We start from the raw sequence: 111,311 nt of genomic DNA on the forward strand, positions 1-111,311 counted from the left end.
GCAGGTGGAGAGAGTACTTAAACCAAGCATCGCGATCACGTACGCTCACATTTCTCATCCAGCCAGGCTGTTATATGAGAATCAGGTACCAAAACGCCATTACTGCGGCAAGGGAAAGGAAGCGTGTGGACCTGCTGTGGTCCTTGTACCGGCATCCTTGCAGTGGCCATCACCCCCACAGGGGGAGAGCTGCTGTCCTTCAGCTACCAGATCAGTGTTGAAAGGGACTTTAACGGTTAAAGCGTCCTACTTCCCCATTCAGCATGGCCTCTTCCTTTGGAGCTCATCTCTGCAAATAATGGACTTTGCCTTCTGACTTAATCTTCTGTAAATCTCTCTCCCTTAATTGCTTATCATCCGGAAACCTTGGCGTGAGCCAGGACAAACACTTCCCCCCAAGTGATACAGCCATCCTCTCCCTCCCTGCCGCTGTCCTGCTACCAGTATGCACTCAGGGCACCCAGGGTACCCAGCTCACCCAGCACACCCAGCTCACCCCTGCCCGCTCGCCTCCACATGTAGCACGTCGCAGCAAAATCTGCCATGGCACAAGCAGCACCAGCAGAGAGCAGGGGCTGCTTTTCAATCTGCTTCTCCAAAGATGCTTTTCACGAACAAAATACCAGGAGGATTTTATAGCTGCACTTCCCGTAAGCGATGCTGCTGCGTTTGCCATCAGCCATTGCAGCGCTGTCAGAAAACACCCTGATGGCTCAGCAGCTCCCAGCGGGATCTGAAATCACAGCTCTCCCATTCAGTCCCCAAAATGAAAGGGCTCTGTTTTCTTCCCCCCCTCCCCACCATGCCCCAGCTTCTTTCCACCCATAGACGGGCAGGGGAAGCCATCAGGAAAGCAGCACACGAATGTGCTGGTGTAAGTCAGAAGCTCGCAGGACCCAAACTGCCCCTCTCACACAGGCTGCCTGGGGTCTAACTCAGGGCACAAGCTCGAATCAAGAATTTTATGTTAATGGGAGCTGGTGTGTCTTTCAATTAAAAATGCCTCTTATGGCAGCTGTGAGCAGCATTTTGTTCTCCTGGCTGTCGAAGGAGCAATCCCATCCTGCAGAGGGAAGACGTCATGCGATGGCAAGGTTGCTAAGTGAGCGGTTCCCTCCTTATGATGCATGACTTCATTACTTGGCTCCCTAAATGGATGTTACATATAAATGGCATTTGCCTTACAGCATATGAGCATCCTAAAATAGTGTGCACGTTTCTGTGTTATTTGCATGGTTTTCTGAAGAATGTTCCTAATGGCTGCTGGGTTCGCAGTGTCTGATGGCTGGAAATCACAGCTCGTCGCTGTGCAAAACCTTTTTGTGGTGGGTTGGCTGCAGTGTGGGAGGGATGGGGAGTCCCAAACCAGCTGAGCCACACTTGGGGTCCCACCGGTGGGGGAGCCCCAGGGTGGCCCCGTGTGCAGAATGGGGTGGGTGGGCTGAGTGCTGTGAGCTGGAGACATGGCATACAAGGCAGTTTTCTCTCTTGCTCTGATCATCGTTCTCTCCCTGCCTTGAATTTCTTCTTTCCTAATGCTTAGCTCAGTGTTTTTCTACAGGCCAAATCTTACGAGCAGAGGACACAGCCCGAGCGGAAGAGCCTCTCACCACTGCACCCTGGAGATGCCCGCAGACACGGCCCCGCTCCTGCACGAGCCTCCCACCACTGCTTGACTCCTGACTCTCCCACAAGGCACTGCTCTACCCCAGGGACCGAATCCTGCTCACGCTGCACCTTCCATACCCACCAGCAGGAGCACAGGCTGCACAGAGGTGGCAGAGGGGACAGCCACCACTTCATACCACCAGGCACCCAGGTAAAGCCATTTCACATGGGCTGCAGCCTCCCACTGTGCAGCCGCGGCCACGCAGGCAGCGCCCGGGCACCGGGAGGGACCAGCTGCTCACGTGGCCGTTTCATCTAAAATTGCTTAAACTCAGCTCAGCACAGGCTGTCTTTTTAGATGAACTGAACTGTACAGGGAAAAGGTATGGCACCAGCTCCGGCACGTTACGCAAGCCACAAATTAAGAGATATTAAAAAAAAAAAAAAAAGAGGTTATGTCCATCCTGAAGACAGAAATTTGTTTTTCTTTTTTTCCCTGATTTCATAAGAACATCCACAGCAGCTGATCTTTGCAGCAGTAACGTAATCCGGTGATATATTTTAATCCCATTATGTTGCCATGTGGTTGCTCGTAGTCTGCCTGGACTATGAGGAACAGATGTTTCCTAATTGGCACTTCTGCTGCCCGGGAGTTTACCTCACTGAAAATAGTTTCTTTGCCTTTCATATTGACACTGAAAGTGAGACCCCACCGCTGGTTTTTACAGCCTCAAATTACATAATGGTGTTGGCTGCTCATATTCCAATTACCCACCTCGAGCTGCTATTTTCTGTACAAAGGCAGCAGCGCTGATACCAGGTCGGAGTGCGTGGGTGCAATGGATGGGTCACGCCGTGTTTGCCGGCGATCGCAGGGGTTTAATTGCCGGCTGCGGTGGGACGAGGAAGCAATCAGGGCTGCCCTGGCTGCTCGCCCAGAGGGAAAGTCAACATTTTCTTTTTTCAGATGTATTTGGGTAAAGCCCTTGGATGCAAAGCCCCATCCCACAGCAGAGTATGGCGCAAGGGTGTCTGCAGCCCCTGCGCTGGCGGGGGACGGCGGCTGAGCGCTCCAGCCGTGCGCAGGAGGCTCCTCATCCTCGGCTCCAGCCAACTCACTATTTCCCAGCACATACCTTTGTCTTTTCATATTATTAAAGCATTTTGCTTCTGTCCTGAGTGTTTTATAATCAAGCTTTGGGGAAAACACACTGAGCGACTGACCGTAGTGCATGGGGCAGGGGCAGCGCTGCTGAGCCCTTACTGCTGCTATAATCCCCTGATACATTTTAATCCCATTATGTCTCCATGTGGCTGTTTCCAATTCTGGCTTTTGAAGAAGCGATGTTTCTTAATTAGCATTTCAACTGGACAGGAGTTTTACTTGCTGAAAGAAGCCTAGGAAGCTATAAAGCTTGCTTTCCTTCCTTTTTCTCCCTCTTCCCGCTAATGTTAAGAACAAAAGCAAGCAGCAGGAAAGCAAATGGGAGCCTGGTATTCTGGACAAGAGCATCCATCAGCTCCGCTCATCTGCTCCTTGTGCAGCACAGAGCTCTGGGTACCATGAGGTGGTCAAGGTGCAGTTGCTGGACAGGACTTGGTATTACCTCTGCCTATAAATACAAGAGATCTCCTCCACTGACCCGCACGGCCCCCCTAAGACAGGAGAAGCCGAACTCTGGCCTGGCACCAGTCCAGTGATCCTGACGGGTCCTGAGCCAGCGTCCAGCAGGCATCAGTCCTGGCTTATTTCCTCTCCACTTCTAATCCTGTGTTTTGGCTGCAATATTCAGAGTCTGAAATGGAAAAATCACTTGACCCCCCCACACATTTCACATACGAGCATTAAAATCCGCCACTATAAACCAGGTGATTTTATATAGACAAGCCAAGCAGGGATCTTCTGCTCACTGGGGCTGTGCACCACGGTGCCAGAGCCCTGTGTACCCCCTCCTGCTCCCCCAGGGTGCCAGGCTGCCGGCAGGGACCCACCACGCAGCAGGCCCCCTCACTCACAGGAGCTGCTTTTTCTCCCCAGATGTTTTCTCTAATCAGAAGAGGGGGAAAACCAAGGCAGCAGCAGCCATTGGGAGCTCAGCACCCAGCCCCGGCTCAGCCCCGCTGCTCCCCATTGCCCTGGGGACAGCAGGGATCCAGCATCCCTCGCTGAAGCAGGGAGAGGCTCCTCTCAGCTGGAGAAATAATGCCAGGTTATTTCACTCTTGTCCCAGCTTTTGCGTTAATGAGAGGTGAGATTATTTTTTCCACATGCCAAAGAGCACTGATAAATCACAAATCTGTCCTGAAAACCACAGGACTTCAATAATATATGCTGGGTTCCTGCTTATTTTTCCTTTCTTAAGCCTTTAGTATTTGTGGCTGTATGCACAGACATAAGGCTAGAGGCTCAATTTAATTTAAAGAAGAAAAAAAATCAAAACTAAGAATCTCATGTAATCACGTGGCTCCAGAAGCTGCAGAATTAAACATAACAATAATTTTCAAAGGGCAAATATCTGTGAAACCTGCAGTAAGCCCCTAACAGTGGCAAGGTGCATTCAATACCCAAAGTATCCAGGCTGCAGATACCGTCCATCCCCCACCCCCCCATAACTAAGAATAAACATTTCATATTTTTCAAGACTACTGTTTTTAAGTCAAGGATTCCCCCGATCTCGGTGTATCTCCCAGGGCCTCGGAGCCCTACCCACGAAGGGGGATTCACCCAGCTGCCGCTGCTGAGCTCAGCAGGCACAGCGGGAACGCAAAGGAAAGCCAGTGTGAGCACACGGGCACTTTCACATTGCTCGTCATCACATTTGCTTCCTCCCCGCCAGCCAGTCCATCCCACATCAGACACGGTCCCCCATGGAAGCACGCTCCAAGGACAGACAATGGCCAATGCTCAAGTTGAAAAATAAAATAGGAAGGAAAATGCTTCTAAACCTCGGATCCAATTTAGCCAGGGTTTTGCATTATTTTTATTCTGGTATGAATTACTCCATGGCAAATCGCTGCTGTGTTTTCCCCTGCTGCCAGCACCCACTCCTGCCTCCGGCCCATGGGCACAACCTGGGCTCCCAGTGCTTGGAGGGAGGATTAACCTGCAGAGGCTCCCAGGGTTTCCCCACCCCAATGGCACCTGCAGCTCCTGCAAGCACCGAATGTGCTGCAGCCGCTGCAGGTGTCCGAGGAACCGGCCATCTGAGGAGGCTGAAACCCAGTGTGGCAGGTGGCAATGGGGTTTGGGCCCCCCCATAGTGCTTGCTGGGTGAAAAAAAAAACAAGTTTACCAGTCTGGAGAACAGCTTTAGCTCTCCTGCCTATTGGCATGACAGCAAAACCACCCACTCGCCGGCAGAGCCGTGGGACCGCTGAAATATCACCAGCTACCACCAGTGACAGCGCCCGCTGCTCCCCCCGCAGCCCCACCGGCAGCGAGGCTGGGTGGGCAGCGGTGAGGGAGACGGTCCGAGAGGCACAGCTTGGGGCGGCCGGGGGCATCGAGCCGCCGCGGCCGTGGCGGGGGCGGCGAGCGGCAGGATAGCAGCATGCCAGATGGCACCTCCGCAGCTCGCGTGGGATGGAGGCGATCTTGTACTTTTGAATAAAATTTTTTTTAAGAATTAAAAAAAAAAATCCCAGCGCAGTTCTCTCCGAGACAGCGACAGCGTCTGCTCAGCCGTGCAAAGATGCTGCGCCTTTCGAGTGACCGTGTGTTCTGAAACACTTGGTTCGGGGGTGACGTTTCCAATGGTGGCGAATCCCCCCCGAAGCCAAGGGTACTTCTTGCACAGATTAATTGCCTTCACCCTCAAACCCAGCCCTCGCTCTTCAGCTCAGTTTGTTCAGCTTCAAGTGCCAGTCAGTGGTTCTTGCTATTTAGCTGTCCACAGAGCTGACCAGCCTCCTAGTCTCAGATTTCTTCCCCCGCCGCCCTGGGTCCTACCACTTGTATGGTTTCTCCAAAAGGAAAAGGGAAATGGGAGCAAAGGGAGGAAACATCCCGGAGGAGGAGGACACCGAGCTGGAGCGAGCTGCCCATGCTGCCTTCTCCACGCTCCCGGGTGGCAGATCCAAACCTCTGAGAATGTCATAAGTGGCTGAAAGACGAACCCTGTAAGAGGAGAACCAGGAGAGCTCTGCAGCTAACAGTGGCGCCTGCAGCATTGCTCCCCCAAGAGCTGAACCCCAGCTTTCCCTGCTCCTGCGGTGTAGCCACCCCATAGCTGGGGCAGGGGCTGGTGGGGTGCCCTGACCTCTGCCCCCCACCGGCCCCAGGGGCAGGGATAGGTGCCACAGCCAGGGATGACTGCAGAGGTTGCAGCAGTTGTTCACGCCATCGCCTCCCGAGCACTGCCGGCAGCCACTGGGAGAGCTGGGTGGCAGCCAGAGCCCCACCAGGTCCTGACCGTGTGCTGGCATCTGACACCTCCCGCTTTGGCCTTTGGCACAGGGTGACACAAGACCAGAGACCCAGCTGTGCCCCGGGGCCTGGGGACAGCAGGGACAGGCTGTCACCACACGGCAAGACTCTGCTCGCCGTCCCCACACCAGGCCCGGCTTTTTGCCTGTTGCAGCTGAGCCCGTGCCTCTGGGAAGGCTGGGAGATCTGCCCACGCTGCCTGGGTCGCCCACATTGCTGGGCAGATGGCTTCACATTTGTTATCTGTGTCTGCTTAAAAATGCAACCAGATGGGGAAGTGGCTCTCTCCAGAGCTATCCTTACCCATAGCAGCTGGGAACAGCAGTGATACTGGGAGGCTGACCAGGGAATAGCACTGCTCCCACCCAAGAAGAGAGCTAGGGTCCTGCCAGCAGCGTGTCCATGCTCAGCCCCCGCCAGCAGCCGTGTTGCCCGGTGGCACGGGGAGTGATGGAGCCATGCAGCCGTCCAGCTGCCACCCCTGTGGCTCGGGGCCCCTCCGCAGGCAGTGGGAGCAAGGTGGGCAGCGGGGAACGTGCTGCTCTGTCCTGCGCCTCTCCAGCCCAGCCAAGGACGGCTGCATGCCAGGGCTGTGCCATGGATGACACCTGGCAGTGCCGTTTGCAGGACAGGATGTGACTTCCTTTGGTGAGGGCAGGTTTTGGGGTTGGGGTTACCGATGAGCAACTGTGAGTCAGAACAGGAGCAGCTGCTGTGTAACAGAAGACCTTGCTTGGTCAGGAAAACACGTCTCCTCCTACGTGAGCCCCTGCAGAAACCGCCCGCTCCAGTGCACCACCGTCGCCCCCCAGCAAGTGCAGTAGAGCCCACCCGCCGGTGCAAAACGCCCAGGCAGGGGTCAGGTTCTGCTCATGCCCGCAGCTGCTGCAGGTACTCCCATCTCTGGCTCAGGCCATGAAAACTTGGGGCTGTCCTGAGGAGGTGATGCCGCTGGGCAAGACCCCGGGGGTTCGAGGCATCAGAGTCCCCTTGCCGTGGGCACCTAGGGCAGCGTGGTGGCTTCTGATGCCCCAGGGGGCAGCTCAGGGTTAGAGAGTGGAAAAACCCACCTCAGCAGAGCTGAAGCTGCATTGACGTGACCTGAGGGCACCCACCTGAGTGCAACCAGCCACCAGATGAGGAAATTCCCTTGACAGGTCACAGATGAGCCGCCTCTGAACTCATTAAAATTTTCCTCTTCTGCTTTCAGTGCTTTTCCCCCGAGGGCCCCCCAGCTGCTCGCAGCCGGGTTCCGTGGTCCCCGAGGGGACTGCCTTGGTCCCCGGCTCCAGGGACTGCGGGTCTCTGCTCTCCACCTTGTTGCTGATTTTAGCAGTTTGCACCCCCAGAAGACACGGTTTCCCACTGACAATTAACAGCCAAACTCCCACACAAGGCAGAGATTGCCCAGCAGCAGCACACAGGGGTGTGTATCACTACTTTCATTAAAGCCCCATATTTTATGAGAAATTTCCAGGTCTAGGATCATTCTGAATTTTCTCCATTGAGGGAAACATGGAGATTTTTGCAGAGAAGCGGCTTGGTCAAGCCGGCGCAGCAGCATGCTGCCGAAGCACGACTCGCTGAGGAGCTGACATTTCACAGCAACATTTGGCAAATGATTAATTCAGATTATCGCCCGGTGGAGCTGGGCCTTGCCAAACCCCTGATTTATGTCAGGCTCAGTCATCCTGAGCACAGTGGGAAAGGGTCTGAAACATAGAGGATTCAGGGGGCAAAACGCTGTCCGCCGGGCTGGACGTGCGTGCGAGCTGACGGAGGGGAGGGCTGTGCATTCCCGTCTCCCCGTGATTCCCAGGTTTGCTGGTCCTCACGCCAAAATATTGCAGCCAGGTCCCTGCTCCCCGGGCGCTGCAGCGCACGGCAGAGGAGCGTGGCAGGAGCCAGGGTGTCCCGTCAGATGCACATCCCTGGGGCTGGGAAGCAGCCCCCCACCCGTGCAGCCCCCAGGGCCCCACATGCCCACAGCCGCCCCGCGCCGCAAAGCTGCAGTGACACACAGCGGCTGCCGCCACCGCGGCCGCATCCTGCTGGCAGAAGGACCGAACCGGGCCGGCCCAGCAGCCTCCAACGCCGCCTCCGCCGCGGCACCGAGCCCTGGCAGAGCCGTGGAGCTGCGAGGACGGTGCCGCCGCCCCGCGGAGCGCAGCCGGACAGGATGAGGCTGTGGTTCCTCTTGGGAATCGGCACTCAACAGCTTCCTTTGCTCAACTTACAATGCAAATAATTAAAGCATTCTGTAGCATTAGTAATGCTAAATTAAAGCATTATTACTAACTAAAGCTTACAATGCCCAATAATTAAAGCAATTATTTGGCTTGGAGGTGTCCTGAGCAGGAGGGCAAAACCCCCAGCCGTTGTTGCATCTGCCCTGGCACCACGGTGCTTCGGGGACACCTTTGCTGGCCACAGTGGGATGCTTGGCTGCGGAGGAGCCGCTCACCCTTGGCTGTGCCCCCCAGGACAGAGCTGAGCCCTGCAGCCATTGCAGTCAGGCTGGACTGTCCCAGGGGTGCTGGCTGCGGGGGAGGTGAGCAGCTCCTGTCCCTCCTGCTAAGCCCCCCAGCGCACCTCCTGCCAGGCAGGTCTATCAGCGCCGGCTGGTGAACACGGTGATGCCGCTGGTGAGGAGCGGGCAGCCAGGAGGCGGGTGGGATGCCGGCACCACTGAGCGCGTTGAGGGTGCAGCAGTGGGCCCCGCTTCCCACCCAGGAGCTGGCAGCCAGGGCAGGCATCCCACTGGTGGGATCCCTCTGCACCCCCTGGCAACGAAGGGCCCACAGCCAGGACTTTGAAACTCCAAGCTTTATTCAGTTGCTTTGGCAGTGGCGTGCATCACATGGAGGGATGCAGGAGACGAGGCCATGGGGGGGGACAGCGGCAGCCAAGGCAAAGCTTGCTCCACTCCCCGCACCCCGGCGTGGGCCAGGGACTCTAGTTGGTGGGGTGGTAGGCGCCGCGTTGGTGCCACTGCATGTCCCGGATGCGCCTGACCGACTGGATCTGGGGGTGTTGAGCACCGAAATCTGAGCTGTCCTTGTAGTCCCCCTTTTCAAACAGGTACTGGTAGCCCCTGTAGCCAGGATACTGGTAGCCCACCCACCTGCCAAGGCAAGCACGGGGGTCACACACCATCACCCAGACCACTGCACAGCCGAGGCTGCTCAGCCACGTGATGCTCAGCGTTGCCCAGGCCCCGCCGCTCCTGGTACTCACGTGCCGCTCTGCACCCGCACGGACGAGACTTTCTCCTGATAGCCATGCGCGTGGAAGCTGGGCACGTCGTCATCTATGATTTCAATCTTCTTGCCAGTGAAGCTGGGGTTTTCGTACAGCACGATCTTGTGCTCCTGGCTGTCCTGCAGCGTGGAGAGCAGAAACTGGGCGTCAGCAGCTGCTGGTACCTGGGCTGGGTGGGGCGGGGGGAAGCCCAGGGCTATGGGGAAACCGAGGCAAGGGGCTGGCACAACACACTGCTGCTCCCACCGATGCCAGGGGTGCTCCGCATCCCTCCACACAGCTCAGAGAGCTAGCGCCCGCATGGGCACTGCCAGACTTACCAGCAGATGTCCTCCGCTCTGAGTATCACCTGCCATTGCCCCCATCCCTGTGCTCCCTCCGACCTCCCACCGGCTCCCCGGGCCCCGAGGGCTGGGGGTAGGGTGCGCAGGAGAGGGTGCCCCTCCGCCCCTGGGGCTGGGGAGGGCGGGGGAAGGCTGGGGAACACTTCTGGCTGCAGACCTTGGTCTGGCGGGTGGGTAGTGGCTGTCTGGGTGCTCTCACCACTTTGATGGGTCTCAGGGAAGTGATGCTGTCGCTTCTCCGGCTGTTGGTCCAGGAGTCCCAGCGGGGGTACTCACCCTTCTCAAACACAAACTGCTCCCCTTTGCAGCTTGCCTGCTCGTAGCCCACCCAGCTGGAAGAGAGCAGGGGGCGAGCTTCAGACCGCGCAGCGGCGCGGGGACCGACACCCTGGCACCGACCCCAGCAAACACCCTTGGGCTGAGCCCCCAGCCATGTCCCCTGGCAGGATTCAGGCCCCTCTGCTCCCTGCTGGAAAATGGAAACGAGTACCGCGGTGCCTGGTGAGGTGCCGGCAGCAGTGCCAGGGTGGGAGCGGGCAGCCCTGCCTGCGGAGCAATGTCTCTGCCCCACGTACAGGCAGGGCCCGGCACAGCCAGTCCTGGGTCTCTGCTGGCAACAGCCCCACAGGAGCACCGGTGCTGCCAGTGTGGATGCTCTGACGTGGTGACTGCCCATCCATGGTCCCCAGGGACCCGCAGAGGATGGGATCACCCACATGTCCTACACAGGACTGTGCTCCTCCTAGGGTGCTCTGCAGCTGCCCTGTTGCTCCTGAGTGCCCCCCCGCACTTCCCCAGGTGCTTTTCAAGGGCTCCCCATTGCCCAGAGCCCCCAGCCTGGGGAACACAGCCCCCCTCCGAGAGTGCACGCAGGGATCAGCAGGTGGTTGGGGAGAGGAGGTGCTGCCGGCAGCGCCACGCTCTGCTGAGGGGCTGCCATCCCCACCTGCCCCTGCTCCCAAAAGCAAGGGCACCAACTGGGGGTAATGCTGGGATCCGTGCCCATGCCCACACCCCTCCAGCTCCCTCCCGCCAGGCAGGGCTGAGGGAGACCAGCCCGCCCGGGGGATCCTGTCACCCCCTGCTCACCCACTGGCACCAGGCACCCACCAGGGCAAGGTGGGGAAGCAGCAGAGCAGCATCGACTATATGAAATCTGGGGTGTGATGCAGGCGCCGGCAGCAGGGAAACCCCCTCCACATCCCAGCCCCTGCCTCCCTTCCATGCACCACCACGGCCCCCCAGCCCCCTCGGCACATACGGTCCGGAGTGTACAAGGATGGAGCCCACTTTGTCCACGCCGGCTTCCTTCAGGTTGGAGCAGGCACTGCTGAGCTCATGGCAGCGGCCCTGGAAGTTCTCCTGCTCAAAGATGGCAATCTGGAAGAGAGCAGGGGCCTCAGCGTGGGACATGCCACCCCTGGCACCGCGAGGAGGAGCACATGGTGTCCCCAGCCACCGGCTCAGCATGGTCCCACGTCTGCTGCAGCCCAGACCTCGTGCGGTCCCTGCAAAACCTGCACCTCAGTAGTATTTAACAAGCCTGCAAGCTTGAACCAACGTTTCCATCCCTCTGAGCATGCAGGTCTTGCTCCTGGATGTCTGCGAGTCCCTGCCAGCACTGGCCCAACACCCTGGTGCCGCTCGCAGAGGGATGCCTGCACTCACACCAGGCTTCAAACAGCTGAGCAGCCCAGGCTCCAGCTCCAGCATCGCAGTCACCAGCAGGACACAGCAAGCAGGGCACCCAGCGGGGAGGCCCCAGGGCAGCTCCGGGGGCAGAGCACGGCCAGCTCAGCACAGATTTCACGGGTCAGTGGGGTGGCGGGAGGCAGATCTGCTGTGTCTGCAGAGGCGGCGGGAGATTAGGAGTTGAGCTGTTCCCACCCGCTCCGCCTGCACCGGGGCTGTGGGATGCCAGCAAAACCCCGTGCATCCCCTCCCTGCTCCCTGACCACTCATCTCTTTACAAACAGCTCAACACCACAGCTGGGCCATGTTCGGCACCAGCCAGGAGTGCTGCGGGGTGCTAGCAAAGGGCTGCATCGTGGCAGCTCAGCTGCTCCCCGTGGGTGTCCCAGGAGGCTGATTTGGGCACTCGGAGAGGTTGAGGGTGCCCTGGCCCTGCTGCAGAGCTAAGTCCCACACTGACCTTGGAGCTGGCTTGCTGCTGCTTGGAGGCTGGCATTTGGTGCTCAGAAGCCATCATAAGCTGTGTTGTCCACTGCCTTGGGAGGAAAACTTAGGAGGTTAAAAGCCGCCACCAAGGACACACCCAGGACTGTGCTCGCAGCCCCATGTCCATGCCCCCCATCCATACCCCATGGCCTGCCACTGGTTGCTCCTTGCTGCTGAGTTTCACAGAAAGGAGAAAGGGGTGCCAGGGCTGGGGCTCATGGCAGGGCGGGAGCAGGCTGGGTTTGCCAGGTCCAGTCCCTGCTCAGGGCTGCTCAGCACCACAAACCTCCACAGGCTCATGGAGGAGCCCAGGCAGTGGCCCCACGGCAGCATCACCCGTGATGGGACCTGCAAAGGGTCTCAGGCCCAGAGCAAGGGGACCCGTGAGCCCAGGGCACTCCCAAGTCATTCCCAGAGGAGCCCAGCCGCTGCAGCAGAGGCTTTTCTCGCTGTCCCTGCCCTGCAAATGACAGTCAAGGAGTCCCCGTCCCCCACAGGTGCCTGCACGGGGTGAGCAGGGAGAAGCACCAGCGCTCCTACCCCTTGCCCCAGCCGCGCGTGTGCGTGCGTGCGTGCATGCATGCGGGGGGGGGGGTTACTAGTGCCGAGCCCTCCCGGCTCCACTTGGCACAGCTGCCCCTACAAAGGACCCTCGTCCTCAAGCCCAAGGGGCCCCCCAGTGTCTGAGCGGGTGTCAAAACAGGTGAAAATGGCTCATTCCCAATAAAACAAAAACTGAGCCACGGCTGCAGGGACAGGACTGTCCCCACGGCTCACCCTGCGCGTGCCCACAGCCCACAGCCACCTCCGTGACTCTGCCCGGCGCTGCGGAAGGGAGCTCCGGTGCTGGGGGTCGGCAGGAGGCAACCACAACAAAAAGGACAATAAATAGAAAAGTCTTACCAGTTATACCAGTACCCGCTTGAGCCAGTGAAGGGCTGGGGCCGAGAGGTGGAATTTATACCAAGCTGTAAAAGAATGGTGCCAAAACTATTTACAAAATAGTTAAAGCATGATTCAAAGCGAGAATGCTGGATTAAAATCCAATGAAAACCAAGGTCAGCTGATCAGCCGCAGTCTTTGTCTCCCCATACACCAAGTTGGGGAGTTATTTCATTAGCTTTCACATTCGAGTCGCCTGCTTTGTTGGGTTTGTTGGCAAGGAGATTTGGAGTTTGCATGCATCAGCCGAATGCATGCCAAGACCCAGACCGGCCCTTGCAAACAAAGCACCCGCCAGCCCTGCTTCAGGAGTTTTGGAGCCAGAGACTTTATCCCTCCAACAAACCGGCAAGCCGCCCTGCCGCTGGAACTGCTGAAAACTGCTGAAGCTGGCTCTTTCTGTGTGCGATAATATGAGCCTTCAAATAACTGGTAAATGTCTGGTTTTGCCCGTCTGCATCCCCAGCAAGGGACCGCCCGCGCCCCGCAGCCGGTGCTGCCGCAGAGGGACCCTGCGAGGCTCCTGGGCCTGGGGGCACCAGGGCAGCCCCTTCCCGCTGCCAATCCGGGGCTTCGGGGATGGGCAGGGCCGGGATCTGGTCCTGGTGGCATAACGCAGTGGGGCAGCACCCGGGCAGCATCCTCAGTCTGAGCGCAGGGATGCCCGGGTGTTGGGCTCCTCCTCCGTCATCCCCCACCCTTTTGGGGTCCCTGAGAAGTGTCGCAGCCCCACGGGGCAGCAAGGAACAGCAGCACGGAGGCCCTTCCACCACACCAGGACAAAGCCGAGGTCAGCGGTGGGGGCTCACAGCCTGGGACGTGTCCCTGTAGCCGAGCTGTGCCTGGCACAGGCAACACCCTCCCAGGGATGAGCTGAGGGTTAAGGGCAGCAGCAAAACCCCTTCACTGGCATCTTCTGCCGGCTGACCTGGGGAGACGTGCCAGGATTGTGGGCTGATTTTGGCTGCAGCAAAGTGAGTTTCCTGGCCGGGGGGATGACACCGCAGCTATCAGACCCCCTGGGTGCTGTGCAGCACCCACAGCCCCTTCTCACTCCCCAAAGGAGTGGGATCCCCCCTTGTCACCCCAGCAAGTGTCACACAGCATTAATGTGGCCCAGACCAGCTCTCTTCTACACACAACTTTTCCTGGGGCTCCCACAGCAGATATGCTGCAGCCCCCCCGATGGCACCTCCGCATGCTCCCCCAGCCCCAGCGTCCAGGGCAGCCGCACGCAAGGTCACCTCTGCCGGGTTATTGCCACCAGAGCCTGCCCTGGCAGTGACACGTGGAGGGGTCTGTCCCCACGGTCTGCAGCTGCCCTGGCTGTGGGCAACGGGGCCTCGTGGGGCTGCAGGGACCACAGGTGGCTGTGCGGCTCTGCAAGAAACCACGCCATGCCACAGACAGGTTTTGGCACGTTGTGTTTGTGAGCAAGTGCCTACAGCGCTCCCAGCCCTGCCACCAGCCTCCTCCATTCCCTGTGCCTCCAGCTGCAGCACCACAGAGGGATCCAGCCACTGCCCTTCTCATCTTCCCAGGCTAATTCCTAGGGGTCCCCGGCCCAGGACACCCACGGACCTGCCCCAGGTTCCAGCGCAGGGCACATGCATCCCCGCGGCTGCCATCCAGCACATCCTGGTCCCTTGCGCACCCCAGCGAGTGGCAGACAGTGCTCGGCACAGCTCCTGTCAGGCTGCAGTCCCCTCCCTTTGGCTCTGCTGGGCTGGTTTTAGCTCATCTCAGCCACGGACAGAGGCAATGCCGCAGGCAGCTGCAGCTGCCACTGCCCAGGGCCCCAGCAGCCCCATGGGCTGTCCTGGGAACAGCTTTTGCCGCTGAGGGCCACGCAATCTCCTTTAATAGCTGCAAACCTGGGCCCAAAAAGAAAAGCTCTGGAGCAGCTGTTCAGTGATATGCACAATGTGCTCAGGCAGCATTGAGCCCATCTTCCCTCTCTGCCACCAGCCCCGGGTGGTCCCCAAACGTGGCTGCTGTGTCCCCGTGGCAGGGCTCTGCCGGCTGAGGTTGCTCAGTGCTGGGATGCCCAGCTCCCTGCTGGCATCCTCGGGGCACGTGGCCCAGGGGCGGCCGTAATCCCTGCCTTTGCAACCAAAAGAGCTGCCCAACGTGTCAGAGAGACCATCCCTGGGGAGCAACAACCCCGGCTGCTGGGGGGAAGCTTCCTCAGGGCCAGGCTGGGGGCCCTGCAGGGTGCTGGGGCTGGCATAGCCCTGACCCTCCAGGGTGAGTCCCCTTTTGGGATGCACAAGACCTGGCACTGCCTGCGGACGGCCATTCTCCACACCCCCACTACTCCTGGGGCCACCTCAGCCCCACCACCCCTGAGGCTGCCTGTGTCCCCCAGGACCCCCCAGCTGCCACCGTGCCCTTTAGGCTGGACACCCCCCCACAGTGGAGCAGGCAGGGCTGAAGAAAGTGTGGAAGGAGCCACAAGCAGAGCTCCCCCAGCCCAGGGAGATGCTTTGAGAAGGTGCAGTGTCACGGGAAAAACACTTGGCAAGTGCCGCAAGACCATCCCCCCAGGGCTGGGCCACCCCCGGCGTGGGCTTGTGTCTGCGCTGCTCCACACACCAGCCACACCAGCACCACGCCGTGGCAACACACAGGGGTTATTTTTGGAAAGCTGCAGCCTTTATATAACACTGCAAATACTCGCACTTTCCCTGCTTCTGCTCCGCACGAGAGATGCTGGGGCACTGCCATGGCACCCATCCACGTCCCACCATCCCCGGACTGCGGCTCCACTCACTGCACCCCCGCACAATCATGACCCTGGCTCCCGACCAGGCAGGCCCTCAGCAGCCTAAAGCTCAGAGCTTTATTGAGGTTTTTGCACAAAAAGCCACCAAGGTCGCAGCATCACGTCAGCCAGCCCCCAGCACGGGTGGCAGTGGGGGCAGCGTGGGGCCGGGGCATCCCTCAGCTGTTCTCGAAGCAGCCCTGCTGGTGCCACTGCTGGTCCCGCACGCGGCGCACAGACTGGATGAGGGGCTGGTTGGCATCCCACTCGTTCCAGTGGCGGTACTCGCCCTTCTCGAAGACGTGCTGGCGGCCCCGGTACCCAGCGTACTCGTAGCCCACCCACCTGCAGGGGACGGAGGCAGCGCTCAGCAGTGCCCAGGGTCAGCTGCAGCCCCCGACCCGGTGGGCACATGCCCACCCAGAGCGGGAGGGCAGCAGCGCCGTACCACCCCAGAGGCCGTGGCGCTGCTGGCGCCTCTGCCCACCGCAGCCACACGATGCAATACAGCACTGCCCAGGGTGACTGCTCCTTCGCCACCAAGTGCCACTGCAACAAGGCTGCAGCTGCAGAGCCCGGGTGGGAAATGCCATCGTGCTGGGAGGAGTTGGAGAGCCCGGGGCAGAGAAGGGGCCACAGCCCCACCACTCCTGCAGCAGTGCCCAGCGGAGCCCTGGGTCAGGATGAGGAGCTGTCACACAGCCCTAGTGACATTTCCTTGGCCCCCCTCACTCCCTGTGGGCCAGGGAAAGGGTGGCAGTGGGGAGGGAGCAAGGGACATGATGGGCATGAGCAGCATCATGGGGACAGCTGCCCCATCCCTTCCACCACCCTGGGGGCACCAACCACAGTGCCATGGGACAGGATCCCATTGGGGTGTCCCCATGTGCCCCCAGTGCCACCATCCTTACGTTCCGTTCAGGGCCCTGACGCTGGCTACGCGGTCCTGGAAGCCGTGGGCCCAGAGACTGGGGACGTCGTCGTCCACGATCTCCATCTTCCGTCCGGTGTAGCCCGCATTCTCAAAGAGGTGGATTTTGTGGTCAGGGCTGTCCTGGGGGAAGGTGTGGGTCAGGGGCTGCCCTGCCCTGTGCGCCTCCAGCCCCCCAAGACCCCTCCCCGCCAGCCTGGCAGTCCCCATTGCTGAGGCTGTGCTACTTGTCCCTGGGGACACAGACACCCGTAAGCAGCTGCTACTCACAATCTGGAGGGGGCGGATGGACATCAGGCTGTCACTGTTGTGGCTGTTGGACCAGGAGTCCCAGCGTGGGTAGTCCCCCTTCTCCAGCACAAACTGCTCCCCAGCGAAGGCTTGCCGCTCAAAGCCCAGCCACCTACGACACCGGGCGGTCGGGGATGGCACAGCCACCCCAACATAGGGGGAGCACCCCAGCACAAGGCGGGGCTGCTCCCCACAAGCAAGATGCAGGGAATGCTTTCCCTACCCCAGGGCTTGTCCCTCCTCCACACCCCAGACTTACGGGCCAGACTCCACCTGGATGGAGCCCACCTTCTCCAGCTCTTTCTCAGTGATGTTGGGGAGCTCCTCTGTCAGCTCACACTTCTTCCCCTGGAAATTCTCCAGCTCGTAGATTGTGATCTAAAGTGGGAGAGACGCCATCAGCTGCTGCTGCAGCCATGCTGCTGGGGGGGAACACCCGGCGCCGGTGCAGGACCCCCCTTGGCGAATGCAAGCAGCCGCAGAGCGAAGCGCTCCGGCCACATCCCCTCCATCCCTGCCACCCCACGCTGACGTCGCTCCTCTCCCGCGGCAGAGCTGGATCCCGCCACGTGCCTCTGCCCTGACAGATGGCTCCCAGGCTTCGCTCCACAGCCGGGTATTGGCCAAAGATGCTTGCTCGGTAAAACACAGGCTGATATTTCATCCATGACAGGCTGAAAACAAGTTGACCAGCTCTAACACAGCATCGAAAACGCGAGGGTTTGTGCTGAGAGACCTCCGGGGCCGTGAACTGCAGTCTCCTGCCCCCAGCCCGGTCACAGTCTGTCCTTTCCTTCTCACAGCTCCCTTCAGATCCATTCCTTCCCCTAGCCTAGCCTGGAACAAGCTCATTTTTTGGTGTTTTTGTCTAAACCCTGCTAGTTGCAGAGACCACAATGCCCCCAAGACCTCCCGCTCTTGGCAGAGCTTCGGGGCTGAGCTGCAGGACGATTTCAAGCCAGTGCCAGCGACCACAGCACAGCGGGGAGCAGGGCCCGGCGTGCCCAGCACAATCTGGGGACCAGGAAGGTCAGCACAGCAGCCAGGCTGCACGCGTTTGCAGCCACGCATCCCCCGGGCCCTGCCCTAAAGGGCTCCCAGCTGAAACCCCTGAGCCCAGGACAAGGGCAGAGCCTCATGCAGACACTGCATGATGGGGGGTATCAAGGGACAGAGGCGATACCTGTGGTCCTCAGGAACTTCTTTCCACCCCAAAGCAATAAGCAGCCCAAGCTCTCGGCACCTCTTTACCCTGTTTGCAGGATTTGCTCCCACCTCCAGCCTTCCTCGGCCAGGAGCGGCTTTGCCCGCTTCCCGAGCTGCAGGAAGGGCTGCGACCATTGCAGCACCCACAGCCGATTTACCTCTAACCAACCTACGAGCATGAGAATTATAACCTAAAAAAATGCATAAGGAATTTCACTGCTCAAACCTACAGTCAATCCCTGCCGTGACGGGATACTTTATCTCCGGGATTAGAACGCTGAGCAGCTGCACACCAGACTGCCAGGCAAATGTACTTGGCAGCCACAAACGCAGCGAGCAGCGTCTCCTTCTGCCAGGCAGCAGCAAATCCCCAGGACGAAGCCTCCCTCCCTGGGCCGCAGACCCGCGCAGCTCAGCTTGGTGGGCAAGGAGCGGATTTATCAGAGCGGTGATGCCAACGCGCTGCTGTGTTAGGAGAGCCGGAGGCCGCTTGCTTCCCCAGGACAACCTGCAGCACTTTGACACTGGTACCAGCCTGGTGCATGCCTGCTGCACTGCACGGTGACCTACAGCATCGCCCAAAGTCCATCTGTATCCAGTTGCCCCCAGTATACCTTGTAATTGCCACCTCGCTCGCCAGCACCCTCCCCAGTCGCCATCTGCTCAGGGGGACTTTGCTGGTCAGTCATTGTGCCTGGAAAACCCAAATTGTAGGAGGTTAAAACAGCATCACTTTTACGGGAGGTATCAGCCTTTAAATTATAAAGTGCTTAATAAAATAGAAAAGATGAAGCTGGCATGGGAACAGGTAGGAAGAGTTAACACAGTTCCCCCCGAAAGCAGCAGCTGTAAATCCCCAGGGACGTCCAGGCTAGAAGGAAGCACTCTGTTATCCATCCTCTTCTTCCTCCTGCACATGGGCCCTGCATCCTCACCCAGGCATCACACTGGGGCCAGAAAGCCCATGACCAAAACAAGCCATCTTCCAAGTGGCATAGGATCCCTCTCTGACCCGGGCAGCTCGCCCAGTTGCTCATTAAACTCATGTCTAAAAGTCTGTCCTTTGTTTCCAGCAGGAATTTGCTGGGTTTCAGCTTCCAGCTGCTGACATCTTTCCCTACTAACATAAATCTGACAGCTCTCCCCTGCTCCCGCAGCTCAGTGTCACAGGAGGCATCAGACCCTCCAGGAACATCTCACAAAGTTCCTACCCAAATAGGAAACCCTGCCCAAACACGCCTCGCCAGCTGCTCTCGCCACGCTAATGCACGGGGTTGTCAAGAGGTTAACGGGAGAGGAGTAAAAGAAACCCAGTTTGACCAGCGTCCTTAACCAAAACCCTGCAGCATCGCTTCTCGCCAAGCATTAGCAAAACATTCGCTATAGTGAGACCTCGACTCAGACATGCTAATTCTTTTTTTAAAGCCCCTTCCAGTCCAAGCAGTGCCGCCGCTACCTCTCCCGGCGTGGTTCCGCTCTGCCAGCCAGCACGAGCAGCCCTGCTATTTATGGGTTGCTTCTGAACAGAACAGCACATTATTTGGACGCTGATACAGCAGCTGCGTCTACTGAATTCCATCCATGAGATTTCATCTCAATAGCGCGGGCTCGCAGCGTGCTATGGAACCGTTATTCAGATTTCTCCCGGCTGTCCCTTAAAAATGTGCCACTCGATTTACAGAAGATTAACATCGAAATTCCCATCAGCATGTTCACGCTGCTTCTTGCCAGGTTCTCTGGAAAACTCTCCCGTCAGCAGTTAACGGGAGGGTTTAGCTTAGAAACCAAGCACAGCGCAAAGCAAAAAAAAACATGCAAAATATTTACAGCTTGTTTGGGCTGAAATGCAAGACGAGAGGCGGGGCCGGTGGCAGCTCTGAGGAGCTCCGCTGGAAGCGCGGCGGGGAAGCCGGGGACAGCCGGTTCCACGCCAGGAGAGCAGGAGCAGCACCTAAAACTTGGGCTCTCACCTCAGCTTTGACCCTTATCAGAAGAGTTTTCTCCATCAAACCGCTTTTCTTTCTTTGCACCTTGTTCATCTCCCTGCCCTGCGTGTTTGCCGGGAGCACTGCACACACGCTGCCCCAGGCTCAAGGAGACTAACGGGGTCTTTTGGGAGCCAAGTGCCTCATACATGGGTTCATCCATCTTTACAGGCAAAGCATGATCTAACAGGTTGGGGAAAGCAGAGTCCTTCCACACCAGCTGCCACGCTGAGAGCGCTCCACTTTGCTGGTAGCGGGTCCAATTCCCGCTTCTTCAGAGAACACTCAGCTACCTTCGGCCTACGCACATCTCCGTCTAGTACTGCTCCTGCAGGGTTTTCTACCTGCTCCGTGGGCCTCGTCTTCAAACTAAGAACTACACGATACATTTACTGAAATTGCCAAAAAGCTACTCCGCTTGGCCAGGTGGGACAGAGTTGAGGCTTGTCTGACTGGCAGACGGCCAGAAACCTGTCCGGTCTGCGACAGCACCCAGCTGGAGCTCCCTGCTGCAACGGGCTGTGCCGTACCACACATCCGAGCTGTTTATGGCAAGGCTCTTCATCCCCATCCCGTCACTGACGTAGAGCCACACTGGCGGCTCTCCGGGGGAGGCTCTGCCCCGGCGCAGGGCAGGGGCGGTGCAGCACGCCCGGTACGACAGAGACACCCCATGCAGTATCTGGTGCAGCGCTGTGCTCCGTCTCCAGCGGGCTCTTTCTCACCACTGCCTATTGCTGCAGTTTCTGATGAAGGACGAGACAAATCACATCCAAAGGAGCCTTGCCTTCCCGATGGGAGCCCGCCCGCGGGATGCTACACAGCTCCAACAAGCGGGAGCAGAGGTGGGGTGGGATAGGGGTCTCAGCAATGTGAAGCTGAGATGAAGGGCAACGGGCAGCTCAGCACAGCTCAGTAGCATCTGTTGTCACTAGTCAAATTACATTTTGTACCTACAAAGACCCCAGCACAGACAGCGGTTTGATATAGGCCATTTTTTATTGCAGTTCCTTTCCCAGTTTTCATCTTTTCTTTGAATATGGAACTTGGCTTGGCTGTAAGATCTAAAATCACTTCTGTACAGAAGAACTCCAAGGAGAGCATGGAAGGGATTAGTTTCTTTTACCAAACACAACAGCATCTGTTTTCAACAGATTAGAAATACAGAATTTTTCTTACCCGTCCGTTCCCTGCCAGCGTCCCCATTACACTTAACGCTGTAGTGGCTGCAGTGCCCGTGAATCTTCCGTTCCCAAACTCACGGAGCTTGCACGTTGATAAGGCAATTGCAAAAACATGACAGAGGGGGCACTAGATCTCATTGATTTGTCTTCCTAACAGAAATCAATTTCCTTTTGCTGTCAGCATCTTAAATCCCTTTGGGAAACGCTTAGAGCATAGCGTTAGAAAACAGGGGTTTTTTTTCTTAATATCCGGTAAAGCTAAACTTGAATCTTAATGGTACAGTACAATACACAACAGCCAGATTATCTTTATTACTTAGGAAACTATGTAGTACAAAATATTTTCTATAGCACAATATATTTATTGTGACCCATATTTACATATTCTATAAGGCTATGTGGAACAATATAAAATTTTAATCTATACAATAGCTCCTTTAAAAACAGGCTTGATACCACCATGTTTAATACAGAAAGATCGATAAGCCATTAGATTTTGTCTCTCCTCCTCCTCCAAATCCCACCAGAAGAATCATAACTTATTTCAGATTATATTTTTGCAAAAATACTTTGAGCAAAGAGGATGGCTGCGGGAGGGGGGCACACGGGCGGCCGGGCGTGCTCAGGAACGGTGCGCACCGGGACCAGCTCTTTAACCCCACCGCGGAAAGGGCGCCCACCAGAACGGGAGCTCCGCTCGCGTTGTTGTTGGGCGAGCACAACTAGGTCGGACCAGAGGCTCCTGGTGAGAGGCCTCAGAACAGTGCATCCCCAAATCCACAAAGCTCCATGGAGGCTGGTTTCTGCCCAAAAGCCCCATCCTCCCAAAAAGCCCACCTTTGTTCCTTTAATTCACATGAAGATCTAGGAAAAACAGCTGACGGCTCTCATGAGCACAGAGCTCAAGCTGATGAGAAAGCGTTTGCTTTTCCTTCACAGCACTCCTATTTGAGGACAGTGAGACCTTGCCCCTGGCACTCACCCCGAAGGCAGTGGCTGGGTGACTTGTCCAACACATCCTTCACACGTGGGGACGCGGGGCGGGCTGCTTTGCTGCATCTACACCGCGGGCTTGCCCAAGTGTCCCTCAGGAAGGCGAAGACAGCGATCTCTGACAGCCAGCGCCTTCCTTCATGCGAGCACAGTTTTGGCGACAGCACTATGCTTTTACTGGAATAGTTTGTTTCATTCAAGGGGATGGCTCAGCAGCTGCAGTAACAGCACTGAAAACACAGTGCCAGGAGCTCCGGTACCTGTATGTGCCTTCTGCAGAAGAGCCACACTGCACGGCGGCATGCTGCGCCTCCCCCGCCCAGGAGAAGGGGTGGTTTTACTGTTCCAAGTCAGGCATCGGCAGCAAGTGGCCGGCAAGCCCCCTTCCACCACACCACGTGTGGAACACGCTGCCATAACCCAGAATACCAGAGTCAACTGGCTTTACAATTTTTCACAAACCAGATACAGCCTAGTCCATGCTGGCGATGGGGCTCTCCCCCACGGCTTCGCTCTGACCGCACTCGGGGTACCACACACAGAGAGCACGTTTGGGCTGGGACCGCAGGAGTTCTGGATATGAAGTTCCTCCCGCTCCAGAGGGTGAAGCTAAGTGTCTGCCAAAGGTGCTCTTGCTTCCTATATGCAATAACACTAAGGGCAACCATATTGCTGTATCAGCAATAGGTTTTTTTTCATATTAAGGGGAAAAAGGTATAGAGACAGAAGTGCCTTTTGCTGGGGCATGGACTTTTAAAGCACTGCATTTTAAACTTTTTATGTGATATTTGTCTTAGAACTACCCTGATCCCCACTAAGCTGCTTTGGTATATCAGCTCTCCAGTTAACACCTTGACATCAAACCACATCCTCAGTTGAATACCTAAGACAGGAGGCATATTTCAGTGTGTTTGCGCAAGAACTAAAGGTTATAAACTAACTGATGCTGCTGCTCCAGATGAAATGGGACGATTAACAGTTTGCATCGATAAGTTTGACACACAGTGCATTTAACAGTTGGCCGATAACTGTCTGCAAACAAACAAAAGGGTAAAGCAAACTTCTGTACAAGCAAAAAGGTGGGGGTTAATTCCTATAGGGCCACTTTATAAAAACGTTTCAGACTTCAAAGGCTGAAGAACAGAAACGCTGCACCTTTCTCTGCAGGAAGTAAAACCAAAGCAGCAAGACTCCGAACAGCTACTCAAACTCAAGAACTCAAATTAAAGCCTCACAGACCTTAAAGAGGTGAATTTGCAACCAAAAAAATAAAAAGGAAGAAATCCGCAACTGGGGATTCCAAATAAAAAGAAACAGAGCAGCAGTGGAATCCCCAAATGACAAACTAAAACAGAGGGAGGATTTCTGGTAATAACGAGAGAAAAGTGCAATCAGAAAAGAAGTATTTCTAAATCCCACAAACCATGTACTTTCACTTTTATAAAACACTTCTCTACTGATGCAGCCTTTTAAATCAGCACACAAAGATGAGCAGCTGGAGAGGAACGGACGAGGGCACCACACTCCGCGGTCTCCATCGCGTTTGTTATTACTCAGACACCGTTAGGGCAAGAGCTGAAACCTGCTCTACGGCAGGTAATCAATGAAAAACATACCTGAAGGAAGTGCTGAAGCTAAGAGCTCACTCCCGTCTCGTATTAACAGCAAAAAAAAGTACATGGCAACAAAAGTAAAAGCATAAAAAAATTCAACAAGCATTATTTGGAATTAAAATAGAATTGTATAAAGTGTATTACAGTATGTTCTATCATTTAAGAAGTAAATACATATTTATAGATCTTTTATTACATAGTGATAACCTGAAGAGAAAGAAATAGATATTTAATCCATGTACAATATAAAGAAGTGACAGAGCAGAAAAAACACTTTCCCATTCAACAACATTCTAAAGATGCTTTTTAGTTAGACATTTAAGCATTAAATATTTCTCAGTAGTAGGTTAAACTACTAAATACAGTAAGTTTCAGTGCATTGTCCAAGCAGACGTGGAAATGCATACACATTCAAAGGGCTTTGTGGAAACCTAGTACTAATCCCCTCAGTTTCCTCAAACACAGAGCAAACACCGCAGTTACAGAATTTCTGGCCTTCATTTATTAGACCAAGAACCAGTAAATCCTCCAACTATTGGTAACGCAACACTGTCAACCCGCTGAATTTGAAAATCAAGCCTGTGTAAATATTCTCGTAAGTGAGGGGAATTCACCTGATTTTCAGATACTGTTTAAAGTAAGCCCCACTTCATCTGAGTAAGAAAAGCAATCGCAATTCTCCTCTCGCGCCTACAAACACTGCTGCCCAGGGCTGACCAAAGCGCGCGTCTCGCACGTGGTAACTGATGGTACCCTGGAGTGCTGCCATTAAAGAAGTATCCCAAGAGATACGTATGCAAAGCTTATCTTAAGAGAGCTGCCTTTTCTGCCATCATCTAAAGAAGAGGGAAGAAAATACGTGCAACATTTTAAAATAGGCTAGGAGTAGCTCTTTAATAGCGGTGAACCGCCTTCAAATGGAAGCTACCTCCCATCGCCCAGGGTCAAAATCTTGGGTGATCATTTCTTAACTGGTATCAGAAGGTGCTGTAAAACTGTAACGGTGGCAACAGCTCTGATGTGAAATAGGGCAAAGCGGCAAGTAAAGTTTTTTTACATAAGAGAAACGTATTCATTTCATCTCCATTAAGTACAGGGAGCTATCGGAACTAAATCTGGGAGAGAGAGAGATGTGCATATGGGACTTGTCTCCTGACATACTGCTGTTATTTCCTACGAGCAGACTGGGACTAAAAATCACCTCGTCTGTGACTCCTCCATGAGAGGAATTGGCACATGGTTTTGGCAGCTACAAGCTTGATAGACAGCAGACCAGGCATGCCACTCCGGCTAGCAGATGCACCGTTGTGGTAACCCCACGTAAATCAAGCTTTGCAAAACGCTGATTGTAATTAAAAAAAAAAAACAAACACCAAACCCAACAAAAAAGGAAAATTAGTTCAAGTGCTGGTGCTTTAATATCTAAAGAAGCCCGTCAGCAGGACACGGGAAGCGCAATGCAAGGAGCAGCATCTGCTCCTGTCCTGCCCCAGGCGGCTTTAGGGCCGCCGGCGCTGCAGGAGGGCACCCGCGGGGAGAGCGCTCCCGCCTCCCTTGGTTTTCCATGTTGCTGCTTTCTTAGTTGAGTCGAGAGGAACACTGTCACGACAGAATAACCTTCCTCATTGGGCTACATTTTTAAAGTTTACTGAAAAGAGCACTTATTTGGGGAAAGAATAAAGTATGTCTTAAGCGGACATATTCGTTGATTTCAGGATCTGTATTCAAAGATATTAACATATTTGAGATATTAGTGATATTCTTAACACCCGTGTTATGCATGAGATATCTATACTATATTATAACATTGGTCTTACCAAAAGAAGAAAAGTAAATCATCTGAGAAACTGAAGATCACATTTAGGTTATCCCACAAAATCAGCATAAAAATAAAAACTTAAACCTGGTATTTACAGATTAATGAATAAAAATATGAAGTGGGACTATCCAAACTGCTATTAAAGTGACATTCAACAATTAACTGGAACCCTGATATGAGTAACGTCCTCCCTCTTCCCTTCCTTTTTTTTGTTATAAAAACAGTATTTACTTTTTTTTTTCCTTTTTTTTTTTTTCAAAGAGAACTGGTTGACATTATTGCTTGATCCTTGTTAGGAAAGACATTCCAATGAAGCAATTGTTCCACATGCTGACAAAACACAGAATATACCATTTAAAGAGTGACAAAAGTTAACATTTTGTTCATCTAAAAATTATATTAATCTGCTAGGTCAGCAGATCACACGTAAATATAAGCCAATCAAAAATACATTATACAAAAAATAATCAAGTTTCCTTTTCAATATGGCAGTAAACATAATTTGTTCTTTCACTCTCACTTCCCACAAACTTCATTCTAAGTAGGAGCTTACTATTTTTTCACAAAAAAAAAAAAAAGAGATAAATTTGATTAGAATTGTTATTTTCATAAACAAACACAAAGCTCAGCCTTACACCCGACACGTCTACCAGAAGTCATACTTCGGAGCTGCCGAACACCTACGTAGAAATGTAGTCTTTGTTCAACAGTGAGGGGACTTTTCTGGGGCACAGCTCTCCTAGATCAAACATTACAATCTTTCAAGACTTTCTGAAGTACTAACTACGAACCACCGGTTCCTCTTCCAGGCAGGTCTAAGGTGACTATCCTCCCGTATCTGAAAAGATACAGCTTTGTATTTGACTATGAATATTAAGCAGCTTTCTCCACAAAACAGGAAGGCACCATGCACATAGCAGTTGAGGCAGGAAGCAAACAGCAGCAACATGACATGTGAATTTTAGGTTCAGATGAATTAAGGCTTCTGTTAAACTTCTTTAGCTTCTTCTAGTTAGAATCGCTATCTGGAAAGAAAAAAAAAAACAAAAACAGAAGCAGTTGAAGTAATGGTATGACATGGTCAAGAAGGCAGTCAGACCCCTCTCAGTGTCTGTAACAGGACAGCCCCCACAAATGCGTATTACTGTTGTAGTGCTATCTTGGCCTCGTCCTATCTAATGGGCTGAACGCTCAAGAGCTGCCCAGAATACTGCTGAAACAACATATACCAAGGCTTACAAAATGCGTGCAAGCCCGTTACTCAATATTCTCACTTCATAGAAGCGCTATGAAATGGCAGCACAAACAGACCGAGTGTTGTTGAAATAAAATTATCTGCAGAAAATTGGTGAAACTGTATCACCTGTGAAGGAAAATTTGACTTCCATGAAACCTGCTCTGCCTCAACACAGAACTACTTTACATTCCTGGGTGGGCCTTTCATAGTAAGTCTGCTTTAATGTTTCTGCTTACAGAGTTGTTATACTGACACATTAAGGCAACGTTTTCCATGCGTGTTTTTAAAATCACTGCATACTTCCACTTAGCGAAGCTCCGCTTTCTGTCAGAAGGTACCTTTTCAAACCTGATTCTCATAATGGCTCTGTCTCTTCCTTGATTTCAGCTCCTTCAGCCACTGAGGAGACTTTTCTTCTAACCTAAGACATAAAAAATTAATTGAATTATGAAAACTCCTTATAGAAACAAAAAAAGAAATGAAACATACAGTTTCCCCATCAGCCTTGGGAAGCCTACTTGCAGGTCCCCGCCCGCAAATGACTATCAGCATTTTATTGAGACTGGTGGAAGTCTCTCACCTGTCCTCCTTCTCTACACTGGAGGGCAGCACTCTGCTACCGGGAGTTCCAAGCTGCAGTTGTGGTTTAGGGGATTTGAACAGCTGAGCAGAACTGATTTCACCAAGACTTTCAGACTCTTGTCTTTTCCGCAGCTGGGCCTAAAAAATGAAATAAAGAAAAAGCTCCTTTTTAAGGCAGCAAACCAAATAATTCAGATTTATGAAAGCAAAAATATCCATGCCTGAAATCAGTGAAGGGATTCCTTATAAACCTACGCAGTTTTGAAAGCACTTTTGGTATTGCAAAGCTAATTTTTTCCCAAATCACTTAGGATTTCTAACCAACAAGTTGAAAGTGAGAAAGAAAAACCTTGCAGTTATCTACACATTACACCCACTGCCCACAGACGTTGTCAGTTGCCTATGTTCACCTTGAGAACAGAGTGGTCCATCCCTGGAAATACAGGAAGTCTCTGAGCTTGTACAGAAGACGATCTCACAGTATGCTGTGTCTTGTCTTCCTCATCAGAATCTTCCTGTTGCATAGTTTTCTTCTCTTCTAATTATTAAAAAAAAAAAAAGCAGAGGGGAAAAAAACATTAGTCAGCAGGCTTTTCATCTATACTTCGTTCTAGATCTCTCCCTTCCATTCAAAAATGTATTAACAGTAATATCAGCACAGCACAGGACTGGGTTCAATGCTTCAGAGATCGAAGCAACAAACATACCAAGTACTCAGCAATAGAAAGATTTCTTGCTGACAGAGGTGAGGGAGAGCAGAAGGTACTCCTAATTTAATGGATGTTGCTGCTTCTAAACATCTCATGTTCTGTGATCAATTGATATTAATTTAGATTGGAAGTGACATCTGAAAGTTACCTGGTCCACTCCCTGCTCAAAGCAGGGCTTTGATACAAAGAGGCTGAGTAGCAGAAGTCTGCCTGCTACAGGGGAAGATGCAATGGTATGGTTGGCTTTACGTGCACTGGGTCTTTAGTTATTAATTACACTCCAGCTTCCAGTACAGCGCTTCTTATCAAGGTAGGTCTTCACAATATTTTAGGTCTGTTAGACCTGCACCAAAGCAACCACCACTCAGTCTTTCCACTGATTAGGAGGCTACGAAAGAGATCAGTTTGATCACACATTCTTCCCCGTATTCATAGGCTTTAAGGGAAATCAGAAATGGCAGGTCACAAAACTGACTTTTTTAGTAGGTCACTCCAGCTACAAAAACATCACCAACATCTCTCTAAAGAACAGGTTTCAATGCCAGCAATTCCTCCCCTCAGGGAATATCAAAAGGGTATCTGCAACATGTATCACCATAGCACCAAAGTGCCATGGGTACCAAATCGTGGAGCTATGATGAGTGCGTGCATTAAGCCATTCATCCAACTCCATGAGCAAGGATCTTCAATGCCCAGTGCGCTTCCCTATTGCATCCTAAGGGATAGAACAGGCCAGGAGGGGGACATTTTTAATAGAATAGATTTGAATGAGTTGATTTATCCATAACTAGGCCTCTTCAGTCCTCTAGTAGTTACAGATGCTAGAAAGAAACAAATTTATGAGCACCTACAGAATATGAACAATTACAGTTGCTCTTATCAGTAACAGAGAGGCTGGAACGTGCTAGAGAATGCATCCAGCTGTAGCAGTTTCTAAACTCGGCATTTTCTCAGAGAACAAAATTCTCTTAAGTCAGCAGCCAGAAGCTGAAGGAAGTTGCATCAAAGCTCTGCTTCACCCTGGTATTCTGTAGATCTGGTTACTGCAGCTTCCCTCACTCCAAAGGCTCCAAAATATGGAGGGGAAGACTTGATTTAGAGGATGACCCAGAGGTGGGAAAAGGAAGCTGTTGTTAAACCTTGATGCAGCTTCAGGTATGTTATACCGTTCAGAAATTCCTGCCCCTACCACCAAGGCAATTACAGATAATTATTTCAGATAGTTGAGGAATACCTGTGGAATCTTTAAACATCCAGGTATTATCTGGTTCTTCCATCGAAGAAAATCTGTTTTCAAACTCCAGCCCTCTGCTTCTTCTAAGAGAGTGGGAAATAGGAGCCCGATGGCGTCTCTTTTTGCTGAGTTGTGCACGAGTTTTCAGCGCACTGGAGTCCAGAATAGTGGTTTGCTATAAAAAGAAACAAAGCCTTTACTTTCAGTCAGCCTGAAAATAAGTCATCTCCTCCATAATGATTTGCCAACCTACTTTAACGCATTAACCCATTCAGTTTAATTAAACTGTACATATTGGCCTGATGATTATTCTTGTAGTTACTTAAAACTATACTAAAGAGAATTTATGATAAGGATACACTACACTGTGGCTAACTGGGTACAATGCTGGTTCTTTGATCTCTCTTGGCTGTGGATGTCTGATCTGCATGAATTATTTTCACTGAATTAATAAAAAAATAACTGCAGTAAATAGGATTTTGGTTCCTAGAGTGTTTCAAGAATATAGGCCTTGCTAGCCAGTAACAGCTGAAGGCCAATAAGAAAACTGGGATCTAAAAAGAGCAACTATACAAAATTCTCTTGTAGCAGAATGCTGTAATTTCATTGTTCTGACAGGCTGCCTTCCACCAAAATTTCAAGCTGCTCACCAGCAATAAGGAGACTGCAAGTTAAGTGTCGCGGCATCCAGAAAATTTCTGTGATCAGTCATTTCAAACACATCCATTCCTGCTCATGACACTAAGAGAATAATATTTACAGAGCAAAAGAAGGAGCTGTAATTTATTGATTTATTTAAAGCAATTTGTTCCTAGAGGCTTGCCTGCTATCTGCAAACACCACCAAGCCTCCTCCTCTTCTTCTGAAGATGTGTCTTTTATTTCTTTTCAAGAGATTTCAGGTCAGGAATAAACTACTCATTCAAACTCCTTAGAGCTACCAAGATGATCAGGGGCTGGAGCATCTCCCTTATGAGCAAAGGCTGAGAGACCTGGGTTTGTTCAGCCTGGAGAAGAGAAGGCTGAGGGGGGACCTTAGCAATGCTTATAAATATCTGAAGGGCAGGTGTCAGGGGGATGGGGCCGGACTCTTTTCAGTGGTGCCCAACGACAGGACAAGGGGCAACGGGCACAAGCTGGAACACGGGAAGTTCCACCTGAACATGAGGACAAACCCCTTCCCTGTGCGGGTGCCAGAGCAGGGGCACAGGCTGCCCAGAGAGGCTGTGGGGTCCCTTCCCTGGAGACATTCACCCCCCGCCTGGACGTGGTCCTGTGCCCCCTGCTCTGGGTGTGCCTGCTCCAGCAGGGGGTTGGATGGGATGAGCTCCAGAGGGCCCTTCCAACCCCTGCCACCCTGTGATTCTGTGAAAACAGCATATTGCCAGCCATACTTGAAGCTATTAGTGTTTTAAAGAGGCACCTTTACCTGCCCAGGGAACAGCACAATACAGGACCGTCTCCACTGCCATCTCCACTACTGACAGACAGAGATAAAATGCCATCTCTGCTGTTCTGGGCTACGACGATTCCTTTATAGAGCAAAAAGTACACTTGGGATATCCTGCCAAAGGATTATTAACCGATGCCAAGGCCAAGGCACATGCAGTTAGGGATCTCAAAGCAATGGACAACCAAACCTGGCTTCTGCTTCAGAGCCAGAGCAGGCTGGAAGATGAAAGCAGCACCTACTTCAGCAAAACACAGGTTTCTGCAGTTCCCCATAGATGGCAACACCAGTGGAGAACAGAGCCGGCTGGAGGCACTTTGAACAGCCTATGCAGGAAGCAGCTGTGATTTTAACAGCCAATTCTGCTGCACCAGACCAAACTGCCTCCAGCACAAACCTGCTTGCATCCTTCATACGTTTTACAGAGCAGCCTACTCCTCAATTCAGAAGGCGTTCTGGCACTTTGACAGGCAAGGCAGTAAATCTGAGGCCTTCCTAGCAGGTGCATGATTCATGTAAGTTGGGAATCTTGCACTTACCAATATATCTGTCGCTAGACATTATATAATTACACATAAAAAAAAGTTGGACCAACTCCTTCTAAAGAAAAAGCAGTACTTCCTCGATGTTATACTGAAAATCTACAGTTGCGTTAGTGCTTTCAAAAAATGCTAAACCTCATCTAACTGTGTTGGCCAGAAATCGCTGTTCTTATGCTAGCTGCAAGATTCTTAAGTATGAAGAAAAATGCTTTAAAATGCAATTGTAAGCTACTACAGAAAAAGACCAATTCTAAATAAGAAAAATATTAGTAAATGTCTTTATAGCCTTAAACATGCATGGCTCATCTCACAGCAGTTACGTTTCCAGTGTTAATAGAGCCATTTAAGTCTTCTGTTACAGCTCACTGAGGAGCAGAAAGAGAAACAGCAATGTTATAAGCCATTGGCAGACATCATCCAAGGACAACAGCTATTTTGGAATCTCTCAGTACTTAAGCATTACAGAAACTAGAAGAACTTTGTAGCTTTGATCTCAAACTTTTCAGGCAGGAAAGCATCTGGGAAAATCCAATGTGATAAAGACAAGGCAGAGGTAGATTGAGTGCAAAGTTCCCAGAAGATCCTGCTCTGCAGTGATTAACGCAGGTAACAATATAGTTAACATAGAAGGACAACTTCTGTTTCCCATCATGGTTGCTTACATCAATGAAAGAGAAGTCAGTGGTCTTTTCATCAGGGTAGGTGTCTCCTGGAGGAGGTAAATCAGTCCCATCAGTAGAATCCATGTCAGTGCTGGAATGGTCCAAACTTGTGCTCCTTTGGTCTTTTGAGAAGTCATGGTGATCAACCAGGGAGGCAGGTTCCGTTTGAGAGGACAGTGAAGATGGGTGGCTATTTGGAGGTTGCTTTCTCGTTGAAATGACATCATTTTCCAAGGAAGGAGATTCAGGAACAAAGCTGCAAATTAAGAAAATTAAAATCTATGAGGCTTCAGGGTAAAAAATACATGCAAGGATAGTTTGGATCGCACCTACTCAGCAGGTGATAAAGGTAGAACTGAAACTACGGCTGCAAGTAACAAAGATCTTTGGGGGCCCCAGGTACCAGCAGCAAGCGTGTGGATCACTGTCACTATCACACCTTTTTACCCACTTGGATTTACAGTGTATTGAATAATGCAAGTACGCAGTTAAAGTGTAATAATTTGATTGTAACATGGTTTTATTGCTTGGGGTTTCTTTTCCCCAGCACAAAGGCCCCTTCAAACACATACATGCAAATGCGATGAGGGAAATAGGAAGCTGCTTAAAAGCCCTAAGCAATTTGCCCATTTGATATATAACAGCAACAGACCTTGCACTTTGGCACTGTATACATTTGAAAACATTGTAAAGGGCAATACCCTGTCTGCAGGCCTCAGGCAAAGATAACTGTTAAAAGATTCTTCTTCTTGCTCATCCAAAACTACCTTAAATGCACATAAATGCTTATAAATACAGAACAATAAGTATTCTTTTACTGTAAGTGAATTCCTGCAGGACACTACAAGCTACTTGCAGTCCTTTCAAGAACACACCTTACAAACATCTCTGTTGTTCATGTTCCCATCTTTTCCCTAGGGGGGCAATTCATATTATTCTATTATTAATACATGACTATTTTTAATATATATGGTAGATACAAAAGTTTTATGCACACTTTCTGAAATCACAAGGCTACATGTACATTATACATCTCTGGACCCGAAGAAAACGTGAGTGTATTGGGACTGGCCCTAGCCACCGTGGCAGCTCCTGCAACACAGTTTGTGCTCCATGCATACCAAGCAGCAGGTGTGAGTGATTTCCATTTCACACAACTCTATGGAAACTGAAGCATCTTCAGCACTGCAGAAGATTTAAACATTCTGGGATGCACTTAGATGCTAATAGACGCTGGATTTTAAAAAATTGCATCCCTTGTGTCCTGACAGAAAGAAGCGTCTCTGTTGGTGCTATCCCAAGATCAACAGCTCCTCCACTTAAAATGTATTAGATGGTTTCTCTTATTGCCTCTAATTTTGGTCCATAAGAGACAAGGAACACAAGCAACAATAACCCAGTGAACCGTAATTGCCAAAATGTGAAAGAGGAGAGAGAACATTGCTGGTTTAGGTGGATCAGATCCTACTGGGAAGTTCAGCAGTTTTTAAGCAACAACATGATCACATAGAAGTGCTAAGGGCTCATCGATTCACTTGTCAGGCAGGAGGTCTGCTGGCTTCACAGTGGGTGACTTTAAAGCATGCAAAGAGTGAACTCGCAGGGAAGGGGACTGGAAAGGGGCAAGAAGAGGGCTGGAAATCACTGCAGAAAGCTCTGCAGTGGAGAGGCTGAGCCAATGCCTCCAGAGTGGAGCCAGCAGTAGGGACAGCGCCCTGTGCTCCACCATGCTCACCTGTAGCATGGAAACTTATCTGAGTTAGTTGCCCATGCAACGGTGGAACTGGTTCTCTGAACCAACCACTTTCCTAAAGAGTTTCCCTCTGATTTCAGGATATATTTCAGAGAGAGGTGCCCATCCAGGCAGCCAGAGGTTTTTCTCTTCCATGGATGTTAGAGTGCGCTGAAGGGAGAGGCGGGCAGCAGGTGGCACCCTAAGGCAGGGCTCTACGAGTGGAGGCTTTCTGGGGTGCCTTGGGGAGAGCACCGAGGGCAGCAGGACCTGCACCCCAGTGGTGTGATGCTTCCAGTCTATTCCTAGAAATAAACCCTTTGTCTAGAATAACAAAAATGACTTGTACTGTCAGACTGAAAGCTGCACACAGTTATGTGCCTTCCTTTGTCACTGAGGTTGGAGTATTCCTTTAAGCAGCAGGAGATGGTAAGAAACACAGTAAAGACTCTACTGTCAATAAATATAGGGCTGTCTTGCTTCTAATTTTAGTCTTTAGTTTAAAAAACAAAACCTAAAGCATTTAAGGAGTTCAGGTTTTTTTTCCTCTGCTTAACAAGAGCCTTGTTACTAAGCTCCTTTTCTTGAGCAAATATCTAGGAAAACTGTTCTAAACCCATAAAAATCTGAGCATGTATGGATGAATATACACACATTTTTTTAAACAACAGACGTTAGTATTTGGTACAGTCCACAGCGACAGCAATTTTGGGAGGAAAATACTCAGGAGTCTACTGTTGAATAACAGCTTTCTGTCAAGCTGCAGTACATGATATGGTTTCCAGTCTGGCAGAGCAAACACTGCACAGAGGGTTTCCAGTGACTGAATGCCACTTCCCTCCTTCAGCAGTGGGCCCCAGGATAATTAAGAAATGGTACTAATGAGCTCCGGGGGAAGTTTTCGTCTAGTATTTTTGCTTTGAATGATATTTGGTATCTGCAACATTGGGCTTTAGATCCACTAGAATATGGAAGAACGCAGAGACAAGGCAATCTGCAGACTTATCACCTTTTATGGAAAATATATACTGAAAGGATCCTCTCTGATTTGCATATCTCCAGGAAGCCTCTTTCCCTCTACATCCTAGGGCTCCAGCTAATACAACTCGGTGCAGTTTTGCAGCTGAAACATTTGGGAGTAAGCAATGACGGAAATACAGATGAATTTACTCTGATTGGTGGCTTCTAATTCACAAACCTTTCTAAAGGATTCTCCTTCAGAGTTCTTGCACAGGTGGAGCATCCTTACACACTAAACACCGCAGCACAGCTAATCACCAAACGCAGCAAGGGTGACTCGAGTACAAGCACACTGATACACACAGCCCATTCTTCCCATCTGAACAGCAATTTAGGGGGAAAATTCCCTTCAGAATACTGGTCAAATATTGACATTTAAAACATGTTTTCAGTTCTCATTACCAAGATGTATTATGCATCTTTTTTTATTACTTCATTAAGATTGAAAGTTTTATGAGCATATCCTTAAGCTACCAAAAATGTTCAACAGGTGTCATTTACAGATACTTGCTTCTCTGAAAAATTATGCTTCACATAGCACGCACAAACATCAGCGGAATGGTTATCACAAATATGCAATAAAATAAGATCCATCTTAAATTTAATTGCAATTAAAAGTGAATTAGTTTTAGCAAGCCAGTGCTAAGAGACTGTAAAGAATGTGTTGCTTCATCATGTGAAATTAGGAGTCAACAAGTAAAGGAATCCCACTTTTTACAACAACACTGCTGAGGAGCCAGAATCAAAAGGCAGTTCTCACTGCTTGCCTAGGGCATCACACAAATAATAATGTCCGTTAAAAAATGCCCCTTTACATTCTGTAACTGCAGACTCTCATCTGTTACAGATTAAACCCTATAGTGGGTTTTCTTTTCCAAAACTTTGTTGTAGCCTAGCTTCAAGAATTTGAAGAAACAAATAGCTAAAACCGTATGAAGTCAGAGGTGTATTGATCCATCATCTAAAAATTCAGCCCCTTTTCTGTAAAAGAGAATTGTTTTTCATTATGAAGAGTGTTCTGATCTAAAAGTAAGATTTTTCTATGATGTCAACTTTGAAAAGTTTACTAAAGCACTTGAGAAGAAATAAAATCTTTCAGATGAGCTGAGAGAAATCCAGTTAATGCCTCCAAATTAAACCATCTCTTTCCATTCTAAGAAGTTATTTGCCAAAGCCCATTGTAACCAACCAAGAACAGCCCCTTACTCTTATTCTAGTGGTGACTAAGTTCTCATTGAAAACAGTCCTTCCTTCACCTCCCTAGAAGCTTACCTAGCCAGAGGACATTTATCCTGTTGCCATGTAGTCATGGGGTTTTATTTTAAAATTATATTCCTCTCTTAGAGAAAGTGAGTTCATTCACAGCTGCATTAATGAAACACTCCCTAAAGGGGCTAAAATAATCACTTCACGACTCAAATACTGGAAAATGCCAGAAACTAGAAGGTCCTCCCACACAGCAGCAGGAGGCTGGTGACACTGTTTTGCCCCCCGCCGCTGTGTTCCCCGTTTGCTCCCCGGATGCCCTCCCACGAAGCAGGTAAGCAAGTCACGGTGCCTGTTCCCCCGTTGCTCTCTCAGCCATGGTTCAGCTTATGGCAAACGCTGGCTGCGAGGGTGTATCGGGTACGTGCGGAATGCAACACCACGGGCTGTACGGCTGGCAAGATATAAAATCTAAGGGAAGTGAGCCAGGCAAAACAGGAAAGCGGAATTATCAAAGTCTCCTGTAAGTTCCTGCCTCTGGGCCGAGCAGAGGATGAAGTGACTGCCTCGGCAGCGGCCAAACACAGAGGTGTGCTCAAATCACCCATGGCAAGAAGAGGAGAGTGCCTGCACTTGGCCTGATTTCTACTTCATTCTAGGACACGAGGATTGAGAGTTCAGTAATTCAATAAGCCAGAATTTTTAGGTGGAGTTTTTCTAACCTGGAAGAATCCTCCGTGTTCAAGATAACATTCAAATGTTGTCTATGTTGGAGCTGAGACAAGCACCTTTGTTAAGAAACTGATTTCAGGAAATATCTATAACATACTGAAATCAAAGTTAATTTCACGGAAGGTTTGGATGCCACTGTTGGCATGTCACTTAGCTCGCTGAGCTTCAAGCTGAAAGCTACCCTGATTTCATAAGCATTAAAATATTTATAATGTACAGTTCTCAAGTGTAGAACACACCAAACATGATTGACGTTAATGTCTGCTATAAGATCTCAATAAGCGTAGCATTAAAAAAAAAAAAACAGGAAAAATGCTCTTTTCATACTACACTGAGCAGATAAGATATTGGCTCAAACAGTCTAGATCAAGCTATAATTTACACAACAGGTGTAAATTATAAAAACCCTTATACTTCAGTGCTTTAGGTTTATGTCATTAAATCGTTTTAATAACAAAAAAACATCAGTAATACTATCTTTCATTCAACTGATATTCCATTTCATCCTCCACTTCACCACACTAATATGCTTCCGAGTTAGTGAGGTGTGGACACTGTACCCCAAGGTTTATTTATCAGGACACATTAAGTGGTGCACTGCACATCATCCTGCTGTTGGAGCAGGTGCCTGGCCTTCAGAGCACCCATTTCAAACAGCTGCTGCCATTCAGCCTATCTAGTAGCACAGCTTTTAAGGCAGTGTTAGTAATCAGACACTTCCTCCCTCTCAGGCAGATAAAGTAGTCAGACAGTTTTAGCAAAATCTTCCTAGAACTCTCATTCTACCTGTCAGAGGCAGAGCACACAAGCAGGTAACCACTTTCTCAGTGTGAAAATGTACATTTCTAATTATAATTACAAACACATAAATACAAAGCATAAAAAAATGTTTTACTGCCTACGTTAATCTAGTCAAAGCCATTTAGCGTATTTATTGAGAAAAATTGTTTTCCCATATCTTCCTTCTACCGTTTTAGCCCTAAAAAATAACATCTAACTTGTGTTTCACATACTAGTGGATCTGTTAAATCTATTCCAGTCCAAGCTGGTTTTGTCATTGCTTGTAAAAGTGGTGATACTGCATTCTCACCCAAGGATGGAGCTCAAATTTCAAACTTTACTGCAATTTGCAGATATTGAAGAAATATTTCTTCACTTACTAAAGAAACCGTATAGTCACTGAAACTGAGCATGCAACTTTAAAAAAGCCATACATGTACACACATGCGCACGCACACACCCAAAACAGCAGTTTCTTCTCATTACTCAGCTAGGGAAAGCCTGCATGTGTGGCAGAGGGGGCCTTGCTCACCCTTACCTGTCCCCACTGTGCCGCTGCTCATTCCAGGTGCCGTACTGGCTGTCGGGCTCCTGCACGAGCGTGTCTGTGTCCTTCACTCCTGGGGGCTGCCTGGAGAAGCACTGCTTCAGCTGATCCTGCAACAGAACAAGTGCAACATTTCAGCATTCCTTTAGCCCTTGGCTGAATAATGAATATTTTATTTGCAATAGCGTTTTTGAATCTACCAATTAAATTTGGTCAACATAAAACTGGGACTAAACTTAAACATGGAAAATGGCTATGAAGTCAGAACAATTCTCTATAAAATAAGCACTGTTTTCTGGGGCAAATAACTGGTTCTAGAGGTCGGAACTGACTCCCTGGTTTTAGTAACTCCATATTGCTTCGACATTATTCTTATTTCAGGTTGCACAAAATTTTTAGGAACACTTATGCAAACACAAGGAATTCTGCTGGGGACTACGTTTTATCTCCCAAGCATACAAGGGAAACATCAACTCTGCTGCTCTTTTCCTGAGTTTAATAGAAGTCCCTTTCTTTTTTTCAGCTCTTTCTTTGGAAGACATTCAAAATAAAAAGTATAAATAAGCAAGCATAGGGCCAGACATGAGAAAGCCTTTGGCAAATTGATGTGTGTTAATGTAAAGTTCAAACACAATGTACAACCGACTAGGGCAGACCATGGTGTTTTTCCTGTGTTCTGCTCTGACCTCTCATTTCCTAAGTATTTTTATTTCATAGATCTGCTGCAAATGTAGGGTGGTAGCGGCAGCAGCTGACCCACTTCTTTCCCCTGAAAGGGAAGATCCTTCGATGTACTGTTTCCCTCTTACGAAAGTAGCAGACCAACGTTAATATGCTCCAGCATATAGTGCTGTTGCACCTTTTGTTTTGCAGTTGTACTGAGTTATACACTGAAGTTAGCTAGCTACTGAAATAATACATTGTGTCTAGATAATTAAGTGCTGGCCACTTCTGCATTCACTATCCTGAACTAATACAGCTTTCAGTGATGTATCAACTTTGCTTACCAAGATCTCACCTGACAGCAGGTTACATTTTTTTCCTTTTTTTAAAGAGAGAAAAAGCTTAGGACAGGTAGAAAACACAAACACCCACGCACCCCCTCAAACCCACCTAGCAGAACACGCTGGTGGAAACTACCAGCACATCTATTTTGCTTCAGGCAGCACACACCAAGTACCAATGAAATGGGGGGGGTGTGTGTGTGTGTGTGTGTGTGTGAAGAGATTGCATGCTTTCTTGTATCCCTTCTAAGCCTGCTGAATGCTGCCTTAAGACTATAAAAGTAATGACATTAAGGATAATCCACCAGTCCTGATACTTGGCTACTGAAGAAGTCCTACAATGCTTGCATCTCTTCTCACAGGTTGGGTGTTTCCCCAGCCATACCAGCAGCCCTTGCCATTCTCTAGTTCTATCACACCTTTGCTGCTGACTAAGTGGCCTGTTTTAATGCTGAGTGAAATCAGCAGCAGAAGCCTCCAACTTCCAACTCCAATTTATTCCAACTATTACAATGCACCACTACAAGACAAAGTAAAGTTCTCAGTTTGTAACACTCAAGTAAAACAAGGGCTGAGTTTGTGAGTTACAAGAAACAGAATTTTCCTGCTTTTAATCTTACAGATGTTTCCACAACCTCATAATTCACTGGTAGTAGTTCTTACACTTTATAGGTAGATATATACATCCATGCCCAGAGGCAAGCTGAGTTCTTATATTTTTCAGTCCAGTCCAGGAGCAAGGCACATGCTCCTAACAGCAAGGTGAGTGCTAGAGGAAATAGTATTTCTTAGAAACCACAGGGCATTTCCTCCTCCTTGGCTGGGGCATATGTTTTGCTTTCCACAAATTCCCTCTGTAGCTTCACAATTTCACGCCTTGCACCAGGGGCTATGCTATCAGTCCTGGGCTCTGCCTTCTGCTGTCACTCAGTGGCCACGTAACATTTGGCACGCTGATTCACTTCTAGGAAAGGCACAAACAAATCCAAATCGTTGCTCTCACTTTGTTACCTACTGTCCGTGCTAGGTCAGAGGTTTTTTCAACTTGATGCTTGTTATGAATTTTTTTCAACCCCAATCTCACATTACAAGCTACCGCATTCTTGTGAACAGTCTGAGCAGAGTATTTATCGACTTCTGCCATTTTCTGCACAGAAAAAGTTGCATCTCTATTAAGAGCTGTAACTGCAGCCCCTGGCAGTCTTAGTGCAGCACACCTACCTCCACAGCCCTGATACCCCTGGGTAACACTTGCTGCCGCACACGTGACCCAACAGACACCAGCACGTTACCCTGTTTGTTGGAAGCCAGTGTTTTCCACTTGCTACAACTATAGCACATTACCTCTACGCACAGTATATACTGTATTACCTGCAATTACCCGCCTTGTTTCTAGCTAGAAACATAGTCTAATAAGCTTGGAAACAGGAACTGGTGCAGCAGAAAAGCAAATTTGTCTATTGCGTTTAGGAGACACTGCTTATAAAAAGTTCAGTGTTATCATGAATGTGATGGCTCTAAGGAGAAAACATGCACAACCCAGATAATACCATTTCAGCAGCAACAAGAAAGAAATTTAGATGCAAATGTATCACTCATCTGAAGGTGCGGTTACTCTTAATAAAATTTTACATTGCAGACAAACTGATCAGGACATACTCCTGAGTTTCAGGCAACATTTTACTTGATGTTATATATATTTGAGCTTTGAGATGCTGTTTTATAACCAAAATGACACAATTAACACCCAGATTCTCTATGCTAAAATTAAAAGAAGCCTAAAAAAACCCCACCCAACAGTCTACTTCCGCAGACACTGTGAACTTAAATCCAATAAAACAAACTGGGAAGTCTAAGTTTAAGGAATAAGACACTCCAAATTCTAAGATATTACTTTGTATATCAAGTAATGTTATTGAATTTTGCTTCTGGAGGAAACTACTTATTTCAGAAGATGACTGCGTGTCTTTCCCCGGTGATCCCTTCCAACCCATACTTTTTAACAGGCCAAATGACGAGTTGAAAAAAATAAACATTCTTTCAAGTCTACAGAATTGCTCCTTAGCCCTTAACTGTTTAAAGAGTCCAGCTTCTATCAGCTGAAAAGAAATGCAGAGAATTTAATGAGAACCTGATCAGCTATCTGAGAGAAAAAAGGTACCAACTGCAACCAAAATAGGGAGACGTAAGAGGAGCCGATGCTCTCCCCAGCTTGTGGAGGAGGTGTCAGCTAGGGGGACCGAGGGTGACGCAGAAAAGCAATTTATAGCCCGTGCAGCTTGGAGGAGATGGCGTGTGTTGAAGAAGGAAGCAACAACAAACCATAAAGATTATTCTTTCCAGTATGTGATTATTAGCAAGCACAAGAACGGTAAGTTCTCACTTTTCTTTTGAAGATCTCTTCTGTATCATCTTTACCACGGTCCAGAAAGACTCAAGGCAATCTGCCCAGAAGCACTGGGCATCGGGACCTTGGAGGTGCCTGGGAAAAGAATCCTTTCCCTTCGTTTTCAGAATGTTTACTCTCAGTAACTATAAGCTTATTTTCAAAAAACAGTAGAGGCTAGTCAACAAAAAAACGGGGAATGGGGTAACTTTCTCTACTTGCATCCTCTTTCAGCCTTCACGTTCTCTGGATAGCACTTGTTATGAAACATTTGGTTTTTTAAAATGCCAGTCAAAATTAGACAAATTCTCTGAGGACTCATAGATATGTACCATTGTGTTTCATGGCTGAGATGCTTTTAGACACAAGCAGCTCAAATTAGATCATACAGATCCATTTGCATTTTCTGGCACTAACATTTTCCTTGGAACAACTTGGTGTTACAGACAAACAGCATGAATGAAGAACAAACTGGGATCACAAATTGAAAGCTTTAAAACATATGACACATCGCAAAAATAATGTAAGACTTACTGAATGTACTGGAGTGACAATTTTTAGGTCTGCCACAAGCCCATTATGACACACAGTGCAGTGCCCTGTATCATGTTAATTCACATAAAACCATAGAAGACAGATCAAAGCACCCTACCTGTTGCCTAGTGGTGCTCGCAATGCATCCAGTGGCACCATAAGGTTCACTAAAGCCAGTTTGTAACCAAGCACTGGGAGGAGAAAGAATGAAATACTTTCCAACATGTACTGCTCCCAAACGTGATCGGTTTCTGCTTCATACTTTGTTCCCTAGCCTAAATCCTAGTTTAAAGCTCACTTCTTCAGATGGATGAAAATTATATATTTTATTTTTAATGTATAAGCTCCACAGAATAAGATATCCTGCAGGATGAAGAACTGAGACACCTGGCTTTGACTTTTGTTGCTCTTAAAAACGGACCTGCTCTGAACAGAAACCTTTTCTGTAAGAGACAATTACCCATTATGAACTCAACAAACTTGTGCTGATGTCTGTGATTCATTCTCCTTCTTTATACATCCCTTGGAAGAAGAAACCAAAGTTGAAAGAAGAGGTGGTCAACCTGTGAAACTAGGCCAGAAACAGCCATTTCCTCAATAAACAGAATATTTATGATACAGTAAAACCAGACATTTTAAAAGAAGTGGCAGTAAAAGGAGGGGTCTGCTGTCGTCTTAGTACACAAGATAAACCCAAATTAGGAATTTTCTTTTTTATAATCACAGAAAAATCTCCCAAATCAAATAAATACTACTCTTGATCCAATATTCAAATGCTGTAATTCTCTATGCTTTGATCTTTAACTTCATAATTCTTACACCAGTATCCAGGAAAAAAATCAACTTAATTTTCAGATGAAATAAAACAGCTGAGCTGTAAAATGATTTGCCTCTAGTTCTTCTAAAATGAGACATTATGATTATGCCTCTTTCGGTACTCCCTTGGAATTAAGCTGGGTTTGGCAATATTCCAGGGCTGATTACTCCTGCAATTTCCAGTTCTTGAAAATGATGCATACACAATATTGGTCCTACCAGCACAAAAATTAACCGTAACTAAGAATGAATGCATACATTTATGTGAAAAAATTCTTACACTGATGTGAAATAAAGACCTGGCATATGAGGAATACCAGTTGAAAGAGATCTTATGAGTCAGAATCTGCAGAGACAGTTTCAAAAATATCTTTGTTTGCAAAAAAGACTGAGACATCAGACAGCCAAAATGACACCCCACAGCTTGAAGTGCAAAAATTAGAAGTTAAAATCTACTGGCATAAGTGGAATATGAATAGGTAATTGCACAATGGAATGAAGTTTTGACCATCTGCCTTTTTAATACAAAACTCAAAGAAAAATGTTTGCTAATTTCTTGAAAAGCTTTCCCCCCCCTCCTTTTTTTAATTAAAAGAAGTCAGAAGTTTGGTCAAATTGCCCATATACAGAACTCTCCTGCCCCTTAAGTGTGACACTGCACTTAAGGAGAGTTTACAAGTCCTTACAAATCCAGAAAACAGTCCCAATTGTTCCTCTGCAATAAGCCATGAAGATGGCAATACACCTTATTATTTTAAAATTTTATTCTACTATTTCATAGTCGCTCTGCTTTGAGCAGGATGCTGGGCTAGATGACCTCCAGAGGTCCTTTCTTACCTGAATTATTCTACAATTATTCTAAGGATTATTACTAAAAGGTAAACTGTATATTTTGGACCATTAACAGAATTATCAGGAACATAACACCATATCCAAACCAACCAACCAAAAGCCACCACAAAAAGAGGGCCTTAGAAACTATACAACATTTCACAGCCCATATATTTTTTTCTCTGTAAGTATCTCAATGCCAACACAGCAAGTGGGAAGTCTAACTTAGTGGAATCAGCACCCTAGAATTTCCATATATACTTACTATCCGGCGAATTAGCGCTGCCCACAAGGAGTAAGTCATGGTTCAAGACCAATGCTCCAGTTAGTTCCTAGCAATCAGAGAGAAGATTTACCAACTCCAACTCAGTGTTTAAATAAATTGTTGAAAGGAGTAACTGCCTTAGTGTAACGTCTCAGGGAGAAGGCAGCACCTTCTGCCTCCCACCCCACCCTCCATGCTGCAGTGACAGATAAACAGTTCCAGGAACTGTACATTTTCTTTCTGACCTCACTGATGAGGAAAGTTAAGAGATCTCCAGTACAGGCTCCACCCACAGTCATCGAAACACAAGGATTACTTCCCCAGCCCTACCCCATATCCTATTCTGCACATCAAATATCTTCAAACCAAGGAAGCACTTTACAAACGCTGGAGACCAAGTCTAAAAGCAGAGACAAAAGTAATTGAATTAATCGATCTCATAACCTCAAGGTCTTTACATTACTACACAGGACATCTCCACTACCGCCAGCGGGAAAGGAGACAGCAGTGAGCAGCCTTGGTGTCTGCTCAAGAGGAACGTCCCACGGGCCCCACTGCCTTCCTGGGATGAGGCTGGAGAGGTCAAGCTGGTTTAACGTGGCAAACTACAGCAGTTGGCACTGCAGGAATGCACAAGCACACACCTGGGGAAACACAAGTGTGCCCCGACTGCCCCAGTCTGTGTCCAAAAGCACTCAAAAGTCCTCTCACACAACTTATTTAGCACTGTTACATCCTAAGGATCCATGCTGCTCTACTCAAACCCCTTTGAATCATGAAGTGTTTATTTTTTCCATGTGCAGTGGAGTACGTACCAAGTCCCATGGTATAAAACATTCTCATAAATGATATCAGCCACTACATCCTCACTGTTGCTATGCAACCCACGGCTGTCTCAGCCATATGTGTTTTCTCTACCTCTTCCACCGGGATACGATAAGCAACAACCAATCATATCCTTAATGTTAAAAGACGACAGCATTTACCTTATGAAACATGGGTCGTTTTTAGGAGGTGAGTGGTTTAATTCTCCACCTTTTCATAGCTTCCCAGCTTGTGGGACTGAGGCCTGTGCATCATGTTTCCCCTGGAAAGGCTTGGCAGAAAATGCAGAAAAGCATACCTTCGTCTGCAGAGATAAGGGGAAGGGCAAGCTTCCCTTCCAGCCCCTAACCTGAGGGAGCAGATGCAAGGAGTAAGTTGTGAACAGCCGGTACCCGAAAGTAACACAGTGGAGAGGGCAGAGAACATCCCAAGCTGCGATATCCCACGTACACCGTTAGCTCAGCTGCCCTCCTTTAAAAGGCTTTATACTTCACCCACAACAGGCCTTGTCACTAGTCCTGCGGCCTTGCTGATAGGAAAGGTAGCCTTAATGGTAGAATCTGGACTCTTTAGTGCTGTGTTTGAACTGAATTCAAACAAAACTAAATCCATTGTATTTAACATATATCCCTTTAAAATGTATACATGCCTTACGCTACAGTAAAAATATTTTCCCTTCAATCAAAATACCCAAACTGTGACCTAAACACTACAAATGATTTGACAAGCGGGTTAGTGCAGAGCTGACAGAGATACTCCTTGCCACATCAGCACAAAACATTCACTGCAAACCGTGACAAAGGAGCCAGAGGAAATCACTGCCAGCAAGTTCAATGACTTGAGTTCAAACAGCATGTTCCCAGCAACACCTTTCCAGCCTAAGCTCGAACCTGAATATATTGCAGCTCCCCAAACCCTGGCATTTTCCACACCTTTTGACATACAAAATACTTCTCTGCTTGCCAGTCTTCAGCTAATAATGTCTTCTACCTTAATGGATCTATCGGTCATAACAGCCAGCTATGCCATGCCTTCCGGGAGCCAGGTCCAGCTGAGAGACTCACGATTTGAAAGGCAGCAGCACCAAAGAGAGACCCAAAGTCTTCTCGGAGCTGGCTTTGGCCACAACAGAGAACGTGGCAAAATTAATTCAGATTAAGTTAGTTTTGCCAGGAATCTGGCTACCATCACGCAATGAAATCTACTCACTGCTATTGCAGCGACTCTCAGTAGAGGTTAACCTCCTCATTCCATTCAGGATTTGAAAGACATTTTAGAGTTTGTAAATTTTTTTATACCCTGACAATAGAGCTGCTGTGACTTGCTTTGAGCACTCACCACTCACATATCGTGTGGTTTCAGTGCAAGGCTGAAGATACAGCAGAGGTTGACTTGATGTGCAAAAAGCAGGCAGCAACCTAATTCTAAATATATACCTTGCTAGGGCTGAGTGAGCCATGACAGTACTTCCTCTGAGAAGTGGGAAAGCAGAAAACCGAAGCAGAGCAGAGAAAATAGTTAGAAACTACTTTAAAATCCCTCCTATATTAACATATTAAATTTTCTTTTCAGCCTTAGGCAGTCAAGCTAAAGAAATTAAACCCCAAGAAACCCAAACCCAGCAGGATCAGAGGCAGAGGCCTGCCAGCCTGTCTGTCAGGAAGATTTTGAGCAGCGTAGTGCTGTCCTACCTCAGAGACTGAGGAATTCACTCTCTCCCTGAGGGCATATGTAACTCTCATCAGCATTAATAAAAGTTGGCACTAGGAGTTGAACAGAATCCCTCATCTTCAACATTGCAAGAGACACAAGCCAGAACAAGACTATTTTATACTGTTATGCTAGGAAGTGAATATATTTGCTTTTTTTGAAAAGCTACATGCTTGAAATCAACACCTCCTACTTAAAATACTTTATTTCACAGCTCTTCTACACAGTTAACGTTTTTCCACATAAGACAAGTTAAACTTCAAACAAACATTCCTGGGGAAAGGGGCTCTTTAGTTTAAAGTCTAGACTTAAAGATGCACAGAAAGTGATAGGATTTCTTGACAGCAAGCGAATAACAAACATGCAGTCTTTGGAAGTAGCACTGCCAGTTTCAATAAAAGTCTTAGACAACTTAGAAGATGTTTTAGAAGAGAGCAGTCAAAATACACACACACAGACCAATGAAATACCACTAGTATTTCCTGAAGCTATCACAAAGTCACACAATTTCAATAAAAATTGATTGCCAGTGTTGAGAGTTGCGTTCAGTGATGTTTTTGCTTAATGAGATTTATTTCCCTCTGAAAGCTAACTGCTATCACTTGGTGCTTTTAAAAATAAACAAACAAAAAAAGGCAGTAAGGTAAATGACTGCAAAATGACCAGCTCTAAATATATTTATGTTCTTTTCTCATACTCTAAGAACACGGTAAAAATCAAGCCCTTGCAGCCAGCCTAAGTAAAAATCAGAGAGTGAAGTCGTCTTAGCAATTATTCCTGTCAAAATAACAAGCGAAAAACAAAGGCAGTCTACTAAATACCCATCACTACGGTTTTGTGGCCCAGATTTATGCTGCCAGCTATGTTCATGGCCTGTTAAACCAAAGAAAAGTTATTAAGAAAGAAAAAGCATGAACTGTTTCAGTATTGGCCCTTGTATCTTCATTAATTAAACTGAACAGCTTTACTCCTCCCCCCACTCTGCAACAAGACAAACAACTTGTTTTTAAAAGTGTCCTTTCTGCAGACATGCTTTATGCTACCGTAACAGCTCTCTGGAAGTTCAAAGATAAAATCCCATTCACTGACAGTAACAAAAAAAATATTGAGCAAAATAGTTCAGCAACTATTTCTTGTAGGGTCTGTCTCGAAACAGTGAAGCTCAGAATAAAAATGCCAACTTGTATTAACTTCTTTTTACAAATAGTTTGTTGAATGATGTTCACCATAATGGACAAACATTTACAGACAGACCTTGGGTAAAATCAAAACAGATAGCGCAGATCAATGGTCTTTTAAAAAGAGAGATACAATCCCAGGCGAAGTGCAGGTTAATGGCACGTGTATAGGTCAACCCAGGTTTTAAGGGTGCTCCTTCTTGGTCACTCACCTCCTCTTCAGCGCCAGATAGGGATCCTACTCAGATGGAAAAAAGTGATAGCCCACCAACTTTTCCAAGAAACAAGCTGACTGCACAAGTTTATATTGGCTACACCAGATCAGAAAGAAACATGTATGAAGATTAAAAAAAACAAGATGGGAATTTCAACCTCTAGTAGAGAGGATGATAGCGAAAGGGCTGCAGGATGCAACAAAAACCCTCTGAAGGACTAAGCACCCTCCCAGCACACCTGGGACTCGTGTGGTCAAACAAAACACTCAATTCCTATCTTTATTTTGGAGCTATATTAAAACTGAATCCAAACAAAATAACTGATGCTGTCAGATCAAGCTTGAATAAAAAGACCATTTTCATCAACTGCCACTGAACGTACAGTGGAAAGCAAAACACAATTAAAAGCACTTCGGTGTGATTTTTAGCACACGTCAGAACAACTCATGTGAAACACATTGACTGCTTACAGCCCGAGCAGCCACAGAATTAATTGGTTCTGTTCCGTTTCAAAATCTTCTCCCACACAACCTGAAACACCTCTGAGGTTTTGCATCGCTTTGTTCTTCAAGCCAGCGGTCTGAAGGTACTTAAACTTCTTACAAAGAAGCAAACTGCCACACTTTTTTAGCAGTGTAAGGGGATAGCGAAGGAGCTGATGGTATTCAATAACTACCCTGTTTTTATTGTATGGCAACAAACTTAAGAGATCTAGAACTAATGGTGTTGGCTGGGAAACCGGATATCATACCTATAATAGAAACATGACTGATATTACCGTGACTAAAACAAAGGGCAATGTTTAATGAAGGTATCTCTGCTCCTATTACAACAAAGACACTGAGCTGTTGACATGAGATGAAAAATGGAAAAAAGCCTCAATAAAACTTGTCTGGAAGGAAAATCAACTTCCATTTAAAAGGTTTCACTTTAAAGTAAAAAATTCTGCAAGCTCAGCTGCAGATTCCCAGATCTGGTATTAATATGCCAGAATAATGATGCAATTAAAATTGGTCCTGTGTCATTATGTGGGGTTTTCAGTATGTGTGACCTGCAAGAGCAGGGCCCAGGCATCCTTGGGAGCAGCCACCAGTCAGATTCTTCAGTCTATGGTGACACCTTTTTTCCTTAAATTAAATATGAGACCACTGTATTACATCTATTGGTAAAAAATGTTCTCAGGCCAATTAAATTCAGTTTCAGTGGAACCAAAAAGGACAGATGACTAGCTCTGAAGAGCTCTGCACGAACAGGCTACCACAAGGCAAAAGGGCGGAAGGAAAAGCTCGCTGGGAAACAGCAATTGATAGAAAAACAGTGCGCTCAGGGGTTTGTGCTATGAATGAAGGCAGGACAAGCGACAGAATATTCGATTTCAATGAAGAAATTAGTAAGAGTACTACAGGGAAAAATAATAATAATGAAAAATAATCTTTTTCCAAGCAGTCTGCTGTTGAATATACCAGAGAAGCTATTTAAAATAAAAATGATTCCTGCACTCCTGTTTGTGATTTGCGTATATTAAATTTTGACCGATCAACTGTTGGTTTGAGAACCACAAATTCGTTTTAGCTCTCAGGCTCATTTTATCCCTTGACCGTCCTAGCTTTTAAGCAATTCTTGAAATCATGGCTGTACTTTCTCTAGATGTAGAATCAGACTGCCCTGTGTTAGGCATTTCTTTATCTAGGTGTAATTTAAGGTGTATGGATTTAAATTTAAAAAAAGAAAAAAAATTGGACAATAGAAGAGATTTTTATAGGGCAAAAATTAAATTCACAATGTCCTGTGTATAAAGACTGGTTCCCATGTCTTCTGCACATTTTAAATAAGGTATATCCACCCTGCCTCCTTCCTGAGGAAATCTGCTGCAGAACCTCCTCTCTGTGGCACCACAGAGAAACACCGAGCATCAGAGACGGAGTTGGGTCAGGAAGTCAGCCCTGCCAGACACCGAATAGGAAAATGTGACAAAGTATGAACAGAAAAACAATGTGAATACGTAATCCCTCAGCTGTTAAAGAGAAGCATTTGAAAAAAAAATTATTTCCTCTCTCTTGCAGCCTGATTCCCACTTTTATGACCTCCAGCAAGGAAACAACCAACTACGTCAAATCCCTTTCACTCCAGTCCTAAAAATCCTCTGTAGTGGATAAAAATTTCTTACAGCCCAGAAAAAAAATGCAGTGTCCATGAGCCTTTTCCCAGCTATGGAGCCCTCAGTAGTTACCAGCTAAAATATGTTGTAGTACATTATTACTAAGGTACCAACCTGCCAGTTTCCCCACATTTAAGAAAGTTGGGGACTACACCTGTGTCAGACCGATGGAACAGCCCCAAGCTTTCCCACTGCGGGATCCAGCAGACAGCACACACATCATCAGCCCCGAGCCATAAAAGCTGCTGCAAACATAGGATATCAACTTAAGTACAGAACTAAACAGAAAACAAGACAATTTTTGAAACTAAGCATCTTTTAAAAGTCACAGATATCCAAATAAATGGATGGATACTTTAGATACAATACTCAATTCTCTAGATGATACCTGAAGCAGTGACAGGAGATCCATACAAACTGTAACCTATTATTGGCTTTGGTCATTTAATCTGAATGTCCAAAGTCGTGAGAGGGGACAAACAGACAGCTACATCAATGCAGTGAAATGCACTCTCACACCTTCACTAGCTTCAACCTCAGCAGCAAATTCATTCACACTATCTGAAATTGTGCTGTTTGACTTGAATTTTGGAAGGTTCCTTGGTCTTGTACGATGCTAAGTTCTCAGCCAGCAGCCACCAGCGACAGCAGAGACGGGAGCCGAACGCCACCGGCCCTCGCTGTGTCAGGCACGCGGCAGCAGCTGCATCATGAGCCAGCAAGCCTGGCTGCTTCTTGTTTAGGAACTGCATCACTGAAGTAGCAGCACCGAGTGATTACTTACTATACAGGACATCCCTAAAACAAAAAAAGTCAGGTTATAATGAATTACGTGCTTCATAATAATTCCATAGGTTTTTGCGGAAAAATGTCAGTAGCTCCAAGGACTAAGTAAAACCAGGACCCCGTTCCAGCCAGGTAAAAAAAAAAAAAAGAAATAACAGCTCAAGGACCACGTTCACAAGCTGGTCCGTGGAAGACACAATGGCACAAACGACTAACCTTCTCAAGTGCCAAGACCTTAAGTTTGAGCACAGGAGTTGGGCACAAGTTAAACCAAATTCGTGCATAAATCCAAGCACATGCAAAATTACTGCTGAAACAGAGGAACAGTGGCTCCAGCGGCTGTCACCCGTGAACGAAGTGAAAAGGTCATCCTGCGTCTCACAATTTCAGCTCTGTAAGCAATGCGGTGTAAGGAAAGTAGTACAGTTGCCCTCTGCAGGTTCCACATTTCCATTTTTCAGTCTTAACTTCTTTTAAACAAGTTTTTTTATTCAAATTATTCCAGTAAATCTAAAATATCAGCTTTAAAAAGAAACCAAAAGAACTTCACCATACTAACACTGTAGCAGTGGTTACACCAAATATTTTCCTATTCATTCTTTTGTGCTCACTCGACAATATTTTTGTTTCCAGTACAGCCAAACAGAAGATGAATAGCAAGCTAGGACAAAAACGCTATAGACCATAACTGATAAAGCACTGGCAACAGCCCATACACAAACACCACGCCTGCCCAAGGAATGCAGCTTTACTTTCAAACACCCAGCGAACAAACCTCTGTGAGGCCACATCAGAACTTTATGTATTTACACTTACAATTAATAACTACTTGGTTTTAAAACAAAACAAAATGTTTTAGCCACTTCAGAGCGCAAGCTGTGCAGGATTTACCCGCATGCTGGTACCAAGGCTTTGGTCCTGATTCCACTCAAGCCAACCGCAGCACACCCACTTCCCACGGATCAAACACCAGTCTCAAATTATCAGTTTCAGGTACAACTCAAATCACCAGTTTAGGCTCCTCTCCATGAAATAAACCAGAAGAAACTGGATTCGTTTACCTTTCAACACACTGTAACCTAAAAACATTGCTGCTTTGCATTATTTGCTAGAACTAGAAACAGGAGGTGTTGAGCAATGCCTGCAAGGAGCATGGGAGACCCCAGCCCAGCTGCAAGAGCCTGCAGCCCTTCCACCCGGGAAGGGACTTCCCTCTACACAATCGGTGTTCCCTCCACCACTCTGCCATGCCACTTAATACAGACTGTTCTTCCTGAAAATAACCCAGGGACTAGGAAAGATATTTAATGGGAAAGGGTGTGTGTCTGTGTGGCGCCCAGTCGGGGTGAACTGAGGGCTCTTCACTTTTCCTTCGCTCCCATGAAATTACACACTGCCTCTGCCCCACTACAGCACTCACAGGTCCTGCTGGTCACATAACTTCTATTTCATGACAAAGTAGTAATTATACTGAGAAAACCACACCTCTTTTACTGAAAAAGAAGAGAATAATGATCATTTACCATTGTCTGCAGAGTGACCACTTAACTTTTTTTACAAATTTAGGTTCAGGCATTTCTCACTCAAAAATTAAAAGTATTGTGTACATTAAAAGTCACACTGACCTGTGGTGTTTGAAATGACCAACACCAGTGCAGCTTCAGACTAACTTTCTAATTTTAGACAAATATTTGTCCTACCTTACTATGTTGCTTTAAAAAAAGATCAACAACATTTTTCCCCATTCCCAAAACCTTGATTAACTCTGTTGCCTGGCAAATGAAAATATCCACCTGCGCTGCAGAAAGAAACCAGCTGGGAGCAGACAGACCGACACCGCTACCTGGATGTGTTTTGGGGGCTATTTTGAAGTTGAAATGCAGACATGATATAGGTTTTGGTATTAGATAAGCTGCTGCAACAAAACCAAGTTTTTTGCATTGTCTTATCTACCTCGAGAGTCTCAAAAAGGTGTATAGCTTACAAGCTCAGGTGGCTCTGAACTGGTCTGCCTCTTCCTCAGAGAGGAAAACCTCTGCTGACTCCGCACTGAAAACCTTCGGAAGGACTCTCTGCTCCGGGATGCAAAGTGCCTGAAGGAAGAGGTTCGCTTGAAGGGAGTCCTGCTTCCACCTTCCCCGCTAGTCCGTTCATGAGCAACCGCAGTAGTGACTAAATTTAGTGCTTCCTGTAAGGATCTCCGCACTGTACCCATCCACTGGGTCATGTGAGTTTGTGCCACTGTCAGTTTGTCTCCAAGGTAATCCATTTTTCCAGCAGAGATGAGAAATCAATATTCAGCAGCAATTACTGTAAAATATGTTCTCCTTAACAGCCCTGATTTTATTTTGCAAAAAAGATTCCACTTATAAAGTATTTTCAGCTAATGTAAATAGCACTACACATAACCATCAGCATATTTCTATATTTAAATAACAAAAGATATGTGAGGTTGGAGATTGGTATTTGTCAAGTAGGAAAAAATAAAAGACTCTTCCTACTTACAATCAGATATCCAGAGTTCCATCAAAATATGTTTAATTCAGCCATGTTAAAGAGAGAAATCAAGGTTTAAATCCTGACAGAGTCACTTGAGATTAGTCCATTTACAAGCACAGAATCAGTCTCTTACTGTCTCATTTCAGAGCTGGAAAAGCAACTCCCTTTTTAAGCCAAGTTTTTGTTTTGCTTTAAATATCAGAAGGATTAAAAAAATCATATTCTTCTGGCTCGGCAGCTTTTCAGGTAGCAGTACATTAAACAAAGTTCTGATGCTTCTATACAATCCATTTAGCAGCAAAATTATTAGATCTCCTGAACAATAAATCCAAATTATTTTCTTCCCAAAAAACTCTGCAGGAAGGTATCAGCATCGGCAGAATCCCCTCCTCACCAGTCTTCCTGTCTTCAGAACCATTCTCAAGATCTTTCACTTCCAGAAATGCCGATCACAAGCTCATGAGGCACAGTGAAGCTGAAGGGGAACCGTGTCAGGTCTGCTGCCTTCAAGACCGGACTTGCTGGCTGCCCAGAGCCTGCCAAAAGATCTTCTGAATGACATCAGCTCCTCTGCTTCAAGGGGGGCTTCATAACAGAGGAATGTAGCTGGGAATGGTAAAACGCTCTACCAGTAGCGAGCATAGACACTTTCCCCACGCCTATTAAAGCTGCCGCTCACACCAGCTCCTCTCCTTATACAATCTGGAGACACACTCTGAGGAAGCTGCTGGATCTCACAGCTGTTTGCAAGCCTGTCTCAGTCTGACACAGCAAGGGCTGTCGTGCTCCGAACACTCCCTGAACAAGGTGTAAGAGGTTACACGCAGGTGAAAGCTGCCACTGCCTCTGGTATCCTATCCCCTCCTCTCTGTCCCTGCCTTGCCTCTTCTCTGGAGAGGAAACAATGAGCTAGGTGGAACAGCCGCAGAGGTCTGCCTAAGGAAGGATCTGGGTTGGGTTTTATTATAGTACAGGCAGGGTTACCGTGGCAACCAAGGGAACAGCATCTGCTTGCTGCCTAAGCAGGCAGGAGTTGCACAGATCTATTGGAATGATTCATAGTTTGCATATGTCACGTGTACTTACTGATTTTAACCCTTCCTTGGGAAAACAGCAACCTCTCTGCCAGGGAATGTTTTACAATGCCACCAAAAGGCTTCCCATTGGGATAGGTTTTGCCCAAACCTGCCTACACCTGGGTCCCATTGTTCAACGGGGTACTCAGGCAGCACCATCACGTAGAACTGTTATTATGTGATTTAAAACTCAAACAAAATACTTTCAAGTTAGTGACTATGATATCAGTGCAAGATAATGATTAAACCAGCAGCTCAAAACAAAGCTGAACAGGTCTGACAGTTTAGAGCAGTTTTTTCTACTTTGATACACTGTTAACAACTTTCGCTGTCATTCCTCAACTCTGCTCCCTCCCTGGGAGTGGGGAGACCACAGGGTCAGTACCACCGCTGCAAAGCCTGAAACGGGTGGGGTAACGAGAGGACCCCACGGATAAAAGCAGGTAACACCGAGCAGTCAGATAGCACTGGCCATAGAACTTCTGGAAACAGCCCACTGGGTGGGGGGACAGCAGCAATAAAAGCTAAGGTTTTAAATCAATACACACAAGTAGGTGTCCAAAGTCAAGACGTGACTAGCTGAGAACTGAGAGGAAAGAGATAGAGGTATGAAGGTAAGAAAGGCGTGTTGAAAGCTGCTTGCTTTCTTGTTTATTCAACGGGGGGGGGGGGGGGTTTGTTGTATGGCAAATTAAGCAACAGCAAAGTACCATGATCTTGCATCATCCTCCCCCTTCCCCTAAACCTTTCAGGAAGAGATTTAATGGAATGAAAAATTTCTAGGTAATATTTCATGAAATGGCCTCGCGTAGTTTTATGGTGTCAGAAATTCTACTTACAAACATGCACACAAGCATAAGACGCTCTGAGGAAATGGGCTGTTGTGCCTTTTAAGCATCGTTTTTAAGAGTTAAACTCTACCAACCTATAACTTATCTCCAAGAAAAACTTCAGTAACAAAATGCAGCGTTCCATACTCTTAATTTCTGAATGCATTAGACTTCTTTTGAGCATTCTCTAATTAGCAGTCTAACAAAAACCTTCAGTGTTGAAAGAATCCAACTAACAGAGAAAAAACTTTTTTCCCCTCACATAGCTCTTCTTTTAAAGAGCTACAGAGTTGTTATTGTATGGAAATGGAAGGAGATACTTTTGATCAGATGCCCCAAGAACTGGGTGTTTCTTACATTTTTAAAGAAACAGAAAAAAGTTCAATTTATTCTGACACAGTTATGGATAATGCTTCACGAACAATGGAGACCCTGCATCCAGGGTTGAATTTTAAGACTATACATTTTTATGCCATTTAATCTAAGCTCTATATTTCAAACATCTGCGCATTTGCAAGTGCAGCTCTGCTTGATGCAGTACAGGGATTCTTCATGAGGCACATTGCTATTTTAGATGGTTCCAGGCTCTGTCTGATTCGGTAGCCCCCCCGAAATAGCAATCAGAGAGCTCTGGACTGTAGCTGCCATGCAAGTTAGTCAGCAGTCCCTCCACCTAAACAGGATAGGTAGAGCAGAACTGAAATTTCACCAACCTTCTGGTATATTGCCTGTCACAAACTGGGAGGAGATGCACGACCAGATTCAACCCAACATGCACAGAGGGCAGCTTTCTTACAGCTTGCTGCAAGAACTTCTTACGCATGTATGTGACTTGAAGGATCTCAAAATTCACTAGAGAATATAGGCCACATTTTTACTAGACCTCTCCTGAAAAGAGTGAGATGTTATGCCCAACTCACCATTTCCGTCCTTAGAAGACTGTGAAACTGCTGATTTGAGACTATCTGCAACACTAAATTTAGTATCTTCTGGCTACCACATGAACATACTGCTGGGCATTTAAATATACTCAGCATCTAAACTGTTGCTTAGAGTTATACTTCAATTAACATAATGGCAAAATGTTTTAGAAGATAATCAGATGTGGTTTCACCATCAAATTCAAATAGTTCAAGATTTTGCCACCCCTGCAGCTGAAATGCAGGAAATGACTGTATGTTTTCCTGCTTGAGCTCCATACCAAAAGTGGCTGAGTTCTGCAGCTGCCAGGAGACTGACAGACTACGCAGTCAAACTTAGTTTCCTTAGAAAATTCATCTAAAAATAACTGAGGTCTGAAAAAATTTGATTATGTTTTAAGAAAATTTGTAGGAATACTGCTTTATTAAAATGCACCTGCATAGTAATTACATAGAAGAAACATCCTCAGAAACACCCCTGACTGGACACTGCAAGGACTGGGTAGATTATTTCACAATACAGTTTTTTATTTTCACCCCTCCTCACCAAAAGCATAATATGCTGACCTCTGCCTTCATCTGTGCAGGGGGTGTGTGTGAGGAGGGTTATTCTACTTTATTAAAATGGACTGCTTCTAGCCCTTCTATTCTGGTAAGTAAAATAATCCACCGAAACCTCAGAGGACCCCATTACATCAGCCAACCAAAGCTGGAGAACACTCAACAAGTCTAAAGGACAGAGTTTTCAAAAGCTGCAAGAAATTGTGCAGCAAAGTCACGTTGAGGCTTTTCTGATTCAAGTGAGATTTCAGCTGTATGAAAAACACAAGCCACTATTAAAAACAATTTAGAAGACATAAATCAACTTCCCAATAGATGAAGGACTACATTAGCCATAGAAGAGTACCAATTTCAAAGAGCATGCTGCCACAGACAAGATCTCCTGCCTGTGGGTGCACACAGAACGGACCAAGAAAGCCTGGGCTCCCTGCGAAGCACACCAGCTTGTTCTCTTCACTTCTCTTCTAGGGCTCCCCAGAATATGATGCTCTGTAGGACTCCACACAAACTTCCCAGCTGGCAAATGCTCACCACTGTATTTTAATTAAATAATAGCATGTGGGTTACACACGGGCTCTATTTACTGCTTTCTCTGGTGTATCCAGGTATCTTTTTATAACTATCAGCCTACAGAACATAGCTCAAACCAGACAGATGTTCTATAATTGCCTCCCAGCCACTTCAGTCCAGCAGTCTTTCTGGCTGAGCAAGGGGTTGTTTCTGAACAAGAACAGCACAAGACGATCTTCTGCCCTTGAAAAATACTAGTGTTTATCTCATGCTGCTGCCACCCTGGATGTGCAGTTTCAGAACACAGCACACATTGCTAGCCAGTACTGCATGACTAATTACCACAGTAGCAAATGGGACCTCGTTATTCAAACATTGCTGGATACTTTTATTAACATCTATTCCACCTACAAGTCAAAAATACAATCCTGCACAAAGAAGTAACAATGCCTATTTTTCCCTCATTCAGTAGAAAACAGAATTCTGTTGTTGCACTGTATTTTCTAAAAGCTGCTTTCAGCTAATTTTGAGCTTTACCTGTTCTCAAATACAGATAATTATGCTAGTGACTGTATAAGATTGGAAGGTCAAATTAAAAACAGGCCTGCATGTAGCAGAGCACATAATACACACACTATGAGAGGCAGGTGGAACTTGCAGCACAGCCTCATGATGAGTGCGAGACGTTCAAGTCCACAGGGTCTTTAGCAATGGTTGAGTCCCCCATCACCACCTCCCTTCTGGCAGCACTAGCATGCACAGAACTGGGAAGGCAATCCAGACCTATCAAAAGGATACTGGGGATTAGTTTTCACCTAGACTGGATCACTGAATGATCCTTTGTCAGCAAGGAAGATGCGACAGAGATGGATGGGCGAGATTAGTTTAAACTAACTGCAAAAACAATGTCTCTGCTTTTCCCTTGTGGGACCCTCAGTCAGAAACCCATTCTTCTGATGCTTATCTGCCTCACATCCCACTGCTCCACTTAAGATCGCCATTATTAATAATTCATGCATTTCTTAAATATCTTCTGTGAGTACAAACAAATATCATGACCAAGTACTTGCAAAGATCACGACAGCTTCAATTCCATCTCGGGCCTCTTAGTTTGTCCATCTCAATTACACTGAGTCTTCAGCAACCACCGAGAAGCAAAGCCTGCCCTTGTAAGGCTGTTCTGGTCTTGCATTCCACATCAACTCTCTTTCTGTTTCATTAGTAAGAGAACTTAATTTAACCTGTTGTGTTTGACATTATGGACTATTTAAAGACACAGCGCTGTACTGAGCTTAGCTATATGGCTCCAAACTCAATTATTCCTTGGGTTCTTCAGACACTGCAAACCAACTTATGTTTTTTATATCCTCCTTATTTTTGCCTCTGCATTCTCTATTTTGCCATCTGAATTGTCATGTTCAAAGAAGGACTAGCAAGCATTCCTAACTACAGGCTGAATATCTTACATGTAACATCCCATAATAAAAGCTTTTACCATGTCACCTTCAAATTCTCATTTAAAGTGAAAAAGAAGCGTGTGAATACTGAAATACCAAGTAATATTCTCAAGGCTTCCCTGATGATCTGCCAGTTCGCAACAGTCCTGCTCCCCCAACGAACTGTTCCCAATCGCCCCACTGCCCCCGCAGGTCAGCAGGGCCTGGGCAACACAAAAGCCCAACAGCTGGAACAAAGGTTTTGGGGTTTTTCCCTTTCATTCCAAACCAAGACCAACTGAACTGCTTTAAAGTAGTCTTAACTTGGGGAAAAACATAATTTGGTAAGAGCCTGGGCAGATACAGTATGTTTTGCTTTCCACATACAAAGAACAAAACTATGTATTAAGTTGGTGTCTTTAAAATGCTCCCATCCACTTGCCAGTTCTCACACGCCCCTTTCTCTCCAAAAGCACTTGCTCTTACACAAACAAAAAAGCCAGATCCCCGGGGTACACTTTGTAGAATATCTGGATTTGGGGAAATGTGAAAAATGCACAAGTTTCAGTGCGGTTATCAGATTTATGGGTAAAAACTGTCTACATTTGTCTGCCAGGTTAAATCTCACTTCACTGGCAAGAAGTCAGACTTACAGAATTACAGGCACTTCCTCTGTAACTGTCAGTGAGTTGTCACAACTGTTCATAGAACAGTCTTACTGCACAAAGTCTTTCATTTTGATCTTTGTTCCTAGCACATAGCAATCTTTTCACTTAAGCAAAAAAAAAAATTAAGACAGAGCATAAGTTAAACGAAAGGCTTACATTTATGTCCATGAACAAAAGACTGGAATTACTCAGGCTCCTGCACCTGTTTATACCTGACGGAGTTCAAGACCTAGCATAATTTCAAATCCATACCAAGCTGCTTGGTGCATGGGTGTGGGAGACTGCTGTGACATGCATCATTTAGGGGAAATAGAAATCAATCCCTTGGTCCAATCAAGGTCTGTTCTGACTGAGGAGAAGGAGGTGATACAATTCACACCACAGCATCCATCTCTATCTCAAAGCCAGCAGTCCAGACGAGGATCTGCAGCAGGCTAGGCACCTTTTCTACAGCTCCACATCCTTCAGACTCGCCCCTTCCCTGTATGGTTCCATCACACAGGGCATCATCAGCTGTGACGCACGTACCCAGTATGCCCATGTGGGAACAAATTTATGAGGCAGGCCCTAACAAAACCAACGCTGCTGCGCAGGTACTCTGAAGACAACAAAAACCTCGGTTCGTCTCTAATCTTTACACAGTATCACATATACCATCACAAGATAATTGACCTTACATGGACTCTAAGCCAATCGTTGAGGTAAGTTTGCTCCTTACTCCATCCTTCTTCCCATTTGCTGTACATAGCTTTCCCACCCCTCAAATCTAAGACCCCCCACGAAACATAACACAGCCAAAGATGAAAGGGCTTAGTGGTTTTATCTGCTTTGGCTTGGTCTTTTTTTCTTTTTCATGGTGGTACAATAAATACCATTCATTCAGATGGCTAGACTGTTTCACCTGCCACAGTAACCATAAGCAGTATCTGGTGAAAAGAAAAAGGGGGGGGACACACACGGACGGACAGGGGGGGACACGGGCGGGGGAAGAGTTGAATGGACGGAGTGTTTTAGCACAAGGACTTTGTACAGTGTCTGTATACACTGAAATCTCTTTTGTAACCTGAAGCAAAAGGTATCTCAATATCTCAATATTTACACTAAATATTTATTTTCTATTTCTACTTTTGTTTCCTGCTGAAACTAAGCAAATTAACCTCACTATACAGTGTTCATTTATGCTTATTCAGAATTTAAGACAACTTGCATAGAACTTGACATTAAAGGCGCTCCCCTCGTACAGACAGCCACCTACAAAAGAGACTGAAATTCCATTTCCAGGCTTTATTCTTGTATTAGGTTATTTTAAAAGCTCACAGAGTCCTCACAAACCAGTCAGCAAGGAAAGACTGCAGTAGCAACAGATTCTGCATCAACCCTCGTAAAGTTTACACAAGCACACATTAATACAAGAGACTTTTAAAGAAAGGTGCTAACACACTTCATAAAGTGCCTCATCAATGTAGTCCATGGCTTTTTAAACAGAGTAATAACCTCAGAGTAATGCTTATTTCTTAAAGAAGTAATACATTTCCATTGTGGGAAACAATTACATTTTTAAATTCAGTGCCAGCGGCTTTGCAGGCATATACTTTTAATTTATTCCTCCAGACTGAAGAGGAAAATGAAATTTTATGATACTTATGCATCATAACTGCGGGAAGGCCTATGTCATAAAACTGTCTTTGTAATTTGCCTCTGAAATCTGAGTCTGATCTGATCTGGAGCAAGACACAAGGATTCTTTATTTATCATCCGGTCAAATTTGCTTCAGGATGACCCTCGCTAAGAAACTATTTTGTGTCCCTTAGAAGACACCACACTCCCCAGTACACAAGTGTCCGCACAGACCATGTCACATTAGGACAAACTCATCACAGTCTCGTCTCCTACCCCACAACGTTACGGAATGGTGTCCAGGCAAGCTCTAGAAGACTGAATCACTTTGACAGCTGGCAGTTGAAAGCAAATTATAGCACCTGCACGCTGCACATCCTTATTCCACAGCTACCTTATTCTTGAAGTTCCCCTGCAGTGTTGCTAACAAGAGCTGAACTCACTCAGCTGCCGTCATGCTACCCTGCCTACTCCAGCTGAAACATCCAGGGTAAGGAGAAAATGATCCAAAACAGCCCAACTCCCAGGCACAGAAGGGAAGGGGAAGGCTTTATTCTCGGCCTTGCTGTGTGCTAACCTGACAATCCTCTCAAAGGACAAAAAGCATTATACAAATAATCATGTTTTACAGCAAGCTTAACAGAGTCCCTTGTGCAGGGTCAGAAAAGCAACATGAATGTTCCCTGCCACAGAAAGCGACTTCAGGGAGGAAACTAGCAACTTCCCTGCAGACCTACAGCACAGGTTTTGCCACTTGCCCAATATAAATAAATATGCTTTGCCAAGGTTTCACAAACAACCAAACAGTTCATAGTCACTGCATGTATATTCTGGAATATCAGCTATGAGAAGACAATAAAAAGGAACATGGAAAGACAAAACAAGAGAAATACATCCTTTCTCCAGGTCTCGTAGAGAGAGACTTGGTTAGACTACAGGAAGGGCAAAATGGCAGTGAGATTTTAAAAAAAAAAGTGAAAGAAGAAACAAAACCCCCAAACTCCTCAGGTACAACTGTCATCTTACAGCATCACTGGAACTTCCCTGGCCAGGTAAAGGAACAGGTGTGAGCCGTTCCCAGATCAGCGTGCAAAGGGATAGCAGACACACCGCTCCTCGGGCTTGGTGCTGGCTGAGCACTGCTGCCAAGTGAAGCCAATGCTCAGCGCTGATAAAAACAGAGCTTACATTAGACAGGGCCTCCTTCCTCGCCTGCAGCCCAATTCCTCTCCCCCCGTCCCCCACTGCAGAGTACAAGTTTTGTTTCCAAAGGTCTCTGCAAGCAGCGTATCCCCGGTCTGGGGAGCGGGAAGGAACTTTTTTTCACCCTATTCTGTATCACTTGTCTTGACTATGGGTATTCCAACTTTCTCACTCTGTATACAGTCGTCTGCAGTAGGAATGATTCGGAGTTAGAAGCATGAAAACAAGCAGAAAAATGCATCTGGTGCTCAGGAAATAAAGGTTAAAACAGCCAACTCTAAAGAGAAACAGAGGATTCAGAAGCAAGTACAAGGGAGGTCCTTGACACTCTATAACCTCAAAAAGGTGGCAGGAACATTAAAGGGGTAAACATCTCATACCTACCTAGGGGTAGTTTATCAAAGCTGAAGCTTATGCCTGAACCTGGATTCCCAACTCACCCACACCTTATGACAAATAAAACATTCTCCAGGGAACACAATGAGAGTTGTCCAACATAACACTGTGAAAACAGCAAAAAGCTGTTGAAGTGTTGCGTGTGCAGCTGATTAAACTTCTGTCTGCAAGGTTCCAAACCATTTTATACACAAAGAGCTACTACTTTTAACATCTTTTCTTCTTCAATCTTAAAAAAGAAAATAGAGTGACCCAGTCTGATCAATAAATTTGAAACACAGTTAGACATGCCCACACTTCAAACAAGACAAAGAAGAGGTTAGAAATTTTGCTGGGACATCATCTTTCCCACTCTCACGCAAGAAGCATGTTAGTGCATATGAAATGAAGCTTTTTATCACAGAGAAACATTTTGCAATGTTTACTAAAGAAGGTCAGATACCGAATGCATTTAATCTGCCTGCAAGTCCACCCCATAGCCTGACTTTTTTCACCAGAACACTTGGTCCCCAGCTGTTGTCCACACTCTGCCCGCTTTTGTAAGCTCTCGTCCACAGCCCCCTCTCTGCTACCACCACCGTTCCCAACACGTTTCATAACACATGGCTTATATCCATTCTTTAGAGTATGAATCTTTGAGGGTAGATTTGTCCTACTGTTTCTGTAAAAGATACGTAACGCTCATGTACATTGTAAGAACAAAACAACAGAAAACCCACAGCACTATCACCTCAGTAAGATAAAATTCTGTACCTTACGTTCTCATTTAACAAAAGTCACATTTAAGTATGATACTTGCATTTCTTACAGATTTCAATCAAAAAATGATAACAGAAGGGGCAAGAACAGGGGAAAGCTGAGGCACAGCGTGAATTTTATTTTATTAAGTTCCAAATGCGTATGAACGCTGCACTTTCCTCCAAATTAAGCAATATTAGAGAAACCAGATAAGAAGAAAAAAAAAAAAAACACACCACCTTAAATTTGCACTCCTGGTTTTCCTTACAGAATTACACTTGTGAGAAAAGACAGCACATTGATAATTTTCATGACTGAACACTCCACATACTTGTTTATACCTGCCAAAATATCATTCTAATACCATGGTCATCCTTGATGGGATCAGTGAAAAACTGCAATTTCCCATTTCATTTGTAATCAAATTAGAAAGCCAGCCATCCTTTCCTCTGCACAAAGTTCTGCACACTTTTACACCCGTATGTAGTTGTTCTGAGATTAATAAAAATCTGTAAACAAAGCTAATTGTGAAATATAACTTTTAATGTAAGGCTTTTAAACAATTTAAGTTTAAATATGATTACCAGTAATAATTGCAACAACTAGAGCACCAAAACAGTTTTTCAGAAAATATTAGTTCTTTTGTCCCCCAGACTATGTTTTTCTTGAACATAAAGGCCTGGTTAAACATCCTGAACATGCATAGTTTTTGTACCTTGAATTGTTTCAGTGTGAAACAAAGCCATCGACATTAAAGCTGAGGGAACAAGCTAAAAATATACCATGTCGTTTGAAAGCCCATGTACATAATCATTCAGCGCTTCCCTTCCATCTCAGTGGAGGAGGAAAAACTGAAAAACACCACAGAAACAGGAAATTCCTACAGCACAAATATTCTGGAAAGTACTAAAAACATTTTCTTTACATTTGTTTACATCAAAAGGATTATGCCAAGCAAAAGATGGATAGTTACAGTTTTTTCCATTTACACGAATAAAAATCCACCACAAAGAAAGTTTTGTTGATAAACATGACATACAAATACTAGACATTCCCTCCAATGTGGGCTGAAAACTCCAAACAAATTATCTACACACTTAGCAATAAGCTAAGCCCTGGCTTTTGTATCACTTAAGAAAGATGCTATGGAAAACGAGGAGCTATCTTACAGTAGGGGAGATATCTGATGTCAGCTAGAAACACAATGTCAAACTTACCCATAAGAAAAGGAAGCTATTTGCACAGTGAAATGAAAATAGCAGCATGTAAACAAATACAAAGCAGGCTGAACACCACCTGCTCCCTGCAAACGTGCCCAGGCATTCTCAGGAGCAGTTCTGTTGTTTTGACCAAATACAGAGTCTCAACAGGCAACTGATTCAATTTTCCCCGAGGTCCCAATCTGCAGTTAGGGAATCTCCCCAGGATGCCAGGCAGCCACAGGGTAAAAGCTTCAGCCTGCAAAGGATCTCCTTGCACCAGGGAGGCAAAACAAAGCAGTACCATAGCCAGGGCTCTTATGTTAAGCCAAACATGGAAACCGTTATTTCTCCATCATTTGATGCAATGGACCCTCACATGTTAAACACAGGTAGCTGCAAAACATCTTTAACTGAGACTTCCTGAAGACAGAATGTGGCCTAAAATATCTCCAACGGGCAAACTTTTCCCACAAGGCAAAGAAGGTAAGTGAAGTGAAAGAACACAAACATGGAAACATGCTAGTTCTGCTCAAAACGACAACGGGAAGAAGAGGGATTGGGAAATCACTTGTTCCCGTGAGAATGAGTCAAATTATGTGCAAACAAGAAGGGACAAACCAATATGGAGAGACATTCAAAGTATTTCCTTCTTTTTGACTGATACAGAGTTTTACTGTCATTTCAGACCTGCATACGAGCAGTCATTCAAACCCCTCCTCCCCAACACCCTTCTGCAAAGGCATCGAAATCCCACTTCAGGGATAACACCAGATCCACCAATTTCCTTCCATCTCCTTAAAATTTCACCATGAAATTCTGATTCATCTCGCTAAATGTCGTCTGAGCAGTTCTGTAGCATTCCACCTCAGCCAGCATCTCACTTTCCGTCAGAGGCAGGCAGCCCCGGTGCGGTACGTGGGCTGGATGGGGTTTGTCATCCCCACCCTCTAACAGCAGGAGTCCCCTTACACGAGAACAGCTCTTGTACACAGCTGAGCTTTCGGGGAAGCAGGATTTGGCCCCCACACATTACATTTGTTAAGCAGGTTCTAGTTGTCAGAGAACACCTCCTCATATCTCACAAGTTTTAGTGTTGCTTTGTAGCACTGTACCTGAAGCCAGGGTCCATGTCAGTGTGCTCCCAAGCCTCAGGCAGCACGAGCAATTCAAAACACAGCAAACGCATGCGGGAGAATTTCAAGAAGTGACAGACAGACTGCATGCTATACTGGGGAACGATATGTTCTCCAAAGAGTTAGATTTGGTCCAAAACACACTGCTCGCTTAAAACAGTCAGTAAATGCCAAGTTTACTATTTTTTAAGTAGTGTGTTTCTGTCATCCTTTTCGAAGAGATAAAATACAAAACTTTTTATTGCCATCTGCCTGGAGAGATTTGGTAGAATTTCTCTTTCTCACAGATTACCTTTTCTCAGGTAATCTCCAACTACTGAAGGTTCAAATCTGATTTTTCAGAATGCAAAGAACACTCCGAAGGAACAGCATGCTTTTTTGTGCAAGGGCTTTCCTTCTTCAAAGAGTAGTTACAAAAAGCTGGGAGGTAAAACTGCATCTTAAATCATTTTGGCTGTTCCCAGCATAATCACAGGCTGCCAAACAACTGTCTAAACCACCTTCCCACTGCACAGCTGGGAAGCACTGAGCACCTGATTGTTCCTTCCATTTTCTCCCTACAAAACAGTATTCCACACATCTTTCATTTACATTAGACGCTTCTTGATCACAGTAAGTAGAACAAATATCAGGTATAAGTTTATGCAATACGTCCTTCATCCATTTTTACCTTGCAACATGCCATTTTTATGAAGAAAGCAATAGCATTTATTTGCCATTGCTGTGTAACACTGCATGCATACATGGTTGCTTTATTTGTTGGACTCTTTGCTCTTGCTGCCGCCTCCTCCTCCCACGCACATCGGCCCCACGTCACCTGACGGAGGGTGGCTGCACAGCCCAGCCATACAACGACCCGATGCTCCCACGTTCCCCGGGATGTGGTCAGTGCACTGGTGGGGGACCACAAGCCAGCTGACCCCAGGCTTGCACCGAGCTACAGCCAGCCAACACACTTCTGGAGCCCAGAGCAGCGGTGTGGTACAAGAACAGCCATGTGACTCTGCAGAAGGCTACACCTTAAATTGCTTATCAGGGTCATTGTTACAGGTGTGGCCTTTTTTAATAGTTTTTAGATTAAGTGCATTATTTCCTGCATGGTCTGGAACTCTGTGGAGCCAAAAGGTTGATTTCTGAAATTCCTTCTGCTTTCTCAACTAGATTTGCTGTATTTCCCACCCTGAACTGTGAAATGCTGCTGAATTATGGAACAAATGCACAAGCAAATCCCGTCTCACTTGGCATCTGCAATCTCCAACCCTAGCAATCAAACCTCGTCAAATATGTCCTGTGGTTAGCAAATAACCTATACTGCCCTCCTTAATGCAGCAGGTATTTATTAGCCTCAACCATGAATCATGAAACCAAACACTACATCTTTTCCCAGCTTCATTTAGGCTTAAGATCTGCCTTAAGTTACTTTTTAAGAGAGGCTTTGCACTGCAGTACAAAGTCCAGTCATATCTCGACGAAAGGCCACTACAAAGAACTACTTTCACCATGCTCAAGTTGCTCTCTAAAATGCTGTTTCCTTTCAGTACAGTAAACACGCACTGGCTGTATGAACAACTCACAACTGCTGAAAGAACAGGAACAATAGTGGGAACTTGGCTGTCTCCCAGCATTCGCAGCATGGACAACAGCATGGGAAAGCAGGAACTGAGTCAAAACAACTTTAGATCAAAACATTAGTGGACAGGCAGTGATGTTACCTCTCCCTCGTATGTGTAAGTGAGATTTAACCATCCACTTTAGCCTCGTATCAGAAGCGTATTCACTACTTCGGACTCAAATTAAAAAGGAGAGGGGCAAGGGCAGACAGTCCCCCAGTTCCAGCTGCTCTGAGCCCGCAATGACACAGTCATTACAAAAAGAATTACCAGGTCTACAAATGGTTACATCTTACTGAATGCAAATCTTATTGTACCACATTAACCTAGAATGCACTATTTCATAAAAGCAATTCATGGTAAATTAAACTTAATACCACACCTAATTATAACAAACTGTCTTGGATTATGTACTGCTTCCCTTGCTCTGGAGCTCGAGAGGACGAGTGGCCTCACGCCAGCACGCCAGCCTCCCGCAGCTGAACAGCACTCTCTCGTGTTCCCGCAGGGAACCGGCTTCCTCAGCCACCTTTGTTTTGCCTGCTTGCTCTTAGCAGTGACACAGAAGTTAGAATTCCTCTTCAGAGCAGCATTCAGGAATTAGGAAAATGCCTTCTGAACAGATTTTTCCCTGCAACAGGCTGTATTTACTCAGAGTATTTGAAAGGAAGGTTTAGCTGCCGACATCAGCACAGCAGATATACCTCAGACACTACCTGGGTGTGAGAGATTTTTAAGTCTTTGGAAAAAATGCATGCCTGAACTGCAATTGCCCCATCATCAGAAGTGAACCCCGCAACAGAATAGCAGCAGACGCTGACTACAGGAAATCCCCAGGCAGCACACACAAAGGGATGCCACACAACACCGACACAGGATGCCTTCCCTCCCCTAAAGCAGGGATAACCATTACACGTGGCGAGCAGACCAATGATTACGGTTTCCTTCCATCACCCCTCAAAATGCTGTTGCAGTGACATGCCGCGGCACCACGGCTATTATCGAGCTGCCACTTCCTTTGCAATCACCTGATAAAGAAGTATCAAAATCACTCTTAAAAGGTAGTAATTAAAACCTCGTCAAAACAAACTTTAGATCTTACTTCTTACTTAAATACCCCAATTTTATTTTGATTTTGTAATTATCATTTAATGACCGTCAATAAAGAATAAGAAGGTCTTTTTAAGCCATCACAGTGCTGCAGGGTAACGTTATTTAAAACATGCCATTTTCTTTTGAATGCTTTCAGGATGTAGCATTTGTTTGCTGTTTCAACAAAGATGAGCGCCAGACTGAGAAGAAACAACTCATCAAGAACGGTACCTAGCATGTTCAGGAAACTCACCACCAACATCCATACCAGAAGGCCTAAACTGAGCAACAAGCCTGCATATTTCCATTTTCACTGTGTATTACAGTATGATGTATGTGCAACACAGAGCTACAAGCTTTATGAGAGAACCTCTGCTGCTGTGGTCTCCTACAGGCTTTCTGGAACTTCATTTTGTTAAAGCAGAGCCAAGGCCACTCCTAGACCATATCTACAATGTTTTTGTTTTTTCAAGGCATCTTCAGCCACTCACCTGCCCCAGATGCTCTTCCTGTCACACTCAGTTGAAACTAACAAAACTAGTCATTTTATGATGCGTCAGGGTTTATACACCTACCACACACACGGGAGGGGGGGCCGGATCTATACCAGGCCAACACCTAGCTGGCAAGAGAAAGACCACATATAATCTAGAGATCACAGTGCACTCTCATATAAGGGGGTAGCTGCTGTCAGCTCTTCCAGCTGTCTTTTCTTGTCTACTGACATTATCTGTCTCATCTGGATTGAACAGCGATCACATAGCTCTTCATGGAGCCTCAGGGGTTTGATTGTTGATTGCCTCTGATACCACAGCAGCACAGCCGGAGGCCCCGCCAGCACTCTGAGCCAGGTCCCTCACTAAGCATCAAACCAGCCAGGACCATTCTGAAGGTGGCTGTGACTGAAGTCACAGCTGGTTCCCAACTGAGGTACCAAACACTGCATCTAGGACAGCTCACATACTGACACCAACCCTCCTCTCCCTCCAAGTACTACAGGGCCTGGTCAAAATCAGCCAGGGCTCCTATTTTTTTTCTTCAGCACCTATTCTGGAACAGATCCACAGTTTTCCTATCTCTTGCCAGCTCTGCCCCCACCACAAGTCTGGCCTCCACTCACCAAGCTGGCTTACGTTACCTAGTCCTACTTGTAACACTGATCACTGTTTATCAGTGTGCTCCTACAGTAACCTCAGATACACCAAAAAAAGAGATTACATCATTGAAACTGGAGCACCCCACAATATGCCTTAGGGCAGAGCAAAAAATTGCTCACAACTTTGAGATGGCTAAGGACAGGAACAGAACCATCTGAAAGCACTCCACTAGTGGCTGTGTCTACCAGCAAGCCAAAAAAGCTGGTTATTGGATGAAGGGCATCACAAGGGAACAGGAAACCTCCTTCCTGTGGCTGCATACCTGGCATGCTGACCAGCTCGACAGTGTGGCTGATGCAAGCAGCTGGACAGCAGACTACTGAGCTGCACTTAAAGGGCTTCTGACGCAAGTCAGACCTAAAGATGTCTTGTATCAGCTGCAGCAAAGCTCCTCACCAGCTGGAAAAGGGTGATAAATACCCCATGTACTCTGGAAAATACTCAAATATAATAAATCTAGCATATGGTCACTGAAAGACTGGCACTTGAATACATAATTAGAATAATCAACCAATTAAAGATGATGAAAAGATCACAGCTAGGCAGAAGGTACATGCCAGAGCAGAGAAGGAAGTGATGACGGGGAACACAGAGACCTATGATTCAGTCTGAATTTCAGCTGCTGAACTACAGACCACCACAACGCATTTGGCAATTAGTCTGCAGCGCTCTGCTTTATGCTTATCTGAGCATTTGACTGAAGGGGTCCAAAGAACAAATATATGTAACTGAATGTATGGCTGAAAGCAACTCCGTGAGTTTGGATTCCAGGTTGATGGAAAAGGTAGCAAAAGGAATCAGTGGTGACACCAACTGGATGGTAAACAGCCAGCCCTGAAAACGCTAGGAAGAGGAGCACAACCACCAGCCTATGGAAAAACACAGGCTAAGGCAGGACCAACCACAGGCAGTCCTACCAAGGGCTGCAGACAGACCCCTCTCACCAGCAAAAGCCTGGTAGTACACCATATAGGCAATATCTCACTCCATCTATAATCTCAATAGCCAGAATCAAAGAAGGATCAATACACTGCTGGAGTCACAAAACCACAAGCTTCTGAGAAATCTCTCCCACAATGAGCACATTTGCAGTATGAAGAGACGATTTACTGAGAGTGAATCAAACACGGAGTGGTGTTTAAGAGTCCTGCTCTTCCCCTTCTCAAAAAAATATCAACCAATTTGACCAAAACCAGCCTGTGTTATCACACCAGCCAGGAACTTCTGGATTCTTGAACAGCCACCCTGAAGACTCATGAAAGCCTTATGCAGAAATCTGCAAGCCTCTATCAACACTTTTGGCTTTCCTCTTTTATTGTTCATTTTCTCAGCGAGTTGGCACAGCTGCAGCAATAGTTCTCAGTAGCTCTTGTCAGTCCATCTCCTGTCATGAAAAAAATCTGATGCTCAGTCTTCCCTAGGAACCTACTTCTCAGTAATCCCTGTTTCAGTGTTACACGTCACACAAAAGAAGACACCAGCCAAGAAAGAGCTGCAATATTTCAGAGTCCTGGGGCATGCCTCATTAAGAGTGCAAGTGATCCAGGTTTGATAGGCTTGCTGTCCTCCTCGTTACTGCAATTTGAATTGAAGAGGGAGCTCAAGGTTGAATTACCGAACAGAACTCTGCCTGCATCTAATACAACCCATTGAACAAAACAATTTGCTGGACACAACGACTACCTTTCAGAAACTTAGAGCTCAACACCCCTGACTACACCACATGAACTTCTTGGTGGTCAGTCATCATTGCACACGTACTCGGGCAGACCTCAAACTATGTTGTGCTCTAAAAATACTACAAGGATTTATTTTGACAACTTCCCTACCCATCACAATAATACATATCGTATTCAAGGATCAGAAGAATCAGCAAGAAATTAGCAGACAGATGGCACTGAGCAAGGCCACTGATGTCCAACAACTCCAGCAGTGTGTAGAAGTAAAACAAATAAACAGCAGAAGAGATGCAACTTTTCAGTAACTCAAAACAGTAGCTCTGAAAATGGATTTTCATTATAATATTTTTTGATTAAGAGTTACAGCTTCTTCAGGTATGTCTACCTGATGAAAAATATCTTAGCTCCCCAAGATAGATTAAATAACACAAAGCCTGGCAACTAACCCCACCAGCTCTGGTTACTCCTGTTTATTTATAAATAGAGAGAACTGATAAACATCTCCTTAGTAGCCTTCAGCTGCAACATCAACATAGAAAGTGACAAAAGGCACTGAGGTGTTTTTCCCTTACAATTTCTTTTTTTTTTAATATATATTCAACATCATGAATGTCACAACTGTCCTTCTAATATTTTCTTGCAACATACCAGGAGACAGTGCACTAATGAAAACGCTTAAGAAATACTTCAAGGCCTCTAAAAGAGCATATACACACAGAAAATGTAACATACATGTTCTGTACAAACTATAACTGCACAATATTAGACATAATCTCAGTGATCTTCTGGACTGATCGAAAACTTTGTTTTGGTTTGTCATTTTTTTTCCTGACCAGATATATGTGAAAGCAAAAGCTTTCAAGAGATCTCTTTCAGACTTCTCATGCTGGCAAACCATAAAGAACACCCACCCCCTCATCATACGGAAGTCTGACATATATCACCCTGATATTTTTATGTGCAATTTAAAGAAAGCTTGCCTCTTAAAAATCTAGCTAATCAAATAAAAAGAAAAGCCACTTAAGAAATGTCTACACTTCCATGTTTTACAATACTACAGTCTTCAACAGGTAAAGATTTTTAAGAAAATCCCCAGTTCTTCAAGAATTATTTCTCTCCCAGTTGCAAAAGAATTACAGTAGGCAATCTCACTACTGATCAAAATGCATACAAGGTAAGGATTGTAAAATTAAACTCTAAACGAGGAAGGCCGATTCTTTGCTACAGTTTGACAATGCGCTAGCAAACAGCTAACAAAAAGGTTTAAAGTGTCTGATTACATGCTGAATTTACTGCTGAAAAAATTGCTAGATTAACACAGACAATACCACAAACAAATGAAAGCTGGTATTTTATTAGTAAGCAAGAAATTAAAACATTAAGTAGTTAGGTTCAAAGTAATATAGTATCTATTCATAGAGGCTTCAAAAATCAAAGTCATCTTTTATAAATGTGAAAATATCAGACAAACAGCAGCCACTGTGCAGAAGTAACCCTCCAAAGCTGGCCGTCTAGGAGAGTAAGAGCAGCCTGTTAAAGAGAGCTTTTCATTGAAGAGGGCCCTAAGGGCTGTTTGAAGAGGAAGTGCTCACTGAGAAGGGCAAAAGCTATTAACACAGTTGAATTAAAAATAAGTAAGGAATTATAAAAATACACACTGCCAAAGCCATTAGTACTGGCCATTTTACTTAAGTAGCAGGCAGCAGCTCTAGCTAGTAGCAGGGGAAGGAGTGTTTCTGAAAGCAGCTGCCTCCAGAGCCCGAGGATAGCTTTTAAACAGGTGGGGAAGAATATTTCTAATACGCAGTGTGCAAAACTACAACACCTATGGTTAGACATAAACAAGGAATAAATTCCACTTACTAAGAGGGTTTTCTGAGGCACATTTAAGTAGTCTGCAGTCTCCTCATTTTGAGTATTAAAACAGCCTTTCTCACCCAAAATAAAACCCAAGTTTAATGTTACTATTCAGAAAGATCAGAAAGAGACTGCAAAGCAAAACCATCGCTACACATTAACAGTCTATGGATTTTTGAAAACAGTTAAAAACGTCCAAGTGGGTAAGCGCAGTTACATTAAAGAGTACACTTACCCACAAATACTGCAGCAACTTCAGCAAACGTGGACAGTAATAATACTCCATCTTCCAAAGACAAAGTTAACGCAAAACCATTCCCATTAGATTCAGCCTCCTCACTCTTGCCTGCCTCCAGCGGAAGTTAAAAGCGGATCGGAGCAATTAAAAGCAGCATGAATAATGTACGGTGTCTGTTCATCCAGCCCCACGTCACCACGCTGAGGTCTGTGCCTTTAACAGATGCTGTGGCTACTTATAAGCAGTAGCTGAGCTACCAGCACCATGTGACTTAACCACTTGTTATTTAGCATCTAACTGCTCAGACTTCTCCCATCGCGGTAATCCGTAATGTGTTAGTCTAGAATTAATAATAGTACTTTGGGTTTCACACTAAAAAGCCCTTCATCTGGAAGGAAAGAGAAGCTTCTAAACCCACTCTGTTTTGCAGGCTGGGTTATGAAACGCTGCTAATGCCACCGCAGTTGTTGGGGTTGCTCGCTGACCTTATTTTTCAGTAATGCACAAGAAAAAGAAAGAAAAGACATATGAAAGAAAAGCTCCTGCTTTTAATATAAAAATTGTCTTTTGTGAATGAGAAAAAAGGCACCACAAAGTGTCTTTTTATATACCACTGGAATGTTCCCAGCAAACGAATACTACCAAAAAAGGAAGAAAGCCTGGGCAAACCAAGTTATTAACCAACACTCGGTCATCCTCCTCTGGGCTGTTTTTATAAATAGGAAGCAGAGCTAAATGACGAAATGATAGTAAGTATTTTGTGATGAGCAAAAATAGGAATGGTAACATTTCTATCTGTTCCTACTTTTTTGACCTGTGTCCTATCTTTGATGGGAAAGGGAAAGACAAGTGGCAGGAGCCAGTCCAGGGAGGTCCCCGACCATCTTTGCCCCCCAACCCAGCACTCATCAGGGTCTCACCTTTCCCGGGGGGGACAACACAGAGGTGACACAAAACAGCTTCCAGGATTCTGCAATCTCCTTTGCAATTTGGTTCTGGATGTTTAAGAAAAATACCCCCTACTTTTCTAATGGCCACCTAATAAGATCTTGTACAGATGCCAAATTCTTTTGATTTTCTTCCAGGCTGATTCAGTTTTTAGGCTAACAAAACAATTTACACATGATGGTTTTTTCACTACATCTGTTTCCATCTGGGAAGGGGTGAAGCTGCAACGTTAGAGGCTTTATACAGTCAGAAGATGAGATGGCTCGCTTTTCAATGGGCAGGAAAGAGACCCGTCACAGCCAGAACTGGGAAAACTCGTGTTCTGTGACAAGCCAAACTATAAATTCAGCTACACATGTTTATAAAATATTTATCTTTCCCTTGCAGTTCATTTCCAAAATATTTTTTAAGAGTCAGCTCATTATTTTCTTAAACAAATCCTTCTCCACCCACACATCACAGTCTCTAAGTGCATCTTTATATGGATACCATTATGGATACCAGATTTTCCTCACCAAAGGACAAAAAATCCTGAAGTTTAATATAAAGTAAATAATATATAACCAGAAGCTTCAAAATAATTCATGCCTCCACACTAGTACCAGTGTGCTCCATTTTAATTACACAAAACAGCAATTTTGGTTATAAACCATAGTTGCATTAAAACTGCTCTGTTTCCAGATGAAGGCACAGTCCCTTCAGCCCGCTAGAGCAAGCGCAGTCACTTTTATCTGGGGGATGAGTCGCATCACACATTCCTCAGTTTTTAATTCGTAAGACTCCTATCAGTCTGGATGACTTAATCAGGAATTGAGGTCTGTGACCAAACATCAGAGGATTAAAGATGTGTGTCAGCTGCGATGGAATCATCACAATTTATAATAGACAATACTTGAAAACATCTTCTGAAATTCAAGTGGTTTACCATAGCACATTGCAGCTGTAGTGCCTTCTAAGGGAGCAGAGTCCATAAAAACCCTAAATCTTAAAACAGGCTACAGAGAGCAGTTTTATTTCACAGATAGTTACAACAGAGGCTCACAGTCCCTCAAACTGCACTCGGGGTCTAAAGAAGACCCCTACAACAGTCTCAGGCACTAAGCCGTGCAGATGAGCTCTCTGCCTGCTAGAGAGTCAGAGATTGGCAGCTAATTCTGTGAGCTAAAAAACCCAGTTGTCCAGAGCAAACATAAGAACCACTTTATTTTTATAGCTATACCTGCGATGCAGGCAGGGCTAAAGCACAACATACAGAGTAGCTGACTTCACGAAGGAGTAAGTATTTTTAAATGGGCAGGGAAAAGTTTTGTCTTCGACACTGTTAGCCCTAGCGAAGCAAACAGGCAATTATTTATTCACCTAAGTGCTATTCTTTTCCTTGATTCTCTGTTAGGCGAATGCCTTTAAACCTGAAGCTACTTCCTTCTTTACAAGAATCAGGCTACATCAAAGAGTGAAGAGGGAAAGGAAAAAACCTTGTGTTGGACTGGAACCTTTAAGCACTAAGCTACAATTAACAGTAATATTTATAACACAGTCACCTGTCAAAAAATTACTAGCAACGAAGTCATAAACTTATTCTAACCTCCAAAAAAAACCAGAAAGGCCAAAATATTCACACAGAAATCATAAATTAGAAGAATTTGCCTTGCTGTTCACCTGTACCTTTGTCACACTGCTACCCAGCTGACTCCAGCTGCACAAGTCACTTTCTGAACATCTCAACAAAATGCAGCCAAGAGGACACTAAAACATCCAGCTACACAGTAGCAGGAGTAGTTTTGTAGATCAAAACATGTTCTCCAGTACAAGACATGTAATGCTACTGACCTCAAAGAGAAATATAGTCTAAAGAACAGTCTTCAAAGATCTTCCCAGTTTGAACATTTTAAACCATGACACCTTCACAGTCTCAAAGACCATCACATTAAAATGCAGACTTTATCATCCCCTATCCTGGAACAGCCCAAATAAATAAGAGGGCAGATCCAAACTGTGATATTTCCATTATTCATGGGGAGAGAAACCATCTTTTCAGGTTGTAGAACACTTTTTTTTTTAAATACATAGAGACCCAATTCTTCCTCGAAGCCCAGCATATAAACCACTGGCAGTATGATATGTTCACAGTCATCAATTCACCACAATCTTCGAAGGTGGGGAAGTCTGGAAGCTACTCCTGTAATTACAGAGCACTTTTCCTTTCCAGGAGGAACATCACCTCTTCAAATGTCATGATGCTTTACCAGCTTTGTAATCCTTAGAGCACTAAAGCTTTTCTTTGTAAGAGACACAGAAAAGAACCACCCCAAGTAAAAACACAGATGATGACAGTCTAACAATGATACTGGAATCTTTATACAAGCCTTACTCTGGTTTTAAGCAATACAAACTCAAACTAGCTAGATGATTGTTAAATCTCTAGAGTACCATCCTTCGCAATTTCAACTACCAATCCCATATCATCAATTGTATATTGTAATGGTTCAATTTCAGAGAAGTCCTACATATTGTTTCGAAAAATAACCTAATTGGAAATAGCTTCCCTAGAATATAATAAAAAAGAAATGACTTCTCCAGCAGTAAAATTATATTATTGCACTTTGCTTCCGTCTAGAATTGTGTTCATCCTCAAGAATCCCTATTAATCTCAGTTGGTTTGCCAAATATAAAGACTACAGGACAGTTCGCTCCACTACCTTAGTACCAAATGTGAATGAAAGTGAATCTTTTATTCTACAATAAAAGTAGCAACTTGTCACTTCGAGCCTACAGTCTCATTAGAAAGAGAACAACATCTTGAGTGATCAGTGACAGGTACCATAGCACATTTTTTTGTCACAAGGAAAAGCAAGTAACTTCACAACTAAACAGACAGACTAGAAACTGTTCAAGCAAAAGAGCAGCAGTTTTGTTTCCTTCTAACCCTCTTTCAAAGGTACAGAAGGTACAAAACACAGACTGCATACAAATTCAGAGGAAATATGTCACTTAACTGTGATTCTCCTGCGGATCTATCTTGACCTCTCGCACCCCTCAAACTCAAACACAACTACAATGCGTCTCTCCACCAGAGGGAAGTATTGAAACACACTGATGAGAACGGCGACTGCACAGCAAAAGTCTTTGTATTTTCTCCAAATGAAAACAAAGGTATTAACCTTGGTGCCCGAAGAAATGGTTCAGTTTCCCATAATCTTCTGCGGTATCTATGTGGGGCTTTGGAAAACGTGGAAGTATGGCAAGTTTTCCACCTCTCAAATGCATGTAAAAATCACTTCTCTGCGTTTGCTCACTCACAATTCATATGCACGAAGGCCAGACTGCCCTTTTTGCTACCATGGCACTGCAGAACAACAAATACACCATGATTAGGCTTTTCAAAGCAATACAAAGGAGTAAAGCACTTGGATCCTACTGAATTCCAGTGGATGCTGGACATGTAAGTTTCCTCTTTTAGTGGGGCTGACAGCCTTCCTTTGCCGTTTCAGGCTACACTTGATGAAGTCAAAGCTTTATTTTGAGTAACCTCACACTGCCACATTAAAGAATAACAATCGTATTTAACCGAGTCCACTACGTGAATACTTCAATTATCCCAGTATTATTTCTGACAGCACTTTTCTCCCACATATTCTACCTCGTCAACGACATCTTTATATATTTGTACTGTAAGCTGATGGCATATAACAACTCCCAGGGATTGAATTATAATTGCCAATTCTGTAAATAACCCAAACTCCCCCCAATATGAACATTCAACCTGAAGTCCATACTAAGAATGGGAAAGACAAGGGGATATCAGCCCTTGGATACCTTCCATGAAGTTTTAAGACTAGAATTGGAACAATATGAGCCTGTTTCCAAAACTCCTATTAGAAAACTTGTTTACAAAATCCTTATAGGTTTGGGTCTTTTCTTCTTTTTCACTACAAGAGAAAAAAGAACTCCTTCAGTTCCTTTCTTTCTTTTATCTTTTTGCCTATCCTCTATTACAGGGCCGTAAATAGCAGTATGAGCAATTACAAAAGCAGTATCTCTGCAGAGTGCGATACATTCAGTCACCACACGAGTGTGCTAGCAGACTAAGAGGACAGATGAGATGTGACCTTGGGGCAGTTAGTAAGGTAACATCTTCCAGTCACCCCTTTACCATACAAGTGGAAGACTTTTGAAAAGATGGGTGACATCCAGATTTTCAAAGACTGCAAACATGTAAGTGCAGAGTTACAAAAGAGTGCACTCTGACTTGACTACAGTGTTATTCCAGTGTATCAAATCTGTTTCTAAAAAAAAAAACCCAAACAAAAAAAACCCACAACCAAAATAAAACCCACAGCACTTGCAGTGGTTCAAAACAAGTTCTTCCAGTAAGGAAGGATTTCAGTGGCAGCAGCAGTGTCTCTCAAAATTGTAGACTCCTGTGCTGTTGGCATGGTTTTCAGATCCTTTATTTTCCACAGAAAATATCGGTATACCATTTATTATATAAATTTTGGAAGATCCAGATCTTTGCTTTGTATTCCAGAACACCATCTGGACATAGGATGTTATTTCCCAACGTAAGATTCATCTGTGGGCTAAACTCAAGACATTCTTCTGCAACTTAGAAGAATATCACCCAACAATTTTAAGTGGGAATTTACCCCAAAAAGTATGCCTATTAGAGACAAATCAGACTACCAGAATGTCAGGTGTGATTCTTTGCATAAATAGTCCTCTGTGAGTTGCCTGCAGAAAGAAAATTAAACCCATCGTTTTTCAGGCTATGGCACGGTTCTATTTCTCTGCACAGTTTTCCAGAAAGGATTTTCTGGTATCTACACAATTTTCATTATCTAAGCTGAGAAAGAGACAAAACGCATAATGATCTAGAGCGATCTTAAGAGTTCAGGATGAAAATTATTTGCTTAGAAAAAAATGTGAACAAGATGCATGGGTAATGCTTTGTGTGTGAAGACTTGGCAGACACCAGTGTGGTGGCATCCCAGGGAGAAGCATTCTCTGCCAGTCAAACTCCACAGAAAGTGCATCTGTTCCTTTTGCTAAGGTGACACATACTTTCTTTCACAGCTATTTGCAAAAAGGAAAACAGTGCTAAATGGAATAAGCCAGGCTGCATCTCCCTTATCTCTCCCCGAGCCCCTGCCCAAGAACCTCCTCCAAAATAACATACCGTCCCATTATCTGCCCTTCTGTCCTTATGAAAACTGTGGTGGCTTCTCCGAGTAGAAACCAATGAAAACTCTGTTAAATCTGGTTTGTCAGAGCTCTGCTTGGTCCACTCTTTCCTAGAAACCTGTTAAAACAAAGTGATGTATTTTGTTACATATACATGCATACACATACATATGTATATGAAATGCCCTTTAGAAAAAAAAAGGGGAAGTTCAAAGCTGAAAACACAAAACGGAAAAACATTACAGCATCAACATCCAACTGGCTACGCATTAGTGCTTTAATGTGTCACTGTGTTAAGGGAATCACTTGCAGTTCACCGAAGACAATATCAGCAGTGAATTTTCATATACAAATGAGGGCCGTTCACCCAGTTAAAAAAAAAAAAATTGCTTCCTTCAGGGGTGAAAAAAAACCAAACAAACTCCAAGATCACTGTTGACAACTTATAAAATAAGCCCAAACTACTTATTTTAAAATAATTATAAAATTGCAGAGCTAACAACCTAACATCCTATGTTGACAGCATTCATAAAATAAAATGCACAGGTTTTAAATCTTTTTTGAGCTCTCCATGGAAACATCAACAAATATTTACACACTTGAAACAAAAACCTAGTCATCTAGTACAATACAAATTCCTCAAGAAAATACAACCCGAAAGGAAGTGAACTCTGTTGAAAAGTATGAAGCAAGTGAGCAGATACAAAGTCACAACTAACACTGAAAAGCGCTAGAGAGGCATAATAAAAGCTTCTCCTCGCTGTCAATATTATTTAAAGGAAACAGATACCATTTGGTAATACCTTTTTATCCTCATGGAAGAATGAGACTGACTGAGATGACAACTTGTGTTTCCACCCACTATCCGCAGTTTCCAATGGGAAGCTCTGCCTGGATCGGTACAGATCCTTTCTTCCCTTGTCTTCTTGCATGAGCGGTAGATTGTCTCTTCCCTGGCGGATCTTTTCTGAATAGGAGCGTCTTAAATCTGGGGGTGCGCTTCCTAAACCAGATGTATAGCTCTTCCAATCAGTTTTACTTTTCACATTGGAAGAGTCATTCTCACGTGTCGTCTTATTTGCATTGTCTTTGTTCCTTGTTAAAGAGCTCCTTGCTACATTTTTGCTCCAGTCACCTTCTGGCGACACCTCCAAAAATTGTTCTTTGGTGACCAACTTCTTCTGTAAGAGGCCATCATCTGCTTTTATGGATAGCTTGGAAGCAAAATTAACTTCCACTGTACCAATTACATTTAGAGGCTGTACCTTATCAATTACAGATTTTGAACTTTGATTCCTGGAAGTCAAGTTCACTTCTTCATCCTCATCAACAATGAAAGTTTTCTTCCTAGTGAAATCTACAGGTGAATTTACAAACTTATCTGAAAAAAAGCTGCTGGGATTTCCCCAGTAAGGAGGGCTGATCTTTCTGTCTTTGGACTTTTGTTTATCAAATTCAGGGCTACGTGATTCCAGTTTCTCTTTGCTCTTTTCATTTAGAATTAATTTCTCTGATCTCTGGTACTCTTCTGCACAGTCACCTTGTTTGTTATTAACAGAATAGCGATCTGATCCCTTCCGCTCTTTCCAGCTATAGGAAGAGGTCATCCTATCTGACGCATTTCTTTTGTTCTTTGATTTCTCCCTACTAAATGAACTGTAATCTTCAGAGAGCTTATCTCGAACATTACTGGCCTTCACCGACTCGTCTTTATATTCTGCCATAAGCGCATCAATATCGAGAATTTGGGATCTGTAACCATCCTCAGCCTTCCTCCCAGATAAATCACAATTATTTTCACTCCTTTTCTGGGGGACTAGTTCACTGTCTTTATGGAACTGTCCAAAATGCAGGGGGGATCTGGGTTCATGATAAGAGAACGTTCTTCTGCTACTTGTGATATCAGTTTGAGCTGTATTTTCCAGATCCTGTTTTAACAGGAAAGCATCAACATCTATAATCTTCTCTTTAGAATGATCTGATACTCTTCCATGATACTGCTGATTATCTTTCCTGGATACATGAAAATTACCAGATGCAATATTTTTGGAGAAAATATCATCTTTGCCTTCTTCCTTGACCCAATCCTTGTTAATATGCACTTCCCAGGAGTCTTCTCTACAGTTTGTACTCATTAAATTTTTATTTGGTTGCTGCAATAAAGGTTTGGACCTTCCAGGAAAAACAGGGTCTAGATTAATTGTCGCTCCTTCACTTGAGCTAGAAATTGTATTAGTTTCACTGGCACTAGGACTGCCAACAAAGCTTTTCTTTTTTTTGTTACCAGGAATCTGATAAGTCACTGCAAAATAAGTTGCCTTTGGCTCAAAGGCAGAACTCTGATTTTTCAAGTAAATATCAGGACTGCCAAGAACAGTTTGGTTTGCCTCATTCCCTTCCACCCCTTCTTTACTTTTTTTGCTTCTCTTTTTAACTGAGCCTTCATCCAATTGCAATGAATCTGTACGACTCAGCCTTTTGATATTTTCAGGAGTAAGCCAGACAACTTCTTCTGTCTTGAGAGAATCCTGAGGCAAGGTCCTCCTTCTCCACCTTTCAGAAATCTTCAAGTCAGAAACGCTACTTTTGCTTCTCCTGACTTTTTCTTCTGGATCTATTACTCTGATTTTTTCACTGTTTTCACGAGCTGTACTATCTAAGTTAAAGTCTTGTTCTTTGCAATTTAAGTCTAGGCTTTTTCTTAAACCAAAGGCCCTCGATTCCTCTTTATTAATGGTTAGTACTTTAGTATCAGGATGGTAGCTACTGGAAGATTTACAAAATTGTCCACTTGAAAGCACTGAAGATGACTGGGCCCCGTGTTTATTTACACTTGTTGAAGTAACATCATGATCAAAGTTCGTTCTGAATTCATAGCTGTCTGTCCCACCTGGTCTAAAACTCCTTTTGTCAGACAAGCATCTCATCATATCAGACCTCTCTGTTTTATCCATGGAAGACACTTCACTTTTATTTTTAATTTCAGAGTGTAGTTGGTTTACTTTTTCATTTATTCCCAAACATCTACTTTTGTTTGTAGAATAAGGTGTTTTCTCAGCTATTAATATCAGATCAGTTTCAGTTTTATCAGAGTCTTTTTTCTGTTCAGGTAAAGTGCATTCACTGGAGAAAAAGTCATTAGGGTCTCTCAACACAGACTTGCTTGTAAAAACCTTTGTGTCTCTAGCTTCTGTAATAACGTTATCTTCTTTCAAGTAGAGAGTTTTACCATTTGCCCTAGCCGACTGACCAGTGTGTAAAACATCTTCATTGTTTTTATTCTCTTTTACAGATGATTTTCTAGTTCTGAGTGTCATGGCCTTTTTTTCAGGAGCCATTGTAATGGCTTCACTAAGGGCTCTTTCACCACATGTCTGGAAGATTTCATATCTCGGCTCTATTCTTTGGTAAATTAGAGAGTCTTCTGCATTTTTAGGAGTGGGTTTTTCACTTTTCTCAACCAAAGATTTTTCTAAGACAAATCCCGGAGTCATTTTCTTATCTTCACTTGAATAAGCTGGTTTTCCACTTTTTTCTACATCTGCTATATGTTTCGATGAATCAGATTGTTTGTGATACTCCTTTATACTAGTGGTTTCCTCCACTTCTCCCATCCACGATCGTCTGCTGTGCCCCAAAGTTACCACATCATGCTTTGCCTCAAGCTCATTATTCATTTTCAGTGTAGAATCAGTGCCGGGATGATCAGCAGCAATGTTACGCCTCTGAACATTATGGTCAAACATGGTGGCTCGGACAGTTTTAACATAGGTCTTTTCCATAAGTGTGGTTGGTTTTAATTTTTTTTCCAAGTTGCTTGTGAATGAGACAGGATTTTCACTTTGCTGAGAAAAATGCTGACCATCTCCAAGGAAGCTTCCTTTCCTCTCTATCTGATCAGGTTTATTTGTTATTTTTAAAATCTGCCGGGGTTTCCAAGGGTTCCCAGTAGCATGTCCTTCAGAGAAATCTGTGCCATGTGCAACCTTGATCTCCTTACTCTGGAACAAGAAAATCCAACAGTTAGGACAGTTTATTTAAAACATGTGTAATAAGGTTTATTTTAAAACTTAACTTACACCTACTCTGTGCAACACAGACTGCACAAGTTAAACACACCCACGTTTTCCAAACACAAAATCCACCAAGACTAAGGTAATCTAAGCAAATGTGTACCTCCAGCTCCTGAATTTTGTTTATAACAGAATTATCTCAGCTTGATTTTTACTTTTCATACATTTTTCCTTTTTTGTATGAAGGTGTTGATACATGAGTTATACATAACTGAGTTCCTCAGCTCACATTCTACAGGAGATTTTAATCTGCAGTGAATGTATACCAACATCATAGACCAGAGAAGGCAACACATGCAAAAATAGTACAAGACTTCAGCAGGTTCATAACCTCAGCTACCACAGAAACACTTATGAACATTTATGTTGCAAGCCCTAGAGAAATTCAAGTTCAAAAGCAAAGCATAGAACAGCACTACAGGGATGTCAGCACCTTCAGAAATCGTCTAAACTCCTGGGAGACACCAAATATACTGTATTTTGTCAAAACTGTCTCTTCAAATATAGATGTTTACTAACTAAATAGTTACACGGTCAGTAACTGCAAGGAACATGAAGATCTGAGTAAATATGACAGCTGGAGCTGCTCAGCTAGGACAAATGTTAAGGCTGAGCTGAAGTAAAAAGAGAAAGCGGGAATTAACATTTATTGCCAATTCTTTACTATTATCTACCTGCAGGAAATACAACCAGCATCCTGAAACTTAGTTTTAATAGCATTCATTGAAAAAGCACAGCATGCCAATAATAAACAGAATCAAAGAATAATCCCTGGTCCTACGATAGTTCAATCTTTTTTTCAAGTTTTAAAATTTAAAACTTGGAATCATCTTAAGAATCGCAAAACAAAAAAAAAGCTGAAGAATATCAGAAAATTAACACTAAAGACATTTATAAAAAGAGTTTTAAATCTGATCTATATTCTTCTAGGAATTCAAACGAACTTTTTTAATCCTACTTTATTGTCTGATTCTGAAAACAGCACTTCCATAAATGGAAGATTTTCTTTTTAAAACATTGATCATCTTTAAAATTATATTCAACATAGAAACTTAGTATCTAGCTACTAGTTTCCTTACTATATATTCCTATCTTAAGCCTAGACAGGAAAAAAAGCACAGCCATGAGAACTTACAAGAAATACCTTTAAAACTACATTAAATCTCCAATACTAAGAAGCATCAGCAGAGAAGTTGTTTTGCAACACTGAAGTGTTGCTTAGAAACAAAGACAGCCTAACAGCTTTTTCAGCAAATCAGAACTTTCTGTATAATACTTCATTGTCAAAACTTCCAAGTTAAATGTTATTTAGAAGATTGACATGAAACACAGCATGTTTTTAATAGAGTTGTGACTTAGATGTAGAAATGCACTACACTAATGCTACGCTTAGAGAAAATAAAGTACAATCACTACACAAAACCACAACAGCCATAGTCAATTCACTATGGGTTTTCACATATTAAAAGTCCATTTAATATAGTATATTAAATACTTTCCGCTCTATACCACTGCAAGCAAATAATAGCACGCATATTTAACTTTTAAAAATTCAACAGACGTGATACTCCCATACTTTATCAGCGTATCCTAAAGATAGGTTTACTTGTGTAAACCTATTAGGATTATGTCATTCTTAATACTCTTGATACCCATTTTCAAGTCACTGATTGATAAAGACACACGGGGGACAGAACAGTGCAATGCCTACTTGCATCCCAATTGCCTAATGCAAACCTAGCTGGAGACCACATCAGCTGATGCCATTTTCTTACTGTTTGATTTTCTTGCATTTCATTGATAGAGTCATTTCTAGTTTCAGCAGGTTTCTCAGGCTTTGCTTCACTGCTTGATGTTGGACTTGAAAACCTAAGACAAAAGACTTGGTTATTTCTTTTAGTCCAGTTAGTTAGCTGGTACACTTCCTACCAAAGCAGACTGGTAGAAATTGTCCAATAAATTATATTCTTTAAAGGAGAAACATCACTATTTCATAGTAAGTAATTATATTTGGTGGTTTAACTGTATCTAGACCAAAGGATTGCTGTTTCTTGAAAAACGGTTAGTTATGCAGCTTATTGTATAGTGTAAGATTTAGAGATACATAACGAGGCACAGTGAAAGAGATACTATTACTCCCATGCCTCAGTTAAATTTATTTATTTTGATCACAACATTAAAAGTCCATGGTTGGCTGAAAAATTCTACTGTTCCACTGTTCATAAAACAGGTCCTGTTAGCCAAACATCTGCTGCATTCATTATGCGAAGCACACTTCCTTTACACTACCAAAAATCATCGTCCTTCTTTCCTTATCCCTTTGTCAACACATACCGAACATGAACTATCCAGACTAGTACCAGGCCCTGCAGTACGGCCCCAGACAGTACTGCAAAGCGCACAAAGCACTCTCTCGTTTATGTCACAAAAAAACATTTTATGATTTTGAATAATCGATTACCCAACTTTGTACTGAGACAATACACTTTATCTTAGACTAAATCTGAACAAGTTTTTTTTTATTGGGTATGTAAAACTTAGCAGATCTCATATTACTCTAACAACGCTGCTCACTGCCACAGCTTAGGCAGATGATCTTGAGGCATATGACAGCGAAATAAGATTTCTGTCTGTCTGAAAACCTGACAGATGCTCCATACCACTGTCAAAGACATAGTAACCATTCTTTTGCTTTCTCACACATATATAAGGTTGCTGTCTACAATGCTCACCTCAAGGTTTCAAAATGCATGAAATTTTAACAATGGTCACAGTAACATGCAAAGGCCACAATATTGACAGCTTTTTATATTTTTCAGCTGTTGTCAGGGTATATTTCATAAAATTTTTTGTGGGTATGAAAAGGTGGGAAAGGGGCTCAAGAATAATATATAAAGAATAACTGCATTTAGTGGAACCAAAATGATCAGTTATTTTACTGTACTGAGAGAGCAAGTTTTAATGAATAAGAAGTAGTTAAGAGGATTAAATAAAATTTCTCTGCAACCTACATCTTCGTTAAGTCTGCAGAAAGCGGTCGTGATTGAAGTGACCTGCGTAGATTTCCTGGCTTAACATCACTGTTTTCCGTTGTCAGTTCTTTGATTCTCTGCTGGATGTTCACACATCTGTCTTCCCTCTCAGCAGCTGACTGGAGCATCTCTGTATCCATTGAGGTACTGGCATTTTCTGAAGTAAACAAACTAATGTGTTTTTTAACACTACCTCGTGTGATATTATTCTCTTTTTCTGAGGAAGCTGCAGGGCTTTCACAGCCTAGAAACATATATGTTTCCTTTTGATCCGGTCTTTTCCCCCCCTGATTAATTCTGCTTTCACTAGTGGTTTCATGGCTTCTTTCAGAACCGTGCAAGTTAGTTAGTATTTCTGGTTTTGCCTCAATTTGTTCACTTTTAGATTTAAGTTTCGTTTCCCATATGTATTTTCCATTATTTAGGATGCCAATGTCCTGAGTACTGTACTTCAAATTTGTTTTAGAAGAATTGCCTTTATTAAATTCTGGTTCTTCACTTTTTGGCCCCATTTCAGACTGATCGTGACAGTCCACATCAGTAAAAGAAATTATTGGTACATTCTCCTTGCTTTCTTGAGATGAACAAGTCTTCTTGCAAGAAAGATCTTTATGTTCAAACTTAGCTGTCAGGTCCATGGACAAAGGTCTTGGTTTTCTAATCCAAGACTTCTCTGTAGGAGATTTTTCCTCAGAAGCTTCCCCAGTGCGATGCTTTTGATCTCGTAATGATTCCAGAAAAATAGCAGATACTGGTCTATGTTTTGGCCTTTGCTGTACATCAATAGAGAAATCAACTTTACTGTTGATGCTATTTGCATCATCGTTTTTCTCTACTGGATGAACTTCATGAGCATCTTTTTTTTCACCACTTTTGAGGGAGTTCCAAGAGACTGGTCCAAGACTGGAGGAAAGCAATATCTGCCGGTGAAGAGACCCTTCAGGATTCCTGGATGTTTCAGATGGCTGAGATGGTTCCTCCAGCTTCATATTGCACTGAAGCTCTTTTGTTTGCGTAGTACTAAATACTCTGCGGTCATCGGCAGCCCTGTTTTCTTGGGCCATGCTTACCTTTGATTGCTCTGTGCCTGCTGTCTCAAAAAGAATGACAGTATTCGCACTGGGACCAGCATAGAAAGTCATGTTTGTGACTACTTCGCTGCCAACCTTATTTTCATTTTCAATTACTTTCTGATCTACTAACGGAGGAACATTTCCACTTAATATCTTAACAGATGATGCTTCTTCAGTGGCCTTTCTAATAAGACTACTTGATCTGAAAGCTGGAATTGGTGGTTTTACATTTGCAAAAGTATCTGAAGATTTATCTTTAGAAAAAGGCTTTGGGAAAAGTCTTGGCCTTGATCCTAGCGACGGCATTGTTGCAGATCTCAAAGTACTCCCAAATTTGTCCTTCTCATCAAGAGTTAATGACGCTGAAGCCTCCTTAGCCTTGTTACTTGCATCTGGAAGTACACTTACATACACACGCTGTGATTTATCCTCATTTCTGATTTCATTTAAGTCAGGTACTGTCGTCAAAGACGCCAAAGTAGAATTTATTTCTACTCTTGTTGCCATAGTTGTAACTACACATTCAACAGAATTGAAAAAATCCAACAAGGAAAAAGAATCTGAAAAAAAAAAAAGGAAAGAAAATGCAAGTATTGATATAGACTCAGCACGAACATCAAACAACATCATTCTAATTTAAATTCATAAGGTAGCTAACTCAGAGTAAGGTGCCTTTCAGATATGCTGTTTACATAGTGTATCACATAATGAAAGACATACTGTTCCTCCTTGTCTTAAAAAAACAGCAAGAAACACCATTATTCATTGATTAGGCCTAACAACCAAAGAATACATCACAAAACCTGGAAGAACACCTGCACAGCACTGAGTTCCCATTAGTAGAGTAAATTTCCAGGGTTGAGATACTTAAAAAATAAAGAAAATTTTTTTTTTAAGCAGACATCTCATTGTTGACATACAAACATCAACTCCTTTTTACAATATAAATAGCTGGCCAGATGCATTGAGTACGTACTTTCAAACTAACAAAAATATCAAGATTGGTGTGAAAGTGTTATTTGTTATCTATTAGCTAAGGCCTTCAATTAAACAATGGAAATAAACACATATTCCACAAATCTCCAAAAACTTTGCTACCACTTACCATAATTTGCATTGTCTGCTGCAACCAATCTATACCACCTGATTTGCTTCTCATAGTGAAAACAAGACCTTGGTCACCAAGATTACATTAAGAACAGTGGTAACTGATCACTTCAGCAACACCGATCAGACCCCTCCTGCAAATAAACAAAGAGCATTCAGATTCAAGTATGGCACATACCCAGATCCACACAGGTAATACCACATGAGAAAAATCCTGAGCATTTTAAGGAAGAAAAGCTGACTCCCATTTTGAACTACAAAGCCACCTGATTTCATTGTATAAAGTAAAAGAATGTTTATTTTTCAGACAGTTATTAAAGAATCAACAAGAAATTATCACCTAAAGCCTAAAAGCTGGAACTGAGAGGTGAAGGGTAAATAACTTGGTCTGCACAACAGACAGACCAAATTTGAACATACTTTAAACCAATTTCAATGACTACCGTTTGCAAATTCAAGTGTTGTCAATCAATGGTTAAATACAGAGCTCTGTATTACTGTAATCTTGGTTACTGTAATTTACTTTCTATTGTAAATCTCCTTTCTGTGACAACAGTATGTGAAGGGCTACCTGAGAAGCTGACCTTCAAACTGCTGATTTTCAATCAAAATATGACTTCTACTGCAAAAAAGCAGTTTTTCCAGTATCTCACCAGCCAAGCCAGGAGATTAGCTTTGGCTTTCATTACATACTTACTGCAGAGATGAGGGAAAACCAGCAGTAATTAGAATTTCAGCAACAAGTAGTAATCTGAATTTTTCCCTAATAACATGTGTATTTAAACTTTGTAGCAGATGCATGTGGATATGTAAGGTTAGACGCATTATTATTTTTTTTCCTTTAAAACCTGTCATACTCTCTATTTTTAGGAAATTTATACTGTATTTCATAGTCTTTCGCTCAGGGGCTCAATTTTGTGTTGCCACCCTCTTGTCTACTTTTGGGCAGCCTTTGAAAGGGCAGTCTTTGGACTCCTCTTGCCTGGTCTATTTTGGTGTGTATTTACCCTACAGATATGCCTATTTGTAGATTCTGTAGAATATGGAGTCCCCTGCATGTGAATATTGAAGAAAAAAAACACACCACCAAACAGAACATTGCCTTCCTGAGTCTGCAGTCTGGAAGAATGGTTATTTCACCTTCAGCTTGAATAGGCTAACACCCCACTGGCACCAGAAGTTGGCCAGATTTATTTTTGTCCCTTGCATTTGTGCCTTCCTCTCCCAGGCAGGCTAATGAACTCTGCTCACCTTGCACGCTCCCTTTCATCTTTCAATCCACTTGAAATTCTGTCTCAACTATCTACATGCTATGCTAGTCCCCCTCGAGTCCATGACCTCTCCTTTCCAAAATAGTCACTAACCCAATCAGCTTATCAGAATCAATCTGACCCTTCCACAATCTCACAGATCTCAACAAAATCTTCCTCCCTCTTCCACTCTTTATTCTAAGAAAGACCATCAAAATCCGATGAAAATGCTCTCACTTTCCAAGGATGCAAAGGTTTTGTGAAAATCAGTTTTACTCTAAGTAGAATAGCGACACTTGCTGAAAAAAGGGCAACGCTAACAGGAAGTAGTGCAAAGCAAAAAATTAAGCTGTAAAAACAGCATCTGTCTTCAAGTGCTTGAGAACAGGGTTGCTCGTATCACCCCGTAGTTCTTTTTCTTTGGAAAAAGAAGGGGACACAGAGCCTCTTAAATGGAATAAAACTTGATCCTCAACAGAACGCAAGGCAGCGAGCATACAGTGTGGGACATAATCCTCGCTAACAGCGTACAATTCATTTCTCCAGCTAACCACAATTTACCCATTCTGATAATATTTCTTCTGTAGTTTTATTACACTACAACTTTACAGGATCCCCTTTTTTCTATGTGGTCTACTGAAGTCAGTTTTCAGGTTTAAAATCCTTATTACTCATATACCCTACAACAGGCGTGTGGTCCAAAACAGACAAGTATTCAAAAAAAAGAAAAAGACGGGGAAGGGGAGGAAACCACCCAATTTTGGAAATTATAAACCTCCTGGAACTTCAAAGCTGTACATTTGATAAAGAGGGATCATGTTATCGATGCCACATATACACTAGACATTGTGTCTCGGTTTTGAAATACACACCTTAGTTTTGATAAATGTACCTCCCTATAATAAAGCACTATCTAGTCAAGTTGGCAATGTACAAAATTTTCAGTAATTTCAAAAAAATCAGCTCTAAGCTAAATTGCAGGAGAATTTCAGATGCTATTAATACTTACTGTTACTCTGTAATTGTACTATTACAATTGTAAAACCCTCCTCATCAGCTAGAATACATTATTCCCTTCCCCTGACCCGCCTCTGCTTGGGGACAGTCGGCCAAGTTGCACGTGCTGCTGTGGCCGCGGAGCTGGCTGCGCTGTCCCACGCTGCCACTCTGCCCTCTACACACCCCCACTCCGTTCAGCAAAGCACCCAAACCACGTTAGCACCTTTTCTAGATGCTATTTCTCTTCGTGCTCCCTAAGCTTCAGTCACACTCCCCTCGGCTATTCTGGGTCACATGCTGCATGCACAAATAAAACATAAATGGCACTGAAATATCTTTTTAAATCCTTCCTGCTTTTAATGAAAAGAATGGCAAATGAAGGCCTGGCTCTTCCCCCACTGCTCTTCCTCCCCAGCTTCAAAACAACTGCAACTGTGATTTTTCCTGGGTCAAGCTGAACCAGTACAGGGTTTGAGATGCACACACACGCACCCCGCTCCAGGCTCGAAGAGTGTCTTAAATTCTTAATGTCTTGAGGTGTTGTTTGGACTTTTAATTAAACTATCTTTACAAAGATTACTAGCATTGCTCATTAGAATTCAAAACGCATTATTCACTTCACAGTGTTATTTTTGCAAAAATCATACAGGAAAGGATTTACCCAAAACACACCCTTTATATTTAGCATCTGCCTGCCCCGCCTTGCCCACCAGCGGCACACAGAACTATTATTTACATCAGTGGTAATTCCTTTAAACTTATTAAGACAACAGGAGCAGCAGCCTGCAGGTAATTTTTCCACCATGAATCACATGATTATTGCCAACCTCCTTGCTCATAAATAAGAATGTTTTAAGTGACACAAAGCAAAATAATCTATAATCTGCCCCTGAACCTCACAGCAGATAAACAAGTCCATCTGTCTTTTGAAAGGATGGAAAGCATAAAAATTCCTCATAGAAAATCTCTTATATTAGAAAAAAAAGATCCAGTTTATAAAATTGAAAATAACTAGAAAGCACGGCTCCAACAGTGAATATCAGTTTCTATTTATACTAAGAATACTCCCGTAGAAAACTGCCAACTAAACACAAGGTTTTCCTTCTCAGACATGACATTACCAGCAAATCTGCTACCAGTATAAAAATATTACTCCCTTAGTGCGTAAATACAGGAAGAGATTTGTATAACGACATATATTAGTAGCTTTTGAAAACACAGCTTTGCTGATGACTATATATTCATCTGTCCTGCAGGTTGTTACTGGTATAGCAAGCCACAAGAGCTACTAAAAGCAAATGCAGGCACCATACATGCTGCACAGACATGACACAAGATTTATTTCATTCCTTCTACAAAAGGCTTCCCCACTATCTTCAATGTGTCAGCTTTTTTAAAAAGTTTTTTTCTTTAATTTTTTTCCCTACTCTCCTCACTGACCATATATTGGCATCAGCCCACAGCAATTCATGTCAGTTATCCCAAGCAATCATCCTTCTGCTGCTTCCTACAACACTTGGAGAGCTCCTGATAGGATCTGCTCCGCTAATTCTTATTTAATTCAATCACTCACTGTGCATGTATGAAGAAAAAAAAAAAAAAAAACTTAACCTTGTGTGTGAACACTGTCAAGGACATAAGACTTACCATAGCACACTCCAAATGACATGAAAAGAAAAAAAAACCTCTTCTGAAACTTTTATAACTAAGTAGATCATGCAACTAACTCAGTAAAAAAAAAAGCTTTTTCTATTCTTGGATTTAAGCCTGATTCTCATTATTAGTACCGTCATTCACTGAAATGGGATCCATCAGTTGTATTTAAGATGACATACAGGGTGTCTCGAAAAGAAAATTAACAAAAATACTGTCATACTGGCTCTAATTTTAAAAATATTCCTGGATGAATTTATTCACAAAGTAGGAACAAGCAAGGAAATGCTTTTAAATTATCTTTTCCCAGATTCACAGTGAGTTCAGTAGAACAATGCACATGTTCTGCTCCTCAATAATCAAAATTAACAGGCTGAGAACTAAAAATACATATTCCAAATCTAGAAGACGGATACTTTGTGACCTGCAAAGCCCCATAGATCTTTAATACTAATATTCCAAAGCATTGCAGAATTCAAAATATTCTTTCTCCGTTCCCCATGTGCCAGCCAATTTGAAGCCTCTAGGTTTTTTTTAAAAAAAGGACAAAGTACTGTTCTTTTGGATATTATAGTCCAGTCCTGTCACAAGGATGAAATACTCCACTCTTGACATTTTCTGCCACTGCAGAGAAAGATTAGTATTTCATTAAATAAAGTGCCTATACTATAAATAGCAGCATTTACAAGCACTTGTAAATCTCTAATTGCTATTGCCAGTACAATTGCATAACTATAATCACTTGTTAGAGCTTCACTTAGCTCTAGATACGCACTAAAGAACAGAAATGTTTTCAGCTATCCTTTTGATTGTGCTGGCATCTCAGTACTAGAGTGAAAACTTTACACCTTATATTTTAAAACTCATTATTTCAATAATTCAAATATTCTAACACATGTTACAAGGTAAGATAGTTAAAAGGGTAACAAATTATAAAGCAGTACAAGCAAATAGCTTCAGTAATTCAAACTGGCCCCACACAGGCAATAACATTTACAGCAAACCAAAACTTGAACGTAAAATATGCTGGTTTGTCCATGTAATGGACAACATAAATCTAAGGCGACATTCCTGATGTAGCAGAACAACCAACAGATTGGGACAAGCATTCAAGGAAAACACACTAATTTATGTTAAAACAGGATTCACCAGCAAAACGCAACTGTCCATAACTGAGACAGAAATGCACTGTGACACGCAGCTGTGGCCAGAGGGAGTTGTCCTCCAAAGTTCCTTGAATTTGTGAGGCAAAGATGAATCTGGAGGGAATGACTTGTGAGAAAACTGTATGTAATTGTCTGCTTCCATGGCTGGCTGTCCTACAGAGTTTAATAACAATGCTTGTGCATCACCTATAGGAAGTAATCAAATGGGATTAATCTACAAAAATCACCACTAGCAAGCAGTAACATCCCTGGCCCTCGCCTGTCCAGCAGCATGTCTGCACTCTGTTCAGAAAAAAAAAGGTTATTTCTAGAAAATAGTTTCAGAATTTCACCTTTTGAAAATGTCCTGTTCAATTCTGGATTATCAGCCTGCTTGTTCTGCTGCTCTTCCCCCCATGCAGTGCCGATGGACATAGCACCCACCCCCCGTCCAACACAACACTCTTCTCTGTAGCGTTGAGTGGTTTTAAAGGAAGAAGCTGTGATTCTTCCCAGCGAAGAGTGTTCCCTCCAAACAACCACCACGATCATACTTTCGCCTTCACAGCCATCACATTTATTATCAATCCTCACCCATTTTTAGGGTTTTCAACTCAGAAAAGATCTCAGAAAAATTCTGCACTGTGAGTTTTGGGGGCAATAACCACCATTTTACAGACATTTAAGAGCAACTACTTCTCTGTCAAGGTAAACTTTGTTAAAACCAGAGTCTTAGCTAGGGTTTTTCCTCTCTGTACATCACTGCCAGTGTGTTCTCCTCAAGGGAGAGGTCCACCAAGAGTACACAGGCTGAAAAAGCACGTTAGGCATTTCCTCTGACCTGTACAACTACCTCATTACATCTCATTCTTCCTTAATTTCGTTCTCCACAAACCTCTCATTGACAGTTTCAGAGTAAACTCTTTTCCCTTCCAAGTTTCTCAGAGGGACTAATTTGTTTTGAAAGTCTCATGAGACCTAGCTAGAACAAACCATAATCAAAGGAAAAACGCTTTGAAATGCTGGTGAATCATCATTTTTTGGTACCAGATGCTGTGCATCCTCACCCTCCTGATTGAGTCAGCTTTTATTTCCAGCTAGCGTTCCCCATGAGGGACTCCACCTGGCTCATTAGTGGGTGGGTATTTTCAGAAAGTCCAATTCTTTCAGCCATTAAAATAGAGAACAAGAATAAAATCTTCATTTCTGCCAATGGAGGATGACATTCAGCAGGAACAACACGAATTACTGGATGAGGCTGAAGTCAGGCTAAGAGGATGTTTGTGCGGAAGGCTGGCATTCCCAGCAGGCCTCATAAAGCGCTGTTTTGTTTGCCCATGTCATCAAACATTAGCTCTTGTGGTTAGCTTCAACTCCTATTAATATTCTTTTAGGTTTCATCTTCATAAATGCGTTTCACCCACAAACAAGGCCTGAAAAAAAACCTCCCCCCCATTATATGCAGTTTAGCGTGAAAAAAAGACATTCCAGAAACAACTTATTGCATGCCAGATGAAATATTAATGACCAGGTCTGGCCATAAGGAAGAAAAATTGGCTACGGAACTGAAAAAAAGAAAAAGAAGTCAAACCAAGGCTCTTACAGGAAGATGTTCAGTTGTTTCAGGCAGAACTCTATTCTATATACAGTTTCTAAAGGTCAACAGGGTTACATCCCTAACACAACGGAGGGTGCATACTTTAATTTGCAACCTGGCAAATTTCTCCTCAAACCTTTTCAGAATCATTATAAAAGTTCCTCCTAGTCAATCTGTAGGAACGACGCAGTCGTCTTGTTGCCAGAAGCTTACTCGATTTTTAACTGTATTTGAAATAAATTTTGCTTAGAGTAAGGCTTTTTTTGTACAGATTCTGAAGAAACAGGATTAAATCCCTGGCTATGTCTTTTTGGTACTCTTATGCTGTGCATCACAAATATGATAAAATTAATCACATACTAATTTATTTATTCTTCCTTTGAGTGTATGGTCTCCATGACCTTGCTTTAGAACGGGTGAAATTTGGCTCACTGTTGTTTCAGAAATACATCAAGTAGCTACTGATGCCTCCAACCTCAAGCAGGCAGCACTTTCAACCTCCCCCTTCTAGCTGAAGCACGCAAAGGTGAGGCAGGGCTGCATTTTCTCTAGACGCTCCAGCTTTGAGTGTGAATGCTCTTATTTGGCAGGCACACCATGGACACAGCTGAAGGAGAGAAAGGAGATGGATGAGCCAGCTGTCTGCAGCATAGAAAGATATACAGAACTGAAAAAAACCTTTGGCATTCTTCCATTAAATACTCCCCTACAGAATACCATATATTCAATAGCATGTTTCAACAATAAAAGGAGCTTAGAGACCACCCACACCTGAAAATATTTACTGTAATTGCACGTACTTCTTGCCCTCTTGGCAGTAAGGGAAGACAAAGGACAACTGTCTCCTATCTCAGAGCTGACAGGACACAGATGCCACCACTGGATTTTCCATTTCGCTCACCACGCTTGCTGCCTTCAGAGGTACCAGCTGCTGCAAATGCTTTATTAGCAGCAATGATATTATTGGGACAGTTTCCTCCCAAAACACTGGTGAAAACTACACAGACGCTGACATTGAAACCATTTACTTCATGGAGCAAATGCAAAGTTAAAATACCTCTCAGAAAATCTCTGCAGTAACACACCTTGCTAAGCTTGCCCGCTAGTATGGAATCAAGCAAAGCTAATGAGAACTGCAAGGGAGCTTCCATGGGAGATGGGTCTGCTTCCGACCTGAAGTGGCATGCAAGTCAAAGTGTCAAGTGAAACAGATCTGTGGGCTTTGCTTTATTAAAAAAAAAAATCCACCTACTTGTTACAAAAATAGCCAAGTGCCTTCACAGAACTACTGCTTGCAAGCAAAGGCTATGAAGCCTTCAGAAATAAACCTGACACATCACCCTCTGCCCCCAGGAAGGAATCAGAGGGAACAGATCATTTCATATAAACTGAGCTTCTGAAGGTCACTATATTACAGAAATAGCATGATGTGAGAAGGTATTTCCTGCTTGCCTTTGTGTGTGGCAGGTGCTTTTGTGTCAGAAGGGACTGTAAGAAACGACAAAGCCCATAATCCTCTGATCTTCCTCTTCAAATTCTAACAGGATTTCCAGCACTGGAAAACACATTTGTCACCTGGTCCAGTAAACCTCCTTCAGAAAGCACAACCAGCTCGCATTGTTCTGTGATTGACTTGGAGTCTCCAGTACTAATTTATAAATGCTATGTCTTTTATACAGTTGCCCGATTGCTGAAAAAGGGATTAAGGTATTACCATGTGGAGAAAAGAATAAAGCAGTTTCATCAAGACTTTAAGAAAACCTGAGGCTACTGTCCTTGGAGCACTACCTTCAACACACTAGGAGATCACTTCAATAGTTTATAATTATCTGAAGAAAACCTGAACCCATAAAATGGAGGACAAAGGAAACAGAACGATGGGATAGAAGACCAGAAAGAATCATGACAGGTTCAAACATATATATATATATGCATGCACATCTCCAAGACAGAGCACCTGGGCAAAGCTAAACTGCGTGGTTTCCATAATGAAGACCGCTTTCCTCCTGTTTTAATCCTCAGGATTTGTTCTTACCATGAAGTTTCAAACCAACTGTCTCAGGCCACTACACAGCTACTGCCAACAGTTAAAGAGCAAAAACTGACCGACCCTGAGAAAATGTCTCCTGTATTAGTTTCACACCTGTACTTGTCTTGGAGGATAGATTCTGAGCTGCACAATCACTAGCTAAGAGACTCATTCACAAAAAGCACGTGCCACCTACAGATGAAATACTGAGAACAAACATGCTGTAATATATTATGCTGCTTTTAAAGTTTCATCTAGTTAAAAAGAAATCTGTCATTGCCTGTTCTTGTTACAAATGTTTGTTCTGCTTCAGCTCTTACAGCTATACCGTTTGATGTCTTCACTAGCTTATTTTCCACTTCTTAAAAAATAATACACTAAAAAGCTCCATGTTCAAGAGCTTTGGATTTTGCTGTTAACAACGTATTTTCTTTCAATATGGACAGCCAATAATGTCTAGCACCAATTTCTCTGTTCAGTCCACCACTCTACCTTTCAAATATTTGCATTAGTCATAACAGAACCATGTAGCCCAGCTTGGTCAACAAGCAACTATACTCAAGCCCAAAATACTTGCCCCAAGCACAGCTCTGGAGATGAATTGCAGCGTAATTGGAGAAGGACACACTGAACTGGCCCTGCTCTGAACAGGGGGTTGGACCAGATGATTCCCAGAAACAGATTATTCTGTTCCATGAACAAATGAACAATTTCTAATCCTGCTCCTCTAAATTTTAGCAGCCTTTGTCTTAAAGGTCAAGCTTGCCATAGCACTGTACCGTGGCAGTACCTATCTGAAGTGGACAATTATGATATCTCACTGTTACCGTTGGAAAAGACAAACGCTATGACAACAGGCTGACAGAGTGAGCATTAATAAACCACACAACTCGATCTCACTTCCCCCCATTCGCATGCCAAGGCAGGCAGGTGGTCCCACAGAGCAGCTTTTAAAGGCACTGCCAGCAGGGACACCGAGTGCTGACACTAGAACAACACCTTGCACCAAGCTTTGCTTCTCCAAGATTCAGCTCAGAATTACCACAGAATGCAACTAAGTGTGCCGGGTACAAACATTTAAAAACAAAAACAAAAACAGAGCCATAGGCACTATCTAGCAAATTTTGACTAACGACATTCCTAACAGCTGGCAAGAACAACGGTGGCACGGCACATAACACTAAATTGCCTAGAAAATAGCAAGCACCTCTGTCCCGAGCCGTGGGGTCTGCAGGCACGGCGCTGACTGGCACTGCCATGACAAACCCCAGCTTCACTGACAAGCTTCCTTTTGTGTGCCAGCAGAGGCAGATCCCGACATGTCTCTCTCGGATGTGCAAATACAGAGGAGTTTTTATGACTGACCCTTTTTTATGCATGGTCCCCATAACCCAAAAATATTTAAGCAAAGTGGAAGGAATAGTAGAATTTAAATTGGACTTGGGTTTACCTGTCATTGGCAACAACTCTGCGGAAAATTGTCCGGTGCACTCAGCAACAGCCTGACCATGCTGAAAAATCTAACTTCAGCACCAGTTCTAGTAGGCCAACACCACACATCATGGAAAACACCAGTCTCAGCTGTTTTATCCAGCACTACCTATGATGCAGGGTACATTACCTGATAAAAACCCTCCTTCTCTGAGCCTGTTGCTCCTATAGCAGCAATTCAAATGCTTTACTTAAAAGATGACCCAATTTCAAATAAGCTGATCATTAACAATCTTCAACTGGACTAATTTTACTCTAGTTATGCCTTTCAGCATACAGATGGAGCCATCAAAACTCATTCAAATTCAAACGGATGTGACCATCAAATATACAATTTCCACTCACTTCCCATAAATACTGAAAAAATTACTAGACTAGTGAGGAATGGGTGGATCTATTTTGAGTCAAAGAAAATACTGTTATAAAAGGAACATACTTGTTGGCATTTATCATTCTCTGGGCCAAAATCCCTTTGTCATCCTCTGCTCAACAGAACAATCATATAGTTTGAAATTAATCTTTTTGCTTCTCAGGCTGTTAAAAGTTTTCAGACAGCTCTTTGATTTCATCCTTGTATACTCAACACAGCATTAATTTGGGTAGGATATGTTACTGCAGCAGGGTGCTGCCTCCTGCCAGGCATCAATAATCTGCCCCAAGCTGCACTCCCATTAAAAAAGCTGCTACATCAAGAATGTTTTATGTGCCAGAGGAGCTACTGCTGCTACCTTGATGATAAGGCTCCAATTTTTCCTTCAGTGGTCACATGTAGCCTTCACACATGCAGGAACTAGTCTAAGTTTTTTTCCCCCACCAATGCAACTAGCCATTTCAGAAACACTGGCTAGTTTTGCTAATTTGTACGTATGTTTCTTTTGTTACCTGCCAGCAGGTCATTGCTATCAGCAATCCACAAAGGAGTTTCCTCTTCCTCCAAAAGCAATACAAATTGAACACAGCATCAGAGTCCTGTATGACTATGAGGAATCTAAGCAGCGACACTACATTTCTTCCCATTTGTGAACAAAAGCATGTTTAAGCCGAGAACTCTGACAGCACAAAGCCTGCATGTGCACATTAGCCATCATTTACTACCTTGCTCCTCAGAAAGAAGTTATTCAGCAAAATCAACGCCTGTAATGAATTATTGGTCAACACACTATCTATAAGCTTTAGGATTACAAAAACAATCCCCTCCATCTCCCTATATGCTTGAGAAAGCACAGAGAAAATTGCCTATTAATTGAAAGGGAACAGTTCAGACGTTGAAAATGTTAACATTTTTATTGAAGGGGGCGGAAGAAGCGTGAACAAAACAGCACTGAAATCCAAACCGTGGAGGCACCACGGAGAACCTGGAAGTGCCTGGCTATGAACAAACACTCATGTGGAGCACACCCCCGCGTCCAGCACACCATGCTAACAGGGGCGCAGAGGGGAGGGGAGGAAAGCATAAGTGGCTACTTAAAGGACACTCACAAGCGTTAGCATAAAAGTGCATTTTTAGCCACAAATGAACAGTGTTTCATTAAAACTTTCTGGCAAGTTTTAAGCACAGAAGCCACAGAACACTTAAAAAATATTCAGACACTGTCAAAGAATACGTGCTACAGCGTAGAGATCACCCGCATTTTAAGGCAGATAATAATGAAAAACTGGCACAGGCATATTTTGGAGCTCACAAAAATCAGCAGGAATGAAAGATCACAGGTGTGTCTCAACAGTTCGCCCAGACCTGAGAACCTGCACATGAGCACTCACTTGCCTGTGAGCATCCAGACCTCAAATCACACCCACCTAACCACGCTCACACAGGTATTACAGCAGCCTCAGCACCTGATCCAAATTTCTCAGAGCATATTCAAAGAAAGGATTTTAACAGCATCTTAGCAACCTGAGAATGATCTCACAGTGAACTTAGAAACATCCACCTTTCCAAAGTTATTACAAAGAAGGTTCCTCTGACCTAAACCTGAGCCAAAACAAACCCAGAATACACCAAGTTCTCCCAGCTCCCCACCTCTGTCCATTCCTGGCTCCAGAAAGCTACACAGCAAAGCATGACTAACTGACCCTGGGTTTACTTTCACTGTCAATACTCCTGGATGCCTCTGGAAGGCATGAGACACATTCACCAACTTCAAGAGGCACAGTAAGTGCTGCAGCTACTGGGAAATCTGCTGAGCTGACTCCCTCACCGGCCTTTTTGCTGCCGACCTGCAAGTTCAAATAGTGACACAATGCAGTCATGAAAACAACAGCTGACAACTGGATCCAGAATTTCCACAGGAGAAATCACATCTAAATCAAACCATTTACAGAACAAGAGCCGTGCCAATCCAAAGAGCTGAACTTTAAGGCCGACTGTATCTTTGTCTTCCTCAAGTGAGTGGCAAACTTGGTAAGCGAAATCAAAGATCCACACATCCCAGCATCTTTCAAGAGGCAGCAGCCAGCAGAGGATGCTTCAGAAGTGACATAAGCACAAAATATCATTTCTTTTCAGCTTCTGGTAATCTATAGTTCAGCAACTTGATGAGCCAACAGAAGACCAGCCATCTGGTCAGTGAAGAAGACCAGCTGATTTTTTCTTTTGGTTCATCACGTACAAACCCAGCAGCATACCACTGACAAAAAATACATCTGAACTACAGGACACAAACTCTGCCCAGGAATCGCACTGATCAACCTGAGTTCCCCTCCCCAGAAGTCTTCAGGTTCAAGAGCCAAAGTGATAAAAATCAGGGTGAATGAAAAACAGATACACAGGATGGGAGAAGAGATCTACCTGACCAAAACTGCCCAATGTTCAGGCAGTGCGTGGCCCATTTGTTTTGCAGCAAAATAATAAACCCTACAGATTTTGATGTCTAATGAAAGCCAGTCCAACTTACTATTAAACCAATGTGCAAGACAGTGTTAAAGTCAATATTGGTTAAACAGCTATAAACAACTGTCTGTTAACTATGTAGTTTAAAATGCACAATCACGCCTCAACAAGTTTTTCACTCCAGCCTCCTCTCCAGTACACTCTCCAGACATAAACTGACAGCAGAGCCATTGAATCTGGCCAAAAGTACATTCTCTAGTTACTCTTTGAAGACAAGTTCAGGTATTGACTCTCCCTGCTTTGTTAGCAGTTACTATCCCTGGTCTCAAACACATGAGACAGCTCTGCAACCAGAGCCCATCAGGCACTGGCAGTGGCCACCAAACTCAGAGCAATGCCAGGGACTCAGACTGAACCCCCAAGCAGAAGCAGGTGAGCAGGAAACTGCCAGAAGGCCAAGCGTCCAAATGGTACCCTTTGCCTTCCAGTGTGGGCTGTTATCAGTTTTAAAGCTCTCAAGATGCTAACCTGCCATCTGCTTCGTTACCTCCTTCTCCACGCTCCTGAAGATGTTGTCAAAATGCTGGGTTTCGGTGCTCCTCCCACATTCACAGGCTTTTTCCACACTCCCATCAAGCAACTGAGTCCTGGTGGAACCAGTGTAATTAACAGGATGCTGAGATGGAGATCTCCAGAATAGAGTTGCTTCACAGTATTTGAAGGAGCCAACATAAGCAGAAAATGGAGCAGGCCACAGTTTATAAAGGTTTCAAAGCAGTTAGAAAAATCCCGACTCCAGCAGCCCTGAGCAGGAGGTAGGCAGGAAAGCAGAAGTTGCCCTGCCCTGAGAACTTGTGGGAAGGCTCCAACTGTCCCCAGGTATAACGATGCTTCTAATTCATCAGGAGCAATACCACCGAGTTCAACTTCCCAGCGATATTAGAAAGGACATAACAGGTAGAGGAGCACAATCATTTCTAGGGCCAAGATGAACAGAAAAGATGGCAAGATCTTTAACCTCAAAGTAACCATTTCAGCATCTGTAAGGGCAGCATTTTGAAAGTGGAATCTGGAATTAAAGCTGTTACTTTAAAAAAAAAAGAAAAAAACTCAATGGAGCTGAGACAAGACTTTTGGAGACAATTTGAAAAATATACTAACCAACTCCTTACAGAGCCAAGCTTGTGCAAAAGTCACATCATACAAAAAACATACATTGACAGTACAAAAAAAATTGATTCAAAATTAACTGCTTTTACATTGTGCACAACAGTCCAATATCAACAAAGACAACACTCTGTGATCATTACATTACACATGTATCACATACGCTTTAACGTATCACATGTGCTTCAATACACACTCTCATTTTTGCTCACACATAAAGAATTAATTCAATCATTACAGTAGCTAATCTACTCTAGCATTTTATCCTAAAATAAAGTGTTTTTGGGAGAGGAAAATACATATTTAATCTTAAAGAAGGTTTCAACCTCTCCATCGTGGTATCATCTACTTAGATTTCATCTTCATGCGTAAGCACCAGCACAAGAGTGGCACTATTTAAGCAAGTACTTCATGTAAAGAACTCGATTCAAACTGAGATCTGCAGACATGTTTCTTGCATGCAATGACAGTACAGCACACAAGAAAGCTATTCCATGTCAAAACTAACCCTCTGTACTCCAAGCACAGAGCAAAGGCTCTGATGGAATCTGCAAGCACTGCAGAAAGCAAAAGGAAGCGCAATTCCAATATGTTTAACAACTGAATTAGCATAATGCTCACCATGCAGAAACCAGTTTCCCTGACCTTCTTGAAATGCTGATCTGTAACTATTGATGAGTCTTTCCTATGTGTACTGTGATTCAACTATATTAAGGCAGAAGTTGAGAAAACATCTATTGCCCCGCCAAGTTAAAGTGGGAATGGGTCAGACATGCGGAAACCTCTCCTGCAGCCTCACACAACCATGTTGCAATAATAAGCATCTCTTTCCTACTAGGTAAAATTGTATTTAGGAGAGTAACAAAAGATCTGAAGTTGTACCAGAATCTCTACTATAATCAAGTCAATTCATCTCTCCTTCACAAGCAGTGACCAGAGAGTTGCATTCATTTCTTGAATAACGTAAACTGAACATTATGATGACTAGTAAGAATTAAGTGGTACACAAATTCAAACGTTTTAGGACTTAATATTACTTAATAATAATAATTAATATTACTTAATATTAACATAATTTGCATAAATATACCTATTTTCTTGGGCACAACTTATTGTAGGCAAAAGAAAAATGCTGTATCATTTGTACGTGCGCACTGCAAGAACAGGATGATATTTAGATAAGTCTGCAGCCATCACACTGCTTAGAACATTCCAAGGGCAGATTATACTAATATCTGACATTTAATAGCACCAATACAGTAAGAGCACTGTTTGACAACAAATAATAAAAATGATGTTTCTTGTAAGGTCTCTAAGTAAAGGAATGAGCCAGCTGAGCTGCACAACTTCAGCATAAATGCCTGTTTTAGAAAGGCATCTGTGCTCATTTTGTTCAATGAAAAATTCTGAGTGTTCTCACGAAAAATCAAACACAATTATGGCAGCCAAAAATTCCAACCCTGTTTAAAATGTATCGTGGCTTTGCTGGGCTGAATGCTTTCATTACGGATGAGACAGCTTTGTCCATCGAAAGCCATGTATGGTTGAACATACTTGCAGCAGATAAACATCCCTCTTAAATTTTGGCACAACTCACTCCCTACCAAGAGTTACTGATACTATGGCTGAATTGAAAAAGCGGCCAGACTTAATCTAAGCTGAAGTCTGAGCTCATTAAAAGAACGGAATTGTGTCTTTCAAATTCTCATCAACACTGTAAAATAAAGATCATCCTAGTTTTACAACAATAGGAAAAAAGTTTTAGAACTTTACATTTATTAATATCACTTGTTGAAAGGCACAGAAAGCATGTATTTAACCAACACTAAGACCAGAAAAAAAAGATCACTATGAAAATATAAACAGAAGGGGCTGATATGTATGGCAACACCATTGTTTGCATCAGCAAAAGCACACACAAATACTCATATTTTCATGCATTTCACTAAAATACTGGCAGCTTTTTACCCTTAGAAACTATGAAGGGTAAAATTGGTTTTAACTACTAGAACTAAAGAAAAAGTAACTAAACAAAGCATTAGCATCTTCACTTCACCTCTTCTCCCATACGCCAAACCTCTGTATTTTAGATTTAAACAACAAAACACAGCTAATTTATTTTTCTTCTCTTTTTGCCATCCATCTTATTTGCATCCAAGTGCTGCTTCTGCAGCAAAGTTAAAGTTGTCTATTCCTGGGCTGGCCTAGCTCAAAGAGCTCACATACTTCCCAGCCATGCCAGAGCTCTGCAGACTTCGCTGCTGAACTGTAACTGGGTCAAGCCTGTAGCTGGAGTTAACAGGGCGCTCAGCTCCTGGCAATTCTCTCCCCAGCCCCCAGCCAAATGAAAGGGGTATTTTGACCTGCAAAAAAGACTTAGGTCTCCTACCACCCCACATTAAAGCTTGGGCTCATTCTCTAAAATAAGACAAGTAAAAATTACACTAGAGATAGCACCATTTGTATGTTGTATACATACACTCTTTAAAAGAACTGCTGGAATGCACATGCGTGCTTTTTCCCTCTAAATGAAAACTGTGCAGATAACCAAACCTTCAGCAACTGAATTATCTTTTTCTACTTGTTACAGCAGGCTAGTGACCATCCTGACTCATAATTACTACAACAGTAAGAAGCTTTCAGTTCTCACACTGCTGCAGGTCCAACACTTACCTTCTTTCAGGCATGCAACAGCTTTATTACAGCCCAAAACGGAAAGTTTTGGCACTTAATTCTGGTAAGAACTTCCAATGAACAGCTCTGTAATTGGCTTTAAAGGAGATCCCTTAAAGATTCTGCTCCCCGCCCCCCAGCATTTAAGTGCATGTTTGTAGGACATGACTCAAAACAAAAACAAGCAATAATCCTCTGTAGTCCTACACTGCTCAAATTGCATCACCGCAATCATACAAGCCTAAGAAAAAATTCAATTCCTCTCCTCAAACATGCTTGGTAGAGACAAAGAGTATGAAAAGAAAATTCAACTCCCATTGTTTGGACATAATTGTAAGGTATTCAGGAACTGGGAAAATACATACCAACAATCTCCTATTTATACAGATGCACTGAAAAATAACCCCAAACAGTTTGGAAGCTGCTTGGAGGCTTTCTTGTCTGCAGAAGTTCCAGCATTAAATATTGCCAGAACAAACTGAAGACAGTGGGAAGCAAGAAAATAAGTCACCTTGATTTGAGAAAATAATTTATGATTAAGCTGCTTATGGACATATAGTTCTTTTTAAGAATCTAGATTATTTAAGCCTAGGCCTAAGGAAAATCATCATTCAGTAGGCCTACACGACCTTTCTGATCGGACATTCAGGTCATACTAGCATAAACCGATATCCAGTCATTAGAGGGGAAAAAAAAGGGAGACATGACTGATTTTTTTTCTAACCAACAGCTGCAAAAAGATAGAAGAGTCATCACACTAAATTTAGTGGTTTTTGCCAAAACTCAATACCCAGGTTTTCTTAAGAATTTGGTTTTCCTGCTACTTAACAGAGCATGTACATAAAACCACTTCACCCACAGAAGCCCAATTCAAGGCAAACAGTAAATGACTCGCTATGGTTTTTGAAATATTACTAGAATACAGCTTCACAAGAAAGGCCTGACATTCAGACCAAAGTTTATGCCCTTCAAACTTACTGAGAGTCAATCAAGGAAAAGAAAGCAGACTTCTTTCACCTCTTTCAATCCAGCAAGCAGAGTATCGTCTCAGAATTGGCTCCTTGCAGTCACATCTCACTGGGAGCACCGACATGGGCAACCCAGCAGCAAATTCCTGGACACTCTTCCTAAAAGTCTGTACATTCAACCGCATAGGGCAGGCGCATCTAGAGTTTATCAAGCATGATGTCTTCTGGTTCAACTGTTAAATCTACCAGGCCTGTGATCATTCAGAAGGTTGTGATTAGGATTCAAGACTAGTTTGCTGCAGGGGGAATCCCACAGCTCTCCTGACACTATTATTCCAGTCTCTTTGGCTGCAAACTCAAGACAACCAGGCAGTGGTTTGCACTGCAAAGGCTACTACTGCAACCCGGGAGTCTTCATTTAAATAGATTCTGAGGCAAACGCAAAAAGTTCATGGCTTTTTCCATATGATGTCTTTGGGCGATTCCTACATACAAAACAAAAAACACACCTAAAACATTGCAACATTCTCGGGTTCTAGTCACCCTTGTGCATCAAACACAAAGAAGTGATACAGATTGTGCTCACAGCATCACTGCAAGCTTCATGTCTGGGCTTGCAGGATTAGGTAGTTTACCTCAGTCTCTCTTTTACAAACAGCCTACTGAATACAGTATGAGCTCCTATTCCATGAACGTCTCTTTAAAGTATTGAACAGATATAGCACCCTCCCCAACAAAGCTGCCTGCTACTTAAGAATTGAACAAGGAGCCCCAAAAAGCTGCACCGCCATTAAGAAATTTATTAGTAACATAAATTAGCAGAAGAGCTAGGACACTGAATACCTCCCTACCACCAACAGCATCATGTAAATTTTCCAAGCTATGAAAGTCAAAGACTTCCAACTAGAATTATTCGTATCCTCATGCATGAAAACATCCTATAAAAAGAAACTGCTTGAAAATAAGAAAAGTGACATTACGTGTAACTGGATGCAGAACATTCAAAACTTGCACTCAGACATGCATGCGCGCACACACCCCTTTTACTAGCCAAGTTTTTAAGTAACTACACGGCACACAACTCAGCATGACAAACTCATTTGCCAAAGGAAACTTCCCCCACCTAGTGAGCAGCACCAAGTTACCAATTTCTGTGGAATATCAATTTGAGAAAACATATCAAGGCTTAGAGAATAATCTTGATATATGGGACTCCTCAATAAGAAACCAGTAAAATTTTTAAACACATGAGCAGCCAAAGGTATGAGGGGGGTAGTTTTCTGCAGCCACAACTGTACCGTGTCCCTAACTGACACGCTCAGAGTAATCCTCTCAAATATGACCCCGAGTCCTGTGTCCCTGATCTGCAGAGTATTCCCCACAAGCACTGCTAAAATACTCAAGACTACGGGAAGTTTTCTAACCGCTATTTAAGAACTCATGGACAGGAGAAAAGTCACCAGTTCTATCAACTTGATTCTGATAATATTTGGAAAAGCTACCAGAAAAGAGGAAGTTCCACATCCAAAGATCAAACATAGACTAATCCCAAGGAAAGGACAAGGCAGTGAACGCAGCAACACAGTCTTCACCAAGGAGAGCGAGCTCGTTTTCTACTTTACAGTAACCAAGCACCTGTGAAAGAAAAGGGAGGTGACAGGACTGGTTTTAAAATTATCTAGCAGCCAGAGAAACAGAAGCACTGAATGGAGCGGAGTCCAGGACAACACCCAAGCAAAATCACAGAGCTGTGCAAAGAATCCTGGGAGGTGGAATACCCGAGCTCTCCATCTGCCTTCCACCTGGGACCTGCTGGTCAGGGCTTGCTTCTTTCACACACAGTCTAAATTTTACGTTCAGACCATAGAGCAGTAGGGCTGGCAAGCCTTTCAAACATAGATTTTATTGAAAGAATTTCAGACTCCAAGAGCTATTTCCAAGTCATAACTGGTTTTTTTTTTTCCCTTTGGGAGCAATCAGGCATCCAGGAAGCATATCACTACTGTCAGGAGTCTGCAGACACACAAGGGACAAGGGGCTCAATTAGCATCCAAGATGACAGCACTACAACACATGGTTGGAAACAGGATTAAAAAACAAAAACAAAAACCATAATCATCACCACACATAGCTCTCAGTATGGTGATGATCGGAGGTAGTAAATTGTTTAATCATCAGACATCAGATTTTTCCTATTATATGGGTACCTAGTCAGGTAAGAGCCCAGGTCAAGAGAAATGCAGATGGGTACTCTGCCCTTTCTCCTCTAGGCATAAGACAGGCAGCCTCCAGAACTGCAGCGTGAGCACAAATCTTGATGACATTCACGTCATTTATTACCACATATAAAATTAGATAGTAAAAAAATTACAAACACAAGTATTTTAATTAGAAAACAGTCCTAGATTTTGACTTCTTATAGGGACTTTCCATACTATGAAACTTTAGAGTCATGTTGTTCTGTGTCTTCCATAGATTGGAAAAGAAACGTTTAGCTCAGAATTATTTCAGACCATTGTCTGTAAGAGGACAGACTAAAGTTTACAAGTATATTTTCAACAAACTGTATACCTACCAAAGGTGAATTACAGGCTACCTCATCTGTTTAAATAGGATTCCTACCTCTAAAGTAGAAAGGCTTTATAGATTTACCTGTCAGTAAATATCCTTGACAATTTTTACAGAAAAAAGGCATAGAATACAGTGAAGAAGATCCTACCAAAAAAAAAAAAAAATATATAATTTTTTTAAAGATTTTTTGCAAAGTCTTTACCTGGATGAAGCTGCCAGGCAACTTTATTAGCATTTCTGCCATACATGGTCTGTTTCCCTACCACACCTGAAAAGTGTCACAGGAAAATGAAGAAAAATATTGTTTTCAGGTGGTTGTTAAAAAGATGCAAAGCCTTCTAGTTTATGGAAGAGAGACAAGGAAAAGAAAATACCAACAACCTTCAATTCTGGCAAAGTATCTCTGAAGCAGCTAAACAACTTCACAGTTACCCTGGAAACATAGTTTACCTCTTCAGCCTACCATAAAAATTGCCTGCAATTACCACAATGGAATAAAGCATCAGTTTTGACAAAACATCAATTGCCATATGCTGCAATTCCTTTAACACAGCACCAGTATTTTATCATGAGCAATACTTTATCTTGTTTAAAATTATATTACTAAACTCTGAAGAATAAAACCTGTAGTTAAAATAAAAGGTTACAATGTCACGTAATGGTATAGAAGAGCTCCGCCATCTGCCAAGCGTGATTTCCCTTAATCCCATTCCTCACACACAAATCAGAATCACATGGATTACGCCACAGAAATAGAAGTCAAGTCAATACCTGAATCCGCAAGATTAATCTCCTACCTTCAGACAAGAGAAATGCAAGAACAGTAACAATGCTGCAAACAGACTCAGGAAGGCACAGATTTTTACACGACTCGATGGAAGACCACACAGGAAATAAAGTTATTTCACAGATTAGCTTCACCCTTTCAGAATCCCAATGTTACTCCCTCCTAAATCCAAATGCAGAGCTCCATGCAAATTCAGGGCACTGGGAACGGACCTCCGTGGGATCTTTTGTATCAGCTATTTCCACCGATAAGCAGAACTCCACATCCCTCCATCCACACATAAATCACTTACATTTGGAGTTAGGAAGAAAAATGGACAAATGAGTTGCATAACGCAAGACAGCAATACAAATCTCCCCACCCAAATGTCAGACAAGCTTCTAAAATAAAAACATATACGTATGCACGGGCTGATATGCCAACAAGCAAAGACATGTGCATCCGCAATTAAAAAGAAGCAGCACGATGACCTTAAACTGGCACTTAAAACTAACTCTAGAGAGCAAATACATTTCCTAAAGTCCGAGGCGTAAGAGAGAGTCACATCCCGCGCTTCCAAAACGCCCGTGTCCCCTCTGCAGCCGGCTGTTAACCCAAGCAGCAGCGGGCACGGCTGTGAACTCTCCGGGGGAAGGGGGGGGGCGTCCTTATTTGTACGTTTAAGAACGCCAAGCACATTATCACCGCTAATCCTGAGGGGAACAGATAACTGCAGTGCTTACAAGAGTCATCTTGGATTACAAAATAAGGCTCTAATCTGCAGTGTTCGCCAGCAAAACGTTATACTCATGAACCATCAAAATGACCACGGAACTACCTATGACCGCACACGGACGCTGAATTAAAAGCACGAAGGGCTTTTTCTTTTGAACTCGGGACACGCACACTCGGGGACCCAACTTCTCCCCTCGCCCTTGGCTCTGACGCAGTGAAAACAAACAGCGAGGCGACCCCAACACCACGGCGACGGACCCGCCCAGACCCTGGGCGAGTTTGCCCCCAGGGTGTCCGGGTGTCCGTGTCCCCCCTCCCGGTGCCGGGGCACCGGAGCCGCACAGGCAGCGCCGCCCTGGCCCCCCACCCCACCCCCGGGCCGGCTCTGAGGGGGGCTTCGCCGGCCCGGTGGGAAGGGGGGTCCCCGGCCGGTGCTCCCCTCAGGGTGAGCGAGCCAGACCCGCCCGGTGCCTCGCCGAGCCAGGCCGCCTTTGTCCCGCGGGTTCCGCGCCCCTCACCGGGGACCCACCGCCGGCACTTACCCTGACGGGGCACCGGCTCGTCCCTCAAAGGCGCCGGCGCGGGACGGCGCTGGCTCCGCCGCCAATGGGGGAAGTTGCTAACTAAGTTTGAGCACGGCGGAGCGCAGCGGCCTGCCCGCCTGAGGTGATCGGCGGCCGGGCACGGCCGGACACCCCCACCCGGGGGCGGGGCGGGACGGGGCGGGGCGGGGCCGCCCCTCCGCGCTCCTCGGGCGAGGGGCTGCCGGGGGCAGCGGGAGGACGGCGGAGGGGAGCGGAGGGGTGGGGTAGGGTGGGGTGGGGTGGGGTGGGAAGGGCGGCTCCGGGGTGCCCCGCCCCGGTCCCGCCGCGTCCCGAAACGCGGGATCCGCCGGCCCCTCCGCGGCGCGCGCGC

The 111,311-nt window shown here is 44.4% G+C and overlaps 3 protein-coding genes across 9 annotated transcripts; all 3 read right to left on the reverse strand.

Moving 5' to 3' along the window:
• Positions 1 to 8,848: 8,848 nt before the first annotated feature.
• CRYBB2 (crystallin beta B2) lies at positions 8,849 to 14,509 on the reverse strand. 3 transcript variants are annotated; one of them, XM_075110392.1, is made up of 7 exons: positions 14,341 to 14,509; positions 12,721 to 12,785; positions 11,792 to 11,867; positions 10,901 to 11,019; positions 9,797 to 9,971; positions 9,272 to 9,414; positions 8,849 to 9,158 (listed from the first exon to the last, which is right to left on the reverse strand). In XM_075110392.1, the coding sequence occupies exons 3-7, from the start codon at positions 11,846 to 11,848 to the stop codon at positions 8,990 to 8,992; spliced, it is 663 nt and encodes a 220-aa protein (XP_074966493.1). In that variant the 5' UTR covers positions 11,849 to 11,867; positions 12,721 to 12,785; positions 14,341 to 14,509; the 3' UTR covers positions 8,849 to 8,989. The 3 variants fall into 3 exon arrangements, with proteins under 3 accessions (XP_074966493.1, XP_074966494.1, XP_074966492.1); XM_075110393.1 differs by having other exon boundaries at positions 9,839 to 9,971; positions 14,341 to 14,462; XM_075110391.1 differs by lacking the exon at positions 14,341 to 14,509 and having other exon boundaries at positions 12,721 to 12,856.
• Positions 14,510 to 15,579: 1,070 nt separating this feature from the next.
• Positions 15,580 to 18,714, reverse strand: CRYBB3 (crystallin beta B3). The gene is made up of 5 exons (XM_075110394.1): positions 18,566 to 18,714; positions 17,005 to 17,123; positions 16,725 to 16,857; positions 16,435 to 16,577; positions 15,580 to 15,868 (listed from the first exon to the last, which is right to left on the reverse strand). The coding sequence occupies exons 1-5, from the start codon at positions 18,638 to 18,640 to the stop codon at positions 15,703 to 15,705; spliced, it is 636 nt and encodes a 211-aa protein (XP_074966495.1). The 5' UTR covers positions 18,641 to 18,714; the 3' UTR covers positions 15,580 to 15,702.
• Positions 18,715 to 23,841: 5,127 nt separating this feature from the next.
• KIAA1671 (KIAA1671 ortholog) lies at positions 23,842 to 111,092 on the reverse strand. Of its 5 annotated transcripts, XM_075110604.1 has the most exons (13): positions 110,939 to 111,092; positions 88,521 to 88,656; positions 86,322 to 87,975; positions 85,086 to 85,179; positions 80,041 to 83,238; positions 79,233 to 79,355; positions 37,970 to 38,088; positions 31,962 to 32,217; positions 29,309 to 29,483; positions 27,775 to 27,902; positions 27,363 to 27,502; positions 27,121 to 27,203; positions 23,842 to 26,570 (listed from the first exon to the last, which is right to left on the reverse strand). In XM_075110604.1, the coding sequence occupies exons 3-12, from the start codon at positions 87,920 to 87,922 to the stop codon at positions 27,125 to 27,127; spliced, it is 5,913 nt and encodes a 1,970-aa protein (XP_074966705.1). In that variant the 5' UTR covers positions 87,923 to 87,975; positions 88,521 to 88,656; positions 110,939 to 111,092; the 3' UTR covers positions 23,842 to 26,570; positions 27,121 to 27,124. The 5 variants fall into 5 exon arrangements, with proteins under 5 accessions (XP_074966705.1, XP_074966708.1, XP_074966707.1 ...); XM_075110607.1 differs by lacking the exons at positions 79,233 to 79,355; positions 80,041 to 83,238; positions 85,086 to 85,179; ... (1 more) ...; positions 88,521 to 88,656; positions 110,939 to 111,092 and adding an exon at positions 73,106 to 73,683; XM_075110606.1 differs by lacking the exons at positions 79,233 to 79,355; positions 80,041 to 83,238; positions 85,086 to 85,179; ... (1 more) ...; positions 88,521 to 88,656; positions 110,939 to 111,092 and adding an exon at positions 66,146 to 66,175.
• Between the last annotated feature and the right edge of the window lie 219 nt (positions 111,093 to 111,311).

Source organism: Phalacrocorax aristotelis, chromosome 15 (assembly GCF_949628215.1).
Source record: "Phalacrocorax aristotelis chromosome 15, bGulAri2.1, whole genome shotgun sequence".
In the NCBI taxonomy this organism is placed as follows: domain Eukaryota; kingdom Metazoa; phylum Chordata; class Aves; order Suliformes; family Phalacrocoracidae; genus Phalacrocorax; species Phalacrocorax aristotelis.

Bases quoted from the DNA above. Each gene is read 5' to 3' on its own strand.
- CRYBB2 (XM_075110392.1), bottom strand. From the start codon at position 11,848: ATGATGGCTTCTGAGCACCAAATGCCAGCCTCCAAGCAGCAGCAAGCC. The intron at 9,972-10,900 runs GTATGTGCCGAG...GCTCTCTTCCAG, and splicing joins ATCCTTGTACACTCCGGACC to CTGGGTGGGCTACGAGCAGG. The intron at 9,159-9,271 runs GTGAGTACCAGG...TTGCCTTGGCAG, and splicing joins GTGCGGGTGCAGAGCGGCAC to GTGGGTGGGCTACCAGTATC.
- CRYBB3 (XM_075110394.1), bottom strand. From the start codon at position 18,640: ATGACTGACCAGCAAAGTCCCCCTGAGCAGATGGCGACTGGGGAGGGT. The intron at 17,124-18,565 runs GTATACTGGGGG...CTCCCACTTTAG, and splicing joins AGCGAGGTGGCAATTACAAG to ATCACAATCTACGAGCTGGA. The intron at 16,578-16,724 runs GTGAGTAGCAGC...ACCTTCCCCCAG, and splicing joins CCATCCGCCCCCTCCAGATT to GACAGCCCTGACCACAAAAT.
- KIAA1671 (XM_075110604.1), bottom strand. From the start codon at position 87,922: ATGGCAACAAGAGTAGAAATAAATTCTACTTTGGCGTCTTTGACGACA. The intron at 85,180-86,321 runs GTAGGTTGCAGA...CTTTTGTCTTAG, and splicing joins TCTGCAGACTTAACGAAGAT to GTTTTCAAGTCCAACATCAA. The intron at 27,903-29,308 runs GTATTCCTCAAC...TTTAATAATTAG, and splicing joins GATGTTTAAAGATTCCACAG to AAGAGAAGAAAACTATGCAA.